The sequence below is a fragment of the Alosa pseudoharengus genome, unplaced genomic scaffold (genome assembly GCF_046254945.1).
Source record: "Alosa pseudoharengus isolate Yale_2024_CS ecotype anadromous, Long Island Sound unplaced genomic scaffold, YU_APseudo_1.1 YU_APseudo_1.1_scf_20, whole genome shotgun sequence".
Classification (NCBI taxonomy): Eukaryota; Metazoa; Chordata; class Actinopteri; order Clupeiformes; family Clupeidae; genus Alosa; species Alosa pseudoharengus.
In genome coordinates, this window is record NW_027468664.1 from 3549645 (window position 1) to 3671540 (window position 121896).

The 121896-nt window shown below is 40.6% G+C and overlaps 2 protein-coding genes, 1 non-coding gene and 1 pseudogene across 3 annotated transcripts; all 4 read left to right on the plus strand.

Annotated features, from left to right (window-relative positions):
- The first annotated feature begins 16907 nt into the window (after positions 1-16907).
- On the plus strand, positions 16908-18311 carry LOC143136817 (zinc finger BED domain-containing protein 5-like). The gene has a single exon (XM_076297489.1). The coding sequence runs from the start codon at positions 16908-16910 to the stop codon at positions 18309-18311; it is 1404 nt and encodes a 467-aa protein (XP_076153604.1).
- Positions 18312-31874: 13563 nt separating this feature from the next.
- Positions 31875-34488, plus strand: LOC143136818 (rap guanine nucleotide exchange factor 3-like; annotated as a pseudogene).
- A 19268-nt stretch (positions 34489-53756) lies between these two features.
- Positions 53757-119705, plus strand: cacna2d1a (calcium channel, voltage-dependent, alpha 2/delta subunit 1a). The gene is made up of 38 exons (XM_076296248.1): positions 53757-54074; positions 63008-63089; positions 63737-63853; positions 70585-70644; positions 71236-71271; positions 71484-71610; positions 78297-78428; positions 82584-82653; positions 86530-86580; positions 88951-89050; positions 89738-89902; positions 90162-90266; positions 90417-90495; positions 90682-90731; positions 90822-90911; positions 91085-91162; positions 91665-91748; positions 91983-92057; positions 93301-93372; positions 94513-94584; positions 94673-94734; positions 96121-96197; positions 102261-102321; positions 102525-102622; positions 103958-104039; positions 104223-104288; positions 104381-104553; positions 104650-104721; positions 104937-105004; positions 105382-105429; positions 105537-105608; positions 109056-109208; positions 109531-109583; positions 110064-110119; positions 110567-110693; positions 112309-112421; positions 113551-113633; positions 117238-119705. The coding sequence occupies exons 1-38, from the start codon at positions 53986-53988 to the stop codon at positions 117352-117354; spliced, it is 3315 nt and encodes a 1104-aa protein (XP_076152363.1). The 5' UTR covers positions 53757-53985; the 3' UTR covers positions 117355-119705.
- LOC143136984 (U1 spliceosomal RNA) lies at positions 84191-84347 on the plus strand. The gene has a single exon (XR_012989569.1). It is a non-coding gene; the product is annotated as a U1 spliceosomal RNA (small nuclear RNA).
- Positions 119706-121896: the final 2191 nt, after the last annotated feature.

Here is a 121896-nt window from a genome sequence, read left to right on the forward strand (position 1 = left end):
ACAACTGGAAAAAAAACAGAATCTGGGAAAAACCCAGAAGAAGACAGTTTGCATATAATTTTATGCATGATGAGACAATGGATTCCACCAATAGTCGTAACCTTGGTGGGTGCTGATAGGCCAACAGGTGTCTTTCGAGGGTGGCGAGAGGGCCCAACCCCAAGGTTACGGAGTATAAAAGATAGACCGCAGCCACCTGTTAGTCAGATCTCATCGGGGCGCCAGCTGATGACATCTCACATCACCCTATTGCTTGACACCTGGTCTGGACATCGTTTAGGCTGGACTATCACTGCAATACGGTGAATGAAGATCAACAGTCTTCAGAGATCTCCTGTCTGCATCGTCTCCTTCGGACGCTTGTTCCAGAGTGCTAATTAGTACGTAAGTAGTTAAGTGATAAATTGTTCATTGGATTCGGAAATGGACCGTTTTTTTCCACGACAGATCCTTAGTCACTTTTAAACGTGATACTAGCAGGCGAGATGCTAATGGTCTAATCCGATTCAATGATCTATGCTAGGCTGGAGCTAAAAGTGGTATCGCCAGACTCGGAGAATGGCTGGGTGAACTGGAGAAAGGTAAAAATCATATGTTTAACTCAAGGGGAGGTGGAAAATGACTGTTAATGTAATTTTTTTTTACCCTATTCGCCTGTAGTGTCTCACCTTAATTATCTTATTTTATTATACGGCTCTTTACAATGCAAGTAGAACGCTCCATTGACTTGAATGGAATTTCACAAAGTTCTACCGGTCATTATTTTCATCTAACGGTGGGTATCCACACACCGAAATTTCGCGTCGCTCTCATTGAGGTTGAATGGAGAAGAAATTCGCCCTGGTTGGGTGAAATGAGAGCAAATCGCCGAGGCAGGCGAAACAAAGTTGCCGAAAGTTTAACTTTATTTAAATGAGGACCATTCGAGAACCAATCAGGTCCGCGTGTTTGTGTTTAGAGGCGGGAGTTACAAAAAAGTCTGACCAAGATGGCGGAGACTACCTGAGCTGTACACGAAAATTTGTAGGTGATTAAAATGGCACTTGTATCAACTCGAATTGCGGTTTATATGCCACACGAACTTAGAGCACATACACCACTAAATAGACCACTATATATGTTAGTTTAAATACTCAAACTTTTTAGCTAGATGACAGGCAAACTGCTAGTATTTTCGGACATTGGATTGCATTGTAAACCTAGCTAGACAGCTAGGCTACATGCTGCAACACAGGTATGAAATATATTATGTCTTATTGACCTTGTTGTTTCTATTGTTGTTTATAGGCAACATCAACTTAGTCAAGGCATAAAGACCCCTGGATATCTTCATTAAGTACTTAAACGTTTGAATTAGCTGGTTAACCCCCGAAGCGAAATTTCACTGGACGAAATTCGCGAGGTGTTTTGCTGTGTGGAAACCCACCGTAAGGACCTCTAAATAATGACCGCTGTCAATGGCAACGATTTTTCATTCAAAAGTAAAGGCAGACCGTTGATCAGCTGTGTTCTAAAGAACGTTTGATCCAAGTTCAGTGTGTGATGCGAACTATTTGTTTCTCAGCAAAAGCAACAACGAAACGATAACAAATAAATGTAAAGAGACATATCGTGGAGTTAATTTTTTTGTTTTGTCAAGTAGCAGTATATAGTCAGGAAGCCAAAGTCTCAAAAGCTCAAGAAAATGGGTTGAACCTGACATCGTCTGCCATACATTTGTGTTTTTTCTGTTAACTTTGACCCCAATAATTGGACTACGTTTACACGAAGCAGGGTATTTTCCTAAACGAATATCTGCCCATCTACGTTTGCAAATAAAACTGCATGTACACGAGACCGTTTTTTTTCTAAATGTGTTTACACGAACCCGTGTACATACATGCTGTCATGAGCACGCCAAACCACAGTGGCAGTCTAACGATAGCCTCAAGCTCACATTAACCAATCAGAACCCTGAAAAGTCGCACGTGAGAACATGTAAATGTAAACATTGGTCGCACATTTGGTGTACTTCTGTCGCATACTGTGACGTTGGCTGCCCAAAACTCCGTTTACCACAGTTTAGAACCAAACGCATAAACGGAGTTTCCAAAAAAAAACACTTTGGCCGGAGTTTTTTTGGATAACCGTTTTACGGGGCGAATTCTCCGTTTGCGTCTAAATGAAAGGCTCAAACGTAGGGAAATGTCTTCGTTTATAAAAATACACATGCTCGTGTAAACGGGGTCTTGGAGGATCTGCTCTTCCAGAAATATCGCAAAAAAAATTTGCCCATTTTAGTGTATGCACCCTATCTTTTTTATCAGAAAAATTTATTTTCCCCTCAACTCCTCAGTGGGTTGGGTAGGCTATCAATAAATGCATTCCAGATGCACAGAACACATGTGCTGACACCATCCACTGAAAAAATAACTTGTCAGGTTGAGCTTCCAGAACTTTCCTGTGAGAAACATGAGGAGGCAGATAACAGGATGTTTGCTCACATTGCATGCTCAACCTGACAATCCGCTGACAAAAGGACAGTGCGACCAGGATCACAAAAGATTCCACCAAGAATAAGTGTGCATCCTGCAGGAAGTGACTTGTTCTGAACTGCCCATGCTTCCCCCATGTAGTTCAACAGATTAGCCTTATTCAGTGGATTGTGAATGAAGCCTTTCCATTCAGGTATACAGACGAGGCAGATACCAAGATGTTTGATCACATTGCATACTCTACTACAAATTCTGCACCACAAACGGGCTATAGTGGTTGCGACAGAAATTATTAGCATTCTGATTCCATCCTGATTGTCTGTGTAGGTTCGTGTTAGCATGGTGATTGAAAGGTCTGTTGTGACTAGCATGATTAGCATTGTATTTTTCACCTGCTTTTGTTGGTCTATGTGGATAGTACCTAGCAGGGCGAGTCTCGTTAGCAAAGTGGTCCTGATTAATAAAGTGGTTATGGGATCTGTCATAATCGGTAGTGTAATTTCTTCATCTTTCTGGATTAATTGTTGTGTCTGAATCAATTTTTTCTGTCGTTATTCTCCCAACGGTCCACATAGTCGTGTTGACTAGTCACATCGTTGGAGTATATTCTTTTATGATAACGGTCTGCACTGTCATAGCCATGACAGGCTTCTTCGTCAGTGTTTCTGAATCGGTTTGTTTCTTGTCTGTCGTTTTTCCTCCAATGGTCCACATAGCCATAATGACCAGTCACATCATTGGAGTATTTTCTTGTGTTGGTTGGATGACGGTCCGCACAGTAGTAGCCACCACTGGCCCCTTCGTCATCGTGTCGCGTTGGTTTGTATCTGTCTTGGTAATGGAAAGCACGATCATAGCCATGGTCGGCTGCATCATTACGTTTTTTTTTATTGTAGAAAGTCCAGGTACGGTAATAGTTCACTCTATCATTACGATCGGCTCTACTATTCTCAGTACGTTCTAGGTGGATCTTAATACGTGGGGTTAGTCGCCCTCACCTGTAGTAGACTTTGGTCCATGGGTTATTTGTCATTGTCGGTTTATCCAGTTTTGAAATGTTGCAACGTTTCGGTCACCGTGTTGTACCACTTCCGGCATGCTGCCGTAGCCTTCCTACCCGCGCTGCTCACCCCAGATGGGGGAGACCGTAGTTCCTATGAAACATTCACAAGGAATATGATTTGTGGGCAGCCGTGGCCCACTGGTTAGCACTCTGGACTTGTAACCGGAGGGTTGCCGGTTCGAGCCCCGACCAGTGGGCCGCAGCTGAAGTGCCCTTGAGCAAGGCACCTAACCCCTCACTGCTCCCCGAGCGCCGCCGTTGAAGCAGGCAGCTCACTGCGCCGGGATTAGTGTGTGCTTCACCTCACTGTGTGCTGTTTGTGTTTCACTAATTCACCGATTGGGTTAAATGCAGAGACCAAATTACCCTCACATGATCAAAAAAGTATATATACTATACTATACTACTGATTTCTTCCAGCGGAAAAACATGTTGGTAATGTAATACACATAACCCTGTCGGAATTACACACAACTTACCTTATACTTCTGCTTCAGATTCTCCCACTTCCGTTTGCCGTTGAGGCCTGATTCCTGGTTGAATAGTCTGCGGGAAAAACAGTCACAACAACAATAAAAAAAAAACGTATTACCGGACATGGGCGCATATCTTGCTCGGGCCCTTCTCCATGCCCACCAATGGTGATGTCCGTCCCGACGCCTTGCAGATCTGGGGGTCGTTTCTAGAAAGCATCGTTTGCTAACTTGCGTCGCAACCTTGGTAGTACGCTCCATCGTTCTTGGATTTGGTGTTTCTAGAAAAGGTAGTTCGAACTGTCTATCGCAAAAAAGGACGCAAAGTTTAGTCGTTTGAACTACTGCCCCTAGGCAGTCGCACTTGTGTCGTTCCTTGGTAGTTCCTGTTGGTGTCCGGAGCGCCTAACCAAAAATCACAACCGCCTAACCAAAATTTGCGAAGTGGATGTTTATCTCGTGACTCAATGATTGATCTATCCTGTAGCTTAATTTTGATTAAGACACTGACTCCCCTACTTGGGTCATTCTTGCTATTTATGTTAATTTAAGTATTGCCTTGCTTTTAGTATTATAATCTTCACAGACCCTTACATCAGCAGTGCTAAATGGTGTAGTGGCTAAAGCAGATGACTTATTATCCCAACGTTGTAGGTTCGATTTTCTGATGTGAGATTTTCCTCTTGCTTCTCGCTACCTGCAGGTGAACTGGTGTGACATGTAGATTCAATTGTTTTTGACTGATATATTGTACCTATGGTCTCTCGATGTAGAGTAATTATATACATAAATATGTATGGTCAAAACCTATTGTCTCGTAGGCCTACTCTTACTCAGAGATGAAAAGAAGAGATAGAATGCGAACTCCGGCCGAGCGCGCAGTGCACCGACGCGCTGCCGTTAAGCCACGGGACAGTTAATAATCTATGGGATACCCAGACATTCGTCCAGGCTATATATTTTTTCCAACATAGATATTTAACACTAATAATGGCACATATTGGTCGGCTTCAGTAAAATGTTTTATATACTTGCAATTAATAGGTTTAGATTTTTGCAGATGATAATGACAATGCCAGCATTAATCACTTGGTTTAAATGAGAAAAATGTCAACATAGGCTGTGGCAGAGAATTTTCAAGGGGTGGGGTATTACACGTTGCCACTGTTTCCACCAATGATATCTATCGCTGCATCATCAACAACGTTGTTGGAACTACATTGTTCGAACGTCGGAGGTAGCGAATTGCGACACAGGTACGATGCTTTCTGGAAACAGGTGTAACAATGTCGTTGTTTGGTCGCATGTTGCGTCGTACCATGGTGGTTGAGCAACGTCGTTGCTAACTTTTCTAGAAACGACCCCCTGGGTGGCCAGCAATGCAACCGACTCGATGATTCAAGAGCCTTATTAAAACGGCCTAACTTTCAATCACAAGATGGTCGTAAAAATTAATATTTGAAGAATTCAAAGTAGAAAATCGAGCCAGAAATGTGTTTGCGTGTCGCTTTCTCAACATAAAAATATGTGACTACCACACTCTATATAGCCAACACTCACAACCAAATTCATTGTTACAGTATAACTGTGTTCAAAAATTTTCACCCTTCACTATTTGTCTATTCTTGCATTACAGTACGCATGTCTTGTCCGTTCCTACTCATTTGATTTATACCTGTAAAAAATGTCTTTGCAAACAAGCACACATATAAACCTCAGCTGCTGTTATCATTTTGTTGAGTAAATGTGGGACATTGATGTTCTATACTTACAAGGAATGTAACCTTAACAATCTTGCTAAAAAGGTCTAGATTTTGAACTCTGAGATACCTCTGAATTAATCTTAACCTAAGTTCAAATTCATTATCGAACTTACCGAGAGAATCTTTAACAGGAATCTCTATGACATTGCTGTTTATATTTTGAGCATCAATCATAATTATGACAAACACCCAGTGTGACAAAATAATTATAGGAACGATTACTTCATGATATTGCCACAATTTGTTCAGTTTTTGTTTAGGGGGAAGGGGTAATGACCCAGGATCTGAAATATATGCTTTGTATAGGCGGCCTTGACTTACAATCGTCACTTTTTAATATAGCTACATCGTCTTTGTAAAGATGTTCGCATATTTCCTTAGACTTCAGGGGAATATGTAGGCCTATGCTGGTTTCATTTAAAAGACAATGTCCCTGGCAGATATGAATGTCTTTTAGTATGTTATGATGCTGGACATTGATGATGGTTCTGGGGACAATTAACTAGATCTATTGCTGAAGGCTTTCAGTAACACAGTCACCACTAGACATTTCATAAACAAAAATGACACCGTTCTTATCATGATGTTTATAGCATGTTTATTCTTTATTTAGATTGTCTGTGTTTAGATCCGGATCATTGTGGTCACCTAGATGGATAGCTGGAAACAGCCTGCTAATGTCCTCTAAAATAGGCATTATCTGTGACATGCTGATCGTACTATCATTTTGCTGAGTACAAAGCCGTAGAAGATTTACATAACTCTGAGGCAAATGTCGGCTCTGTGATGGGTGCGCTGTAAGGTGCTGGATAACAACATCTACATTTAAAAATGGCTTGCGTTACAGCATTAAACTAGAAATTATTCATATAGTTTTCGAATCTGTTACAAACATATGATAGGACAGATTTAGGGTAAAGTTTAATTTTTCGACTAAGCCTACGCACTGAGCTTTCTTGCTTCCCATTTAATCCATACATTCTTGCCTGTGGTGACAGTAGTAACTGATGAGACCTTTTTGTAGTTTTGTGGAACACTCTACTTTTACTCCGGCCATCCTGTCTCTGCGTGTTCTGGTTTGACCTTTAACCTATCTCACAAAACTCCCTTTCTCTGGCCTTATGGCAAATTTGTTGATGCACTTGTCTACTCTCATTTTCTTATTTAGGTACAATGTTATACAAGGGGGAGGGGAGGGAGGAGTATTGCCGCTGCACTGTTGTGGGGCTCTGCAAAATGAAAGTCATCCAAATTCACTGCAACTTACTTTATCCAGGGATTTTGGAGATTTATGTTTCTGCAGAACATAGATGAAAGTCAACTGACCAAGATGCAGGTTTGTGTAGCTTCATCAGTATCATCAGGATCTGGTCATCAATTGACAGGCATTCTACCTTTCACCCTGTATAGTACACAATTAGGCTCCTTGAATCTCAACACAGACAACAAAGATGTTAAAAATGCCCGTCTGGGAAGCCAGTTTCCTTCCGCAGGAGCATTTCCATCAAGAGTTGATGCAGAGTTCCTGAAAAATTGAGGCATACGTGGACTACCCTCTATAGGCAAGCTCTCCTGTGTGGGCTGGCTCATGCTCTCATCCAGGGCCTGGCGTTCCTCAACAGGAATTCATTGTGCCCACGTCCTGGGAACCATGTTGGACCCCTCTTAAGTCCATGTTTAAAATGGCAGCTGCACACTCGAGTGGGCACTGGGTCACCTGTCTGTGCGTCTGACTAATTGAAGAAAATATTTGTTATTCACACATTATGCTTTTAAGCATTATAAAGTACTGAGGTGCTCTTTTTATAGAAAATGTTATTTGTTTATGCATTAATGCATAATCAAATACATTTATGCCTAAACAAATATACTTACGCATTAATGCATGAACACATCTATTTATGCAATAATACATTAAAAAATATATATTTATGCCCACACTAAGTACATGTATGCATTAACAAATCCATTTTTGCCTAAACAAGTACATTTATGCATTAAAGCCTATGCAAGTCCATTTATGCATTAATGCTTAAACCAATACATGTATGCATTGATGTCTAAACAAATACCACTTATGCATTGATGCAAATACAAGTCCATTAAGGCATGAATGCATAAACTTTATGCATTAATGCTTAAACAAATTATTTTTTGTCTAAACAAATACATTTATGCATTAATGCATAAACAAATCAATGTATGCAATAATGCATAAACTAATATATTTATGCCTAAACTAGTCCATTGATGCAAAGGTAAATACATTAATGCATAAAACGTCCATTTATGCATTAATGCATATGCAAGTCCATTTATGCATTAATGCAAAAACACATACATTAATGCATAAACAAATAAATGTTTGCCTAAACACGTACATGTATGCATTAATGCATAAACAAATATATGTATGCCTAAACTAGTACATATATGCATTAATGCATAAATAAATACATTTTTGCCTAAACAAGTCCATTTATGCACTAATGCTTAAACAAATTAATTTATGCATTAATGCCTAAACAAGTACATTAATGCATAAACAAATACATTTTTGCCTAAACAAGTACATTTATGCATTGATGCATAAACAAATCAATAATGCATAAACACATATATTTATGCATAAACTAGTACATTGATGCATTAATGCATAAACAGATACATTTATGCAATAATGCTTAAATAAATACATTTATGCCTAAACTAGTACATTTATGCATTAATGCATAAACAAATACATTTTTGCCTAAGTACATTTATGCATTAATGTGTATGCAAGTACATTTACGCATAAACATAAATACATTTATGCATTAATGCCTAAACAAATACATGTATGCGTTAGTACCTAAACAAATACATTTAAGCGTTAATGCCCCCCTTGGTAGGATTTGCTATATTTCCCTCTGCTGGAGAAGTTGTGCATTATGCTATTTCAAACTGTGGAAGAAAGTAACGATTAAGCACTTGGATTTGTTTACAAGCTAGCGAAATGGTTAGCATAAGTTCGGCAGAACAATGTGGACGTTACAAGGTAAGAAACACGATATAACACAAGTTTCTTATTTCTCACTTCTCTTATCCCTCCTTCACACTCAGCGGTCTGCGAATCTCCATAGGAAATGAATGACTTCCGCCGTATATCTACTGTACTAATGTGAAGGGGCCGTTACCAGGACGTTAGTCCCAATGTTTCAAGGTTGGTTTTCCGCCTGGGGATGCTAGGGAGAGTGGGGAAAGTCACAATTTTCACCGGAACAGGTAATTTAACCACCCAAATGATTTCTAAATGGTTTATCAAGTTGAAATAGTTGCCAAGTTCACCTTTAATGCCTAAACAAGTACATGCATAGACAAATACATTTATGCATTAATAATTGAACAAATATATTTATATATTATAGCCTTAACAAATACATTTGTGCATTAATAATACATACATTTATGCCTAAAGCAATGAATGTTAGCTTCTCTGCTGTCAAGGAGCTTCGATGAAAGTGGTCCACTATATGTTTCACCCTTTCCACCGTTTCTGCCAGCCGAGACATGAACTGGGTCAGCTTAGCCTGCCCCTGGAGTCCTCTGAAGACGCTTGGGAACAGGATCCAGCATGTGACTCCTCTTCTCTCCTCACTTGGAACAGCTGGACCCCAGGGTGCTTTGTCTTCAGGTGCCAGTGCAAATTGGTAGTGAACCATCCTTTAAAGGAAATTTGGCTTTACAAACACTACGGGTACCTACCTTAAGTTTACAAACACTACAGGTACCTACCTTAAGTTTACAAACACTACGGGTACCTACCTTAAGTTTACAAACACTACAGGTACCACCTTAAGTTGTTTGATTAAAATAAGTCCATACGGCACTCTTCTTTCTTCCTTATCATTCCTCGTCATTTTCACTCTGCTCATTGCTAACTGCTATGCTAATTGCTATCTGCTATCTTATCGTATTGCAGGTGAAGGTCTTTGTGTGTGAGAACAAACAATGAACAAATGAGACAGATTGACGAGACATTCAAATATTTTATTAATCTGGCATCTACAACTATTTTACTAATCTGGCAAATACAAATATAGCATGCATTTACCATTTCACAGATATATATTCAAATCTAAAAGTGGTATTGTTAATGTCAACCATTATCATAATTTTTATCGTATGCTCGCTCACTAAGCCCAGTTGTTTTTTTTTTTTCAAATTCTATTTTCTTTCTTTTTTTTCAAATTCAGTTTTTTCGGATTTATTTTTAGCATTTTAGAATTTTTGCTTTTCTTTTTACTTCTAAACTGTATTGACCTTTAAAAACTCAATGACACAAACTCACAATTAATTTTTTTTTTTTAATTAATACATTCAGTAAAGAACATTCAGAATTCTCCAAAATTCAGCCAAACAGGTTCCTTCCGAAGGTTCACTCATGGTAGCCTAGAAAAGCTTTCTGTACGTTTGCCAGACGTTCCCTAAAAGTAATATACATTGCTCCAGGTCAACCACAAATAATTTCACTACATTTTAATATCATCCGATAACTAAGTCAATGCTGATTTATTGCTTAGTTTACTTACCACTTCAACATCATTGACTGAAACTGTAACAGTTCAACTGTTCAAATTGTAGCCTAAAGTTAACTGTAACAGTTCAAAACAAGTAAAACATTGCAAGCTCAATGTGCGTGTCACCACCTTCCGCCTCGTCCGCCTTTACTTTATGCAATTTCTGGCATGCTCCTTAAACACATTTATAGTTTAGAGTTGTTAAACACTCCAACTGTTAACACCAATAGGGGCTAGCCACTGAAAACCCAAACAATACCCAACCCTAATTATAATAATAACAATAACAGCTTACCAATCATTGCTTCACACAGCCGAAGCTTGCTGAAAGGGTGCTTGCCCAGCCTTCCATTAAAACTAAAATTTTGACCGATCATTTTTGCCCACCCAGAGGGAGCATTCTTCTGACGGCTGCATTCAGATTGGAGAGACAGCCCAGTTGTGGGCACAATGATGAGGCCAGACAGGCCTATAATCCTGCCACTAACTAAAATAAAACCACCGTCAGCAATATTAAATAAACTAATGAAGAAGATTCAAGTATTCATTTTTAAGAGTTCATAGTAGCACTCATTTACTGAAAATGTGACAAAATAAACATCATGAAAATAAGATAAACATAAGCATTTAACAAATTGCAATTTAACTCTGAATCACCAAAACACAAAATGAAACAAAACAAAAGTATGTTTGCGTTGGCTTTGTGTGAGCCTGTGGTGTGTTGTGTAGAGCAGTGTTTCTCAAACTATGGGACAGTCTCAGTATTTAATTGTTTGCCATCACTGAGCATAATACTAAGTTATTTCCACTATTTTCATGGTTTATCATCACTAAATTCTCCCTGATCTACATTCCAGACTTCTGGAAACAATGTCCAAAATGGTGCATTATGAAGAATAAAATTCATATTATGGAGCTTCATAGTCAAAGGTTTTATTTAATTAAAAGAAAGAACAAATATGTATCTTTATCTGGTATAAATCCCATTAGGATCATCAAGTGCCCACATGGTCATTTGGGGGTCCAAATATGGGGTTCCAAAAGAGTCACCTCTGCCGGAGAGTGTTTTTGGACCCCCATGAAACCCCCACCAGTGGTACCATACCCTTCAAATAAATTTTGGCAAGAGCAAGGTTCCCACATATAACAAATAATCCTGTTTAGAATAAATATGATCATTAATTGTGGTGCTAGGGCCACCCAGAAAGTGAAAAATCACACATGTTGTCAACATTTATTAAGACTTTGAATGTTGATTCTGCCTCCAGAATTGTGTAGTACAGGCTACAGTGAACTACCACACCAGTTTCCAGCCACTGTTAAAACAGACGTTATGGGCTTCCAAAAATATGGAATGTTTTTTGTGACAAAATTAAATAAATAAATGAAATATGAAATCAATAAATGAAATATGAAATAAATAAATAAAAGATTAAATAAATAAAATGTGAAATAAATAAATAAATAAAAGATTAAATGTAAAAACCATATATACATTGACATTGACATTTACATTCCATATGCACGGTCATGCAACGTGCCATGAAATAAATAAATACGTCAGTCAGCCATCAAGGCGGGACCTAAGCACTGATTGCTGCCTGAAATAAAACGAAGTGATCCAGCTCTGAGTCAGACTGTACTGGCTTGCTACCTGTGAACCACACTGGACTAAGGACATAGCTCAGACTTGTATCATAACTCACGAAACATACAACAACAAGGATTTCATTCTAAATTCATACTTTTGGGAAGATATCAGGCGTGAAAGCGTTCTGTCATTTGATGGGTCTGTTTGCTGTGTCTGAGGGTTGATAGACATGCTATGTGCACATCTAGAGCTAGCGCTAACAGTTAGCACAAGCGTTAGCTAGTTACAGAAAGCGAACTTCTATCTATGGCAAACGACTTTGCTATTGCTTCTATTTATAGTAGGGTGCCCAGACGTCCCAGTTAACTTCACTTGAGCTGAATTCACCTCATTTGTTATATGATACATAAACAATAAAGCTTGAGATGCCCATGCCGTGAACTCTTATTATGTGAGTGTCAGTGCCAGCTTGCTAACGTACATTGCCCAAGCAGTGTCCACAACTTTCCAGAGACTTTTTAGTTCTCAATATGAGGGTATACTGTAACTCAGCAGCCGACAAGGATTTTTGACAGCACTAGATGCTATGCTTTTACGTCCTGATAACTCACAGCCAAGAGTTAGCAACATAGAACACACAATCTTTCTGAATGAAAATGCCTAGCTTATGGCTGTTAGCAGTAGCACTAGCTTTTAGCTTCTATCAATTACTTTATTCTGATCAGCCAGTCATGCTCACAAAGTTTGATTTTTTTTTCAGGCAGCAACCAATCAGCGGCTAGGTCCCGCCTTGATGGGTGACTGACGTATTTATTTATTTCATGGCACATTGCAAGACCGTGGATATGGAATGTATGACAATGTCATTGTCAATGTATATATGGTTTTTACATTTAATCTTTTATTTATTTATTCATTTATTTAACTTTTTATTTATTTATTTAATATTTTATTTATTTATTTAAACTTTTAATTATTTATTTCATATTTCATTTATTGATTTCATATTTCATTTATTTATTTAATTTTGGCACCAAAAACATTCCATACAAAAATGCCAAAAGATGAAATGTAAAATTCCAATGTGTCAATTAGGGCCGTGGCACCCGAAATTCAAATGGATACCACGGGCAAACCGAGATATTGACCTGAAACTTCAGATTCCCTTGTTTGGTAACATAAGGCATATTTTCACAGCTTTTCAGCAAAATCTGAGGTACCATGTACATGATACCCTGATATTGGCTGTTTTCACATGGAATGACCCATAATGTCAAACTGTTTTTTCTGCTAACTCACCTTTGAGTCGTCCACCGCTGTCCTGTCTTGGGAACAGGCCTGTAGAGCGGAACCTGCTCTTGATGGTGTCGGGCGTACAGGCCTGTTCCACTGCGTACTTGAGCACCTTTGAAAAGTGCCGCTTGCACCAGGTCACCTCTCACCAACCCTATCTCCCGATCTCCCGTGCCAACCGGGAGAAAGCCGCCTTCAGGGAAGGGAATGGTTCATTAAATAGTTGTAGTGTCTTTTGCTACGTAATTAACTCGCAGCTATAACGTTAGCGTATTCATTCGAACAACAGAGAATGGGAGACGATGCAAGCCACTTACAAGTCTACTTTATTTACTGTGTTTGTGTGTGTGTCTAATACATTTGATGTAGAAAGCACAGTGTACAGAAATGATGCAGAAAATGCATATGTGATCATCTTAACTGCTGCCAGGAGAAAGTATAGAACTTAGGGTATTTGGGGATGCGATTTTAAGTGCCTAAAACAGTGAAGAAATACTAGGTCTACATTAATATAACCTAATTGATATACAGTAACAAATTTACACTATCAGTACTGAGTCAGTGGTGTCAAGGTGTCAAGATGTCCTGCTGTCTACTGTGGTCATCTGAAATAGTGGATCCCAGCATCTTCAGATCGGTCACCGACAATGGGAGAAAAAAGGAAGGTAAGATTTAACACATGCTTTGTGACATGCACTTTGCATTTGTAATCTATCAGATAGTATTACAGAAAGCCCAATTAAAATCACGACAAATGTGTATCACACTAATAGATGATTGGAAAGACTACATCTCAAGCATTGACATCATCTATGCAAAGTCAATCACATGAAGATAAACTCTGCTGCAGACCAGAATCTCCGCAAAACCTACATCTGTCAATGTTTACTTCTTAGACCAATCTAAAACTCCACTTAACGAAACAAATGAATTACTTAAATCTGACATCACCTTTGCCCTGCTTTCAAAAACGTAACATTTAGCTTACATTGTGGTTATATTACACGAGACATATAGACTGATTCTATAGATTGTCTCGTGCGATATAGTCTGCTTAAATATTCAGTAAGTTGAATTATTTTGTGGGTTTTGACGGTTGGAGAGAAACATTTGCAGAGAGAGAGACTGAGATATAGATAGCATTATATTAGGGTGTTTTATAGATATCATTAAGAGATAACATTATATTAGGATAAGTTACAATAGGTTATAGGCATAACATAGTCATAATAGTTTTAGCATTTTAAGTAAGCACTTGTACTTAGATTAGAGATTAGATAGCTAGCTTCTAATTTTTTTTATAGTGATAACGTTACTGTACTATACTAGTGTAGTATAGTATATTATTCATTCCATTTCTGTGTCGTTGACTTGTCAGATCTAAGGTAAGTGATATAGAAAGGTATTGTCAGGGTTGTGCAGGAGGACCCAAGTGCAAGACTCAACCAGGCAGGCTTACAGACAAAACAGAATTTATTTTAAACACGAACTTTACATTTAAAGAATTTCTTACTTACATACAGGACTTTGACTAGACAAACAGAGAGACGATCCGACAAGGAACAGAGAGACAGGAGGGTAGAAATACACAGAGCAATTAACAGAGAGACAGAGGACTGGACGAAACCAACGAGACAACGGAACAGGTGAGGAGGCAGAAATGGAGGGAAAACAAACAAGACAGGAAACACAGACCAAATAAGGAGATGGGGTGGAGACAAAGACAGGTGACAGGCAGGTAACACAAAGCACATGGGGAACAGGCAAAAACAAACACAGGACAATACACAAAATGGCCACCAGGGTGGCACAAACTCCAACAGTCCGGGCCAGATCCTGACAGGTATTTTGTTATTCTAGTGATTTGACATTCTCTATGACGCTAATGGTAATAACCTTCAGGCGATATAATAACATTCAGGCAAATCTCTGACATAACTAGCACTATGAGGCTAGCTTCAGTCAAAATAACGCTAACGTTAGTGTGCATCCATGACAACTGCCCTTGGTCTCGTGTCCTCTTCAACATCATTTTTTATTTAAGCTAACATTAGCTATTGCCTAGGAGCTGTAACTTAGCCCTACAGTTCATTTCAAAGCTAAGTAAAGGCGATCAAGTGACCCAACTGGCTATCGGAGTTGGCCACAGGTCCATGCTATAATTAGCGAATGTTATGGCACATACCACTCTAACAAGAGTATCTAGGCACATACCACAAGTGTATATTCCGTTACTCGGCACGCCTTCTTGTAACGTTACTTCATTCAGCAGGTTACACCAAACTGCAAAAAAGTACAAAGTTCATAAGCAACAGTATACTGTTAAGGTGAATACTACTCAAAGATTTAAACAATATTTGTTGTTCGGTCTGTCGACCAAATGTAATCAAGACTTACCTGTATTTTCCAACGACATTGACCGCAAATCACCAGGGCTTCTGCTTGCTGCAAGATATTCGCGGGAATGAGAGGATGCAAACGTTGTACGTAGTTGATGCTGATGTGATGTCATGCTTTAGGAAAAAGTTCTACCAATCACTTTAATCCTGAATTATTACCAGTGTTGGGAAAGTTACTGAAAATTAGTAATTAGTTACAGTTACTAGTTACTTCTTTCAAAAGTAATTGAATTACCTTACCAATTACTGTATATCAAAAGTAATTAGTTACTAGAGAAAGTAACTTTTGAGTTACTTTTAAGTCTGCTTTTAAAATGTCAATATGAACAGTACTGAAGTCACACACACAATAAACCTAATTTCTAGACCTATTTATTGTAGTTTCAACGGGCCTTCAAATCAATAGCCTTTTGCATGAGTTCTTAAACTTTTTCCGACCACAAAACATTCTACAATGCATGAAGGCTTCCCTGACCTTGTTTTGTGCCACCCTCACCATCTAGGTGGTTTGATAGATATGTAGAGCACACTGCCCACTGCTTGCCTTCTACTACTACTAGTATGCATGGTGGTGCACTGACACTGAATTCTGCAATATAGTAAGTTATTATTATCATTATTATTGCAATCCTATAGGCCAGTGATTCCCAACCGGGGGTACGCGAGCACACTGCAGGGGGTACGTGGAAATTCTAAAGTGATAAGTAGGCCTAATAATCCCATCAAAAATGATAGTGCATCAGTTTCCCCAGGGAGACAATAGTCTGTGGCACAACCGCGCCAAAATCACACAATCAAAACAGCTGCTTACCTGCAGCCAGAAAAATACTGGTAAGCTATGGATAAATGGCTGAAACGTCCGCTTATTCTTGATTCAGGTCAGAGTTCAGAGGAGCCCACCGAGAAACGCAAGAAAGAGGCCAAACTGAAATCAAGGCAGTACAGTGAAAAATATATATTATATGGATTCATTTCTACTTCTGCGGACCCACCGCAGCCTCAGTGCTTCTTTTGCGGTGAAGTCCTGGCTAATAGTGCGATGAAGCCAGCCCATTTACAGCGACACCAGAGCACCAAACACTCGGGAAGTGTCGATAAAAGTGAAGAATTTTACCGACGAAAGCTGTCAGAATTTAAGTCTGGTCAGACTGTAATGATGAAAGCCACGAGTGTGTCAGTCAAAGCACTCGAGGCCTTACGCAGTGTCCCTGCTTGTGGCTAAATCAAAAAAGCCTCACTCAATTGTTGAAGAACTCGTTCTCCCTGCAGCGACTGCTTTGGCTGAAATTATGATAGACAAGAAAGCAGCCGACGCACTCAAGAAAGTTCCCCTGTCGAATAACACCGTATCCCGTCGGATCAATGACATATCTGTTAATATTATTGGACAAGTGGTGAACAAAATCAAACTAGCCGGTCAGTTCGCTTTGCAGCTGGATGAAATGACCGATGTGAGTGGAGAAGCGCAGCTCCTGTCCTTCGTGCGTTACAAAGATGTGTCGGACATAAACGAGCACATTTTATTTTGCAAAACGCTGCCAGGAAAGACAACTGGGGAAGAATTGTTCCAAGTTATAGACAGCTTCTTCAAAGAACATGATCTGCAGTGGAAAACCTGCAGCCACATCTGTACAGATGGAGCAGCTGCGATGACGGGGCGCGTAAAGGGACTGTTTGGACACGTAAAAAAGGTAAATCCCGACATTAAATGGATGCATTGTATTATTCACCGTGAAGCACTGGCTAGCAAGAGAATGAGCCCTGATTTAAGTGCTGTTATGGATGATGCTGTGAAGATAATAAATTTCATCCAATCTCGGCCATTGAATCACAGACTGTTTGAAACTCTTTGTCATGAGAACGGCACAGAGCACGATCAACTATTGCTTCACACAGACGTCCGCTGGCTGTCTCGTGGGGAAACGCTACTGAGACTTCATGAACTTCGCAATCAAGTTTTTGTGTTCTTGACGGAGCATCTGCATCCTCTTGCTGTGGAGTTGGAGGATGCCAAGTGGGTGGCACGCCTGGCGTATCTTGCTGATGTGTTTACCAAACGTAACGAGCTCAACCTATCACTTCAGGGGAAGGAGTCACATATCCTGAAATTGTATGACAAAGTTCAAGGATTCACAAAAAAGCTCAAACTATGGGAGAGGAAATGTGATGGGGGAGATGTGAGCTGTTTCCCACTACTCGATGCCCATCTTGCCACCACTGATGTTGCCAGGGGTCCAGTGGTCAAACTGGTGCAAGCACATCTGTCCAAACTCTGCACTGATTTCAGTCATTATTTCCAGGACATTGAAAACAAGTCAGAAAGACTGGATTGGGTGAGGAACCCATTCATTGTGAGTGAGAGCAGCAACAGCCTTCCTGCCAGGCTGCAGGAGCCTCTGATGGAATTATCATCTGACCGTGGGCTGAAGATGGCATATGCTGAGAAGACATTGACTGAGTTTTGGTGTGATGTGGAGAAGGAATATCCTGAACTGGGAAAACATGCACTGATTGAACTTTTGCCATTTGGTTCTACTTATATGTGTGAGGTGACCTTCTCAGCTTTGACACACATCAAAACCAAGCAGAGGAACAGACTGGATGTGGAGACCAGCCTGGTAACAGCTGTTTCCACACTGCCCCCAGAACTATCAAAGCTTATGAAAGACAAGCAAGCTCAAGTGTCTCATTAAAGCTCACATGACTGATGAAAAGAAACTGCTAGGCCTATTAGTGAGTCTGAATATTATTTTGGTAAGTGTTTTGTTCCTGGTTTAAAGTTTAAATGCCTGTTTAAAGGGGACTTATTCAAAGGGGCTCCAGGTTTTTTTGTGGTAGGCCTAAATGTTACAAGATATATATATATATAGCAAAGACAAGTTGATTATTTTGATTTCATATTTATTTATTTGTTAATATTACTTATTTATTTTCAAGGCAACATATTATTCATTTTTATGCTTAATTTTAGTTAAAATTAAGAAAATGCCTGAGAATTAAAGAAGATGAAATAAAGTTATTTTCATTCAATAATCAATTATGTTATACTTTTGAATAATCATTAGCATGTATGAGTGAGGGGGTACTCATGGTATGACAAAAAGGCTCAGGGGGTACACAAGACAAAAAAGGTTGGGAACCACTGCTATAGGCTACATGGAATGAGTTCAATGGGATGTAATGTGAAACAATGTTAAATGGCTTATTTTCAAAGCAGTTATTGTCTGCTCACATACAACCTTAGGTTATCCTCATCCTGCTTTGAACACAGTTGTATTATATAGCATTTTAAGCACCACCAGTTTGGGAAAAGCCTGCGCTTCACAAGTGCTGACCTACCGAAATAAGTTCTAATGCGCATCCGAGGGTTTGGGGTTGTCGCGCACTATGCAGAAGAGTGGCTGATAAGGTGTTCCAGAGAGAAGTTGCATGTTCTGTCGCAGACAAATGAATCCATAACACCACGGACGTCAATTCCGATGTAAACATACTGTGCAAATAACTCAAGTCGCTGTAGTATGTACGGTAGGCTATTTGGAGGTTTCTTTATCTGGTAAGTGAAATCTGCATTTTCCTCTCGAGTTAAACGTGTGCTTGCTTGTGCCAAGGCTATATATAGGCTACTGTATGTAGGCCTATGGTGTTGTGGCGTGGCTATGTTGTAAGAATGAGAAATTGATATAACGAGGCTTTTGCGCAATAGGCGAAAAAGAGCAGAGATAAAATAAACAACAATGCGCTTTTACTGTAGTGGAGCTTACGAGATGGAAACGAAAGGGAAAAGGCTTTTAAGATGCCCATTTAAATTGTAGCCTAATGCACTCGTGTGTGTTTTAGCATAAATACGAAATAAGGAGGAATGTGAGGAGGCTCCTATTAACTGTAAAGAATGCATCTGCAATCTAAACATGTACACAATCGCTGGAAACACAGCTAATGTCGGGAGACGTTAGATCAGAAGCAGCAAATGTGCATCTGTCATCTTGTCTGCAGTCGTTCATTCAAGATCAACAAAGTAACGCAAATAACAAACTCTTTGAAATTTCAGTAATTGTAATTGCGTTATACTTCGTTACATGCTCGTTACCACTAAAAGTAGTGGAATTACAGTAACGCGTTACTTTACAACACTGATTATTACCTCCAATCAGAGCCAGTGACAATGTTCTTAGAAGAAGACAAGATTACCTAAAAGATTATCCTTTGCTTTTAATTCATTAATTGACAGCAAAAGGTGTCAGAACACCATAAGTGTAATAAACCTTGTAACAGGCCTACAACACACTAATATATTTAACTTAGGTTACTAGTAACAGTAGGCCTACTATTGTCAACATTTCATTAGTTTGTCACCATAATCAGATATATGTGATGCAAGCCTGTTATTATTTTAAAGTGTCTATGTATTGGTTTCTTCCATTCAAGGGTCCATTCTGTTGTTTCTAGAAGTGGAGCATAATGGCAGGATTTATTAAAGCTTGCAACATTTGCCAGACACTTTGCAACTTTGAAGAAATGAAGCTGCTGGAGGTTAGGTGTAGATGGATAAGAATGAAATTAAATAAAATGTTGAAGCAAGGTTAATGTTACACAATGTATACCATCCGTGCATGGAGCACACTTAACTCACTTAAAGGCAGAGATAGTTTACAGAATGTAATGTTACTTTCAGATGTTACTTTCGCTACACCATGCATTTGCTTACTCTTTAATTGTCTTTGGTGCTTCAACAGAAACTTTTCCCTGAGGACTATGAACATCATATCTGTTCATTCGAGCCTCTTGAGGGCAATAACTGCAACATTTCCCTAAAACTAAGGGTACACTGGAGGAGGTTCACACTCTCCTCCTCCTACTCAAGCGAGTAGGACGCATTTCACACTGCTCCTGCTTCACCTATACTTTTAGCAATTTCCACTCTTTTTCGTTCTTTTATTTCATTTACAAGCTAGTTTAGCAAAGACAGTGAAACCAGTACATTTAAATCTGAAACTTTAGTGGTTAGTTTTTTACTTTAAATGAGCCAGCCAAGTCAACGAGCAAAAACTGAACGGCAATTCACCTTGAAGTTGGATTAAAACAAAATGCGCTCCTCCGGCCAGAGACCCAGGAGATCATGCCGAAAATGTACTGAGCTAGAACAGAGGATTTCTACTTTGGAATCAAAGATGCATGCCCTTCCATCAACGACAGATGAACTACGAGAGGCATCTCATGAAGTGAGTACAGCAACTATTGGAAATGCAGAGAATGTAACCAAGCAGTCTAATATCACTGCTAATAGAGCAGATGAATGCATCGACCTCACAAAGGGAAATGTGAGTACAGAGCCTTGGCACAGGCAAGGTGCCAGACCAAAAAACGTAATACAAGAACTGTAATTACCTCAACACCAGTAAATTCAGATGTTAACTTCAGGCCTCGTATCAGAAATACAGACAGATCAGCAAACTACTACAGGGCTTGTGGTCCTAAGGGAAGCCCACAGCCCCTAACACTATGGAACAGATTTGAATGCCTCCGGGACGTGAGAGAGGAATTTCCCAGGGAACAGACCCAAAGCAGGCAGCAATCAAACCACAACAATAGAAAGATGGGCACAGACAAGAAGCAGCACTCGACACCTATTCATCCCACAACCCTTGTTCTAGGCGACTCTGCTGTGAGACATATAAATGGGGAAAGGATGATTGTATGTTGTTTCCCAAAATAGTGTCTGACACAAAAAACAAGCTTGCAGAACTGGTGTCAAAATATGCAACTATCAAGCGCATCATTGTGCATGTTGGAGCAAATGACATCTACAGAGAACAGCTGTATGTCAAAGAAGATTTCAAGGAACTTTTCTCGGCCCTATATGAGCTTGGAATACAAATTTTCATCAGTGGCCCACTCCCAGCAGAGGGAAGCTTTGTATTTTCCAGACTATTCAGTTTAAACACCTGGCTCGCAAAAACATGCTTTTCAGTTGGAATGAATTTTATTGACAATTTTAACCTTTTTTGGAATCGCAGGGAATACTTCAGACCAAATAGCACAGAGCTGAGTTGGACTGGGGCCAAGATCTTAACCGAATACTATCACCTCTCTCTCCTGCACCCAACATTTTTTCTGCCAACCTTGAGCCGAGCCTCTGATAAGCGCTCAGTGGCCATACAGACGGAACAAGCGGATGACATCAACAACTCAGCTAAACCAAAACACTCTGCACAGGCTGAAACAGAGATATGCCCAACCCCCCCCCCTTCTGTGGGGCTCTCTGGTAACCACCCGCTAGCCTCCACTGAAATGCAGACCTTGGAGAAACATAAACAACCAGCTCAACAATGCCAAGCCATGTCCACTGGACAAGATACTGGACACTACTGGAATACATGCTGAAAGCGGAGCGTCTGCAACAAACTTCCCAGAACCTCAGCAGGCAGATGGAGACTCTGGATCAATTTTCAACCCCAACCTCCTTGATTTCCCATCACCACCCACACCCAATCACGTCCCCACCCAATCAAACTCCCCAGGCCACACAAACCCCCCTAATCTCCCATCACCATGCCCACCCCGTCATCCCACCACCCACTCAAACTCCACAGGATCCCCTGAATACCCATCACCATCCCCACCCAAGCACATGATGTTCCCTGCAAGAATGGAGAGACTGCTACCAGTAGCCATGCAGAGTTTTACTAGCCCAAGATCATTAGCACCAAAGAAGCGAAGGGCACCTCCACCCCCTCGCCCTCCCCCTCCCCGTTTAGAAGGATCTCTTAAGCAGCAGCAACCTCTTAGTTCATTTTCTCAGCCGGCATATAGCATGGAATGTGCAGTGGAAAATACAGATGGCAGCAGCAGGGGAAAATTATATGATGACTGTATTGCATGATATTCTCAGGGTCCCTGCAATATAAATGGTACTGACCGTAGTTTTGAGAACATGCCGGGACCCAGTAAGCCCATGACATTCTCTATTCCTGTATTGACAAGAAATAGAACACAAATGCATCGAGCTTATAGGGTAAACCAGTCCAATCTCCTACCCGTACCACATCAACCTCAGATTTCCCCCATGTATCATATTTCCCCAACACTTACAGCAAAACTAGCACTCCTAAATATCAGATCTCTTTCAAACAAATCATTCTTAATTTATGATCTAATTTGCACACACAACCTTGATTTTTTACTTTTAACTGAGACATGGTTAGATCAAGCAAACAGTGCTGCTACTCTCATCGAATCAGCTCCCCCAAATTTCAGCTTTTTGAGTGCTACCAGAGCAAATAAAAGAGGTGGGGGGATAGCCACAATTTTCAAGACGTCTTTTAAGTGCAATCAGTCGTCATTCGGTGACTTTACTTCATTTGAATATCTGTGTGCATGCATTAAGTCTTCTCCTCAGATTTTATTACTGACAATTTACAGGCCTCCAAAACATTCAGCTAAAGTTTTTCTTGAAGAGCTAGGTGAACTGCTATCAGTTGTTTGCATAGAGTTTGACTGTCTTATTATATCAGGGGATCTAAACTTGCATGTGGATAATCCTGAAAACAATTATGCCAAGGAATTCATTGCACTAATCGATACTTTCTCCTTAACACAGCATGTACAGGGGCCAACACACTCTCTCGGCCATACCCTCAACCTTGTTATCACAAAGGGTCTCGATGTCTCTACAGCTGTTAAAGACCTGGCCTTATCTGATCATTTCTGCGTGTTCTTTGATGTGTCTATGTCCCCACACACTCAAAACACAGCTATGATGGTAAAAACGAGAATCATAAATGTTCAGACAAGTGCTCTCTTTGAGCAAGCACTTTCACTAAAGTCAAGTCAACTGTCAGACTCTGAAGACTTATTTGATCAATTTAATGCAAAAATGGCAAACATTATGGATGACATTGCTCCATTACAATTCAAGAAAGTTAAGGACAAACAGAAAGCACCATGGAGGCAAAATCCAGCAGTTAAACTTCTAAAAAGAGAGTGTAGGAAGACTGAAAGAAAATGGCGTAAATACAAACTTCAGATCCACTATGAAATCCATAAAGAGATGCTCCGCACATATAACTCTGAAATATGCAAAGCAAGACAGTCTTTCTTTTCTAACATTATCAATAGAAGTTCAAATAACACTCGTATTCTATTTTCAACTGTTGATAAGTTAACAAATCCCCCCTCACAATTAGTGCCTGAACTTCTCTCAACTAATAAATGCAATGAGTTTTCATCTTTTTTTAAAGGTAAAATTGACAAAATCAGACTCAACATATCTGCTCAATTACAAATTCAACAACCTGAACTTCCAGCAACAAACAGAGGGAAACTAAACTTGATGTCAGAGTTCAGCTTGATAAGACTACGAAACACTTGAAAAAACGGTACAGAATCTCAGCTCTTCCACATGTGTCTTAGACACTCTGCCTACCAATTTCTTCAAAACTGTTTTTCACCTCATAGCGGCGGATGTCCTTCAAATTGTAAATGTATCACTGCTGTCTGGCACTTTTCCTAAGTCACTGAAAACAGCTGTTGTAAAGCCACTTCTCAAGAAGAATAACCTGGATGCCTCCATGCTAAACAATTACAGGCCCATATCCAATCTACCTTTTATTGGCAAAATTATTGAGAAAGTAGTCTTTAATCAATTAACCACCTTCCTAACATCAAATGGGTATTTTGATTACTTTCAGTCTGGTTTTCGGGCAAATCACAGCACTGAAACAGCTCTCATTAAAGTTTACAATGACATACGCCTCAACACAGATTCAGGTAAAACATTAGTCCTAGTGCTACTGGACCTTAGTGCAGCATTTGACACTGTTGATCACAATATTTTACTACACAGACTAGAATACTGCGTTGGATTTACAGGCATAGTTATCAACTGGCTAAAATCATATCTACAAGAAAGGAGCTTCTTTGTTGCCATCGGAAACTGTACCTCAACACCAACGTCCTTGACCTGTGGTGTTCCCCAGGGGTCGATCTTGGGGCCACTATTATTCAACCTCTATATGCTCCCACTTGGACAAATCATTCAAAATAATTTGATTTCATATCATAGCTATGCAGATGACACACAAATTTACTTAGCTCTATCACCAAACGACTATGGTCCTCTTGAATCTATGTGTCAGTGTATAGAACAAATCAACACCTGGATGTCTCAAAATTTTCTTCAGCTGAACAAAGAAAAAACTGAAGTAATTATATTTGGTAAAAATGAGGAAAGACTTAGGGTTGCCACTCTCCTTGACACAAAAGGGTTGAAGGCAAAGGATACTGTTAAAAATCTTGGTGTATTAATTGACAGTGATCTAAATTGAATCAACAGCCACATGAAAGCGATAACTAAATCAGCTTTTTACCACCTCAAAAATATTGCCAAACTCAGAGGGCTGATGTCAAAACATGACAGAAAAACTCATTCATGCATTTATCTCCAGCAGGGTTGATCACTGCAATGGACTGTTCACAGGCCTTCCTAAAAAGACTATTAAACAGCTTCAGGTGATACAAAATGCAGCAGCTAGGATTCTAACAAAAACTAAAAGAACTGACCACATTACTCCAATTCTTAAGTCCTTGCACTGGCTTCCAGTAAGTCATGTGTTGTGCTTTAAAGCACTATTGCTTGTTTATAAATCAGTAAATGGAGCAGGACCTAAATACTTGTCAGACATGCTTCAGCAGTACACACCTTCTCGTCCTCTCAGGTCCCAGGTGAAAAACCTGCTAGTAAAACCTACAGTTAGAACTAAACATGGTGAAGCAGCTTTTAGCTGCTATGTGGCTCAGCTGTGGAACCAACTTTCGGATGACATCAAAAAGGCCCCAACTGTAGCCAGTTTTAAATCTAGACTTAAGACCAAACTGTTCTCAGATGCTTTCTGCTAACTGTGCCGAGTTACAAATTCTGAATCTGCCTTGATAATTATTCTACTTTGTAGTTACTTTTTTTTACTACTTTTGCCTTTGTTTTTGCTTACTAATTATTCTTTATTTTTAAATGATTTTACCTTGTGTTTTATGTTTTCTTTTTATTATGATCTTTACCTTTTAACTATTCTTTGACAATATTGCCCTTCTATGCTTTTATTTGTTATTATTGTTTGGTTTTGTTTATGTAAAGCACATTAAAATGACCTCTGTGTATGAAATGCGCTATATAAATAAACTTGACTTGACTTGACTTGACATTATGGCTTCAAGCCTTTCAAAAGTCATCTCAAACAACATGGCGGGTGAACAAAACCTACCCTGCGGAACGTCAAAGACAGAACATGTACAGAGTCATTGCATAGTTGCATTCATTTATTTTTGCAAGGGTTGAGCCAAAACTTAATTGAATGTGTTTGAAGGTGGACCTAAGATGCCAACACAACACGTGATAGCAATAAATTTATGGTTAAAATGGATAATAATTTAACTTCAAGACTACTTTTAGTTAGCCATGTAACCCTTCATGGTTTTAAACAAAGACCCCATCCCCTCCCCCAATGGAATGCTAATGTGCTGGTTTAAGGCCTATCACTTACACAAGACAAAGGATGCTACCTTGATATAATGTATCCATGTATCATGAAATGTAAATGTATTCATGTCTGGTATCATTCTGATAGTCTCATTACAAGGATTTTAATGATGTGATTGTGAGAATGTTTGGAACATTCTATAAGTGATATTTCTGATATATAAGATATCTCTCCTCATGCTATTCATATAGGTGTGAAGTGGGTGTGAGTAGGTGTGTCTGATACCAAGTGGAGAGCCAACCAAGTGGGATTGTTCTTGGCGCCATTTTGTTCTTTGTTTAAAACATTTAAAAGTAACTAAACTGAAATGAGATTTAGATTTTGGATTGTCAGACTAAGGATGTAGAGCGGAAGAGAGTAGAAGTTGGCTATAGGCCAACCTAGGCCTTTCAGGCCTGGGCTAGGCCTACCACAGACCATTTTTTTTGTACCCTCACTGCTTGTAACAGAATAAACCTGATTCCTGAGTTTTTCCTGAAGTTCGCCAGTCTAACATCAATATCTTTCACACGCGACATTCAAAAACCTCAAAAAAAAAAATACATCCTGTCCTGCTGTGATGTATATTGTCCTGAAGAAGCAAAGCTTTTCGCAGAACAGAAAGTCCAGGTTAGATCTAACAAAAAAACAAACTGTTTTGTGAAAAAGTCACTCTATTATGAAGTCACTCTTTATAATAATATTATAAATGCCCAAGGTTTCTTCCTTGGTAAGGGAGTTTTTCCTTGCCCCTGTTGCTCTTGGGTGCTCCTTGTTGGTGCCCCCCCCCATCCCAATCCTCCCCCACCTTTCTTATGCAGCCCTTGCCACTTAATCTACTAAACCCCTCTTCTACTGCACTTTTTAACCCCCCCCCCCCCCATAAATGCACAAATAGGCTGACACCAGACATAATTTCACTGCATTTCTTACTTCCAGTAACTATATGCATGTGACAATAAACTTCCTTGTATCCTTGTATTGATAATAATAATAATAATTGTATTGTTCTCAGATCTGCTGATTTACACATACATGAAGGACTGTGTCTCTACATCAACCTAAAACTTCGGCATAATCACCTGCTCATGTGTGCTGAGGCTATGGGGTACCGTGATGTAGCACCTGACACAATAGAGAAACTACAAAATCTTTTTCAAAGTGGACACTCCCTCTTCTGCTTTAAGCATGCAGAAATATGACCTTCAGGAGGAGATGGGTGACTCCTATGTATTTGCTTCTGCGGATCGCTCCATCTGCCCTGATCAGAATTTTTGCTTCAGGTTAACTTTATGAGAATTTATCATTTGAGTAGTTTAACAAGGAGCATATTCATGTAGGTGCACCTATGTGAATATGTCGAAAATGTTTATTACTGTGACAAGATTTAGGATTGTCTATTTGCTGTTGGCTAAACATAAGCTGTTATTTAGTAAGTTGTGTGTGTTTTTTTTATTACCATTACAGACTATACTACGACATATAGATAGATACTTTATTGATCCCCAGGGGATATTCAAAAGAGCCTATGGAGAACTTGCTTGGGATGCCATGCTCTGCAGCCTCCAGGCATCTATTGATGCCTACAATGAACAACAGGGAGAGGTATGCGCTCAAATGAAACAAGATGACAATCAAACCATTATTGCCATCTGCAGTCCTCTTATGAAGCGTGTGCATGCTCTTGTTCGGCACAGTGCCGAGATCTGGTACCTGTGACCGAACCAACAGCCGAATATTTCTCCTCCTAACACATTCGGCTGCTGGTGGGCTGGTTATCACAACCTCCGAGTCGCAGAACACCATCACTGCAGGACTTAAGTTCCTGAAAGCCATTCTCCCGCAGGAAGCTTTTTTTGGGTGAAGCAACTGAATCCATGCATTTCCACTGAATTATTTTTGGAATCTGATCCCTTATCATACCTGTTCATTCTTACTCGTCGCTCGACTTATCGTGACTAAATTCAAGATGGCTGCAAACGCTAAACTTCGTGAAGATACTGTCTGTATAAATCGTCTTGTAAGTAAACTAACAGTGCTTTTTCAAAGTTTTCAATGTCTCGTTTTAAATGTCAGGGCCTTCGGTAGTCTACCAATAAAGTGTGGAGATACATTGAGCCTCGTAAACGGTGTAAAACAGTGATTTATTTGCATGGCTAGCCCGATGCCGAAGCACCACCATTGAAAAAGCTGTTGGTAGCATTGGCTAACTAGCGCCAGATTTTGGAGTGCAGGGGACAAGCCGAGATGGGCTATGAGACATACGTTCACACTCGGTATCATCTTTCAACACACTTTAGGTCAATATCACACCGGAATTCTCCTTTAACCCTAAAAGTAGAGAATTTGCAGCATCACTGAAAAGTGCCTCTATAGCAGAGCTTTCCAATAACATAGGAAGCAACTTCTGCTAAACAGCACTAGGCCAACAACAATGGCAATGCCCAAATGCCAACCCCTCAGGTCTGTATCATTAAACACAATAGGTATGTATAGTAATGTATATCCACCATGTGGGCCTGACATATGTTCATACTTACACAATTCTATTACATTTAGTATGTTCCAGATGATGGCATCAATGAACTGGACACTGAGCTTCTTGAACTGATATCAGAGGACCAGAATAGACTAAATGACCTAGAGGAGGGGGTGCTGACATACTGTACATTTGTGGGTGGCTAGTAAGGGAAATCAAGGGGGAGCCTATAATATCAGCATGCCCTGAATGTGATGCGCTGCTTGTCTATGACAGTAAAGTTGAGCCACTTTTCTAAAAAAAAAGAAGATATTCAGACACTGCCCAATTTAATTGAGCCCTTAGCTATTTTGAGAAACATATTGACCAAATTAGAGGAGAATCTTGCACCCCTCATCAAGTCCCATTGGACCGATGAGGGACTGTGCAAGACAATTAGAGGAAAAATACTAAAAACAGATATATTCAATCCGATAATTGAGTGACACCCTGACCACGCATTTCCCAAAAGAGACATTATTAAAAAAAAAAATGTAATGTGCAGGATTGGGGCAGAGATCCGGGGAGAAAACCGCCGAATCATGGAGGACGAACAGCGAATCCGGAGAAAAACAAAATGTTTCACTAGCTAGCTATGCTGGTAATAAAATGAAATGCACCACTACAACTGTGTAAATACTTTTTTCTGATTAGCAGCTAAACACATTTCAAAACTTCTACCTGCTAAATCAATGTTGCTTGCCAGTGAAAGACCTCTCGGTCAGTAGATCTGATCCACAAGCTATCTGAGGTTATGTTTACGATTGTGACCAACCAGCAACAGATAACAAGGGGGGAAAGGGCTCCCATAAAGTGAAGGTATTCAAGCTACACACACACACAAAATAGTTTCCTGACTTTCCGTCAGGAAAGATAATAAGCGCCGCTACGCTACCAAATTAATCTGATAGCTAGATAGATAGATAGATACTTTATTGATCCCCAGGGGAAATTCAAGAAATTCAAGCTGCTAGTACCTCAGCTATCAAATGGTGAGCTAGCATCAGCTAGCTACTCAGCTACTCCCCAATATTCATGACGGCGATACAAGGTAATAATAGTGCTAAACTCAGCAGATATTTTATTACATAGCTAACTCATTACATAGACACAGACTATACACAAATACCTTCGAACATTTCAACTTGTAATACAATGAGCAACTTACCTCGAAATCAGACCGCATTTCTCCCATATTCAGTCACCTAGGCTAGCTCCGGTCAAGAGAGAGGCGCGAAAATGAAAAATCTTTGAAGCATTCCATCAACAATGTAGCGTCAGCACATTCTGACCGCGCCTTTTTAGGAGTCAGGAACTGTGTACAATTCCATTCCATTGTAGAAGCCTGTGCTGCTTTTTCTTTGTATATTAAGGATCTTTGGTGCAGCCAAGGAGGAGGTGGAGGATCCCGCGGACGCAGAGTTACTGGAGAGAGCGAGGCTGCCACGCAATTAGTGTTGTCACGATACCAAAATTATGACTTCGATACGATACCTGCCATAAATATCACGATGCTCGATACTGAAACGATACTACGGCAAAATCCTAACATATCTGGAAAAGAAAGGACTCATACCTCCTCCAAGTGTATTGAGTCATTTGTGTTGAATTCAGTGCACTTTTGTAGTGTGCAGGTAAATTCTGGGTTCTAAACTTCTAAACTTCCTACATAATTATTATTTTTTATAGTCAGTAAAATAGTAGGCCTACTTTGTATGACTAAGTCCTTTATTGTTTGTTATAGTTCATTTACATTGTGTTGTGTTTTGGCAATAAAGTAGCTTTAAATAGCCAAACTAGGCTAGATCAAGATCGGTGTTGAAATTACTGCATGCAAATCACTGATACTATGCAGAGGGGGCTAATCTTTAGGCCATCTTATGTACAGTATAGTCTACCCTAAGCCTTCCTGTGTTCATGGGATTTCCTTGACAGTTGCAAAGGGAAAATGTGAGGATAGTCTTCTTTGCGCCCAGTGTACAAGTACGACGTTCCAACGACTCAGGTCTTCGTTAAATAGGCCTACACCATTACCTGTTGCGTGCATTCCTACATTACGTCTATTTCTTTGATAACATGATTTGCTCACGTAACAATAAGCCGCTATTATTATTAGGACTCAACACGCTTTGGTGGTATTATATGCTGTGGGCTTTAATTAGCGCATTTCGGGTAGCCTATCCTACATCTGGGCAATAATTATTGAACAAATTGCAATCTACATGCCATGACAAATATCACCAGTAGTACTGACCGAACATGAAATAGATTGTTTACAAGTTATGGTTATGTTATTCTGGCGTGAACATTGCGCTTTCATCACGTTAGCATCCTAGGATTACAGCGAGTTATGTCTCGTCAAAATGATTACAGCTCGTTATGTCACGTCAAAATTGATGAAGGAAGGTTCGCTTTATCCCAGAGAACCATACTCGTTTCACTTAGGCTAGACTAAAACAGAAGAGAAGAACTTGGCACTAACCATGTAGTCGTGTTTTCTATAGCATATTCGTTAACCTGTCGTTCTTTGAACTCTTTACATTTTTTGGGATATGTCTGCGAGGTGTTTAGCCAAGTTCCATGCGTAGCCTACTGCTTTAAAATGACTTTGAAACATTGCCTTCACTATTCGCGATGTATTCGAAATAGTTCCAGATTTCACATTTGTTTTATCCACAAGGCCGAGGACTGTCGGGAAAGACTATGTAGACGTTGCCTGCGTACTCACTCACTCGGAGCTGCCTGCTTGACATGCCCACTTGCCTAGATGCGTGCAAGGAGCAGTGAGAGCAGCAGTTCACAGACACTGAACGTTATTATTTTAACAAAGTATCGATTCTAAAAACGTCGGAAATCGTATCGTTTTTTGCGTGAAGGCATCGTGATACCTTTTTAGTATCGATACACCGTGCAACACTACACGCAATACTTGGTGCAACGCCATTTTGAAGAACTGAGGAAAGTGCGGGAGAGCAAAGGGGTCAAAGCTCTCGCCAGTGCTGGAAGGAGCTAGCTGCTGTGCTAGAGTCCCGTGTCCGAATTGGAACTGTTGTGTTCAGTCAGGGTATTAATGAGGCCTCGATGACATCAACTGGTCCCTTAATCTGGAAGGGACCAGTTGATGTCATCACTCAGCGCAAGGGTAAGCTGACCACCCTACACAGGTAGAGTGCAGGGACGTTGGGAAGCTGGATCTGGATGAGGGGGCACTCCATCCCAGCCTCCTCATGCGGCAACAAGACTGCCACTTCCTGCGGGTGGTCAACACGCGCTTCATGACCACGCTTAAAGACATGAGTGCAAACACTGTGTACCTGGAGGCACACAGCAAACCCACTCTGTTTCTCCAGATAAACCCTAGACTAGGGGTGTAACGGTTCATGTATTCGTATTGAACCGAAACGGTACGGGCCTCACGGTTCGGTGCATGAATTTTCACAGAGAATACACGGTATAAAAATACATAATACTCGCGTGCGGATTAATGAATGTAATGCGCAATTACTGTTAAGTACGAGAGTTCTTTAGCGACACCTAACGCTAATCTGTAGCCTCGCCTTAGCTCTGAAGCTCTGATTGGCGCCTATGTTATTTTTTTTGTCAGGTCGTCGGTCGAGTCAGTCAGTCAGACATAGCAGCACTAAGCGAGTGGTGGCGACTCACAAGAGTTAGAGGATCCGCTGGTCTCTTTAAGATCGCAAGTTTGAGAAGTTCATTTACAGTAGTAGCCTACAGGCGAGAGAGTGGAAATATATCGAACATGCTACACATATTCGAAGCCATCACCCAGATGATGTAGGCTACCAATCACTGAAACGAGAGAAAAAAAAACTTCCCCTGCGCTTCACTAGCCTTTGGATACACATACAAATAGGGCCAAAACCTATGGCTTAAATTAAATGATTTCGTAATGACAGAAAGCTATGTAAATCGCGTGGTAATTACATTTATGTTAGGGTAACTTGTAATTTCTCACATGAGGAGCTGGTGTTAAGTGCATAGACAAAGAAAGTGTCAACGCTAACCAGGCTAATATACAAACCATGCGAGTTAACGTCGAAGGGCAAAGTCACGTGACTTCTAGTTGTAGACTGTTTATGAATGAAAGGAGCAATTTCGTTTTTTTAAAAAAGAAGGCAAAATAGTGTGATATTTTCACAGTTAGTAGATTATTACTGTACACACTGAAAAATATTTACAGCAAATTGTAGACCCTTCCATATACAACTAAACACGGATGTTGAAGGACTTCATTATTAAAAAATCATTATTCTATGTAATTTGCACTTTCAGAAATAAGAGATGCTGTAGGCCTATTTTCAGTTTTATAGCTGATTGTCTTATTTTGTTCACAAGTTACAGATGAAGTCTGGGTACTTATTGTACTGTTTAGCCTACATCTTACACACTTCAGGCTGTTGCAGATAGCTCAGGGAAGAGACTGTATGACACTAGGTGGTACAGCCTGACACATGCACAATAAACTAAATTGCTTTCTGCATTTATGTTTTGCTTTCCCCTCCATTGTACCGAACTCGTATCGAACCGTGATGTCCGAACCGAGGTATGAACCGAACCGTGACTTCTGTGTACCGTTACACCCCTACCCTAGACTGGAGACAACCAATCAGGAGGGAGCAGGAAGTAGCAGCAAGTTCACTGTCATGGCAGGAACTCTCATGAAACTCCTGGAGCTCTTGCTCGGCACTATGGACCCGATTGCAAGAGGCAGTGACCAAATTGTGCCCTTTTTGAGTGACTTCCTGCTCACACACGTGATCTTCATGCCCGCCAAGCAGCTGTGCTCCACCCTGCTCAGTCACTACCAGGCCGTGCCATCTGTGGGCTCTGAGGCAGCGAGGGCGGCTGTTGCCATGGGCAATAGACGCAACGTCATTCGGCTGGTGGTGGAGTGGGCGGAGCTCTACGGCCCGCTGCTGATGGGGGACCCCACAGTGGCTCACTTCGTGTAGAAGCAGCTGGACAAACTGACGCCTGTAAAGGAGCAGCTGGGTCCTGATCGGTGCCCCATGGTCTCCTTGGAGAGTGGGAGTGCTGAGGACGTGGCCAGACACATGACTGCCTACGACTGGGACTTCCTCACCGCCCCGCACCAGTCGGAACTGCTCTACTACGTTGTCCGTCAAGAGGTACACCTGCTGTCCACCGCTCCTAACCTGCACCGTTTCCTTCAGCGCTTTGATCAGGTCTAGTACTGGGTTACCACGGAGATATGCCTGTGCATTGACTTGGCCAAGAGGGCGCCGCTACTCACCAAGTTCATCCAGATCACCACACTGAGGGAGATGAGGAACCTGCACTCATTCTGCACCGTGCTGTTTGGTCTGACCAATCGTGCGGTGATGAATCTGCACAAGACCTAAGAGGTGGATGAAGGTCTACAATGCTCACGAGAGAATGATGAAACCGAGTAGAAACCATCGAGTGTATCGGGAGGCCTTGGCGAACCTGAGCCCCCCTTATATACCTCTCACACAGCTCCTGCTGAAAGATTTAACTGTTATCCATGTAGGGATTGGTAACCACACCGATGGTCTAGTCAACTTTGTGAAAATGTGCATGATGGCCAAGATCCTGAGGGTGTTGACCCACTGCAGGAGCCAGACCTACTTTCCGTCCTCCTCACAGAAACCTCTCAAGGAGGGAATGTCTTTGTCGAATCCTCCTAGACGCATATGCACACACCCCTCTCCCAGCACCAACAGCCTCCGTCACTACGTGGAGAACATCCGTGTCATCAATGACCAGCGCAAGCTGACTGAGCTCTCTGAGAGCCTCGAACCCGGGTGCATCATGGGAGATTTTTCTCAACCAGGATAGAGTTACAGTTAACTTGCACACCATATTCTATTGCAGTTTCATTTCTTGTTTCACTCAAATAAACTTGTTTTGCAGCATCCAGTGATGCCAGTAACGCGTTACTTAGTAACGCGTTACTTAGTAACGCGTTAGTCTATTTTTACCACTTTTTCCAGTAACGAGTAATCTAACGCGCTACTATTTACAAACCAGTAATCAGATTAAAGTTACTTATCTAAGTTACTGTGCGTTACTATTTTTGTCCTGTTCTTTGCTTTCTTCTTGTCTTGGGGATTAATGTCATGTAGGCTATGCTCACGTTTTCAGCATGAGGACAATTCACGTGCAGCGACACAAACGAAAACAACAATGGAGGGAGAGAGAGAGATGCACATTTCATCCGTCATTACTTTGAGTTTGTGTCAGCTAAACATGACAACGTTAAGGTACATTGTACATTCTGTGCTGGCGACAAAGTGCTGTCTAGCTAGACATCCCAAGTCTCCCGAAGTTTTGGGAGTCTCCCACATATTGATAGCGGCTTCCTGACGCCCGCAAATTACATAAAATCTCCCGGAACCTAGAGCGAACAAGAGCACGCAAGCCAGACCGGACTTCAAATCAAAGATTCTAGAATCTTTGCTTCAAATCGCGTGTGCATAGCTTAATGCGCACACAACGGAGAGGGAGAGAGAGAGGAGTGGTGCGTTTGTGCCTGAAGCGCATCCAAGACAGAGAGCATCCTGGTCTGTTTTGCTAAATCAACCAATCCGTTTTCAGTGTAAGTGCTTATATCTCTTTTCTCCCAAACATAATTAATCAGTTCAGTCAGTGTATCTAGGAACAGAAGCGTCATGGCAGCGTCAGTGCCCCTCAAAAAGGAAGATTTAAGACCCATTTCACATCAGACTACACAAAAGTGTACCCAATTGTCTTAAAAGATTAAAACATAATGATAATCTTGCACACTGCACTGTTTGTAACAGCAACTTTAGCATTGCTCACGGCGGGTTAAATGATTGCAAAAGACTTGTTGAGGTGAGTTTAACAAGTGTAATTTCATTTGCATATTACTCAGGCCTATAGGCTACAAGATGGCTAGTTGCCAAGGCTACATGAAAAAAAATCTACATATTTTACTATAACAATTTCTATCAATAGGCCTTCCTTATTTGGTGTACTTAGACATTATTGAACAAACATCTGAATTTCAGTATCTAAGTAGCTTAGGTTGGGATGTCTGCTATACATTGCTGTTAAAATGCACTTCCAGTATAGTGAGTATTGGCAAAACCGGTTATCATTTTTATGTTGAGGCGTTGGGGGTGTTGTCGGCAGCTGCTGAAAGTAACTAATAAAGTAACTTGTAATCTAACATAGTTACTTTTAAAATCAAGTAATCAGTAAAGTAACTAAGTTACTTTTTAAAGGAGTAATCAGTAATCAGATTACTTTTTCAAGGTAACTGTGGCAACACTGGCAGCATCATACAAACATTCTACTTGTTTTTTTCTTTTCTTGTTTAGTTTAAACGTTTAAGTTCAAGTTTATCAGTTACAAAAACTGTTACTTTAGCTTTGAGACAGGTTTAAGACAATAACAAGTCACCTATAGATGTGTTTTTGCATATAGCAGATGAGACTAAGATTGAAGTTTTTGGACTGAACTCCAAGTGCTATGTTTGATGAAAACAAAACACGGCACACCACCCAAAACACACTATACCTACTATGAAGCATGGTGGGGGCAACATTATGTTGTGGGGATGTTTCTCTTCAGCGAGGACTGGGCAATTGGTCAAGATATAATGGATAATGGATGCTGCCAAGTACACCCAAATTCTTGAGGAAAACCTGCATCCATCTGCTAGACAGCTGAGGATGGGCAGGTCATTCACCTTCCAACACGACAATGCAGTGTTTTCCATATGTTGACTAATCTGTGGCGGGGCGCCATGAAATCAAAACCGGCCGCCACACATTAATATTCTATGTTGTACTATTTACATGAAGATAAGATAAAATAATTTCATTGAGCTGCACTTTTTACGCACGCAGCCTTTCCTTGCCCCGCCCTCTCTCGTAAGGAGCCCGCTGCCCCTCCTCTGCATGTGCAAGCATTGCATAGAAGACGGCGGGCTAAATTGCTATTAAATCCGCTTAGCATCGTGACGGGAGCGTACCTATCAGGGATGCAAACGGCGCGCCTTTTGGCGGATGCCGACTTTTTCACGGCTGTCTGGGGGACTTGTGTGAATCGTGCAGATCTGATGAGTTTTTCTTTGGGGGGGGGGGGGGGTGAAGTGTCTGATTATAATTTCATCAAAGTTAATTCTGTATTAAAATGACTAAATAAACATATAGCCTACCGTTACAGTCCATGAAACATAGGAAGTGTAAGACAACACTAAATCAAAAAGCTGCGCACGTAAAAATCCCATTGGCTGCGCACCATTATCTGACTGCTACAGGGCTGCACTTCACTGCACTCACTGCAAGGATTTAACGTTACATCTATCAGTCCGGGATCCAGTAATTTTGTGTCGCGCCTGGTCTTTTTTGCAAGAAAGGTAAGGTTAACCATATTTGATGTCTTCTAATCACATAATTTCTACCATTTGCATTGTGTAATGTTTAAGTTGTCCTAATGTGTCATTACAGTCTTTACAATAACTATGCCAGGTTAGTGCTAGGTAGCACACTAGCGCTACATTTTACATGACTAGCAAAAACAGTTGGATTTTTTGTTGCGTTTTGTTGAAGCTTGTTTGTTTCGTCAGTCAGTTTAGTAGTATTCCGGACAGACTAGCAGTATTTTGTCCTGTAATATTTTAGTAGCAGCCTAACGTTATATCCAACTCTACCCCCTTTCCAATATGTAGCCTAATGGTAACGTACTTGTGCTAGTTTTAGGCTAGCAGCTTGTTGATGTCTAGTAGCCTAATGAGCCGCTGGTCTAGGCTTCTTCGCAAATGCAACCCGAAGTGACAAGTGACGAACTGACTTATTTTCAATGACACCTACCACATAAGGGCGAGAAACTGATGTGTGGGCTTATCCTAACAGACAGACGCACTACTGTTGATACATTTTAACTGTACATTTTCGTGCAGAAGAACGTTATTTTGGGGCGCATTGAGAAAGGGGGCAGAGTGAAGTGAACTATTTTGCACTCTGTTATGATACTGTCAGGTCTAGGGTAACTGTTTTGTTACAAGTAGGAAAATGTCATTAAGTTAAGTTTCAGAAGTTAAATATGCTTTACTTTTAACTGTCAACGGAGATTCCTAATGTGTTTCTATTTTGGTCATGTTCACGCAAGATCGCGTTGTTGTAAATGTCCTATGTCTTGACCCGTAGTTAGGAAGTAAACACTCAAACAACTCAAAGCGCATTTTTAGCGATTTGTTCAGTGTGTTAGATTCATGCATATCCAATCGCATCTCTCAACATCTTGTGTCTGGCATAGCATCGTCGGTATGTATACTTTGTTTTTTGATATTGTGTAGAGGTATTCTTCATTTTTAAAGTGATTGTATGTTTGTAAAGCCTTTATTCATGTGTAATCGAGTAGGGGTGTAACGGTTCATGTATTCGTATTGAACCGAAACGGTACGGGCGTCACGGTTCGGTGCATGAATTTACACGGAGAATACACGGTATAAAAATACATAAAACTCGTGTGCGGATTAATTAATGTCATGCGCAATTACTGTTAAGTAGCGAGAGTTACGCGAGTTCTTTAGCGACACCTAACGCTAATCTGTAGCCTCGCCTTAGCTCTGAAGCTCTGATTGGCGCCTATGTTTTTTTGTCAGGTCGTCGGTGGAGTCAGTCAGTCATTAGCAGCACTAAGGTTAGACCCACAAGAGTTAGAGGATCCGCTAGTCTCTTTAAGATCGCAAGTTTGAGAACTTCAGTTACAGTAACGTTAGTACAGGCGAAAGAGTGGTGGATAAGATGAAACTGTGTGTCGGCGTTGTTCAGCAGTTGTTGGGTATGTGAGTGGAAAAAATGCTACACATATTCGAAGCCATCACCCAGATGATGTAGGCTACCAATCACTGAAACGAGGGGAAAAAACTTCCCCTGCGCTTCAGCAGCCTTTGGATACACATACAAATAGGGCCAAAACCTATGGCTTAAATTAAATTATTTCGTAATGACAGAAAGCTATGTAAATCGCGTGGTAATTACCTTTATGTTGGGGTAACTTGTAACTTCTCACATGAGGTTCTGGTAGTGTTAAGTGCATAGAGTAAAATAAAGTGACAACGCTAACCAGGCTAATAAACAAACCATGCTACGGTGAGTTAACGTCAAAGGGCAAAGTCACGTGACTTCTAGTTGTAGTCTGTATGAAATGAAAGGAGCAATTTCGTTTTTTTTTTTTTTTAAAACTGTTGACTGAAAATAGTGTGATATTTTCAAAGTTAGTAGGCTAGATTATTACTTTACACACAATAAAAAAATTATTGAGGCAAATTGTAAAAATATGGAAGACCCTTCCATATACAACTAAACACAGATGTTGAAGGTCTTGCTTAAGTGGATTTTTAAAAATATTTTTTCTATGTAATTTGCACTTTCAGAAATAAGAGATGCTGTAGGCCCAGTTTTATAGCTGATTGTCTTATTTTGTTTACAAGTTACAGATGGAGTCTGGGTACTTATTGTACTGTTTAGCCTACATCTTACACACTTCAGGCTGTTGCAGATAGCTCAGGGAAGAGACTGTATGACACTAGGTGGTACAGCCTGAGACATGTACAAAAAAAAATGCTTTCTGCATTTTTGTTTTGCTTTTCCCTCCATTGTACCGAACTCGTACCGAACCGTGATGTCCAAACCGAGGTATGAACCGAACCGTGACTTCTGTGTACCGTTACACCCCTATAATCGAGGTTGAATGGCATGGTGCTAATTTGTCCTTGCCTTTTTTGTATGTTGCAGTTTCACCTTTTCTCCAACTCCAATAAACCTGTGGAACTAGAATTAATCTTCAGAGTCTTGGTGTGGGGAAAGAGTTTAGCTGGCCGTCAGGATATTAGCAGACATCGAGGACGGCACAGTGAAACAACGGCTATCAAGCAAACAAGATAAAGCAGAGCAAGTTGGAAGCTAGCCAACATGTCGTCGTCACGTTCAACGGACCATTCTCTACAGTCAAGTGCTACTGGAGCAGCGCGCGCCACGGAGCTACAGGCTACAGAGGAGAGTTCGCATGGAAGTACAGCAACACAGGAGAACCCACACAGCGCATCGTTAAGGACACGCTCGCAAGTATGGTGTTCAGTGAGATCCAGTTCATCTTCAGCTGGGTCTGCAGCAGTCAGAGCTAGGGCTAGAGCCGAAGCAGCAAAGGCACGCCTATGCTTTGCTGAAGAGGAAGCTAATCTGAGGCTACAACAAGCTAAGTTGGAAGTGTCTATACAAATGCTAAAACATAAAAAAGAGGTTGCGGCAGCCGTTGCCGAAGCAGAGGCACTTGAAGCTGCTGCTGATGCAAAGAGTGAGAGACATAGTTGTGACCTGAACATAGACTCTGTTCCTTTAGAAGCCTCACAACGCACAAAGCAGTATGTGCTTGATCAACTAAAAGAAAGGGATTCAGAATTTGAGTCATGTGAAAATGGTGACACACAAGCAAAGACAGTGCCTGTTCCTACTCACAACGTGTCACCTCCACCATTAAAGCCTGAAGTCAGTCCCAGTGCTTCTCCTACACACCACTTCAGACCACAAAATCACGACACCCATCCTCCTCCTGCACGCCATCCCATACCGCCAGACTACAATGATGGCAGCTCATACATAAATGATGGCAGCTCACACGTAAATGACTTTGTCAGGTATCTAGCCCGCCGCGAGCTTGTGGCTACAGGCTTGCTTCAATTCAATGACAAACCCCAAAACTACAGAGCATGGAGGCGTTCCTTTTTGACTGCCATCAGCGGCCTAAACCTGACACAGAGTGAGGAGATGGATCTTCTGCTAAAGTGGCTCGGGAAGGAGTCAGCAGAGCATATTGAGCAGATAAGAGCAATACACATCAATCGGCCAGAAGCAGGACTGGCCATGGCATGGGAAAGGCTCGAGCTAACATATGGCTCAGCTGAAGCAATAGAAAATGCTCTGTTCAAACGCATTGACAGCTTTCCGAAAATAATAAACCGAGATGGACCTAAGCTGATAAAGCTGGGTGATCTATTGATGGAACTGCAGGCCGCCAAGGCTGAAGGAGACTTACCAGGCCTGGCTTTCCTTGACACGGCGAGAGGCGTCAACCCAATTGTACAGAAACTCCCGTCTCGTCTCCAGGACAAGTGGGTGATAGCTGGTGCAGCCTACAAGCGTCAAAACCAGGTGAACTATCCTCCCTTTGGCTTCTTTGTCGATTTTGTCAGCCAGCAGGCTCGCATTGCAAATGATCCAAGCTTCAGCCTCATCGGCAATACAGACACGGCCCCCAGGACAGAGAAGACAGCGTGGAAGCCGAACAGACAGCGGGAAGTCTCCGTCCACAAGACAGAGGTGTCACCCAGAGCCACGTCTGACACGGGTGAGCCTCCAACAAAATCCGATGACGGTGACAAACTGTGTCTGTTGCATAAAAAGCCACATCCTCTCCGTAAGTGTCGAGCATTCAGGGAGAAGCCAATGTGTGCTTTAAATGTCTTTCTTCCTCGTCTCACATAGCAAAGAACTGCAAACTCAATGTCCAGTGTTTTGAATGTAAGGGCGATAGGCACAACACAGCGCTTCACCCTGGACCCGCACCCTGGCAGCAGGAGGCTGGCCCTGCTTCTGAGCACGGCGGTCTGAGCATCGCAGTCTCAGGTCACCAACAAATGCACAAAAGTCTGCGGAGGGGAACTCACAGACCGCTCCTGCTCGAAAATATGCCTCATCAAAGTGTTCCCAGCTGGCCACAGAGGAAAAGCTGTGAAACTGTATGCAATCATGGACGAGCAGAGCAACAGGTCGCTGGTTCGCTCACAGTTCTTCGACATGTTCAACGACCAAAGTCCAAGCGCTCCTTACACACTGAGAACATGTGCTGGAGTGAAGCAATCAGCAGGCAGGAGGGCCAGTGGCTATGAAGTGGAGTCTCTGGATGGAACTGTTCGCATCCCGTTGCCAAGCCTCATAGAATGTAACGACATACCGAACAACAGAGAGGAGATTCCAACCCCCGAAGTAGCTCTACATCATGGTCATCTAAGGTCAGTGGCACACCTCATCCCAGACATTGACCCGCAAGCCCCCATTATGCTTCTCTTAGGACGGGACATTATCAGAGTGCATAAAGTCCGCAAACAGGTGAATGGCCCTCACAGCCTGCCTTACGCACAGAAGTTAGACTTGGGGTGGGTCATTGTTGGAAATGTGTGCCTAGGTAATGTTCACAGGCCACTGACAATTAGCACGTTCCACACGAACACCACAGAGCTGTGGCGGCCCACTCTCTTTGATGCGTGTTCCATGTGAAGGAGAGGTTCACCGACACCCAGGCCACCAGTGAACCTCCAGCGTATCCTGAGGACCAGCCTATCTGTAAAACCGACCACCTTGGATGCACGGTGTTTAAGCGGACTAGGGATGACAACCAGGTAGCTCCCTCCATTCAAGATTCATCGTTCATGGAGATAATGGATGAAGGACTGCAAAAAAACTCAAACAACAGTTGGGTGGCGCCATTACCTTTCAAGAGCCCACGCCCACGGCTCCCTGACAACAGGCCACAGGCGCTGAGACGTCTCATGTCTCTCAAGCGTAACTTTGAGAAAAAGCCTGGGATGAGAGACCACTTTCTTGCCTTCATGGACAACATGTTTCCGAACGGTCATGCAGAGTTAGCCCCCCCTCTCACCCCGGGTGAAGAAAAGTGGTACTTACCAACGTTCGGAGTGTATAATCCGAAGAAACCTAAGAAAATCCGTGTTGTGTTCGATTCCAGTGCCCAATATGACGGCATATCACTCAACAACGTGCTGTTAACGGGACCTGACCTGAATAACACACTACTGGGAGTGCTGATTCGGTTCAGAAGAGAGGCCATCGCCATCACAGCTGACATAGAGCAGATGTTCTATTGCTTCCTGGTAAGAGAAAAAGACCGTAACTTCTTACGTTTCCTCTGGTTCCAGAACAATGACCTCTCCAAAGCCATCGTGGATTACCACATGAATGTCCACGTTTTCGGCAACAGCCCTTCACCTGCAGTGGCTATTCACGGTCTACACAAGTCGGTTCAAGGCAACGAGTTCCATGTCGACCCAGATGTGCAGCACTTCGTGTTGCATGACTTCTATGTCGATGATGGGCTGAAGTCCCTGCCCACAGTTCAAGCTGCTATCAGCCTGCTAAAAAGGACACAGGATGTGCTCTCCAAGTCAAATCTGAGACTTCACAAGATTGCAGCGAACAGCAAAGAGGTCATGGACGCCTTTCCATCCAGTGACCACGCGAGTGACCTCAAAGACCTTGACCTCGACACAGACGTGCTGCCATTGCAGCGCAGCCTCGGGCTTGACTGGAATCTCAAGACAGACTGTTTCCTTTTTAATGTCTCCAGCGTAACCAAGCCCTACACCCGGCGCGGTGTCTTGTCCACAATCAATAGCCTCTACGACCCACTTGGATTCGTTGCGCCCGTCACGGTCCAAGGCAAGGCTATCCTGCGAGAGCTCACAGCAGAGAACGGTGACTGGGACGCGCCCTTACCTTCAGCCATGGAAGATGCCGGGACGTCATGGAGAGCCTCTCTGTCCGAGCTCGCTGAGCTTTCCATCCCAAGGCGCTACACAGAAGCTTCACCATCAGCAGCGGTAAGAAGAGAACTGTGTGTGTTTTGTGATGCGTCAGTCAAAGCTATCGGTGCTGTGTGCTACCTGAAAGTGACAGACCGTAATGGCAACAACCAGATTGGATTTGTAATGGGCAAAGCCAAGCTGGCCCCCCGCCCTGAACACACAGTGCCAAGACTTGAACTCTGTGCAGCAGTGCTTGCTGTTGAGTTAGCAGACCTGGTCTCAGCAGAACTAGACCTACAGCTTGATGATGTAACCTACTACTCAGACAGTAAAGTAGTCCTGTGCTATATTTGCAATGAGACCAGGCGCTTTTATGTCTATGTCAGCAACCGGGTGTTACGCATTCGAAGATCCAGCCGACCAGACCAGTGGCACTACGTGCCAACAGACCTGAACCCTGCGGATCACGCAACACTGACACTGCTGGCCAACTGAAACACACCAATTGGCTGAGTGGGCCTAAATTTCTCTCCAAGCCGGAGCCCAGAATTTCTGACCACACTTATGACCTTGTTCACCCAAGCACAGACCCAGACATCCGCCCTCTGGTGTCTGCCTTAAGCACTACAGCCTCAAACAAACAACTGGATCCACAACGTTTTGCCAAGTTCTCTACCTGGAAGTCATTAACTCGTGCAGTCACTCGCCTCATTCACATAGCCTGTCATTTCAAGACAGCTCACAGAGAGAACAGAGCATGCAAGGGCTGGCATTACTGCAAAGCTGAAACAGTTGAGGAATCAGAGAAAGCATCCGCTGTGATTATCCAAGCAGTTCAACAGGAAGTCTATAGCCAAGAGATAAAGTGCATTCAAAAACAGGAAAAGATACCTAAAACCAGCCCTCTCAGAAATCTGGACCCGTTCATTGACACACACGGGCTTCTCAAAGTTGGAGGCCGTCTTCATCATTCAAATCTCGATCAGAGTGAAAAGACTCCCCTGATTATCCCTGGCCAGCATCACATCGCCACTTTGCTCATTAGACACCACCACGAGCAAATCCATCATCAAGGCCGTCACTTTACAGAGGGGGCGGTCCGTTCAGCTGGCCTTTGGATAGTTGGAGGGAAGAAAAGAGTAAGCAGCATCATCCACCAATGCATAACATGCAGAAGGCTCAGAGCTCCACTCAGCATCCAGAAGATGGCTAACCTGCCCGCCGATCGTCTTTCAACAGATCCTCCGTTCTCCAGCGTGGGTCTTGATGTGTTCGGTCCATGGAACGTCTCCTCACGCAAGACCAGAGGCGGCTTCGCTCAAAGTAAAAGGTGGGCAGTGATCTTTACGTGCATGAGCATAAGAGCTGTGCACATTGAAGTCATAGAATCCCTCGACACCTCTAGCTTCATCAACGCGCTACGGCGCTTCCTTTCAATACGTGGGCCGGTCAAACATATTCGTTCCGATCGCGGTACCAACTTCATTGGCGCCTGTAAGGAACTGAAGATGGCCTCGAACATTGACAGCACTGCCGTAAAGACTTATCTCTCAGACAAGGGCTGCATCTGGTCTTTTAATCCCCCACATGCATCCCATTGGGGTGGATCATGGGAGAGAATGATAGGGCTGGCGAGGAGGATTCTGGATGCAATGTTCCTCCAGCTGAAAGACAATCTCACCCATGAAGTGCGGGTGACTTTCATGGCAGAAGTCGCAGCGATCATCAACGCTAGGCCACTTGTTCCAGTGACTATGGACCCTGATGACTCGTTCATACTCACGCCTGCTGCTCTTCTCACACAAAAGACAAATATCGTGCCTGCTCCTGCTGGTGAGTTTGGAGTTGCAGACCTCTACAAGTCCCAGTGGCGGCAGGTTCAGCACCTGTCTAACACCTTCTGGGACCGCTGGAGGAAACAATTCCTCCCAACACTGCAGGCCCGCAAGAAATGGCAGTCCACTCAGCCAAACATTCAGCCTGGAAGCGTTGTTATCCTTAAGAACAGCCAAGCACCTAGGAATGAATGGCCTCTTGGACTGATTACACAGGCCTTCCCTAGCAAAGATGGAAAAGTGCGCCAGGTTGAGGTGAAGATCATCAAGCCAGGTGGGACTAGCCTCTTTCTCAGGCCAGTCAATGAAATAGTTCTCCTTCTACCTCCAGAGGCACAGTAAATGGACTGTTTAGTAAATGGACTGTTTGAAAAAAAAAATGGACTGTGCATGGACTGTGGGGTGACGTGTGACCACGTCAGGCGGGGAGTGTTTTGTTACGAGTAGGAAAATGTCATTAAGTTAAGTTAAGTTTCAGAAGTTAAATATGCTTTACTTTTAACTGTCAACGGAGATTCCTAATGTGTTTCTATTTTGGTCATGTTCACGCGAGATCGCGTTGTTGTAAATGTCCTATGTCTTGACCCGTAGTTAGGAAGTAAACACTCAAACAACTCAAAGCGCATTTTTAGCGATTTGTTCAGTGTGTTAGATTCATGCATATCCAATCTCATCTCTCAACATCTTGTGTCTGGCATAGCATCGTCGGTATGTATACTTTGTTTTTTGATATTGTGTAGAGGTATTCTTGATTTTTAAAGTGATTGTATGTTTGTAAAGCCTTTATTCATGTGTAATCGAGGTTGAATGGCATGGCGCTAATTTGTCCTTGCCTTTTTTGTATGTTGCAGTTTCACCTTTTCTCCAACTCCAATAAACCTGTGGAACTAGAATTAATCTTCAGAGTCTTGGTGTGGGGGAAAGAGTTTAGCTGGCCGTCAGGATATTAGCAGACATATCGAGGACGGCACAGTAACACTATGGCTAATATATGCAACTTTTAATTTGCAGAATGAGAGAATTTGATGAGAGTGAGGCACTAACAGTTAAGAAAGTGGATAAGGGTTGTAAAACAAAGTGGAACTGGTCTTGGTTACAGGTTGAAACGGAGATTGAGGTCAAGACAGCCAAATACAAATTCAAAATGTCAGACTTTTTCAAAAAAATTGAAAAAAAGGGACATGCCGAATGTACTTTCTGCATGAAAGAGATTAATTATGCTAACAAGGGAGTGCATGCTCTGTTGAATCACTGCCAGAGTGCTACACACACAGAGAGTAGCTACCATCATATCTACCCAAAGTGTGGCCCAGCTCCTCTGTCAAGACAAGCCAGCTACCAGCCAAAGTCAGGCAGACAGAATAAGGCAGGGGTGGGCAAACTTTTTGGCTCAAGGGCCACGACACACGCATAAATGCATTTTTTTATAGCCTATAATTTAGCCTAAAATATTAATTGCTTAAAAATACTGCTAATTTTATGCTGTTTAACAAATGTATAAATTTAGTCGCTTTAATTCACGTTTATTTCTCAATGATCTTCTGCCTGCTCCGCTATGGCTAGTGCTTGTACCTACGGCTGGGCCCTCTCACAGTTTTTAAATGGTCAGTAGTGGGAACTACTGTTGCCTTCATGATTTCCTTTTAAAACTTTCTTATAAGAAGGAGATATCAATTATCAACAATCATAAGCCAGCTGGAACCTGCGGCTCTCTCTCCCTCTCGTCAGTGGAGACGCGTTCCCAATTAAATGGATTGCATAATGTTCACGTTAGATCTGCTGCAAAGGAGATAACTAAGAGTTAACTTAGTTTAACATGATGTTATCTCTATTAACATGATGTTTTGACATTGACATTGTAAACGTTATCTAAGGAGAGTGAAAAGCAGTTCGCAGTAAAGCTAACCAACGTCATCTCTATTAGGGGTGTAACGGTACACAGAAGTCACGGTTCGGTTCATACCTCGGTTTGGACATCACGGTTCGGTACGAGTTCGGTACAATGGAGGGAAAAGCAAAACAAAAATGCAGAAAGCATTTTTTTTTGTACATGTCTCAGGCTGTACCACCTAGTGTCATACAGTCTCTTCCCTGAGCTATCTGCAACAGCCTGAAGTGTGTAAGATGTAGGCTAAACAGTACAATAAGTACCCAGACTACTCCATCTGTAACTTGTAAACAAAATAAGACAATCAGCTATAAAACTGGGCCTACAGCATCTCTTATTTCTGAAAGTGCAAATTACATAGAAAAAATATTTTTAAAAATCCACTTAAGCAAGACCTTCAACATCTGTGTTTAGTTGTATATGGAAGGGTCTTCCATATTTTTACAATTTGCCTCAATAATTTTTTTATTGTGTGTAAAGTAATAATCTAGCCTACTAACTTTGAAAATATCACACTATTTTCAGTCAACAGTTTTAAAAAAAAAAAAAAACGAAATTGCTCCTTTCATTTCATACAGACTACAACTAGAAGTCACGTGACTTTGCCCTTTGACGTTAACTCACCGTAGCATGGTTTGTTTATTAGCCTGGTTAGCGTTGTCACTTTATTTTACTCTATGCACTTAACACTACCAGAACCTCATGTGAGAAGTTACAAGTTACCCCAACATAAAGGTAATTACCACGCGATTTACATAGCTTTCTGTCATTACGAAATAATTTAATTTAAGCCATAGGTTTTGGCCCTATTTGTATGTGTATCCAAAGGCTGCTGAAGCGCAGGGGAAGTTTTTTCCCCTCGTTTCAGTGATTGGTAGCCTACATCATCTGGGTGATGGCTTCGAATATGTGTAGCATTTTTTCCACTCACATACCCAACAACTGCTGAACAACGCCGACACACAGTTTCATCTTATCCACCACTCTTTCGCCTGTACTAACGTTACTGTAACTGAAGTTCTCAAACTTGCGATCTTAAAGAGACTAGCGGATCCTCTAACTCTTGTGGGTCTAACCTTAGTGCTGCTAATGACTGACTGACTCCACCGACGACCTGACAAAAAAACATAGGCGCCAATCAGAGCTTCAGAGCTAAGGCGAGGCTACAGATTAGCGTTAGGTGTCGCTAAAGAACTCGCGTAACTCTCGCTACTTAACAGTAATTGCGCATGACATTAATTAATCCGCACACGAGTTTTATGTATTTTTATACCGTGTATTCTCCGTGTAAATTCATGCACCGAACCGTGACGCCCGTACCGTTTCGGTTCAATACGAATACATGAACCGTTACACCCCTAAATACACACACACACACATACATACATATATACATATGTATTGTATGTAGTATTAGAATTACTAGCCTATTCTAGTTTGGTTCGTTCTATTGACATGGAATGAATGAACAGGCACACGCGACTATGGAGTAGGTCTACTTCGCAATTCAGATTGTGCATCGTGGCTGACAACGGCCCTAAAATCTTGAGTGTCGAGGTTTATTGCTGGTTCCTGGTTGCTGCAGTGCAATGATGTCATCTGCTGGCCGTGCTGCGCAATAGCGCTACAACATATGTAATTTCACAGGACATTACGGTAAAAATCTTGTGCACAGATTCCCAAATGAACGCATATCCACAGATTTTGTTAGAGTGGTGAAATTATAGCCAACCAAGCTCAAGTATAGCCAACCAAGCTCAGTGTAGCCAGACGGACCTTACGTAGGCCTAAATTAGGACTATCGTGCATCCCTAGTTTACATGTGTTCAATGTAAGTCAATGGGAGCCGGTAATCGGTCAATGGCGGCGTCCAAAGAATATTTCTCCGGATGACGTGACAGCGATTGCCGGTCAGTCAATAGTGTGTGTAGACTAAACTCAAAAATACCAGAGAAATGTCAATAGCGACCTATAGCTATTTAAGTGTGTCAAAATAAAAGTCTAGTGTTCATGTATCCACTAACACTATATATTGTAACGATTGATGCGACACACAGTTGTCTAATCAAAGGTTTTCGCGGAAGCGGGAAACACACACACACCAAGACACCATTACATAGGAAACACACGGGAAGTCAATAACACAAGCACGATACACGAGCAGGGTAGTCACATACAATACACCGGGTAAAACACATGAGGTACAACCTAAAGAAAGACTACACAAGCTAACACATATGACATGGTAAACACAATTACACTCACTAAAACCGACATTACACAAACCAGCATACACACACATTGCATTCTGGGAGGCTAGCACTCAGTCTGGAAGACACCGACGTTACACAGCCCCTCTCGCGAGCCATTGCCATCCTCGGCAATGTCTCCTCGGCTTAGCCATTCCCATAACGTCGGTGTGGGCATTCACTCACTCAGTCCATCAGTCCGTGGTACCGCCAACAATACGTGGGGTGCACACACCGCAGGAGCTCACTCACCGGGGAACCACAGCTGCTAGCGGTCCAGTGCGGCCGTGCTAGCAACCACTTGGCTGTCGCCGCTCGTCCCCAGTTCCCTCTCAGCAGCTGCCCTCAGGCTGCACTTTTCGCGGCGTGTCACCGCGGCACTCCTCCTCTCCAGGAGGGGCCCTAGGTGGCCTTCACTACCGTAGACTGTGGCGCCAAGCACCGGAACTCACGGGTCAACTGTCGCTGCACCTCCGTCGCTCCACTCCACAGTCGCACTGACCAGAACAGGCACCAGCTCCGCTGCAGCCGGACACGCTGAGCTCTCAGGCCGTCAGCTACCGTTGCTGCCTCCTCGCAGAGCTGTCCTCCGCTGCTCCCGGCCCGCTCCACTCCGTCATAGTCCCGACAAAGGCTTGACCCCCCTCTTCTGCCTCGTGCTATCACCCAACACAGCAAACCTTTTTTTTTTTCTCTCTCTCTGGCGCCGGCCAACAGGCCAACTAGAACGGGCGCCCACTCAGCACGGTGCCTCTCACACACACCCAAATGTTAAAGTTCAGATTTTCCGCCGAAGCTGCCCAACCGTCGTGAGTTCGCTGCCCCCAGCGGTTCCGCCAACCGTCCGTCGTTCAGGAACCTCTTCCTCTCCGCTCTCCCTCGGCTCTGGTCACGCGTCGCGGCCAGGGCCACCGCCAACTCCAGCATCAAGCCGCCCGGCGGGGGCAGGGGCTCCTGGTCTTCTCGCAGCGGTGTCAGCGCCCAGGCCATGTCTTCTCCTCTGAGACCGCTTCTTCAGGCCCCTCTTCCGGCAAGATCTCCTCCCATGGCCGCAGGCAACTCCAGACGATAGTTCCTCTCCTCCGGCAGCAGTAACGGCGCTATAAGCTTTTTAGTAGCCCTTACAAGGGCTCTCTCCAGATCATCATGCGTGGGCCTCCACCCAGTAGTGAGGTCTCCCGCTCCTAGCTTCTCTCGCTGGGCGGAGGCCATGTTCGAAAGTCGCTTCTGACACCAATGTAATGATTGATGCGACACACAGTTGTCTAATCAAAGGTTTATTTGCGGAAGCGGGAAACGCATACCAAAACCAAGACACCATTACATAGGAAACACAAGGGAAGTCAGTAACACAAGCACGATACACGAGCAGGGTAGTCACATACAATACACCGGGTAAAACACATGAGGTACAACCTAAAGAAAGACTACACAAGCTAACACATACATGACATGGTAAACGCAATTACACTCACTAAAACCGACATTACACAAACCAGCATACACACACATTGCATTCTGGGAGGCTAGCACTCAGTCCGGAAGACACCGATGTTACAATATTATTTCATGTATGAAGGTTATATTGTAGCATGTGTCTCTTTAAGAATTGCCATTACAGGAGAATATAGAATGGCTGTTGACGGCCGCTTTGGGGTTTTTCCTCTTTTTTCACGCAACATTTATAAAGTGAGGAATGACAGCTATTTATACCACTCTCTTGCCCTATAACTATTAGTCATTGTGACCCTATTTGTATGTGTATTTTTTTGTATTGTGTTTACGTTCAGATGTTACAACATACAATGTGACTAAGAAGTAAAACAATTACCTGCAACTTATTACATTTATTTTTGTTTTGTCAATTTTAACAAAGGAACAAGGCTTGTTGGGAATTTGAACATGTGTTTATCCGATGATCTTACATCCTGTCATTTGTGATTACGTTATGTTAAGCTACTTCTGGATGTGTAGCTTAGTTATAATCAGCAATGCAATCAGGAATTAGTAGGCATAAAAGTGGCACACAAGATGGTTATGGTTATGGTTATGGATTTAGCAGACGCCTTTGTCCAAAGCGACACATAAATACAAAACAACATAATAATATTTAAAATTGAACAGGGAACAGATTAGAATGTAGGTCAAATATAGTAAGGAGAATAGTTATAGTACACAATAATATCAATTCAATCAATAGCCTAATAAAAAAGCAATGGAAAAAAAAGGGGAAAGGCAATTATAAACAATAATGTCCATTCAATCAATAATATAAAAACAATGACATGCTAAGACTACATTAAGGAGAATATCAATAATAAACAATAATGTCAAATTAATTAACAGCCCAATTAAAATAAAACAACATTATACAAACCATAACACATAAGCGCTTAAACAACTAAGTAAATGTTGAATAGAAATGTCTTTAGACCCCTCTTAAACGACCCAAAACTACCACAGGAACGGAGAGCACTGGGCAATTCATTCCACCAACATGGAACCACTGAAGAAAAGAGTCTGGAATTAGACCCAGTTTTCATGACTGGTCGACACAACATGCGCTCACCAGAAGACAGCAGTGGGCAGTTGGGGATGTAAGGCTTGATTATTGAATTAAAATAACTAGGAGCAGATCTAGTTAGTGTCCTATAGGCCAAAGTGAGAGATTTAAATTTAATTCTGGCTACTATAGGGAGCCAATGGAGAGTAACTAGGAGAGGAGTTACATGTGTCCTCTTTGGCTGATTGAAGACCAGGCGTGCTCCAGCATTCTGAATCAGCTGTAATGATCTTGTTACACAAGCGGGTAAGCCAGCTAATAGTGAATTACAATAGTCCAGCTTAGAGATGACCATGATCTGAACAAGAAGTTGTGTGGAATCTTGTGTCAGATAAGGTCTGATCTTCCTAATGTTGTAAAGCATAAACCGACATGATTTTGCAATAGAAGCTATATGCTCAGAGAAGTTAAGTCGGTCATCAATTACAACGCCCAAGTTTCGTGCCGATCTAGTTGGGGTCAGTGAAGTTGAGTCAAGCTGGATGTTAATCTGTTGGGGAATAGCTGTTTTAGCTGGAAACACCAAAAACTCTGTTTTTGAGAGATTAAGCTGAAGGTGCCGATCTTTCATCCAGGCTGAAATATCCTTAAGGCATGCAGAAATCCGGTGGGAAACACTACAGTCATCAGGTGGGAAAGACAGGTAAAGTTGAGTGTCGTCTGCATAACAGTGATAGTCAAATCCATGGGAGCGAATGGTATCACCTAAGGAAGTGGTGTAAATAGAGAAAAGCAAGGGTCCTAATACTGATTCCTGAGGCACACCTGTGGTGAGGTCATAAGACTTAGATACCTGTCCCTGCCAAGATAAAAGAAAGATAAGAACTGGTGGAGACTAAATCCAAATGAATGAAACACCTCGAATGTTGCTGCTGGTATTGATGCTAGCAATGCTGACGTTATGTCCTACCTAAGGAATAGGCTAGCATGGGACAAGAGTGATTGAGTGGATTGGGCACACTCTCCATAGAGAATCGCACAGAAGTTGGATTTCACTGATAATGACATATCATCAATGAGTTTGCTGAACAGAAAGCCTGTAGAGTGGACTTCTAATGGGTGAGTTACAGGTTGCTTGTTGTTATGGAGTAGGCTGTGTGCACTTTCTGAGACCTTTTTGTGGATATATCTGACCTCTGCGCCACAGACTAAATTAAGCAATTGTGTGGTCATATTGTGTAGGCACCACCACATGCTGTTTTGCTTGATGCTTTCACTGATGGCTATTTAATTGTTCTGCGGCTATGATATCTGTGTTTCGGTTTTGGATGTTGGGGGAATTCAGAGGTGGTACTAGCGATAATCAGACACTCTCCATGGCTCTGTCCATATGTTGGCCAATCTCCATCACACACACAATAATACTATATTGTTGTTTTATAATTTTATAAAATGTTAGAAACCGCGTAACATCACTTTGAGCAACTTTAAGGCATTTGTGGAGGAGAAAGATGATTCTGGTGTTCTTACAGCTCAGGGTAAGCTATTTCTTTGCTCTGATTGGTTAGTTCTATCCAATTGAGTGCAGAGGCATTTTCCCCACTGTATTAGTTGAATCCCATAATGTCCCAATGGACCAGTATTTGACTCAAATTCTGACTAGAATTCAGTATGACGACGTCAGGCTACGGTTTGGGGGGCCCAGGTTGGAAAAGTTTGAGAACTCCTGGTATAGATATGGCAACACCATGTGGCGGTCATTATATAGGCTGTAGGCTACACCTAAACAATAACACTGGATAAATACAATAACATTCTTCATAAAAGCATTGTGCATCAACGTCATAAACATTTAATTAACTTAATTATAACCAGCAAATGAACCCAACAACTTAAATTATGAGACGTTGCTTGAGGTGAGAAGCCTATGCGTGTGGTCTTGCCATGCCACTAGATTTCACGACCCAAGTGCAACGCGTGCTGATTGTAGCCTAGTTGAGGGTGGCTGGAAACTGATCCATTCACGCACAGGCACAAGCTAGCCATTACTGTCGAAAACTGGGCACAAATAATTCTACTGGACAAAACGCACTTCTCTTATTTGGAATTACGTACAGATCTCTCACTGAAGTGATGTAAACAAAGGAAGGAAGTTAGTTGGATAAAAGCAGCTTTGGTTTGATTCTGAGTCTCCGTGTTGATTCCGTGGAGAGCAGCAGCAGCACAGACATCCTTGCCGTTTTTTTTCTGACTGTCGCCGGTGGACAGCTTTCTCTTCGTCTGATAGAATGGATACGTGTAAAATCTTTACCATCGTTCTTCTACTGCTTTCAGTTGTCAACGATGTTTCCACCGTGCAGTTTCCAACATCTGTCATGTAAGTAACAAAAGTAAAACAAACATATTCCTCAACATCTCAGCCAAACGATTAGTACCAGGCTATACCGTTTAGTGTACATAAGACTACACTACACTAGAGGTGTCATTCTATTTGTTATCGAGGAGTTTATTGAAGATATAGCCTACTGTAGGTCTTTCTGCATGAACTCAAGATATTTGAAGTGCCACAAGTTGCGCCCTAAAATGATTCAGGAGCTGATTCTCGTACCAATGGCTACTGAAACCTAGATAGTTTGATCGCCCTTGCGCTTTTGTTAAATGACCATTGCTTTCATCAAGGCTTATATTTGCAAAGTATTTAAAATAGTTGTTAAATTTGTGCTCGCTGTTTATTTCGGCCCAACGAACGAGGCGGTTCCTTGGGTTGTGTCCAATGTAGGCTGTAACCAACAAATGTAGAGCGATCAATTGTTGCATACGCTAAGATTAAATACTGACCATCTCTACTGTAGCCTACCTCAGGTAATTTTTCCTTTTACGCAAAGAACAACACAAACAAACAAACAAACAAACAAACTAAAATGTCGGACAACCTAACAAGGATACGAGATTCATGCCATTCATGATCGGTCGGACCACATCGGACGGATAGCAAATGCAGTCTTGCTGTCTATCTGTTTAATGCATTTTCACAACATTAGGCACAACTGTATAAGGCCATATGTTTCCCTTTAGTCCACATAACCATTTACATGTGTTATCATTCTTCCTTGAAAATGGGCGATGCTAGTGGCCTTTTCTATTTTTTTCACATTCATCAGAAGTGATGCTGACAAGGGAAATGTAGGGCCTAGCATAATATAACATCTTGCTGTTTCTGAGTTATGCTTGTCTAGACTACTGTAAGCTGACAACTTGCAATTTGAGATCGTTATTGTGAGCTTTTATTTTTTGCCCAGAATTGTGGTGTGAATGTCTGAACGTATGACTGAGTTGAGCTTTAGTCCAGTCAGTTAACATTAAGTCAGGACCAGCATATTTAGGTGGATCACAGAGGGAGAAAGTGTCAGAGGTCAAGAACAGTTGTCACTGCCTCCTCACTCAAGTCATCCCAGACCACTCAATTTAATCCCTACTGAAATTGTAGGTTATGTGGACAATCCTATTTTTGTCTTTCTTCATTTTCTGCCATATGCCTACTATAAACCTCATTCATACCTGCAGTCCACAGCTGCATCTGACTACACATTAATCACACATGCCAGTGTGTGTGTATGTCTCAGGACGTTTGCATTCACATTCCTAATCCTCAACCCCTCTTCTGTCACTTCCACACAGTCTCTGATTTCCTCTCTGGCTGAAACATGTCTTGTGGCATCAGTTCTTGCTGCGAGGCAGACGATTAACATCATCTAATCTGAAATGCAAAGTCTGATGTTACAGATTCTATCATGTGAGTTGTGGCAAAATGGAACAGAATGAAAAGGCACATCAGTGTGTTTGTTGTTCTAAGTTATTTTCACTGTCCCCTTTTGATCCTTGCTTTTATGATGCCATGGGACCTATCATTTACTGCTCAGCGTCATGCTTTCTTCTCTCTCTCTCTCTCTCTCTCTCTCTCTCTCTCTCTCTCTCTCTCTCTCTCTCTCTCTCTCTCTCTCTCTCTCTCTCTCTCTCTGTGTGTGTGTGTGTGTGTGTGTGTGTTTGTGCATTTGAAGGCGATTGGTCAGTTTCATATGCTTATTTCAAGTGTGCTTAATCAATCATGCACATGATTTTTCTTCTCATTTTTCTTCTCCAATACAGTGCAGTTCATCATGTCAGTAGGGGCATTGCTATATGGTTTGACTTCAGTTCATCCATTATGTCGGTTACTCAGCTTAGTGTGAAATCATATTCTTTGCTCATGTTGTATTTCCAGTTTGTAGGCTACTGTTGCTGTTTTGGAGAAGCTACAGGGAGCAGCTCAGTGGTTTATTCAAAGCTGAATTTCACTGAAGCTTGTCAGAGTTCACCCAACAAAGTCCTCTCGATTTTGACATGTAATTCAATTATATGCTTAAATGATTTAATTATTAAATATTCCTCTTCTATTCACAGCCTATCCAATTAGTTCTAAGATATGGTGGAGATACTGTAAATTGTTAAATCGAAAAAGAGCATGGTGCAGAATAGTTGTACTAGCTGGAGAATCTCTAGCTCTGTTCCAGTCTGAGGCCACTAATGTCTGCAGCCTTCTTGTCTGTCTGAAGTATGGGATTGTGGTATTTGTGCGTATGTCTTATAAAGGCCTCACGTATTAACACCTGGCTATTTGGGAGACATGGCCTAGGCGACTTATTTACAGAGGAATGTTCAGTCCTGCGTGAGAACTGGAGCTGCTGGCTATTTCTGCTCCACAAAGAGCAGAGCACAAGGTCAGAGAAGCGGACGAACTTCTCTCTCCCATCTCTTTTACTCAAACATTTCTTACACTATAAATCTGTCTTAGCTTCTTAGCTGCCCATGCTTCTTAGCACTAGAGTTTGCTTTTAACTTTTCTACATTCATGCTGAAATAAGAGACCTGTAACCCATGAACTACAATTATTTGGGAAGAATGCAAAACAATACTACTCCTGTAAACTTGAGTCTTTGGGGTGATCAGAAAATATTTTTCACTGCCTGTCTTTTCCCTGGGCTGAGATTATATGCTTTTGTCCCAACTCAATTCTTTCACAATACTTGAGTGCCGATTCAATTTGTATTGCGATTTTCCCTTTTTTTTTTTTGAGGCATTTCTAAAAAAAGAAATGCCTTTTAAGAAAATATTAAGGCATATCACTGGTAAAAATAAATACATTTAAAAAAAAATCATTGCAAAAAATTGCGATCCCCACCCCTAGCACTTATAAGCTTTCTCAATAATAACTAAACCTTGATTAAAGCAGCACGGTGTAGTTCCTTAACCTTAAAATAATGACTTCACGGAGTATGGTAAACTTTTTGTCTTGTTTAGATAACACATAAAATATATGAAATTGTGTTATAATAGTGTTTGTAAAAAGCTGTAGAAGTTAATAGTTGTGATGGCAGGAATCCCACAACATTCTCATATCAAAAGGTTGCTTTTGCATGATGCATCATAAAGGCTGACTCTGGCTGATTAATGGTGGCTCTGTGCAGCGTACCAGTGAGCACTGGTGGCAACTCCGTAACGGTCAACTGTTGATGAGATACTGTTGTTTTGCACCCATGCTAGGGGCAGCATGCACTCATATACACCCACAACACAGACAGCTCAATGCAGGAAGATCTATCAAAGGGTCACTTAAACTTGGTGAGTGAATGGTTACTATGAAGATAATTGGACCCTTTACCCATAAGGCCAATCCAGCTATTTATGAAACAGTGCAGAGCACCAAACTCAGTCATATAGGGATGGGCACTGGTTTTACGGTTGAGATGGACAACTAAAAATAGTGAACTTAAACACATAATTTGAAGAGTGAGTTACTTGAAAAGAGTTGCACAGCTGATGTAAAGGCCGATCATGCTTACCTTCAACAGGAATTCATTTCTAATTTTGAGTGAGTGATTTGGAGCTGGAGCTGAAGCAGTTATGCAGTTGCAGTGAAGGGAATATAACTGGAATAGAGACAAGTGCAGGTAGAGGAGGAAGGAGATATGGAAAGGAGCAATATATTTGTGGAGACAGATATGCTGGAGGATACTACTTATGTGCAAAGAAACTCCGCTCACCTCTCTGTCACACACAAACCACACTTACACAGAGGGAGATGTGCACAAATTCTATTTGTAATCATAATCTACCTTAAAAATGCGTACAGAGCTTATTTTGGTATTTGAAGTTTTCAATTAGTTACAGAGAGAAAGGAGCTGACTGCCACTCTAAAACTTAGATCCACTGTTTTTTCCCATGTGTGGAATAAATATTCATCACATTTATTTAGTGTTTGAGGGAGTTTCCCAATGAATAGAAGTTTTCAGTGGTTGCGTAGTTCTGCCAATTTAACACTAGGGTCAGATATTATTTCCCACTGAGTCACATACTCTGTCTTTATCTCGCTTTTTAGTGTTTTATTACTTCATCAGCCAATTTATTTAATTGGCCTGATTTATTTTTCAATGTACCCTGCAGTTATTTTTCATTCTTGAAATGTGAAATCATTCATTAGTTTGGAGCCAAAAATTAGTTTGAGATCATTCATTAGTTTGGAGTCTGTGTTTTACTTATGTGAGACATCAGACTGTTTTACTGCAGTGCTCATGTTGTTCAATATTCACAGAGCAAAGGTGCAAGGGAAAATGTCATGATTTGCAATAAAACTATATATCACACCTTTGATGTTTTGGTCACACTTATCTCTTGTAGAAAAGCTACAGATACTCACATTACAAGCAAACCATTTGTTGACACTGTTAAGAGCAATGTACTGTAGGGGTTGGGTTTGGTTAAGGTAATGCTTAGTAATTGTTCAACAACTATCTTAAAGTTTGACCTTGAGTTTCAACAAACCATCTGCTAATCTAGTCGTAGTTATATGTTGTAGGTACAGTATATGTTTGTAGTTACTGATATTATGACAATTTGCTATTATTATTCTGTTTAAATCATTTAGTCTATTAGTATATTTAATAGGCTATATGGCCCATTGTGTAATTCTATCTTTTGATGATTGAATGCTGTGCAGGATATTTGACAGCCTACTCTAATCCAGGTTCCTTAAAATTGATCAGTTTCTGTCGTAATTATGTAGCTTGTGGTAGGGAAGACCAAATTTGTGTGTGTGTGTGTGCCTGTGTGTGCGTGCCTGTGTGTGTGTGTGTTGATGGCGCAGTCAGGGATTAATGCAATTTCAAGCCCATAACATGTTTTGTCACATTCAGCAATCATCTCCTCATGACCCATTCAGCAATCATCTCCTCATGACCCATTCAGCAATCATCTCCTCATGACCCATTCTGTGATTACACTGTAAAAAAATGGTCTCTGTAGCAGCGCAGGCTCCAAAAACTTGACACCAACAAAGTGGGGTCAGCCTCTCCCCCAAACAAAAACAAAACTCTGTGTGGAATTTCTCTGGGAATACTGAAGGTGAGATACCGCTCTGGCATGTTTTGTTTGGTCCTTGGTTAAAAAATAATGTACGTTTGCACAATAGCTAATACATTTAAACAAAAACAGACAAACGCTACTTCCTGTGAAATCCCTGACTGCGCCTTTAATTGTGTAAAAGAAGAGGCTTCATTGAATATAACTCCTTAACATCTTTGTGAGAGGAGGCGGAACAGAAATGTTGCTGACAACAGGTCGCGGGATCTCTAGACAGCTGTTCCCCATTGCTAAATATATGCCTGCTCTGGGTCCCCTGATCACATTACACTGTATTTTTAAATAAGAAAACAGTTTGGGGTCCAGTTTCTGACACTATCAATAAAAGCTCACTGATGACACTCTAGCAAACAATATATCCTTCAAAAGCAGTGTTCATTTTCTTTATGCCCTCTCTCATTCATTTATAATGAAGTCTTCATGGTCCAGTAACTTTTAGGTAATGGGTGGAACCTGAAGTGAGTGTGTTGGTACTCACACAGTAGTGCATGTTGGGTGTACAAGTTACACATGCAATGGCGTTGTAACTCATAAAGTAGGCTCATGTGAACAAATGAATACAGGTTGACTTACAGATGTCATACAACACTAACACAATTTGTCAGGGGTCATACAGCATGTCCTTGATGCTCTGGTGGTTATTATTAGAAATAGATTTATGTGCACAGCACAACGTGACATTTACTGTATTCTGCCATTGTGTTCTGACTGCAATCTGCGATCCAAATGGAACATGGCCAATGGAATATGTTTACTTTACGATGAAAGAAATAAGTAAGGATATATAGTACCCTCCAGAAGTTGATCAAAAAGATATTGAAAAATATCTAATTTTTCATACAGTTTTACTTAAAGTGCACTCAAATGCACAAATGCACCTAACGTAACTTAACATACGGTAACGATCAATTTTCATTTCAGCTGACCATAGAATGTAATTGCAGGCAAAGTCATACTGTAGACATTAAGGTGTTTGCCTCCAGCAATATGACGGCCGTGCTCATGTAGCCTATGCCACTTAATAGGCTAGAACTCAACGGACAATCCGGTATCTAGCTTTCTAATATCTATGGGTGAAAAGATGTAGGACCTAAAACAGCGATGGATAAATAGGCCTAGGCCTACTTGAAAAGGAAAAATGCAGAATCTGAACTGATCTGTAAACAAATGAGAGACTACATTGTCATTATTTTTTATATATTAAGCTATAGTGTGTATTCTGTTATATTTTTGATTGGTGGTGTGCCGCAGGATTTTTTTAATGTAAAAAATGTACTGTGGCTCAAAAAAGGTTGAAAAACACTTCAGTAGGCTACAGTATATGTGTTGCCATTAGTTAACATCGCGTAAACTCATTTCAGTAGATAACTTAGCATTACCTAATGGTTATGAATATATTAGTTCAGTTCATCACGTGATCTGATAACGTCTCATGTTCTCCTTTAAAGAACTGAGGATAAATTCATAACTGTTACATTTTCCATCATTTGAATGTTTAAAGAACCTGTAAATATACAATATTGTTTTAATCAACTTAAGATTTTAACTGAGGAGCTAGAGATAACTAGAGGAGATATTTCAGATGAACAAGGTAAATTGGTGTGGATGTCAAAACGTTAGCATTAGAGGAGCTGAATTATCATGCTGAATGAAGCACAATTATGCTTTATTGATGTTAAAACACACATGCGGTTTAAAGTCATACACAAAAATGTAAATTAAATTCAATTAAAATTGTAAATTTACTGATAAAACACACATGCGGTTTAAAGTCATTCACAAAAATGTAAATTAAATTAAATTAAAATTGTAAATTTACTGATATTAAAACACACATGCTGTTTAAAGTCATACACAAAAATGTAAATTAAAAGTAAACCAGAGGTAAATTTAGCCTTTTTATGTCTGTATAAAGTTGACCAAACTAGGCTACTTTTTAGGCTACATTATGCGCTGACCAATGCACAAACTTGCAATTGGGAAACAGATGTGCTCTAAGTGATGTTACGTGGTTTCTAAGCTAAAACATTTTTTGTCACATACTGCAAACCTCATTATCCACTAGCTGCCTGTGCCCTGAATACACTGTAAAACATGTGGTATCTGTGGACAGCCCAGGCTCCAAAAACGAAATGAACTTGGTCCATCCTGGACCATTAAAACATAACAAACTGTTCCAGCCAATCACCGACGAGATGCTCGTTTACGAGAGTTTTATTTGCACAGGAGGGAGGGGAAGGGAGTAGCGAGATAGCTCTCTGTTTTGTTTGAACGTCAAGAGAAGTGACGTTACCCAACATCACTTAACTTAATTCTCAATACCAATTTCCAGGTTTTCCTGAATTTGCACAGCGCCTGCTTCAGAGGCCACTGTTCCCACCTAGTTTGGCCTATAATCAAATGCTTTACCTCTTTGGAAAGCTGAGACACTGTAGTTTCTTGGAAAACAATCAGAAGAACTGTGTGATGTACTGACACAGAGTTACCGAGGCTAGAATATTGTTTTTTTTCTTTCTGCCAGATAACAAGCATCTCTGAACTCACCACATCTCAGCCCTCTATGATTTTGATATGATGAACACAACTGAGACCTAGCACAAGGTCTTGTGAAGCTGTGTGCAAAAGTAGATCAATATAGAATGAAAATATGAGTACTTAGACCATTATTTGCCAAGGTATGCTCATGCATTTTGTAAAATGACCTATGAAATCTCCCCATAGGACTTTTGGATATCCAAAATGCATACTGACAATCAAATGCTTACTGTCTATGAACCCCTTTGTGTAGAAGCATAATCTTTGCAATTTATATTTCAATTCAATTGGTGTGTTTAAGATGGACTATACATCTGCACAACTTATATTGGATAAAATAACATGATTATTCAATTTCTATGGATTCCTGTGAATATTTCAAGACCCAGTATGCTATATCTAGCATATTGCTACAGCTAGAAGGTAGGGAAGCACTAAAGGGGGGGGAGGGGGGCATTTTTTAATTAAATTTAAGTGAGTTAGATTAATCTGACAATATAAAGCACTACACATATTTTACATGAAGAAGATTGTCATGTATTGATTCCCAAGAGTCCAAGCTTTCAAATGACGTATAATATGACTATGCTACATAACAATCTGATGTATAAAAATTATTTAGAATGTTGGGGGAGGGGTTAACCGTCCGGGGGACACTGCAGATTAAGTACCTTTAAGCAACCCTTCTAACGTTTAATTGCGGTAAGGGGAGAATAACATATATTCTTGCAGGCATCCTTGTGTCTATGCCAAGGCTATGTAGGCCTATTGGTGTTGTGTGAATGAATATAACGAGGCTTTTATGCAATAGGCGATAATGCGTCTCAAATTGTAATGTGTTTAAATTGTAGCCTAATGCACTCTTGCACATTTAAAATTAAGGAGGAATGTGAAGAGGCTTCTATTAACTGTAAAAAATGCATCTGCAATTGAAACTGCAGCCTATGATGTAAATCCAATAATGTCCGGTCTGTGGATGTCTGCTTTAGTTGTTGACAGCGCAGTATTTGAGAATTCAAATGATACATTTTAGTTTTTGGCCAAGCTGAAGAGTGGCGTCTGTTATTGTTTGAAAAAATATAGACTCATTCATGCATCCTGCATTCTGCTACTGGGGGGTCCACGTGAGCCCCACAGAAATATTATTTCATTTTATGAGTGAGCCGTCGCGCCCCCCAGTTTGATAATCACTGAGTTAGATCATTACTGACAATGTCCTGGAAATATAGGTCTTTTGATTTGGGATATTGAAGCTGTTATCATGGCTTATTTTTATATGAACAGTATTTTTAGTAATGATTTTCTATACATTTTTTACAGTGTACAGGAATGGGTGGAAGAGATGCAGAAGGATTTGGTGTCTTTGATTGATGCTGAAAGTGGAGTTCAAAGTCTTATTAAGGTAAAGAGTCATCCATACATCTGGACTTTTTCCCCTTCTGTTATAAGATCTAATATTGTACACATCAGTTATTTGGAATACATGTAAATTACCTTTAGAAAATAAGTATTTGCATTAGGGCTATATTGTAGAAGTAACTGAAGCAAATTCTTAAGTCATGTAGTGTGAAAAATGTATTCTTGTTTGGTTGTTTGTTTGTTTCAACTATCTTTATGGCATGTAAATCACAGACTTTAAGTTTTTAGAACTTACACAGATGAAAGAAAGACCCAACATGAATATCGCAAAAACAAGCCAAAATGACCAATTTCCAAATCTATCTGAACCTCAAGCTATTTACTAAAGAAAAATGCTTTGACTGGCTAAAAATGTCATTGTGAATCATATGGGATTCAATGAAGCTTCAATACATCATGCTTTTGATGGCCAATATTAATGCTTAGAGAAGAGTACAAAGCAGAATAACTTTGATCGATTTAACTTGATTTAGTTCCAGTTTGGCTATATACATCATACCATGTATCCATATGATATTTCAGCAGAATCTCTAATGTAGTTACAATGTTTATGCATTATACATTTTAAATGATGTCTATGGCTACTCTGCATGAATTAAATTACGTATTTGTCCCTTTCATATTGCACAGATCTTTCAGAACTACAATAAACATTACACCGTGGAGCATAATAATGCCAAGCAGTTGGTTGCCAGCGCCGCTAGCAACATTGAGAAGCTCCTTCTCAATCGCTCCAGAGCTCTAAAGGTAAATCATCTATATATACGTACAGAAGATGAGAACAGTCATACAATGCTAATAGTGATAATTGATGAATTGCCATTGCGATTGATGAAATTGTTACAAGCATATGCATGCATGTAACAATTACGTAAAGGTTGACTGTGTATATATATACATTGCTGGTTCTGTAAAAAACATGGCCTAGAATAGATCAAACCTCAAACATTTCGTGACAATAACCTGAATTTCAGACCAGTGTTGACAACAAATTCTCACCAGAAGTAGCTATCAGCTCTCTGAAAGATTGCGTATGACATCATTGAGTTTACTTAGCATATGCCATGTTGCCAGTTTTTTTTTTAAAGGATTATGGGTGAAGGCGGGTGGAGATGGAATATATAATTAGGATAACTGATTATTTACAGTATCATTACAATTAACCTATTGATTTCAGGTCCCTATTATGACAGTCTAAAACGCATGGTCACTGGTGAAAAAGCTTATTTAAATTTAGTGGGGTGTCCAGTCCACACTGGGAGTGTTTTCGTTATCAAACATCGGGCGGATGGCGCAACAAGGCGTTCTTAGGTTTCTTAATCAGTCATGGGTGTGTTTTGGGCGTAACATCATTTAAACCAATGAGAATGATATCATTCCCTTTAACAGCGCGCAGTGCAATTTTAAACAGCTCATCAGTATTTTCATAGTCATTGGGGCATTTGAAGGAATCTGCGTGCACGCGTTTGCACTCATCTATTATTTGAACTCATTGCCAAAGTGAAACTGACTTCACCATGGTTTCAGTCAATGACAAAACAGTAAATACACAGTTAATTACTTTCAGTATTGACTGACAATGGGTTACCATCAAAAACGTAGCCTTGGAAAAAGCAACACTTACCCCAATAATGCTCGAATGACTGAATAAAAAATGTTTATCCTGCAGAGGAGTTGCTTACAGTACATCTTGTGACAGTGCGTTTAAAAACATGATAAAGATTGGATCAACAGAAGTTGACAAATGAACATGAAATGTTTGACCAGTAGCCTGATACAATTGTAATGTATAGTTTATAATACACTTACATTTAATTCAATGTAATTCAATGTGTCTCTGTAAATATGCTAAAATGTCTTCTATATTGAAGCATAATTTATTATTTTGTGGTAAGCCATGTGATTTGGTAGCCTATACGTTCTGTAAGAAAAATGAAATGTATTGTGTTTAGTGCAAACAATCAGTCCTTATTCCAGTAAAGAGCTGCAATGAAGCACATACACATACTTTAATTCAGTCTGAACAAATCTGTTAAGCCATATTAGGATATGTCATAGGCTTACTCAATACCAGACCAGACCAGACCATGTCCATAGTGAAAATGTAGACCTAACAATGATCTAAAAATAGGGACCAATTTGGAAAATTATTGAAGTTCCTCCTTAAGGTGGAGTAAGGAGGCTGTATTTTACCTAGCTTGTCTTACAGAATGCCACATTCTTGGCCTTGTAAACCACCACATTATTGTGTTTACACTACAGTGTTGTTGTCAACTTCTATTTCTGTCCATTTCTGTCCAGAACCCTATTTGGTGATTCACATGGGAATAGGGTTTATCAAGGAATCACTCACACTGTGCATGTAACAGGAACGCTGTTGGACTTGCCATCTTGCCCTCTTTTCTACTGCCTTACCAACAACACAATGCATGGTCCGATTTGTCAAGAACTTGTTAGAGAAAAGGAAGATAGATGAATCATTCAGTGAACATTCTTAGACAGCTAAAAAGATCACGTCCATGTTTCCCAGTAGGCCTGGAGTGACCCTCTAATGACCGTATGTAGACAGACTATTTTTAACTTTCCCCTCCCAACTCCTCTTGCTCTCTCATCTCTTATTCTTATTTTTCTCTTGTTCTTTTTTTGCTCTCTTAGGAGTTTGCATGAGGATAGATATATGGATGATAAACAGAAGGGAGATGTGGGAAATATTTTGTTGTTTTGGTACACACATCTTCCTGGGGGAAATGACAGGCCCACTATTCACAGGCCCAGTGTTTTAGGAGAAATTTGAATGTTGGCCATTGACTGGTGAAGTGTAGCCTGAACCTACCCCCTACATGTCAAAGAATTTGTTCTTAAAGGAAATCTTGGTCTATTTTTAAACCTGGGCCCTATATTTTCCCATAACATAAACAACATGGTATTAAAATAAAATTCAGATGTAAAATTGAGAATGTAGACTTTTCACATGCAGATAATATTATGGTCAATGCGCAAAGAACTTCATCATTCAATGCATGATGCATTAATAAATATCTCTCTTTGGTTTCTGCGTACTATGTTAATTACATAATTTCACACATCAAGACGCATTCTTCCATACTTACACTTGGGGAAGATCACGCGGTAACGAAGTTACACTCCCACTACACTTTTGGTGCCACTCAGCAATTAATGAACCATATATCAGTTTGTATGTGCCTACATGTACTTAAATGGGAACACAAAATGTTCTGGTAAAATTAAATCTTTATATTGTTTTAAAGCCAGAAAGGGCTCGGTAATGGAGTTACAGAAAATTAACATCACTTTTTCACCATAAAAGTCAACATCATCAAACATGCGGTTCTCAAAATATAACATTAAAAAACTCATTAATATGACCAAAGATTTTGTGACTGTGACATATTTCATAAGTCATGTTAACAGAGTTACAAATGTTCCTATTCTTAAAACAAGATTTAATTGTGTAAATTGTTCCCAAAAATATATGAAATTATCATGTATTCATTAGTAATAGTATGTTTTTGTCATGAAAGAATGTAAGTGTGCGTGGGGAGGGGGCTATGGAGTACCCGTCTGTGTGTGTGTGTGGGGGGGTGTTGCCTGTGTGTGTGTGTTTGAGTACTGTGTGAGTGTCACCATCCCCTACCGGCAACCCTTCACTCAACACCACCATCAACATTTCCTATCAGGGGCGGAGTGGCCATCGGGACGATCGGGAGTTTTCCCGGGGGGCCGGCCGATGAGTGCGCGGTACGGGCCGGCGGCCGGCCCATAGAGCTTTCATCGCGGCCGTGAGTCGTACGCGGCCATCGACCTGATAGATGCATTAAGAATTTTCCGCGAAAATCAGAATTACACTGCAATGTGTGGGAAGTCCAACTAATATTTATACCACTCACTCACTGTCTATATGTCATTCATGGCTACCCTGCACACTCATCTCTCCCATGCTGAATTTTGTGTAGGCTAGCCTTAATTTTTTATCTTAATTCATTGTCTTATTCAGGCGTTACAGAACTTTCATCACAAATAAAAACATGACAATTTAATTTGTTTGTTTGTACTTAAATTAACGTAAGCCTAACGGTACCGTCCGAATTTTCCCGGTGGATTTTAGTGCCCCACTCCACCCTTGTTTCCTATACTTAGCGTATACGTTCATACAAAATAAAAATAGCGAAATGCAGTGCTCTATGAGTATCCCCAATGTACGGAGCCCCCCTGGGGACAGGGTGGGCAATATTTTTAGACCGCACTTTTGCGTTCCCTCGCAATACTTTTGCGTTCCCTCGCAATACTTTTGCGTTCCCTCACAATAGTTTTTGCGTTCCCTCGCAATACTTTTGCGTTCCCACGCAATACTTTTGCGTTCCCTCACAATAGTTTTTGCGTTCGCATTCCAGGCATCGTGTTTAATTAGCCGCCCTACATGATAACATAATCAAAATGTGCAACTGGTCTATGAGCTCTCACGCTAAAAAAAAAAAACAGTGTGGAGAACCACATTAGAATGGTTAGATAGCATCTCACTGCAGACCACGCACTTTGGCTTTGGGCAGTCTGTCTCCCAATCCACGTGAAGCCGAGGGCTATATGCCTCACAGGCTTGGAATTTCACCATTCTGGGGGCAAGGCCACTTGGCCTTCAGTTGGGCATATTTGGTGGAGGGCACAAAGGCCACATGTCAGGGCACCAAGGCCAAAGTTAACTATACAGTAGTAGGCTATAAAAATGATCAGTTGTATTTAGCCTATTCACTGCAGTAGACCTGCATCACTGTATGAAACATTACAAAACATGAAACATGACATATTACAAATAACTGTAAATCATCTGATCATCTAATAAAAACAGATATCTAGGCTATATATAAAATTTATTTTATATTTGGCATGCTATGAAATCATGTATTGAACAATTTAAATGTAGCACAGCTCAGCTTTAAGAAACTCAAATAGCCTAGAAGATGCCGTGCGCTTTATCCGGGGCCAGCCTGGACCAGTAGCCTAGCCAAGCCTATGACAGCGCGCCTCTTATGTGAATGGGATCTGCGTACAGAGCCCCCAACATACCAGAGGAAGAAAAAGGTTTTCTTAACACCAAAACTATTGCGAGGGAACGCAAAAACTATTGCGTGGGAACGCAAAAAACTATTGCGTGGGAACGCAAAAACTATTGCGTGGGAACGCAAAAAACTATTGCGTGGGAACGCAAAAACTATTGCGTGGGAACGCAAAAAAGTATTGCGTGGGAACGCAAAAAAGTATTGCGTGGGAACGCAAAAAACTATTGCGTGGGAACGCAAAAAGTGCGGTCTAAAAATATTGCCCACCCTGTCCCCAGGGGGGCTCCGTACCACCAATGTGTTTAGTGAAGGAAGGTTTATGTGTTACCACAAGCTTTTATTGTGACATTTAGTTGAGTTTTTTCGTTTCTTAATGATGGGAGGTCAAAAGGGAAAGAGTGCACAGTAGTTGCAGGTGTTAAGATGCCAGAGTTTGATTGGAATAGGAGAAGGGAAAACCTTATTTTGCTGCAGGCCATTTGCAGAGATGCAACTGATGGGTTGTTATGCTGCATTCCAGACAACTTCTAGTTGCAATCTCCCAATTTTGTTCCAGACAAACAAAAGAATTCAGACCTCCTACTGGGAAAAAGCCATAGTTCCTACTTCTAAACTTGTAGCAAGTCCAACTGAAGTCTGACCTCTAACTTCCAAGTTGTCTGAAAAGGAGCATACATCGTTGTTAGAATTTGTTCCTAGTTAGCATTCTGACATTATGTTGTGGCATGTGCGATTATCTTAAAGGAATTATCCGGAGTAAAATGCACTTTAGATCGATTTACGGATGATTGGGGGTACATACGTTGAGTTGACATCAAAATCATGTCATTCGGATGTGTTTTGAGAAAGTTTGATGGTACCGTTTTCAGTCACAACTCGTAGCCTGGAAGTCAGCGGGGCATTTCAATTGTGCCGCTACAAAACGCTATTTTTATACCTCTTCTACAGTTCCAAACAACATAACACTTACGTGGTAGTGAGTAGAGGGTCCCTAAAGCCAAACCGAAGTATCCCAAGGTCTTTATGTGGTCGAATAGATAGTCCAGAATGAATTTCATCAAGCCAGTACCTTTCCGGAAATTTTGCCATATTTGCCGCCACCTTCAGGGGAAAGTCCGTAGGAGTCTTATTGATGAGTGTGTTGTAACACGCTCTGGAAATTCAAAATTTCGTCGCGGTTTTTAAAAAAAAAAAAAACATAGTCCAGTATTTCTTTCGAAATTGAAATGAAGTTGTATGGACTGGACTATGTTTTTTTTTTTTTTTTAAACGGCGACGAAATTGTGAATTTCCAGAGCGTGTTACAACACACTCAGCAATAAGACTCCTACAGCAAAGATGGCAACATTTCCGGAAAGGTACTGGCTTGATGAAATTCATTCTGGACTCTCTATTCGACCACATAAAGACCTCGGGATACTTCGGTTTGGCTTTACGGACCCTCTACTCACTACCACGTAAGTGTTATGTTGTTTGGAACTGTAGAAGAGGTATAAAAATAGCGTTTTGTAGCTGCGCAATTGAAATGCCCCGCTGACTTCCAGGCTACGAGTTGTGACTGAAAACGGTACCATCAAACTTTCTCAAAACACATCCGAATGACATGATTTTGATGTCAACTCAACGTATGTACCCCCAATCATCCGTAAATCGATCTAAAGTGCATTTTACTCCGGATAATTCCTTTAACTTAGCAGATTTACATGTATAGAGATGGTTATTATTGAATTTAATTTGAAAAAAATATATAAAATATATAAAATATATATACAATATGTAAGAATCCTGTAGCTTATAATCCTGGGTGAACCGAGATGAATCTGTCAGCACATTTGAAATTGTTCTGTCTGGCAATTCTTCAATTCTCTTTCCAAAATCACCAAAAACTCAGGAACCAGTCACAACCACTTATCAGAGGAGGACGGTTGGCACTGCCAATGGCTGTGCTGATGGCGTCAGTGTTAAACGATTTGAACATATATTTTCTTTGAAACAGTGTAAATGATTGGATGTAAAACCTTCGTTTACAAGAAAGATATGTTTGCTGTACTTTGGAAATTATGTGGTAAGAGTTTAATGCATCAGTATAAATGTAATTTCTCCACTGGTTATCTTTGGAAATCGGAGGTGAGCCAAGGATGTCCAGACCAACTCTCAACATAGTCTTAAGAGAAAAAAGAATGATTATGTGAACTTTATTTTCTGCACATGTAGAATGGTATTAGCCATAATGGTAGCATTGTTTAGTTTTTCCCTTTTTATTGTAGACTGCATTTTAATATTGTGGAGTAACAGTAAATAATTGGTTAACAAGCGTCAGCAGCTAAGTGGTAAAAGCCCTTTCCTTTTTGGTAGATTTCTCATCTCACTAGATATTCAAAATATCACTCTCTTTCATTCCAGAATCTGGCTACAGCAGCAGAGGAGTTACAGTTGAAGCACCAGTGGCAAGATGACTTTGAGGTATGGAACAGACTAGGGGTCTGGGTAGTTACCCATCTGTAACGGACCTATGTTGAAAAACTGCCGGAGTTCTCTGTGATGAATGTTATTTTGTTGAGCTTGGCTGTACCATGGAAGGCAGTGTGTTGCACAGGAATGCTCCATTATGCAGCATTCCTTCAGCAGAATGTCATCTCTGTTATATTGCCACTCTGCAGGTGACAGAAGTGGTGTCAACCAGTGAAGAATACCCATGTCCTAAGGGTGACCATATGTCAGAGACAGAGTTAGTGTCTCACTTTCATCCACTCTGACATATTCCACAAACCGTTATAGGAGACAACGATAGCATACAAAAGGAATGAACATCCAGTGCCGCCTTAGTGGCTGCTGTAGCAATGCACAATAAAAGATGATCATAAAATGATACTGTTATCCATTACCTGACAGGCCCTCTTCACTCCCAAGTGAAAACCTTGTGACCATTTTGACACAGAAAACAAGTTTACCTTGAACACTGTGAAACACACACACATTTTCAGGTATGTGTCTGAAATGATTAGTAATTTCCTAAATAACAACTGGATTCTCCTGCTCTTGTTTCTATTTTAGGAGGGTGATGTGTCATATTACAACGCCAAAGACAGTGTAAGTCCCTTTCCTTTCTGTTTGTTGTAATTGGGTCATCAGATGTGTGCTCTCATCCAACCCTTCAACATTTATAGTAATGTGATTGAGACATAACAACTATTAACAGCTACTAAAAATTGCAGTTGTCCTCAATAAATTATGACCTCCAAATTTGCATTTCTATACATGTGCTTGTGTAATGTGTATCTAAATATTTGTGTTTTCCACAGAATGAAACGGATGATGAATTTCCAAATAATAGAGTGAAACCAGAATTTACAGATGACCCAGATTTTAAACGTGTGGTGTCCTTCAATGACACCGCTGTTCATATACCCACGGACATCTATGAGGGCTGTAAGTAAATATACTTAATTAAATTAAAATTATTTTTTAATGTAATATAATATAATATAATATAATATAATATGATATACCATTATGAATACATGAGGACATGCTTTGTGTCTTGCTTTTTCTCTCCATGACACAATCTGGACACACACACACACACACACACACACACAAACACACACAAACACACAAAAACCTTTAAACACAATATTATACTGTATTTGTGGGGGAAACCTATGACTTCTTTGTGATTCATTTGCACTGGAGGTAATCTGTGTGTGGATGGCTGAAGGCCGGACGATGCCTGAAACTAAATTTAGTGGCAACTCTAGCCATAGGGTGTGGAGCTTGGAGTCTCACCTCAGACACCAGCTGCTTCACACCCTCTCACCACCCTCTGGTCCTTCCATCCGCAGCACTAGATCATATGCTGTGAATGATAATGGATGCCATCATGATTCCAGAGTACCATGGACAGTAATCAGCATTCTAACCCCCCCCCCCCCCCCCGTTTGTTCTCACCTCGCTTTCAACTCTGTGTCTAAATATAAGGCATGTCAATATGTCATCTCATGTCATCAATACACATGTCACACTGACCAGAGGTGTAGATACCAAATCTGTGTGATTATGTTAAATTGTTAAAGTTTTGTTAAATGTTAAATTGTTAAAAAAAAATATGTTAAATTGTTAAAATGTTAAAGTCTGTGTGACTTTCCTTTGGTTTAAAATCCACGCCCGGTCGTGCCGTTTAGTTACAACATATACGGTTGTAAAAAAAAAAAATCAGGCCTTACCTGACTCACCCAACTCCTGGTCCAGGCCATAGTCATCTCACAACTTGACCACTGTAACAGCCTCCTGACAGGTCTCCCAGCCTACACAGTGAACAGTCTTTAAGCAACCCAATAGGGCACATGTTACCCCGCTACTCACCCAGCTACACTGGCTACCTTTAGCCACCCGCATCAAATTCAAATCACTCACGCTCGCCTACAAATTAGTCCCCTGTTCTGCTCCCACTTTATTGAATGCTCATACAGGCATATGTTACCTCCTGACAGTTGCGCTCCTCAGATGAACGATGTCTGGCTATGCCACCCGTACCCTCAGGGCAATCCAAACTTTTCTCATCTGTTTCCCCCCGTTGGTGGAATGCACTACCAGTTCCTACCAGAGCAGGAGCATCCCTGTCTACCTTAATCCTAGCACTTACCACCTGACTAGAACAGACACTTGACTGTATGGAAGTAGCACTCACTGCTACACTAACTTGTCCTTATCATACTCTACCTTGACTGTTTCCCTTGTTTGGAGTCGCTTTGGGTTAAAAAGCATCAGCCAAATGTAATGTAATGTAATGTAATGTAATGTAGCCTAATGTAATGTATGTGCAAAGTCTAAGTGTGCAAGTGTGAGTTGGGGCTGTAATTTAAAAGTGCAAGGTGTGCTGTACACTGCATGTGACATAGAAATGCATCAACAGCACAACTCCAAAGGGAGAGGGCAAGCAGGGTGGTTGTTGCCTTTAAACAGTCATCAAACATCACAGTATTTATAGGACAAGGGGAAGATTTCACATAAAAAGGAGTAATCAGGCATTTTTACTATATGGGCCCTGTTTTAGATGTTTTTTGGTAGAAACTTTCATTTAGTAGGGTCCAAAATGATGAAAATCGATGAAATGAAAATGAAGTTTTGTGCATTTAGTGTATGCCCAATTCTACTTTTGCTATTTTAACAACAGAATAAAGTGCTAGATGCATGATTTACAGGGGCTGTACTTATAGTCTCTTAACTAATCATGGGTGTGTTTTTGGTGTAACATGAAATAAACCAATCAGAGTTTCATTCTCAGCTACAGTTGCACCTTGGCAGATTGTTATTGTATTGACAGTTTTGGCAAAAGAAGAATGCTTCTCTGGAGAGACAATCAATCTATGGCAATTCGATGGAGTGTACACAACAATAATCTTTCACATTGCCATGATTTTTATGCACTATTGCATGATTGTGCACTGCTGTGCATACCTCTATGTGTAAAAACCAGAGTATACTGTATAGTGTACAGCTTCAAAACCTTCGAATTCCTGTCCCACTGGATCTGCCATTATGCATCGCACGCTGGGTCCCTTTCACTGCGTCACAATGGCAACGCTTCAGCTTGAACTTCATCTCGTGCAGGAGGAGGAGGTCACAGGGAGCCAAATCCAGAGAGAAGTCGTGATGAGGAGCGACAATAGCGTTGAAAATGCACAAGTGTTTCAGGTGCTGTTAGTGTGCACGTCATGGTAGAATAGTGTTTCAGGTGCTGTTAGTGTGCACGTCATGGTAGAACAGTGTTTCAGGTGCTGTTAGTGTGCACGTCATGGTAGAACAGTGTTTCAGGTGCTGTTAGTGTGCACGTCATGGTAGAATAGTGTTTCAGGTGCTGTTAGTGTGCACGTCATGGTAGAATAGTGTTTCAGGTGCTGTTAGTGTGCACGTCATGGTAGAACAGTGTTTCAGGTGCTGTTAGTGTGCACGTCATGGTAGAACACCCAAGTAGCAACATGCCACGTGCTCTCTCTCCTGGGACCAGTGTGCTGCTGTATAAGGAGATGGCAGCCACATTTAAATCAAGTGTGCTTTTTGCTTTTTATAGCCACCATCTTTGAACATTCTGATCGCACATTACTGTGTTGATAATGCTCCCTAAAAATAACAGAGAATTGTGCCATTGACTTAGGACCAGGGTTTTTTGGTCAGTCACAATGCCTCAAAATAGCAATCTGCCAACAATATGCCTGGACACACATCGTCTAAGGACCAGCACTCCAAAACACATTGCGCACCAATGAAATTAGAGCCCTGTGTTTGTGTGCGTGTGTTGTCGTGTGTTTTCATGACTGGGTGGTGTCAGTGTATCTTTTGTCTATGACACTGTGAGCAAAGTAACAGAGGGGAGGGCATGCGGGAGAGAGAGCAGCTGCTACAGTATTGAGTAATAGAGTGGCATAGTGACCGGCGTCTTCAGTCTTCTTGCACACTCACTCCACACCCTGCAGCCTTTTCTGCTCCAGTGAGCTCACAACTCGCCACGGCCCAACCAGATAGAAGGGAAGCAGGAACAGGAGGAGGTACCCAGCCCATCTAAGCACTCATTCATCCATCCGTGCAGCCACGCAGATTACTGGTAATGGTATGATGCCTTTTAGAAACACAAATAAAGTGTTCCGTGAAGTGGAAACGGGGTGGGTGTTGGGAAGTGTCTATTCATTACAGCATGCTGCTGCTCACATGGCAATGCATCGTGTCTCTCTGTTGATAGGATGGCGCTAATTAGGAATCTTTAGCTCTCCATCTTTGCACTGTGAAAATGACTTTCAGGCAAGCAAGGGAAGGAGGATGCGGGAGGGTCAGTGCTCACCCTGTCCGCGCCCTGTGACTCACTCGCCGCTCCGCATGGAGAGCAAGGAGAACGGCCAGGCAGAGGATCTCTGTCGTTTTCTGTTTTCGTCTGTCTGTTTACAGAACACAGCTTTTCCATTACTCATGCATGCAGATGCGCACACACACACACACACACACACACACACACACACAGACGCACACACACACAGACTTCCTCTGTCCCAAATGCCAGTTATCACTTCGTCACTGTCACCAAGGAGATGACATCAACTTGGCCTTAATTGCCTACAGGGCATAATAATACAATTATGGGATAGTGTATGGAGTAATGTCCTTGTAGTTTAATATGTAGGGGTCTATATATCTGCCTAGGGATATCTCACAACATTTCTGCCCCTGTTAATAAAATGTAATATTAGTCAGCAACGCAGCAGACAGTGGCACCCCTGCCTTCTCTCTCCTAATCATCACAGTGCTTACAGCCATTTGGGGGGGTGGGGGGGGGGGGGGCAAGTTTGTGTGCATGTGTCTGTAGCTCATTAAAAAAATTGATATGTTGGGTTTGAGCTGGGCTGTGTGTGTGTGTGTGTGTGTGTGTGGAGGGAGTGATAGGATGTGTGTGAGCTATTCTGTATATTGCTCAGAGGAAGCCTCAGAGGAATCTAAATAGACTAGGGATGGGGCTCCTTGAGTGTGTGACTGACTGTTGTATAGGAATCCAGCCTGATGCTTGTTTGTCTGAATACTGTGTGTCATCTGTCATCTTCATACACGGAGGGACTGAGATGCGTTTCATGGTTGTGTGAGTGTGTGAGTGAGTGTGTGTGTGTGAGTGAGTGTGTGTGTGTGTCTGGAGGGAGCGATATGAAATTGTGAAGGAGAGAACAGGCAGACCACATGTGTCGGGGATGGTGAATGCTCCGTGTCAGTGTGTTCTCTGTGGTTTCCACATTTGTATTTCTCCCTCTGCTCTGCTTGAGAGCTGGATGGTGAGTGAAGATAAATTGATCTTTTAAATTGGACCCTGTGTATAACTATGGCCAACTGAATTGAGCATTTGTATATTGGACAAGAGGGGATTAGCAGCTGACTGTCCACTTAAAGAGTACCAATCTATATACACAACTTTTTGCAAATTTATGTATATGCGCAATTCCAAGATTTTGTATACAGAGTTTCATCAGAGTTATCAAATGTAATGTATGCATGAAAGTACACACTTATCTGTGATCTCAACGTTCATCACCAGGGCCACAATTATCCTGTTTTTAAACACACCTTAAATTGGTGTCGGTAAAATCGGGAAGTGTGTGCTGATTCTGAACTTCTGTTGCTGTGTTGGGTATTGTAATCAACTGCATGTGAGTCATGTCTGTGTTCAAAGTTAACTTACAGTACTGTATGTGCTATAAGGTTAAACATACTGACACTGTATTTTAGATTCTCCATTTTGCAGATTCTCCATTAAAATATGAATGAATCCTTTAGGCCATTGCGCTATATTTGTCAGTATCATGGCAGTCTCAAATAATATCAGCATGCCAATTGCCTATTATGAAGTTGGTTGTTCTAGCTTGGTGTCTGTATATCAATATGAGTATAAAAGGTTGTTCTTATGTTTCTTAATCAGTCCTGGGTGTGTTTTGGGCATAACATTCTTTAAACCAATGAGAATGTCATCGGCCATTCCCTTTAAGAGCCAGCAGTGCAACATCAAACAGCAAATCGGTATTTTGACAGTCAGCGGATCTGCACGAATCTGCTTGCTTTACTAAAACCTGTGTGTGATTAGTAAAATATAGCCTCCTTGTATCTGCACTCGCCTATTATTTCAAATCGCAAACTTAACTGAAACTAACTTCATGGGGTCCCTATAGGCAATGATAAAGCATTTCTACACATAGGTCCCTATCTTCATGAGGTCTCATAGGCAATGATAAAGCATTTCTACACATAGGTTCCTATTATGGGGTCTCATAGGCAATGATAAAGCATTTCTACACATAGGTCCCTATCTTCATGGGGTCTCATAGGCAATGATAAAGCATTTCTACACATAGGTCCCTATCTTCATGGGGTCTCATAGGCAATGATAAAGCATTTCTACACATAGGTCCCTATCTTCATGGGGTCTCATAGGCAATGATAAAGCATTTCTACACATAGGTCCCTATCTTGCAAGGTGGCGCAAAGAGCAATGCAAAGCTATATTATTATCTTACACCCAGTCAGTCACGGATTTTTAAAAAACTTTTATTAAACCTTGCGCCCAGAGGTGTGGTAGTTAGCAACATAAGGTGTGGTCTGGCGTATGATCCAAAAATCGCTATCTTACACCCTCTAAAAATTATTACGCCACTGACTAAGAAAAACCTGGTCTATAGCGAAAGGCGCCGCTCTTATACTGCAAAGCATAAGTGAAGATGTACTGTCACGAGATGTAAGCAGCAACTCCTCTGCAGGATAAATGTCCTTAGGATATTACAAGGCAAATACAGGGCAATTACAAAGGCAATTCATTTTTTTTCGTTCATCCTCCACCCACACAAATAGTTCTAATCTAGCCTTTTCGTTTATCGTTGCCAAGCAACGTGACACCACTCAAGAGACATACGTTGCTTGAAAGTGAACTTGAAGAAAATTATCCAACAAGGCGGAGCTAACTCTAAAACAGCAATAGTTCTGTATGAACCAATAAGTTCAGGGTTTGTGCCCTGGTTTGTGTCGAAAAATGCACTGATTATGTGGTAAGTTTCAGGTATGCATGCCTGGTTGCCTGGTTGAACAGGTACGAAATGTTCAGCAAAATCTGCTTAAGGTTTATCTTGTTAATGTCCAGCTGCAGCAAAGGCTATGTCTGGCTGTATTGCATAGTGTCTATTAATTGTATCATGTTATGAGGTTGAAGCAGCAGCTGTGTCCATCTGTGGTACGTTGCGAACTGCAATCTAATCTAGGAAGCCATGTTTGGGTATTAATGGACGACAAACATGTTCTCAGTATGCTGTCAATTTAAAGTTTTTATTGCATGCACACTGATTTTCTGAGGGTCTTACAGTAAATTTAGAAAAACGTAAAGGCAGAATGATATTGAGGATATTTTTAACGTCTGGAAATAGCTCAGTGTATGGACATTTAGTTACAATATGCAACATGTACCATGTTCCCTTCATAGATAAATGCTAAGCTAAATGCATTGTTTTTCCTTTCCATCATTACATTTTCCTTGACATACAACAATGGTATCACAATAAATTTAAATTGTGATAAAATGCTCTTATCTTTATGTCTCACAGCCACGATAATTCTTAATGAGCTCAACTGGACAGATGCATTGGTGGACACATTTAGAAAGAACAGAGAAGAGGATCCTACATTGCTTTGGCAGGCGTTTGGCAGTGCAACTGGTTTGGCCCGCTATTACCCAGGTGAATAATATTGTGAATTTTTTGAGTTTATTGTTGGAATACATAACATCTCTCCTTTTCTCTATCTCTCTCATATAACCATATTGACATCCTTGAAATGGACATGCACAAAATTAGCATACCTGCAGTTATGCCATAGATCAATGAGTCATTTTTGTGGTTTTTATATTATTTAGCATCCAAAGCAACATCAGAATGACAATTGATAATTACATTGTAGTTAAACAACCAATTCACAATAATAACAACCAAAACAGTAACAACTAGATGTACCGCAAAGTGGTACAAAATATGACAAAAGTGGGAGCTGGAGCGCTACATGTATCCCTTGTATCCTCTGGTGCTCTTAGAAGGGTTAACAGTTCATAAAGCAGTTTGGAAAAAGATTCCAGGTCCAGGCACTCAGTAGGATGCAATTTTTTTTTTTTCATTTATTATTAGGGGCTAAACCATTAAAAAACACCAACACGTGTCGGCTCACTAGCCTTCATCAGGGTGTTGGGAACAAAGAGTCTGAGCATAATTATAGCATTGGTTAGCATAATTATAGCATGGGTTAGCATAATTATAGCATGGGTTTCAGGTGTGCCAATGAGGCACTTGCTATACATTTCTTCAGCCACTAGGGACAGTCATTTTGGTCAAGCAGGTCAATAATCAGACAACAAAATAGACCAAATATCTAACAAAGGCTCTTGCATTATGGCCACTATGGATGTGGAATCTTTATACAGCAACATCGTACGTAATGAGGGTCTAGAGCAGGGGTGTCAAACATAAGGCCCGGGGGCCAGATCAGGCCCGCCAGCAGGTTTCATACGGCCCCCAAGAAGTTTTGGGTGGGAAGGGAAAATTAAAAAGAAAAGATATTCACATCCACAATTTGTAATAAGCAATTTCTGTGATAAATTGATTAAACCTAGCACTACAAATCATCCTCAGGAAGGAAGAGGCCAAAAAACTGACACGGAAATTGGGTGTTTCAAGAGAGAAAAGCAGGATATGATGAGTAAATGATTTGTACTTGTTTGCTCATGAGTGGATGTAGTAAAGGAGTATATAATCAAACAACACTCTGATACCAATGCAGAGAAATGAAAATGACCACGACAATGATGGCCCCCGTGAGGTCTCATTCCAACAAATCCGGCCCACTGCCTGATATGAGTTTGACACCCCTGGTCTAGAGGCTCTAAAATACTATCTCTCATCCAGACCTGAACATTTGATGCCTCCCAGTGACTTTATAATGCAACTTACTGAGTGGACTTTAAAGAACAATGTTTTTCTCTTTCAAGATAAACTGTACAGACAGGAAAAGGGGACTGCAATGGGCGCTTGCTTTGCGCCCAACTATGCCAATTTGTTTCTAGGCTTGTGGGAGGACTGGTATAGTCTTCTCGCAAGTCAACCCTTTCAGAGATAAAGTCTTGTGGTGGGGTAGATTTATTGATGATGTGATACTGTTTTTTTCAGGCACAGAAAAATAACTTCTAGACTTCCATACTTATGTAAACAGCCTAAATGAGAACCTAAAACTTAGTCTGGAGTATGATCTGCAAGCCATAAACTTTCTGGATCTACGTATCTCTAAAGACAATGAGGGATTCTTGCATACGTCTATTTTCAGAAAGGCAACAGATCAGAACACTATACTGCATGCAGATAGCTTTCACCCGCCATGGCTTATCACTAACATACCCTATGGACAGATACAGAGATTAAAGCGTATCTGTGACTCAGATCAGGACTTTATGCATCAATCTATGGATATGCAGCAGCGCTTTCGACAGAGAGGGTATCAAACCCAAACTCTCATTCAAGCTCATAATCGAGCACAAGCACTTGAGAGGAAGAGCCTGCTTAGGTCTAGACCCCCAAAAGTGCCAACTCAGAAACCCTTTTTTGTCACCCGCTATAGCAAAGAGGCTGTCCAGATTAAACATATCATAAAGAAGAACTGGAACCTCATTGAATGTGACCCAGCCCTACGGGAAATATTCACTGAACCCCCTGGGATTAGTTTTAGAAGGGCCCCTACTATTAAAGACAAATTAGTGAGAAGTCACCTCCCTGCTCCAAAATGTGAAACTTGGCTTCGCCAACCCAAGGGAAACTTCCCCTGTGGTAATTGCAATTATTGTGAGAATATGATTAAAACTGACAGATTTATAGATGTTCTCAATAATAAGACCTATTCTGTTAACAGTTTCATAAATTGCAACACTACTCTCGTGGTCTATCGATTAGAATGTCCTTGTGGTTGTTTCTATGTAGGCCTTAGGAAAAGGAAACTAAGAGACAGGGTAGCTGAACATAGGTATGCCATTCGAACTAAAAATATGAATTACCCAATGGCCAAACATTATGCAGAAGCTAATCATGGGAGGGATTCAACATTAAGAGTAATTGGTATTGAGTATTGGTCTATTCGCATTGGTATTGGTCTATTTGCCTTGATGCCAGGGGTGGGGACAAAATCAAATGCCTTAAACAGAGGGAGACATACTGGATCTATTCGCTGAGAGCTACTAGCCATCCAGGTCTCAATGAAGATTTTGATCTTTCACCTTTTTTGTAGTTTTTTGTAGTCTATTGTGGGTCTTCAGAACAATTGGTCGACTCATCTATTTGATATGTTGTTGTGTGGAGTACATTTTACAAAAACCTGAACTATGACATTTGACAGAACTTGTTAGGACTTATTTAATCTTGCTGAGTTTTGACATGTAATTATCTACTGATTCTAGAATACATCCAGGTTTTAGAATTAGTGTTGTAATCTTTACCGTGATTTGTGATTTATGGACGTTTTGATACATGTGTGGAGTTGACCTGCATCAAGGTTTTAGAACTACTGTTGACATCTTGATCATGAACTGTAATGTATAACCTATTCATATTTACTGTCTTTTAATGCATGTATGGCATGCGTTTAGAGTTTTTAGAATTGCTGTCGTGATCTTGACTGTGATGGTGTGTTCATATTTGTTCAATTTTGATGTGGAGTTCTTTGCTTGTGAAGAATAATCATTTGTAATGATGTCATTTGGATTTTCTCAATTGGATTTTCCCAACTGCCTTGTTGTCTTTGATTATTGACCTGCTTGACCAAAATGACTGCCCCTAGTGGCTGAAGAAATGTATAGCAAGTGCCTCATTGGCACACCTGAAACCCATGCTATAATTATGCGAACCCATGCTATAATTATGCTAACCCATGCTATAATTATGCTCAGACTCTTTGTTCCCAACACCCTGATGAAGGCTGGTGAGCCGACACGTGTTGGTGTTTTTTAATGGTTTAGCCCCTAATAATAAATGTAAAAAAAAGAAATTGCATCCTACTGAGTGCCTGGACCTGGAATCTTTTTCCAAACTGCTTTATGGTACAAAATATGATCGGCGCTCAGTCCTGCACATTCTCTCCGCAAATCACACTTGTCAATTTGTCACCATCTCCTACTCAATCCCCTACTCTTGCAACTTTTGTGAATGTAAATGAGTGTGTGCATGTATGCGTTTGCTTTTGTGTATATGTGTGCTTCTCTTTGTGTGTGTTTTGTAGGGGTGTGAATCTGTCATGTAAAAGATTATCCGATTCGTATCTAGATACATGGGCACGATTCGATACAAGAAAAGATACATGTTCGTAAAAAAAACCCGATTCAGTACGATTCGATGCAATTCGATTCAGTTCAAAAATGTAAAGCATTCTGAAAGAATTTTTATCATTTGCTCAAGGTGCACATTCATCAGATTATACTATAGACTATAGTCAATGATCAGTCAGTTATGACACCTAATTTAAGTGCAGCTTTAGTAGGGGTCAATGATGAATCGGCTGGATGTTGGAAATATTGAAATGAAGATAACAATCTTTCATACAGACTGAAATATCACTGAGACATGCATAAATAATAGCAGATATAGCACACACCCACAGATACACCCCCTCCACACACACCCCATTATTATTATTAGGCAAGATAGATTTCAACTTCCCTTGCTGATATGCAGATTGAAAGGTCAAATCAATCATTTCATTGTAGCTCACTTTGCACCTGTCAATATTCGAGTTATGATGTATTCCTAACATTTGGATGTTAGAACAGGGAGACTAAGATTATTATTTAATTTTTTCTTTACCTGTAGCATCTCCTTGGATAGACAAAGAAAAAACACCAAACAAAATTGATCTATATGATGTCAGACGGAGACCATGGTGAGTATCCCAATTCAAACTTGTTTCAGTCGAAAGCACCCTCATTCTCAATAAGATGTACAGTGTGACAGCATGTCACCATTGACAAAAGTGTCTTGAAATTCTGCAGCATTATGTCTGTAATGTACATCTGAGAGCGGAAGCTTAACAGAGGTGATTTGGAGCAGAGTTCTCTTCTGTGTGGTCAACTTTTATTTTTATTAAATAGTCTTTATACAGTCTTTGCCCGTTGCACTCTAAAAATGAATGCTTAGACCAAAGCCTCAAAACCTTAAACACATTTTCTGCTTTGCATGTTGTTTACAGTTCTGAAACACACTTCCGAAACACTACACACGGTTTCTTGGGAAAACACTTCTTTTCCAAATACAAAACACATCTGGTAATTGGTAATACCCACACACATATCTGAAGACTTACAGAGTAAACTGAACACTAATAAGTCTAAGACTTGCCATTGTTGCTAGAACTTTGCTGGAAGTTTGCCTCTGGCGGTCAACACTGCCTTTAAGGGAATGGGAGATGGCATCTTGTTTTCCTTCTTATTGGTTATGGGTGTTATGCCCAACACACATGCTGGAGTGGTAGTTGTTGGTGCCTGCATCAAGGGCTTGTGTGTCGGCTGTGTTGTTGAACAGATCATAAATGTCCACAGCAAAGAAGAGGAATGAGAATTTGTGACATTGATTGGTAGTTGGTATCGAAATATTTGTTGGTGTTTGTTGGTGTCTGCATCAAAGGCTTGTGGTTTGACTGGGTATGTTGCTGATCAGATAATAAACGGCCACAGCAATGAAAAGGATTGACTGAAGAATGTGTAGGTATTTGTGGGTGCCCATATCAAGGGCTTACAGTTGGTGTGGTTATGTTGCTGATCGGATCATAAACGGTGGGAGCAAAGAAGAGGAATGACCAAAGACTTTGGTGGTACTTCTTGGTGTTCTCATTACGTGTTGGTGTTTTGTTTGTATAGTTTGTGATGGGATCATAAATGGCCACAGCAAGAAAGATGATTAACTGAAGAATTTGTTGGTATTTGTGGGTGTCCGCATCAAGGGATTGCAGTTTGTCTGGCTTGCTCATCAGATCATAAACGCCCACAGTAAGACAAAAGACCAAAAAAACTGTTGGTATTGGTTGGTCGACAACCTTTTTTGAGTGTGGAAGGAGGTGGGTCTGAGATGCCAGATACCACTGTTGAGCCTTTTGGAAGTCACCGATGAATTACGAAGGCAAAGGAAGTGCTTTTTTTATTGCACTCAGGGGTGTGGCAATTAACGACCTAAGGTGTGATCTGGCGCATTATCTAAAAATCGCTATCTTACACTATCTAAAAAGCATTATGCCACTGACCAAGAAAAACCTGGTGTATAGCGAAAGGCGGATATGAAGCACACCTGAAAATGCACTATCACGATATGTAAGCAGCAACTCCTCTGCATGATAAATGTCCTTAGTTTTTTATTCAGTCATTCGAACATTATTGGGGTAAGTGTTGCTTTTTTTAGGCTTTTCATCTGACAATAGTTGACAATCGTTACTTACCTGGCAGGGGAGATCATGAAGGTGGTTCACCTTTAGCGAGGCTATGCCATTACACTTCAGTGGTAGCTGACCCGAACGAATTCCCCAAATGTGGGAATCTCGACTGCATAATATGTGGTAGTGGGGGACTGCGTTCACACTCTCCCCTGATTTTGTTTAATTTTCAGTTTTTGGGGCAGCCGTGGCCCACTGGTTAGGGCTTCGGGCTTAGAACCCAAGGGTTGCCGGTTTGATCTCCGACCAGTAGGAAAAATATGGGCAGGGGAAGTGGTTGAGCACTGCTCTCACATGCCCACATCCACGGCTGAAGTGCCCTTGAGCAAGACACCTAACCCCGAGCGCCACTATAATAAGGCAGCTCACTGCTCCGTGTTAGTGTGTGCTTCACCTCGCCGTGTGTTCACTGTGTGCTCTGTGTGTTCACTAATTCACGGATGGGATAAATGCAGAGATCAAATTCCTTGTGTATTTACATTTACAATAGACCACACTTCCAGACAAAGTAACCATTCAGTAACTCCTGCCACATTGGTAATTAAATGACTGGATTCCAGTTTCTTCCAGTAGCAGCAACTGGAATCCATGCATTTCCACTGAATTATTTTTGGAATCTGATCCCTTATCATACCTGTTCATTCTTACTCGTCGCTCGACTTATCGTGACTAAATTCAAGATGGCTGCAAACACTAAACTTCGTGAAGATACTGTCTGTATAAATCGTCTTGTAAGTAAACTATCAGTGCTTTTTCAAAGTTCCTCGTAAATGGGTGTAAAACAGTGATTTATTTGCATGGCTAGCCCGATGCCGAAGCACCACTATTGAAAAAGCTGTTGGTAGCATCGGCTAACTAGCGCCAGATTTTGGAGTGCAGGGGACAAGCCGAGATGGGCTATGAGACATACGTTTAAAATAAAGTGTTACCGAAATGTGTACCTTAAATGTTATACATTACATGTGAATGAAAAGTTTTGGGGGGGAAAAGACACTTTCTCCAAGATGTTTCAAACTCTGAATTTGCATGAATTCTGTAGAATAACCCTTTCTGTCAAACAGTTCATCCATTTGTCTGGTTGAAATTTTGCTTTTCTTTTAATTCAACTCTGGGAGCTACTCCAGTGTGTGGATTTTCTCTTTTGTTTTACCTTTTAGAATCCTTTGTCTTGCACCTGGCCTAAACATAGGTGGGACCACTCTGACCCACTTCATCCTATGCATTATTGCCTCCATTTTATGGCCTTGTGGAGGCAAACGGTTTTAGCTTTCTGATTAAATGCTTGATGAATTTTGTTATTTTAAGTCCATCGTGAGAATTTAGACCAGTGGTGCCCAAACTTTTTCTTCCGAGGGCCAGCTCACTATGCCTGGCTCCAAGAGAGGGCCAGAGACTCCAAGTAGTTCTATATCAGTAACCATAAATAGCTTAGTGCTGTGAACAACAGCAGTCTACCTTAGTTGAATATTCTATTACATTTACAGTAATCATAGGCTATTGCAATTTAATACCATTGCTGTGTTTATATTGTCATCATGCCATATCAGTGTAAAATTAAATAATACTAATAAAAAAACGTTATTTTATTTATTAAAACATGTGTGAACTCTGAATTCTGTGTCTTTGCATACACAGCTCAAGTTGTGAATATCCTACAAATAATTTAAAGTTCTCAAACTATGAGAATTTTATGAAGTGCTGAAGTGGTCTAAAATGACCACCATTCTAACTTTCAGTCACCTGATGAGAACTTTGTGAACTCTTTGTATAAACATTTGAACGAATGAATAAAAAATAGAAATAATTATCCCAGAAAGTCCCAGAAATATGACTTGAATAGAAGTTAGTTAGTTATTAACAATTAATTGATACATTTTTAAAATACTTTGAGCACTGATGCAGTCAGCATAGGCCTCTTACATTGTTTGCAGGTAGGCCTACATTTCATTCCGTTTTTGATGGCAAACGCAAAACAGCACTAAAACAACCACCGGTGGACAAAAAGAGTATTACATGTGTACTGTTAAGACTCACCATAGAGAATGAATGGGGGAAATTGTGGAGGTTTTATTTTGACGATGTTGTACTCCCGTGCGGGCCGGATGATATATACTACGGACATGTTTTGGGGGGCCACCCAAAATGAGGTGGTGGGCTGTATCCGGCCCGCGGGCCGTAGTTTGGTGACCACTGATTTAGACCTTAAAAGTAGGGCCCAGGTTGAAACATCTTAACGTTTAGTTACCTACTTTACCTTTACATTTATTTTTAAAACCTTGTGTCTCTTTCATGCTGTGTGATTGTAAGTGTATCTGTTGTATCTGTCACATATTGTAGGTACATACAGGGGGCTGCATCACCTAAGGACATGCTGATTTTGGTGGATGCGTAAGTAACGTGTTCATAATTCTCATCATTCAGAAGTCAGACATGGAATACAATTTAGAGTTGCCCTGCACACTTTTCTCATCACCTCATGATTTCCTCCTGAAACACCATCAATATATTCTGCCAACTTCTTCAGACAGCGTCATATCAAGCCGCTTATAATGGAGCATGCCTGTCAGTGAGAATTGAAAGGGCTATATTACAACATATCTGTAAAAATGTGTTGATGGGTAATTCTGTGTATTTCACACCATGTCAGAATTCACAGTTTGTTTTGCCTTGAAAGCTGCATTCTGACATGACACCTCAAAGGCTTCCTGAAATGACTGAAATTACTTTTTACTGACAGTTTCCAGGGACATTTTATGTACAGTATATCAAATGAATTGAATACAAAATTTCAAGCATTGGTTCCTTCTAGAATTGATGTTACCAATTGTTGCAGTGCCTGTGCAAACCGAAATCCAATATAGGAAAGAATTTCTACTATTGTTACACAATTACATGGGTCTCAGGACAGACCTAAAAAAGGCACTACCCGCACAAAATGAAAACAAGGATGTAAAGAAAGGATTCATCACACTTAAGAGGCTTTCATTTTCCTCTCACGGATCTGACAAAGATATTTAAGGTCACCACATTCAGAGAGTTGTTACTTTACAGAGACTCAATGGACATCAGAGTCTCCTGCAGGCATCACAGTTAGAACTCCAACACTAACAGGTGCCATGACCAGGTGCTGCAGGCAGTAGCTGACCGCATCTGCACTATAGTCCATCAGAGCAGACATCAGCTCCTAGCCAGGCAAACATCAGCTCCTAGCAAGGCAAACATCAGCTCCTAGCCAGGCAAACATCAGCTCCTAGCTAGGCATACATCAGCTCCTAGCAAGGCAAACATCAGCTCCTAGCCAGGCATACATCAGCTCCTAGCAAGGCAAACATCAGCTCCTAGCCAGGCATAGGCATACATTCGCTTTGGCAGGATAGGGGGGGAAACGCAGGCGGCGGGCAGGGCCTCAACTGGGCTGCTAGCCTCCGCTTACGACTGGGCTGCTAGCCTCCGCTTACGACTGGGCTGCTAGCCTCCGCTTACGACTGGGCTGCTAGCCTCCGCTTACGACTGGTAGCTGCTAGCCTCCGCTTACGACTGGGCTGCTAGCCTCCGCTTATGACTGGTAGCTGTAAATTGACCTAGGGAAGCAACAGAAGTTTCTTGAGCACATTGTGAGTACACACAGGCCAAATTTGGCCTTAGCATCTGACCGTTTAAAATGAGTGCTTTTGTTGCAACTCACTGTCTTTAACTGGTAGAGGGCTGTAGAAGGCATGACTGGGCATTCTCTACAGGCACAAGCACACAGTCTCCTGATTAAGTAGATCACTGATGATGTGTCCAAATGGCACCATCTGGTGTTTCAAGCAACTGGCTAAAATTCAACTAGCAGTCCCTGAGAACAAAACTGAGGAGTTGTCATCCAAAACCCGCTACCTGCTTGAGTATCATTAGAGCCATCATGTGTGTCATCACTATCATGGAGATGTGAGCAACATCATGTCTGTCATCGTGCCAACATACATATTTTCACAATTAAGTGCATTTAACTAGCCTATGACGAGAAGAGAGTAGGGTAGATACAGTGCACCCAGAATGTTTTCAGACCCTTTCAAAACACTTTCACTTTTTTCTCATCAATCTGGACACAACACTCCAATGCTCCACAAAACAGGTGTTTGGAGTGATTTGTAAATTTATAAAGAAACACTAAAATATACAATTTACATACGTAAGTATCAAGACACAAATCAGGGGAAGGATACAAGAAAATTTCTGGAGGATTGAAAGTGGCCAAGAGCATGGTAGCCTCCATCATTGTCAAATGGAAAAGTTTGGAACAACCAACCGTCTTTCTAGATCTGGCTGCTCAGCCAAACATAAGTATTCAGACCCTTTGTTTTGACACTTGCAATTGAGCTCTGGTGTGTTGAATTCATTTAGGCACAGGTGGACTCCAATCAAGTTGTAGAATCTCAAGGACCATTGACAGAAGTAGGATTCACCAGACCTCAATTGCAAGTATCATAACAAAGGGTCTGAATACTTATGTAAATGGCATATTTCAGTTATTTTTTGTAAATGTACAAAACACTCCAAACACCTGTTTTTTTGCGGAGTATTGGAGCATTGTGTGTAGATTATTGAGAAAAAATAATAATTGAATACATTTTAAGATGAGTCTGAAAAGACAAAATATGGAAAAGTTGAAAGAGTCTGAAAACTTTCTGGTTTCCTATGCAGTAGTATTCTTACTGTAATAATGTATGTTATACTTATTAAATGCCATCTTTCTTCTTCTTACTTCTCTAACAGGAGTGGGAGTGTATCTGGAATGACACTGAGACTGATCCGCACATCAGTCAATGAGATGCTAGAAACTCTTTCTGATGATGACTATGTCAATATAGTTTCTGTGAGTATAAGGGTGAACAGTTTGCTCAAAATAAATATAAGAGGTGTGTCAGTGTAAGATAATAAGATCAAGTAAGAGGTACTTTTTTATGTTTATTTGTATGAGAGAGACATAAAAAAAAATCTCTTTAGGAAATGAGGGTGTGTTGATTTAAGTGATCTGTCATTCTCATTCAGTTATATATTTCCCCTATGACTGTGACTATACATTTATGGAATTTAAAAAAAGGAAATAGTATTTTTTTTTTTGCACTGTTTGGCAGGGAATAAATATCCACAATAATGAACGTCTACTGTTGTAATTATGTACCTTTTCTATCCATTTGTCCATTATCTATTTGAAGACTATATTTCAGATGTGTTGTTCAAGGGTGTCCAGTAGCTTAACTGTGATCAAATTGTAAATATATACCGGTAGTTGGGTGCAAGCCAACCATTTTAGCCAAATACATATTTACTCGAACTAGTAAAACATTTAGTAACAGAACAAAGGGTTGATATGCATATTTAAAGTTTAATTTTGATAAAAATGTTAAACATTTTATAGTGGAAAAGGCACCCGTTTCATAGAATGACCCAGGTATGTATGCACTGGTACATAAAAAACCAGTTCTGTGGTGTTCACTACTTTCTGTGGTTTTGGCTATGTGTCCTACTGTATTCCAAATCCATACTCTTGTCATTTCAGTTCAACGAAGATGCTAAAAAGGCTGCCTGCTTTGACAACTTGGTTCAAGCCAATGTCCGTAATAAAAAGATCTTGAAAGATGCAGTGCAGAACATTACTGCAAAAGGAATCACCAATTACAAGGATGGTTTTGATATGGCTTTTCAACAGCTGTTGTCTGTAAATGTTAGTATACTTTTGTGATTGTCTGATCTGAATTTTAAATTTTATTTATATCATTTATGTTTGGTAGATGTACATTTGATAGATGTACTTCCCTTGAGATTTCCCTCCACGCACAATTCAGTGAAATTTCTCACACAATTAATCCTACACATATTAATGAAATAGTAATGCACAGTATTTTATCACTTTGTTGTATTGAATGTTCAGTGATTTCTCCATTTCTGAGAACTGAACTGATGTAAGCTTCTGTCTTCCTTAGCTAAATGTGACACGTGCCAACTGTAACAAAATCATTATGCTCTTCACGGATGGTGGTGAAGAGAGAGCCTCAGAGATCTTTGAAAAGTACAACCCAGATAAGAGGGTGCGTATAATGTGATACACAGCAAATGAGAACGAAACCTGTTGACTACCAGTGTCTTACCAAGTATCTCACGCATCACTATAACCTCCTTCAGTTACATGCTCCCCTATATGTTTTGTATTTCCTTAATGGGCCTCTTATTTCCATCAGGTGCGGATATTCACATTTTCTGTGGGACAGCACAACTATGACAAAGCACCTATTCAGTGGATGGCTTGCACTAATAAAGGTATACAAACCGTTTGCACAGTATTATAGGGACAGGAAACTTTACACATGCCTATGATGGGCCTTTGATGCCATGACACAGACATTACCGTAATTAAGACATAGATCCAGTTTGGGTACCCTTTTCTAACAGTCCCATATGTACAGTACCATCCACCAAAGTGTATTTTTTCTATACCTTTTTTAGGGTACTATTATGAGATCCCATCTATAGGTGCCATCAGGATCAATACACAGGTAGAAAATAATTATACTGGTGAACATATTGTGTAGCTTATTCTCCAAGCTATTGTTCACTAATTCTTCATAGTATGTGCTTAAACACAGGAGTACCTGGATGTGCTGGGGAGGCCCATGGTGAAGGCCAAGGAGAAGGCAAAAAAAGTTCAGTGGACCAACGTTTACATGGATGCTCTGGTGGGTCATACAGACAAAGTGTATGAATAGTAGTAGTCTGATTAGCTCTGGTTGCTCTCCATTTGTGACATAGGTGACATATTTTCATCTATGAACTTCAACAGAATTCCTGAATGGACCTGAAATTGTCTGTGCTCTGTTCATTGTACTGTATGTGATCCACTTCATTTCAGGAGTTGGGTCAGGTGATAACAGGAACACTTCCAGTCTTCAATAAAACCAAAATTAAAGATAACAAAAATAAAGGAAAGGTAAAGAAACCCGCCCGTCAACAAAGTGACATTCTATCTTAAATGTATTGTTAATTAATTGCTCACATTATATTAATTTTGCTTCTTTCTTTTTCACTGATGTCCTGTTCTAAAAGTCACTATTGTATTTGAAACTGGATTGATTAACTGTGTATTTCCATTCAGTAAAGCAGATTTAGAACATTAGAACACATTAGAAACGATTTTTACATGGATCTTGATCGCTAGACGTCACCGAGTCAATATGGAAAAAAAAGACCAAAATTGGTGCTACCGAACTGGAGTAGCTGCAGCTAATGGCCACTCTACTCTGTCAGCTAATCCTGTTCGGTAGCACCGATTTTGCCCGTTTTTTGCCAATCGACAGTACTCGGCGACGTCTAGTAATCAAGATCCATGTAAAAAGCGGCCGGATTTCTCCCTTAAAAAGGTTCCCTTATATTTGTGCTGTGAGTTTGGATCAGGTTTTGGATAATGGTTTTCCTTTTCTTATGCTTTCTAGAGCCAGCAGAATCAGCTAATACTTGGAGTGATGGCCGTTGATGTGTCACTCGATGACATCAAGAGGCTGACACCACGCTTTACAGTAAAACCCTCTGACCCTTCCATTAATTGTGAAAATATTGTAGATTAGAAATTATGAGATTGCATTATATTCTGAAAGCTATACAAACCGTTTGTAGCTTTAAAAGCTGTACTTTGCCAAAGTTATTGTTGTCATTATCTTTTCCAATGTGCCATTTACTATTCAGTCATATTTATGTTGGCCTGTTGGAATGAACAGGCTAATGAATTAATTAAGAAATTATCTCTTTTTTAGCTTGGACCAAATGGATACTATTTTGCTATTGATCCAAATGGATATGTTTTGCTCCATCCAAACCTGAAGCCTAAGGTATGAATCCCATTCTTGATCTGTCTTCCCAGCCACACACAGCTTATTATTATTATTATTATTATTATTATTAGGGCTGTCAAAATAACTGATTAATTTCGATTAATTAATTTGAGAAAAAATAACTGATTAAAAAAAATAGCGCAGATTAATCGATTCCGTATGACATTTGACCCCGAGCCGTTCTAGTCAGTAACCATAAGACTGTAAAATGAAGTAGAGAGAAGTAAATGTGCTGCCTAGATCATTGATTGGAACATTTACTTTAAAAAACGGCCTGATGGTGTTGATAAAAATAAAGTGTTGATTAAAATAAAGTCCTATGCGATGTCTGCAGCAAGGAATAGAGTTTGTCAACTCTAAAGTCGCACATCAATGCAAAGAAATAGTGTTGACATTGAGGGGAGTGCTAATTTATTTTCGTTGTGTCCCCTAGGTTATATCTGTGGCCTGAAATGCCTTGTATGTGAAAAAAAAAACTTCTTCCCGAAGCACTTTTGAATTTATTTCCTCAGCATATTAGGTCATATCATAGATTATTATGGCCATTATTTGAACAGTGAAAATAATAATAAAAGAGTTTTTTAACTTTGATGTCTCTAATGCTGATTATTCAATGATTCATTTGAATTTAAATATTTAAAATACTTTCACAGCAAAAATTATATATGCGATTAATTTAGATTGATTAATCACAGAGTATGTAATTAATTCAATTTTTATTTATGATATGAATAGTAATAGTTATAGTAATGAATCGATTTTGTAATCGATTGACAGCCCTAATTATTATTATTATTATTAATACTACTACTACTACTACTACTACTAATAATAATAATAATAATAATAACAATAACATATTAGCAAAATGTTATGTGGCACAATTATTGGCACCCTTAAAAATTCTTGAATCAAATGTTACTCTGTGTTACACTTTGTTTAATCATTTTGTGTCTACTGTCAACTTCAAAGCAACACTATACAATAATTTCCAGACTATTAGCGCACTGTATGCATCCACTCTAAATGCCACCATTGGGGAAGCACAAATGAAAATAGTCTGTGTTGCATTGTACTGTATGTAGGCATGGCAGCGCCAGATGGCATTCCTTGGAGACTCATATTCCTCTAGTTGTCATGAGAGAAAGGATACATGAGATAAGAGTAGCAGTGGCAAATAATGGAAACAGCTGTTCATACATACATATTTTTTTGTTTGTCTTGGATTGTCTCTGCAAAGAAAACAACATTCCAGGAAGCATTGACACTGGATTTCCTTGATGCAGAGTTAGAAGATGAGATCAAAGTGGATGTGAGTTTTCCCTTTTCAATCTCTGTTATGTGCACATGGCTTCATACTGAATGTATCATTACAATGGTTGTATTTAGCATGTAAATAGGATAAATGTGTTGGTCTAAATGTTGTTTAAGCTTAAAACGCTTGTTCATTAATATTGGCCTGGGCCCAGTTTCCCGATAACGACGGAGACACGCTCATAAGAGGGTTTTCGATTCATCTTACGATCGTTCGTTTGTTTTTTCCGACTGTTTCCCGAACATGCTCGTAGCGTGAACACGCGTGCACTTCTCTTAAGACCCTCTTAAGGGGAGCTGTCCACGTTAATAGTTCTGAAATATCCTCTAATTTGACGGTGATGTCAGGTGACTGCATGTCACAGCTATAGGCCTACCATTTAAACTTCGGATCTACACATTAATTCACATCAATACGAAAATAGAAACACTTTGACATCTGCATGTAAGCATCCCAAGTATAGGTTATATACCACACAGATATAAATAATTGTAATTAGATTGTTGCACCATGCAATAATTTTTCGCAGTGTCACTTAAGAACACGTTTGAAGATAATAAAGAAGTCGAGTAAGAAAATGAGGAAATGTGTAGGCTTAGATTTTGATGCAGTACTGACTAAACCACATGTTGGTTTCTCCGCTTTTCACCTCATAGGCCTAATAAAATATAGCCTTCACTTAAAGATAATGTCAAACTATTGCAACTATGGCAACGTCTCGTTTGATTGCATTTTTGTCCGCTTGTCATCACATTATTATTACCATTAAATGTAGGCTATGCTATTTTGCACGCTAAAATCTGATTCATCACAGGTAAACACAATAAAGAATGGGAACGTAAGTTGGATTATGTATTCTAAGTTGTAATTCCTCTGTATGTCCTGTTGGTGACCTCAGTGAGAAGTACTGTTAAGACGCTCTTAGCCGGTAACGAGTACTCTGGAGCACTCGTAGATCTACGAGTGTTTTCACGACGCTCTTAAGCTACGATGGTTTCGGGAAACAGTCGGCAAATCTTAAGACGTTCGTAAGAGGGACTTTACGACGCTCTTAGGCTTAAGATGCTTTTGAGGAACTGGGCCCTGATTGCTTGTCTCACTTTGATTACTTAGATGTTTCTATTTTTGCACCTTTAGATCAGAAGAAATATGATTGATGGTTATACTGGTAATCAGACATTTACCACACTTGTCAAGTCCCAGGATGAGGTTAGTCTTTCAGAGAAAAATATTTGTTCGCTCTGATATCTAGAATGTCAGATGTCTAGAATCTCATTTCACTCTCTTCTTCTGGTAGCGCTATATTGACCGGGGTGTCAGAACCTACACATGGGGCCATGTTAGTGGTACTGACTACAGGTAAATTGTGTTTGTTGAGTGTTTTCCTAGATGTGGTCAGAAGGTGCAACTCTTACTAACTTTCTATCAACTTTCCACTGACCTGTTTTAAATGAAAGGAAATCAGATTCATAGTCAAATGCATATAATGCAGCAACAAAGAATGCAATTACCGTATTTTCCAGACTATAAGTCGCATCAGTCATGAAGAGGAAAATTTGAGGCCATAATTTGATAGTGCAAGCACTAATCTCTGACTGAAAGTGCGCAGAACTTGTACATTTACATAACAATATTTAAAACATTTTCCAGGAGATGACACCCCCAAACCCACCGAAAAAAATTCTGACTTGTCGCAAGCCAAGCTCACGATCTCATTCCAAAAGCCTAGAGCACTGTCTTGCGGCTGTAGACAGATGTAGGGTTCATGAATATATATAAGTCGCACCTGACTATAAGTCGCAGGACCAGCCAAACTATGAAAAAAAAGTGTGACTTATACTGTAGTCTGGAAAATACGGTAAGTAAGCAAAATAATATTTTTTTTTAAATAAAAAAATGAAATATTTAGCTGCAAGCACCAATAAACCATTACCTTTAACTTTGAGCTCATTTAAGGTCTTTGATACCTATACTATACTGTATGTTGGAGTTAATATACATATACTCCGTTTTAAATGTATTTAATTAGAAAATTAAATACAGCCTCAGTTAAGTAATTTTGGAATGCATGCATTTGTACCCTCAAGATACTCTTAGGCCATGAAGCCAAATACGAGTTGATGCAATTTCTAAAACGAACAGTTCCGGTCCTTGATTAAGATTGACTGAACTGCATCAGCAAATATTATTTAAGGTTTTGTGAGACCAAACAGGTTGTCAAGCAGTTTTCTGGGTAATTCGTCAGACAGCATAGCTAAAATGTAGGTTCACCGGCCATCTACCATTACCACCAATACATTTCTCAGAAAATCTCACAGGTTCTTAGGGTATTGTGCCAAATGTGAATGTCAAAATAGGGTGATTTTGTTGTTATAATTTTCCTCTTTTGCCTTTGATTTTGGAATGTGTTTATTTCTTGTAAAGGCATTTCTTATAAACGTGGTATGGGGTATAAATGAGTTATGCACACCATGTGTCATGCGTGCTTTAGTAATGAATAATAAGTACTATATTGTTTTTAAGCTGAAAGCGCACTAAATACAGTGGCAGACCTTTACCTGTAGAGGGTGCAATGGAAGCAGAAATGGAACACATTTTTGAATGCATTTATCACAACTAAAATATCTAATATACTGATCCAAGTTCATTTGTTTTTTAGTTTACCGTGTGTGTGTGTGTGTGTATGTGTATGTGTGTGTGTGTGTGTGTGTGTGTGTGTGTGTGTGTGTCTGTCTGTATTTTCAGTTTAGCTTTGGTACTACCAGAGTACAGTCTTCACTATCTTCGTGCGGCGATTGGAGACACCATTACCCAGGCCAAATGTAAGTTTTTTTACATCTAATATTATCTAAGCTTTAAATGAGAAACCCATGGATCATAGATTTCCTGTAGTTGCATACTGTAGCAACCTGTTTTGGGGCAGCCATGGCCTAAAGGCTAGGGAACTGTTTTTTGACCGAAGGATCACCAGTTCAGTGCAATTCAAACCTGGTCTGTAGGAAAAATTGTGGGTGGGGAGAGTTATTGAACAGTGCTCTCCCTTCCCTCTACAGCCATTACTGAAGAGTCCTTGGGAAAGGCACCTAACCCCCCCAACTGCTCTCCAGGCACTGCAGTAATGGCTGTGTGTGTGTGTGTGTTTATGAGCTATTAGTGTGCTCATTGCTCCAAGTGTGTGTGTGAGTGGATGAAAGACAAATTCTTGTGTGTGCACAGGCCACTAAAACCACTATCCACTAACATTCACTATGTTAAAGGGATACCAGGCAAGCCTGATGCTTTTTCTCTATGAAGCTCACCCTACTGTCTGTACGTGTCGATACGTATGCGAGCCCTCGCTCGGTCTGAGCTCTTTTCCTTTTCTTTGCATCTTCCGTCAAGGGTTTTCGCTGCTTATTCGCCGGCTCTGCCATTATACACATGTTTGCAACAATCGCTAGCGTTTTGTTAGCCTGCCTCTGTGCTGTAAACTGATCCTGCTTCTCGCAATGTCTGAGACTATATTGAAGAGGTTCATTAGGCTTACTGTGTTACTAATTCGTACTGTTTCTCTGTACAAGCCAATAAGGTCAAATTGTGTACCTGACAAGTTTCGGCTACCTTGCCTCTGTAGCCTTCATCAGAGGTGTCACGTGATGTTGGTGTGACGTCGTCTGAGATGTGTTATATGGAGTTTTCCATCCCACCTGATGTGGTGGGATGGCCTTGTCCCCTGGGGTGCTCCGGGGGGGGGGGGCGCCCTCTGCTGTCTGGTGGTTTTTCATACAGCCGGGGGCGGCCCTGCAAGACTGTGTCCCAGGTGTGGGATAGCTGGTAGGCTCCTTCATCCCGGTTCAGTCTTTGGGGCCCGCTTCCTGATTTCAACCGCCTCTTTGATCCATCGATGGAATTTGTTGCTTTCCGTTCTGATGACCTTGGCTTCGTCCCAGTTCATAAGATGGTTTTCCCTCTTACAGTGGTCTGAAATGGCAGATTTCAGATTCTCCTGTGTTGCTTTCATTCTTGTTGCACGGGTGAGCGTTCCACATGTTTCCTTTTCACATTCTTTCTGGTGTTCCTTTTTTCGTGTGCTGAATTGCCGGCCTGTCTCTCCTATATACGTTTTATTGCATGTTAGGCAAGGGATCTCGTATATCACATCACACTTTTTCTCAGGGGGAATCTGATCCTTAGGGTGTACTAGGATTTGGCGAAGCTTGATGTGTGGCTTCACTGGTGTGATGATGTGGTGTTTCCTCATCGCTCGCTGTACGCGTTCTGTGACCCCCCTGACGTATGGGAGGGTGACCATGCCTAGGTTCTCAGGCCTAGAACCTTTTTTCTTTTTCTCCTCCTTGTTATTTCTCTGGACCTCTCTCTTGCCTTTGTTGATGGCCCAGTTTGGGTAGTTGCAAGCTTTGAGTGCCTGTTTTATGTGGTTCTCCTCCTCCTCTCTGTCATGGTTGTCAGTGATGACCTTGGTATGGTCATATAGGGTGCGGACCACTGATAGCTTGTGTGCTGTGGGGTGCTCTGATGCCCATAGTAGATATTGGTCTGTGTGTGTGGGTTTTCTGTATATTTTTATCTTGATGCTACAATCCTCAATGTGATGTATTTTCATGTCCAGGAAGGCGATGGATCTATGTTCTTCCTCCTCATGAGTGAATTTTATGTTTCCAGTTTCGTCTATGGTGTTTAGATGGTCTGTGAGTCTTCGTGTGTGGCCGGTCTTGATCTTCTCCAAGATGTCGTCCACATAGCGTCTCCAGAGGGTCAACCTACATTCTTTGGGAGCGGTGGCGATGGCTTTGGCTTCCAGGTCCTCCATGAAGAATCCACTCATGATGGCTGAGAGGGGGTCCCCCATGGCAAAACCCTCCTTTTGTCTGTAAATGGTCCCTCTGAAAAGGATGACTTTGCTACAAACGTTAGCAACTGGACTATGTCTTCAACTTTTAGGTTTGTTCGTTGGCAGAGTGTTGAGTCTGCTTGTAGACGGTTCTGCACTATATTTATTGTGACGTCCACTGGAGTTTTTGTGAACGGAGAGACTACATCGTGGGATATGAGTATTTCGTCTGCCTCTACTTTCAATGTGCTTAGTTCCTGTGCCAGTTGCTTTGAATTTTTACAGTGTTGCTTTGTTTGGCCCAGGAGAGGTTTTATAATCTCAACCAGGGCTTTCGAAAGGTTGTATGTAACTGAGCCTATGCTGTCAACAATGGGACGGAGTGGAACGTCTTTTTTGTGTATTTTGGGGGTGCCATATATTCTGGGGGTGATACTGGCTGTAGGTACTAAGTACTTGTAATTGTCCTTGTCTATTTTTCTCTCGTCCACTAATGGGTTTAGCAGAGTCTTCAGTTTCTTCTTTTTCTCCTGTGTGGGGTCCTTCTTTAAGATTGTGTCTTTATCATCCAGCATGTCTATCATTTGTTTTTCGTATTGTTCTGTGTCCATGATGACTGTTGTTCTGCCTTTGTCTGCGGGTAGCACTTTAATGGTTTTGTCTTTGGCTATTGACTGTATAGCCTTCCATTCTTCCCTGCTTGTGTTCCTGTGTGTAATTTTGGCAGACTTCAGTATCCCCGCTATTTCATTGCGTAAACCAGCTTTGTCAGCAGAGGGTGCCCCCCCCCCCCCTCCCGGAGCACCCCAGGGGACAAGGCCATCCCACCACATCAGGTGGGATGGAAAACTCCATATAACACAGCTCAGACGACGTCACACCAACATCACGTGACACCTCTGATGAAGGCTACAGAGGCAAGGTAGCCGAAACTTGTCAGGTACACAATTTGACCTTATTGGCTTGTACAGAGAAACAGTACGAATGTCTGAGACTGTGAGACTGAAGGTCGGCGGGTAGGATACACCGAACTTGCAAGTGGGATAATTCTTCCTACAGGCAGTAGGGGCGGGCGAGAGAGCCTTCATTAGCCCCGGAATGAGTCATTTAACCACATTACGAAGATGATTAATTAACACGAAAACGTTGCCTGGTGTCCCTTTAAGAGCTTTCTTAAGAAATCTGTTAGAAGGGTTATGACAGATATTGTGAGGACATTGCTTGTTTCCCTGATGTGTGCTCCTTACTTAGAACCACCAAACCCCAAAGCTTTCTTTCTCCATAGACATAGCACCATCTGGTCCAAAGTGATTGAAACCCCTAACATCATGTTGTGCATACAATATTCTTATTCATGACTCTTTGGACTGAATAAAATATTGTGTAAATCATGTTTTCTTCTCCTATGATGAACCCTCCTCCCTTGTTCTCTTCCTCCTCCTTTTATCCCACTCCTCTTCCCCCTTGTTTGTTCATTGTCAGCATGGACTCCCTCAGTAGACACGGGCAAGTACTTTCCTTCACGTCTCACGTCCTCTTTCATAGTTATTCTGCTCTGTTACTATGGTTACTACAGATGCACCTGACTGTTCAGATACAATACAGGATCAGAACAGGGGAAAACATACACTTTAGTGAATGGGTTCAAAACATGAGGATGAATTCAAATGTTCAACTACACAATTATTAGATATCAAATATATTATTTAATCATAAGGGGAATTCTTAAGTGCGAAGAAGGTTACATATACCTCAGAAATACCCTAACAGCAGTACCCAAAGCATTGATAATGACCGACAGTTAGCTCCTTGTCATTAGTTTATTACTACACAGTTTTTGTTAGTTTGTATTTGACATTTTTGTTGGGTATTTTGTCTACCCGTGTGTGTGTGTGTGTATGTGTGTGTTTTTTTTAGTTTTTTTTTTTAGTTTTTGCAAATTAGATTTCTTCATTTATTCTGATCTCAGTGTTGTATAAACAAGCTTTGTTAGTCTATCATCAGGTATTGAAAGTAATTGTGGGTGGATATAATTACTTGACAAAAACACAGCAGACTTAGGCAGAATTCCAGATATCCAAGATTCAGGCTTTACTTTACAATAACGCGCGTCAAGGGAGAATACAGCCTTCAGCTCAGAAGCATTGACTACCATTCTAACTACTACTAGAGGAGACTGGCCTTTTATGCTCAATTTGCAAGGGTGTGGTTCAAGAGGATGTCATAGGTACAACGTCCTGTGATTGGCTTTCTCTTCCCGCCGTTCAGTCAGCCACACCCAGACACACCTACACACACCTACTCTCCATTAACATATTAGGCAGGCTCCTCAGGTAGAAATGTTATACAGGATGTTCTAAACATTCTTACACTTAATTCATTGTACTCCTTGTACTGAGACTATAAAAATGATGCCAAACATGAATACATTTACAGTTAATAACACAAACATATAATTCAGCTAAAGTTTTAACCCAGGGTCTTTGTCTATCCAAAGATAGAACAAAGGAGCTTGTGGAACAGATGGTATAAGCAAAAGGCGCCCAGTGGGGAGCATTTCACACCTACATCTGCATTGAATAGATCAAAGCAAGAAAGACAGAATACACTTTCAATGTTAATGGAGCTAAGCCTCCATCTAGTCTGGGGCAAGAAAATGTCATAAAAATAATTCCCATCAGTATATAGTTGCTTTAGTATATGAAGGTGCAGGAAAACATGACTTTTCTGCCCCACAATAAAAAGCAAAAGCATGCTAGGACAAGCCACATGTTCACCTAATGTCATTTTGGAGAGGATTGAAGAGGGGTGCCATTAAAAATGTTCCCAGTGGCACTAAAGAATGACATCATTGCCTCATCCACTAATTTTCCAACCCATTTATGTTTTGGGTAAAAGAATATACCCTATTCTGACTACACAGTTACTGCTGCAAGAAGCTCAATGACAGTGCTTGTTGCACTGTGTGTGTGTGTGTGTGTTCGTGTTTATGGTGTAAATACATACATGATAGAGAGAAATGGTGTGCTTTGTATACTGTGTGTCAGGGCATCTTGTGGGCATAGTGTGTGTCAGGAGATCTTGCCAGGGCATGATATGATTGATATTAACATTTCGAATCCAATCCAATTTCTTGGATTCAAACAGTCAAACAGAACATAGTAGAAGATTGTGAGAAGATTTTAGAAGGGAAGCCACTCTTAACAGATCTTGTTAACATCCAGTATTTCAGCATATTATCAGCCTTAAATCACTCATGGACCCACATATATAAATTAATCCTTCAAAATGTGCGAGTATGAATGTATGTCTATTGATGTGTGTATAAATGTATGTCTGTGTGTGTGTGTGTGTGTGTGTGTGTGTGTGTGTGTGAGAGTGTGTGTGTGTGTGTGTGTGTGTGTGTGTGTGTGTGTCTGCATGCAAGAGTGTTTGAAAGTGTGTGATTGGTGAGGTACGTGTTATTATTAAAATGGTGAGGTAGCAGAGGAAGATATAGACATTGTCTCTGAGGTGTGAGGATGCTTACTAGGAGAGATGGTAATTACTAGGATGCTTACTAGGAGAGATGGTAATTACTAGGATGCTTACTAGGAGAGATGGTAATTACTAGGATGCTCACTAGGAGAGATGGTAATTACTAGGATGCTTACTAGGAGAGATGGTAATTACTAGGATGCTCACTAGGAGAGATGGTAATTACTAGGATGCTTACTAGGAGAGATGGTAATTACTAGGATGCTTACTAGGAGAGATGGTAATTACTAGGATGCTTACTAGGAGAGATGGTCATTTGTTATGTACGTTTTCATTCATTCACTTCACTTTAAATATTTTACATAATGGTGACATTGACCAATCTGTAGTTAGGATGTTGTAACAACATTACTTCATCATTATAGCCATTTAATGCTTATAAATAGTACAACTAGTAATTGTATAGAAGTAGTGGTAATTAGGTATGTTTGGGTATAAGTAAATTGAAAACGTTAATATTCATGAATATTCTACTTGAATAAGACATTAAGGGAAAATCTTTTAATTTTCTGACTAGTTTCTGAGACGTTGCAGGTGGAAAAGTTCAGTGAATATGGATTCACATTCATTGCACAAAGGTAAGTTCAATGTTTGTGCGCTGAATTAAAATTGCACAGAATTTATATTTACATTTTATTACTTTTTTTTCTTAAATGTCTCTTAAATGTTTTCTTTACTTACATTTTTCAGAAGGTTTTGATCATTGCATTAGTGTAAAATGAACCAGAATTGTGTTAAATTGTGTTGAGTTAAATATTATTTGTTATGATTGGACTCTTAGGGAGTACTGCACAGACTTGAAGCCCTCGAACAATAACACAGAGTTCCTGATCAACTTCAATAAGTATATTGACAGGAACACACCCAACCACCCTCTCTGTACGTATATAATGCCCACTGTGCCAACACAGGTATTTGTGTGTATTTCATCAGTGTTATCATCCTGACTGATATCTTAAAGAATGGTGCAAAGGTGTGCAAGGTTTGATTGGTTTGTAGCAGTGGTAAAAAGGTGCTGGTTGTTGTGAGGAAGTGTTGGACCTAGCTTCCTCTCTTCCTCTCTAGAATCCATTGGTTTTGGTGTCTTTGCTAGCTCGCCCGCTTCCCAAGAACAATGTTGTAAGTTCAAGTCCGGTATAGGACTGCAAGGGTACAAAATAGGTCACGCACAACTCCAGACAATTGGTATTTCAAAATGTGCATGTGTCTATGAACATGCCTTTTATTCAATGTGAAGAATATATTCGCTATGAAGCATGCTGAAAGTCATGATTCACACAATCATCTCTTTGATAATTGTGTTTCAGTTGGACTACATGGAATTTTGCATAGAGATTTAGAGGTGGATTAGAATTTTTGGGCTGCATTCAATTAGTTCCTGATGAAAAGCACCATTTTGGGTGGGCAGCAGCATGGAGTGCTATACCAGCTGTTTTCTCTGATGTGGTTGTGGCGCGCCAAGGGGGTTACCAAGTTGGTGGATATCGGCACAATATTTTATGTACACAATTGTCGACACAATATTTTATGTACTGTGAGGACATAGGGTGTAAAGGAACATAAGTCTTTGATCAACAGTCATTGTTGCACACTTTCGAACAATACAGTCATGTTTAGTAGCTACAGGAATGAATCTGGCTGTTACCTTGCCTTGCTCTTAATTTAGTCATTGCGTTAATTGATCTCCCACTGAATGAAGAATGTGTAGTTTCACATTTATGATCCTTTACTAAATATGGAAATATTCTGAGGTCTTACAACAGACCATGGTTGTTGTTGTTGTTGTTCTTTAGAATTATGTTTTTTTATTTATTTCAGTTACATCATGCAAATAATGCAATAATAAAATCTGAGATTTAAGATGAGGAGATTTAAGATATGAGCAGGCCTCCAAGATTTTCATAGAGGGAAGGTGAAGTGTGAACTCAAATGTCAAATGTAAACACATAACAATTAGGTGGGAGATAGGAGATAGGATTTGAGATAGGAGTCTGGAGTCAACTCATTGATCTTGTTTAAAATATTTTTTTGTTAATGAGAGCGACAGAGATGTGATTGATTTTGTGATGAATCACTCAACTTAAGCTTGGTTCTATATGGTATGTTATAGTAACATTGTTATACATAAAGATGTCTTCAAATATCTATAACAGATGAAGTCTTTGGATTGAGACATACAGGTGCTTGTTCTGATGAATGGATCATATGGTTTAGGCAACAGTGCTCTGGTGAATAAACTTCTGCTGGATGCTGGTATCACATCAGAGCTGGTGAGGAAGTGGTCAGAACAAACACTGTGAGTGCTGTCCTTTGAACAATCTTGTTTTTAGCAACCTGTTCACCCTCTTGTTCTGTACTAGCCTTTGTAAGCTTAGTATAGTGATAATGAGTGTGGCCAAATAACAAATATTGAATTAACCAGTTATGACGAGGTAAGTCTTCCTTGATATTTAATCTATAATACTTTTGCATTGCACAGGAGTGAGGGGGTGTCTGCTCGCTTCGTGGCTACAGATGGAGGCATCACAAGGGTTTACCCAAGCAGGTGTGTGACTGCTAAATGTGTAAACATGAAGTTGAGATTTTAGTGTAGACACCTTTGTTATTTTTGTGTACTGTGTGTGGTCTTTCCCACAGTGCTGGTCTTGATTGGTCAGAGAGTACTTATGAGGCATATGAAGCACATGACCCTTATGAAGCATTGAAGACATACAATATGTATGATGCATATGAGTCAAGCTTCTACAAAAGGAGCTTGGACAACGACCTATACATATTTACACCACCAGTCTACAACCCCCGCTACAATGGTAGGTCTTGTCGCCATTCCTGTTTAATACTTGATGCATGTACAGTATAGGGACTGTGTTTTTACTAATTATCATGACTGATCTTCTTTATTATAGACACAGTTGATTCAATTCTGGTGAGCAGGGGTGTGGACCTCAACATTAATGGTGCCAAGCTCAAACCTGCTGGTAATTCAGAGCTACCATGTTATCATTCAGAATTAAAATTAGTTGTGCTACATTTCATTTTTACTTATGCATATTGTATATTAGTTATTAGTCTTATTATATTAGTTCATGAAAATAATCCAACATTTAGGCTTTTAAATAATAACTTATGGACTTGTTATTTAAATTGTGTCTCCATGACACATGGCAATCACACCTTTTCTCTTTTTTCACAGTGGTAGGCGTGAAGCTTGATGTTGAGACCTGGATGGAGAATTTCATAAATGCGACAGTGAAGACCAATGTAAGAACAGTGTGGGCAGAACAGTAGTTAGTAGGGGCTGCGCCTCAGGGATTTATTTGCCTCTCGCCCTCGTCCATTAATTCCGTATAACAGGACACCTCAGCGGCCGTTATCCCTTACTTATTATATATTATTAATATGTAATATTACCGTATTTTCCGGACTATAAGTCGCACTTTTTTTCATAGTTTGGCTGGTCCTGCGACTCAGGTGCAACATATATATATTTATATTTATATATATATGGTTTTTTCCTCTTCATGACACATTTTTTGACTGGTGTGACTTTACTCCGGTGCGATTTATAGTCCGGAAAATATGGTAATTATTAATCTCTGGACTGAATTGTGACGCTGAGTTATATATCTGTGCCTTAGCCTTCAATCTGCAAGGATGAAATCTGTGGCTGTCAAAGAAACGATGAGGTTGGCTTTGTTTTGTTGTTGTTCTTAAGCATTTTACCATTTTTCCATTTCAAATATCCAGGCTTGTCACTTGGTTCACATTTAATGTTTTTTTTTTCCAATTTCAGTATGTGGACTGTGTTCTCCTGGATGATGGTGGTTTCCTGATTATGGCCAATCGTGATGATTACATCAGACAGGTGGATGCCTCTTACCAGAAACCCATTTGCAACCCCCACATTTGCAGCAATGATGTTTTTTCTGTGGCAGAAATTGCACATGTAGCATGATACTATGTGTACATGCTTTTAAAACAACCTTGTACAGCCACCAAATCCATGTCATGTATGCATGGGAAGTTACAGCACTGACAGTAACAGTACAGAGCAGTGTAGGTTAAGATGGTGTGTAAGACATTTGTAACAGTACAGAGCAGTGTAGGTTAAGATGGTGTGTGAGACATTTGTAACAGTACAGAGCAGTGTAGGTTAAGATGGTGTTTGAGACTTTTCTGGGTTTCATGTTTGGCAGAGGGGTGACTGGTCTTGTGACAGAGTGACCCACACTGTCACTATGTTTATACTTTTAATTATGTTTTTTGGCATGTTTTTTTTATTGTAGGTGGTATGTACCATTGGTAGAGTGCACAGATTATTTTACTGTTATTTTTCTGCCAGTAATCGTGTTAAGATTTCAACTGCAGGTTCTTTGATTTAGTTTGTGTAGTTGCGCAAGAAGGGGCGTGTGCCCCTGGGTACCCAAATTGGCTGATTAGCCTAATAAGGAGCAGGCCTGTTTTTTTTCAATTAGGGGAGGTCACCTGATCACTTTAAATCCCTGTGGAGGGAGAAGGTGAGTCCTCTAGAATTGCACATGTTGTGCGTACCTGACACTGCTGTGAGTGGTTAGGATGATTGTGCGGCTTATTATAGTCCAATGTGTGACTCCGCGTTTTTGTTTGTATTTTGTCTAGTCTACGAGTCATTGTTTTTTGTAATTAATATTTTTTACTTTTCACGGGTGTTTTCGGAGTATATCCGCTGAGTCAATAAACCTTTTTACACCTAAACCTGTCTGCTTCTCCTGGACCACGAGGCTACATCCTCACATTTGGTGGCAGTGGTGGGATACCAGTGGCCGTGGAGAGGTAGACCGACAGTGAGGTTTATTTTTTTTTGGTGGATTCATTATTTTTTGGTGCATCGCTATGAAAGAAGATTGGCAGAGGAAAATGGAGGCAGAAGATCTGCTTAAGTGGCTAGAACTGGAGGACGATTGGGAGGAGGCTACCCCTCTCCTGGTGGCGGCATTAGAAGAGCGGTTTGCTGAGCTGTGGGCAGCGTGGCTGCGACAGTTCCCGGCAATAACAACCTGGCAGCTCTACTTCGGCTCCCAGAGGTTTCTCATGCAGCAGCTGGGGAAGGGAATATCACCGGGTGACCTGCACTGCTCTTGTCGTCCAGAAAATCGGAAGGAGACTTGCTGCACACACTGCTGTATGGGTGACCACCATACTACAGCCTGCCCAGACGCTCCTGACTTCTGGTGTGGTCACACCCGGAGGTATGGGCATAGCTTGGCTATGTGCGTCTTCCACCAGCCTTGGGAGGTTCCAGCAGAGGCCCATCCTCCAGCAACAGGGCCTGTGGAGGCCCATCTCATCATGACTGGGTCCGATACGGTTCTTCCACTAACGGTGAGCTCACCGGAGACTACGGCGCTAACAGCGGGTCAACCGGAGACTCCACCATCAATGGGGGGTGCAACCGAGCCCCAAATACCAACTAGGAGGCCGGTGGCCCATACACAGGTGGCAGAGGCTACCGAAACCCAGTCACAGAGACCGCTATGGACAGGGAAAGCCTCTCAAAGCAAGAGAGGTAAGCGGCAGAGGCTGCGAAAGCCTTCCCTGTACTCTGGGTCAGGGGGAACAGACACGGCGTATCAGATGCCTTGGCTCCCCGAAAGAGGGACAGGTCGCTATAAGGGACTACTGATTCCGCCAGAGGCGAGCTTTGGGTCATTATGGGACTTGCATAGCGGTATGTGTCGGCCTTACTTTCAAGTAGGCCCAAACTTGTTCACAAATATTATGCCGTTTGTTCTATTTCTGCCTGTCATTATTGTGTTTGTATGTGGTGGTTTATTTCATTTGATTTCTCTGCAACCTTATTTCCCTTTGGGTATGTTGTGATGCACCTCTTAGGTCTTGTCTTTAATTGTAGTTTGTCTTAAGGGGTGCTGTTTGTACCCTCTCTCCTGTGTCTTCAGCTAGCCGGCAAGCCTTGACATAAGGGTGGGGGTGTGTGACAGAGTGACCCACACTGTCACTATGTTTATACTTTTAATTATGTTTTTTGGCATGTTTTTTTTATTGTAGGTGGTATGTACCATTGGCAGAGTGCACAGATTATTTTACTGTTATTTTTCTGCCAGTAATCGTGTTAAGATTTCAACTGCAGGTTCTTTGATTTAGTTTGTGTAGTTGCGCAAGAAGGGGCGTGTGCCCCTGGGTACCCAAATTGGCTGATTAGCCTAATAAGGAGCAGGCCTGTTTTTTTTTCAATTAGGGGAGGTCACCTGATCACTTTAAATCCCTGTGGAGGGAGAAGGTGAGTCCTCTAGAATTGCACATGTTGTGCGTACCTGACACTGCTGTGAGTGGTTAGGATGATTGTGCGGCTTATTATAGTCCAATGTGTGACTCCGCGTTTTTGTTTGTATTTTGTCTAGTCTACGAGTCATTGTTTTTTGTAATTAATATTTTTTACTTTTCACGGGTGTTTTCGGAGTATATCCGCTGAGTCAATAAACCTTTTTACACCTAAACCTGTCTGCTTCTCCTGGACCACGAGGCTACATCCTACAGTAGCATTTCTTGGATGGACAGTTGAGTTATTGGCTTGAAATAAATAACCCGCTCAGGCAGAATAGGCTGACTCTGAGGATATCACTGTCAAAATAGGGCTATTCATATATTAACAAAGATTCAAGATTACCCTTTGACTAATACAGATCATCAGAATCCTGATTTACCTAAGTGTCTCACTTAAGTAAATTGGCCCTCTTTCTCTGTTGATCATTGAGTAATTTTCTAACTTACTATGAATCTTAGACTTCAGTGGTATTTTCCTTTTGATCTGACTTTAAGGTGGGGATCGAAGCGGCAGCTGCAAATCGTAGCCTAATGCAGTGCTCAGATCATTTGATTCATTCAAACAAAACTAAATCTTGTTGCAACGAAAACAAACGTCCTGCCCCAGACCGGTTCATCCCGAATGTTAGCACTTTGATTGGTTAGAATGTCTGACTGTTCCTACATCAAATTGACATTAACAAGCCTAGCTCCTTTGTTGCTAGCGTAACATTGACGGTAGCAATTGTTGCTCTGGCGAATCATAACATATAACAGAAAATCATTAGGAAGTACAGGTTCCACTTCTAAATTTCATGAACTTAGATGATGAAGATGGAATATGAAATTCTTTTCCACATTAGTAGCTAATATTGTTTTACGTTAAGCCTATTTTTTAGGAAGATGCTGTGGTTCAAGACTATTAAATAATGTGTGTGTGTGTGTGCGTGTGTGTGTGTGTGTGTGTGTTTGCATGCGTATGTCTGCTTGCCTGTGTGTGTTTTCCCTACAGATTGGACAGTTCTTTGGAATTGTTGACCCCTCACTGATGGTGAACCTGATAAATGCGTCTCTGTTCTCCTTCAATAAAACCTATGACTACCAGTCCACATGTGAACCCCATACAGAAACCAAATCTGCTGCTGGTTTGCGCTCTGTTTATGTGGTGAGATATACAAATACAGATAGAGAGTGTACACACACAGACAGGAAGAAAAATAAGTATATTCTACAGAAGTACACGTAAAAACTGACTACTGACATTTAAGACATTTAAGATTTACATTTTTTCAAAGGTTAGTGCTTGATTGGATTATTTCCTAATCTCTTAAAATCACAGCTTTATATAAACAACTCTGACTTTCTTTCCTTTCCTGAGTGTTTAACCCTTGATTCATGTTGTTTACCACTGAATTGGATGATGTAGTATTTAGGATTATTTTTGTTCTTTGGAGCATCCAATGATATGTAGTTTTCTTTTATCACAGCCCACCATAGCAGATATATTGCATCTTGGTTGGTGGGCGTCAGCAGCAGCCTGGTGAGTTACATATCTACTTTGGTAGATAATACACAATATGGTGTAACAAGCCAAAGGTATTTTTGTCTTTTTATTAGAATAGCTAGACCATTGGTTCCTAGTCTTATTTATGATTATTTCCAGATAAGAGCTAATCACATTTCACAATGATGAATGGACTTAAGGGAACTTTAGCCTTCTTAGGTCTGCATAAAGTTACCCACTTTAATGAAGGCCATTGTCAGGCTATTGAAAATATTAGCGTATATGTACTTTTTACCTGATCAATATGCAAGAGGATTTAATACTCTCTCTCTCTCTCTCTGTTGCTCTCTTTCTCATTTGTGTGGTGTGTGCTTGTAGTTAAAAAAGCTGACACAAGAAATACTTCTTCTTTGACTGTAAAAATGGTTGCTGATTTATTGTGCTGGAGATTCTTGCAGTTCTTTGAAATGCTGCCATGTCAGTCTAATCCTGTGTCTGTTTATTCTTGCTTCCAAGGTCCATAATGCAGCAACTGTTTGTTTCGTTCACTTTCCCGAGTTTCTTAGAAGCAGGTAAGATTCATGGGCAGGAGTGCGTTTCCTTGTTCTGTGTCAGAGTGATTATGCTCTTAAAAGACACTTGGTTTCAAAGACCAACATGTCCTTTGAAACTATTTCATTTTGCCACATACCATCACACAGTTTATTTGATTTATGTTCTGTTGTCTCATGTTTTTCCAAGCATAGCCACATGTCAAACATGATTGTTGTGGTATTGAAATATGTTTCTTGTGGGAACGATTTATATTGTATGTTTTGAAAGGTAGTTCATTTTGAGTCCATTAAGAGATTACGAAAAAACGTTTTCTCAATGTTTCTTGCCTGTGCCCTTGCAGACTGAACATATTGGTTTCTGTTGGAGGACTTTGATTCTCAATTTAAACAGTTTCATGATTAACTGTATCTCTGTTTCCACAAATTAAGTGCTGCTGTGTATGTGTGCTTGTGTATTGTTCATAGTGGACACAGATGAAGAGCTCTCTGATGGAATGTCTAAGGAAAGCTGTATTAATGAGCAGTCTCAATACTTCTTTGAGAACAATGAAACATCGTTTAATGGCAGCGTGGACTGTGACACATGCTCAAGGTAAGCTTAGCATTTATTTATCCTAACAGCATTCAAACTACAATAGTTTGTTTCACTGAAGAAATTGACAACTACATATTTTAGTCTGAAGGAGCTCACAGTGCACTTCCACCAGCTAATGGATTGCCAAAGAGTCAGAGCATTGAAAAATAATTCCATTAAAGATGCAGTCGGCAAGATTTTTTTGATCATATTCACTGAAACTGACACTATGTGCCTCCGACAGAACAACATAAATCAGCTGGTTTTAGGGAAAAAAACACGCTTCTACCTCCACCTAGAGCCTGTTATTTGTTTTGCAAAAATCCCGGTTCTTCTGGTCCAATCAGACAAGACACACACACACAAGTCCCCTCAATCTGCCAGACTTGCCGACTGCAGCTTTAAAGTAGCCTTCCAGATTTATTTTCAGGGTAACATCAACAAAACAACTTCACCATTTCATAAAGACTCATCTGAATTGTGCCAATTGTATTGCCCCCTGCGGTCAAACCCTGAAATAACAGGACGTTCAATTTTTCCATATCGTGTTCCTTTACTTTTTGGGCTAAAACCTTTGTTTAAGCTTTAAGGTTGGAGGGACCCCCTGACAAATACGGCTACGCAACCTACCCTGCCATAGTGTAGGCTAAACTATTTTATGGATAGGCTTTGTCAATGTGGCTTACGCGTAGATAGTTTTGGTCCTAGAGGTCATCTAAGAACACAGGTTGCTCAAGTTGACGCGAGTATGGGTTTAATTGTGATGAGCTGCAGAATCATAACAAACAAACACTAGCTTTCTAACACAGAATCACCCTTGTCCCATATAAACACAAGAGAATAAGATCTCCCGGACCCAGTGGTTTGGGATGGCTGCTCTTGCGCAAGTGCGCTGGGACCGCTCTTTGGACGGCGCTTGCAGGTGGGCCGACTAGGATGAGATGAGGTGAAACGAAAGAGTAAAGAAAAGTAAGAGAAGAGTCAGGAACATGTTGGATTGGGACAGAAGGAGTGATAGGAAAGCAGAGAATTGTAAGTGAAGTAAAGAAGAAGTAAAAGTCGAAGCCCCGAACAATGGTATAAGTTGCCTTTTAAAAGAGGAAACTCTAACAAACAAATCTTTAGCTACTTAAAATCCACAAGTTACAGACATCGCCTAAAAGGGTGCCTCCCCCACAGTACAAAATAAAATATAACAGAAACAAAAAGTAGATATAATGGCATACATCATGAATTCAGGTCCAATTCTTATAAAGTTGGTTACCTTTTCTCATGTAAGTCTGCATTACATTTCATACATGGAATTGGTATAGTTTACAATAGTATATGCCTCAATATGAAACCCTTTAATCATTTAGTTCAAAGATAAAATTCAGTACAACACAGCATTTTGATAGACACTGTAGACTTGTAAAGCATGCATGGCCCGACAGGTCCAAATTTTTGTGCCACACACGATACCATTCATTAACAAGTCTTTAAATGTATTTAAAAGCATGAGCGAAATCACAACAACAAATTCCAGAACTTTTTGCAGAGTACAATTAAATAGCTCTTAGTAGTAGTAAATATTCAATATATAAGTATTAATGTAAGTAAATATGAAATTGTGATATAATTTGCCATTTCACAGGCAATTCTATGCAGAGAAACTCTTTGGAACGAACCTTGTATTTGTTATTGCCGAGGCCAAGCTGGCCTGCATGTCATGTGACCAAAAACCTCTCATCCAAGGGAAGCAGCCCTGTATCCTTCATCAAAATATACTATGTTTATTCAAATAATTGTCTATAATTACAGTAAGACAAATAACTGTCATGAATAGTTTAAGGTGCTCAAAGCGATGTTACGTGGTTTCTAAGCTAAAACATTTTTTGTCACATACAGCAAACATCACCTGTGCACTGAATACACTATAGAAAAATACGGTTTCTGGTCCAGCCTGGACCATAGAAACTTAACAAACTGTTCCAGCCAATCACTGACGAGATGCGCGTTTAGGAGAGTTTCAAATGCACAGGAGGGAAGGGGAGGGAGTAGTGAGCTAGCTTTCTGTTTTGTTTTGTCAACAGAAGTGACGTAACCCAACATCGCTTAGAGCATCTTTAAAGGACAATACCGGCACAAAATGAACCTAGGGGTTAATAACACATGTGTACCAAGTTCGACCGTTCTCTGGTATATGTTTTCATGCTAATCGAATGTGACTAGTTTTATCGCAAACCGCTAATTAGCTTATAACGCTAGTCTTAGGGGCACAGAGTAAAGTAAAAAGAAATAGCTATTTCTATACCACTAACAAGGCTAAAAACAGCACCACACTTCGACGGTAACATCTTTCACGTGACTGTTCAGATCACGTTTCACGGCATTCAACCAGTCCAACGTCATTCAACGTGAGCTGAACTGTCACGTGACTTTTTCCAAGATGGCGCCCGCCTGTATTGGCTGTATACGTGAACGGTACTGTCTTTCTAAACTATATTTTTTTATTAAACTTTCTGTACACTTACAAAGTGGAGTTATAAGCTAATTAGCGGTTTGCGATTAAATTGGTCACATTAGATTAGCATGAAAACATCCTAGAGAACGGTCGAACTTGGTACACGTGTTATTAACCCCTAAGTTCATTTTGCGCCGGAATTGATCTTTAAGGGTCAGATGTGGTCTCCCCATAAATAGTATCCCACATTTTTCCCGTTTCAGTTAAGTGGCTCTTGTTCATTTCTCACTTGTAATCTCTGCTTGGCATTTCAACAGCCTTACAAGATAGCAAACAAACATGGTTTGGTTAGTTTTACCTAACTTAAGATATAGAACATTTTAGTGCAAATTATTTTACATTTTTGTATATTTCTTGAGCAAATATCCATAGCCGCTGGTCCAGATCCCTGTGAACTAGCCCTGAATCCACGCTACAGGAAAGGTCCAGATGCATGCTTCGACAACAATTCAAGTGTAAGTCTGTCTCTTTCTTTTCCTAGAGAAGTTTTTCTAGGTTTCTTGAATGTAGTCTTACACAGCCAGCATTGTCAGCGTCATACATGCATTTGCTAATATGCTAATATCTTTTAAAAGAGGCCCTAAACTGCATGTGATGGAACATTTAAAAACTAACTCATTAACAGTTGGGTTGAGACATAGTCTGGTTCTATTCTAAATAAATTGCGCCTCTTTAATTCTGAAGTACGTACTGTGTACATGATGATGCAAATGTTCGCTCACATTGCGTCTGGTTAGGACATGGTGTTAGGCTGCACGTTGGGCCACAATTTGGTGGGTTCCTCCGTGGCCCATTGTATAATTTTGTGTATGGCTAACAACCCAATTGCAGTAAACAGACAGGGGTGAAATAATTTCCTTCTTGAAAGACGATCTAAGGCATTTGGCCATTCTAGCTTTGGCTTAGCTTAGAAATCTAGACGCATTACAAATTACATTTGCTGCCAGGGCTAGTCTAGCAACTCTCCGTTGGCTTGTGAGCTCCAGAAATCGAAACTAAATCAGGCCAATGAAATCGTGTATAGAGTCGTTAGGTGGGCTTAACATAATGATTGATGGCAGAGTTGCAACGGTTTGGCTTGAATTCCCTGCTACTTGAAAACAAATAAGATGGATGTTGCTGTTGGCGAACAGTGTGACACGAGTTAAGCTTTTATTAAGTTGGCAAACGTTTGAACTAGCCAACTAGCTCCGCTGGTGGGAAACGCATGGGACTCATAGCGCTGCCGCTGTCCTATTGCGTGCAGAGGGAATTTGAAAGACAACTGATTATCCCGCCCCTCGGACTGAGCACTGCGAACGGTGAGTGCCCAGACCCTACATTTTAATGTGGGTCTGGCTCGTCAGGCTAGCTTTGGCTTGTAATTAAAGGACAATTCTGGCGCAAAATCAACCTAGGGGTTAATACCACATGTGTACCGAGTTTGACCGTTCTCTGGGATATGTTTTCATGCTAATCAAATGTGACCAGTTTTCTAGCAAATCACTAATTAGCCTATAACGGGAGCGTACCCCGGGTCCCATGTTCCCCGGGTTCTATGTTCCCCGCTTTGTATTCCCCGCTTTTTAAAACCTTAAACATAACCATAATCCTAACCCTAACCCCAAGCGGGGAACATAGGGATGACCCCCCTATAACGCTAGTTTTAGGGGCACAGAGTAAAGTAAAAAGAAATTGCTATTTCTATACCACTAGCAAGGCTCAAAATAGCACCACACTTCGACGGGAACATAATGAGGGTCCCTACATGTAAACCGAAGAATTGTTTACTTTGTAAGTGTACAGACAGTTTATTAAAAAATATATAGTTTGCAAAGACAGTACTGTTCAGGGGCCGTATTCACAAAGAATTTTAAGGCTAAAAGTAGCTCCTAACTGGCGAATTTAGGAGCAACTAATAATGGGCGTGTCACTCCTAACTTTAGGACTCCTAATTTTTTTCACTAAAAGTAATTCACGAAGCATTTTAGACCTAAAAGTAGCACCCAAGTCTGGGACAGCTTAAAGACTAACTCACTAAGACCTATTCACAAACAGCTTTTTGCGGCATTTCACGTCGCAATGTTTTGAAATGCGTATGCGGCAACAGGAGCTTCCAATCGCGAGGGAACAATTTTGCATTGTAGGCATAAAAGGGATGCAATAACGCCACCAACAACAACCAAAACGACTCATTGTCAACATGTAAATTAAATGTAACGTTTCATTGTGAATCAAATTAAATGTTCTCCTCTTTGCAAACATAGGCATATGGTGACAGATTAATTTAATGATGTTGCAAAGATACATCAATCCGTAGGCCTATATTTCATTAGGCTACTAGGCTATTTGTTTTGCCTTACTCTTTATTAATTTAGGCTAGGCCTTTTTATTCAGTTATTCATCATCTTCCGTCCTTCGCACTACTTGTGTAGCGCACGCATTCTCAGACCTGTCACCTGTCACTCATCATCGTAAAGGAGGTGTTTGGAATCATTCCCGCGTTACAATCATCAGCCAATCAAGGTGGTCATTTCAGTCAAGCTCGTGCATGAGTAATGACGTCATCCATAGCAACGAAGACTCACTCTTAGTTTAGGAGTTGTCATTTTTCCTTACTAAGAGTAGGTCTGAAAGGCTTTGTGAATAACTTTTAAGAGAAAACTCCTAGCTAAAATATTTTAGTGCGATTTAGGAGTACTCCTAGTGGTAAGATAAAAGGCTTTGTGAATACGGCCCCAGGTATACAGACAATAAGCGGGCGCCATCTTGGAAAAAGTCACGTGACAGTTCCGCTCACGTTGCACAACGTTGGACTGGTTGAATTTTTGAGCCTTGTTAGTGGTATATAAATAGTGATTTCTTTTTACTTTATTCTGTGCCCTTAAGACTAGCGTTATAAGCTAATTAGCGGTTTGCGATAAAACTGGTAACATTCGATTAGCATGAAAACATATCCCAGAGAACGGTTGAACTCAGTACACGTGTTATTAACCCCAGGTTCATTTTGCGCCGGAATTGTCCTTTGACATTAGCACAGAAAATCCAGTGGTGTCAAACTTATTTGATGAAAGGTTAGTCGGGATTTGAAAATAACTTTCATGGTTTGCAACCTATTCCACCATTACTGCCAGCGATTCTCAAGCCAACAGTCTAACTAGGGCCCTTATTGTCTCAGATCTCTCTCTGGGCCTCCATGCCTGTGCATTTTAGGCTTTTACTCACTGACAGTGTTTATCTTTTCTGTCCCTCTTGCATAAATGTACATTCCAATTTGGATATACTGTTAGGCTACTAATTTCTCTCAGTACCTCTATAACATTACTGACTTGCTCTGTATCTTTCTTTCCATTCTCTTGTGATGTGTTACATAACTGCTGACAGTCCAGTGTTTTGCTGCATGATTCTTTCTCTGTCTTTGTCTCTGTGTGTGTGTCTATCTCTGGATTGCTGCCTGCTGTTTATTGATAGGACGAGGCCAGGTGCAGGACGAGCGCTGGCTGTCCACTGGCCTTTTCTCTTCTCATATTACTGCTGCCACTGTTAATGTCCTCTCTCGGGTCAGTCCCTGGCTCACCTTTTCTCTTCTTCTCTTCCTCTTTTTGTATTCTCCCTTTGACTTCTAAGATCTCATCTCGTCTACTATCATTACATCTTTTCCATATTTATCATTTTCTATTGTCTATCCCACTCTTTTCATTCTTCTGTCATCTTTCCGCTTCCTATTCCTTTAGACTCCTCTTATGCTTTGCTGCTTTCTAATTTTCCTCCCTTGAACTGAAGAATGTCATTATCTGTTTAACCATGAAGGATCTAATCTCTTCTTTGGCTGCTTGTGGAGTATTAATGGACACAAACACTGACAATGCAATTGTAAGATCTTTATGAGATCAGGATATGTATACAGGACTTCTATTTATGTTTTTGTGTTATTGCACATGCAGAACACCAGATGAATTTTACAGTTCCATATAAATATGATCTAGAAGCAAATAAGTTGTAGCTGTACAGCAAAGTTCTCTTGACTTCATATTTGCATGTACTGCATCATGATTGTCCTCTGTGTGCTGGTTACAACAGGAGCAAGATGTGGACTGTGGTGGAGTGTCTGGCTTGAGTCCTTCTATGTGGGTCCTTGTGCTGCTGCAGCTGGCTCTGCTTGGGTTATGGAATGCCGCTGGATACTGCGTATCATGACAACTGCTCAGTGACGCTCACATGATGTCCTTAGCAACTATACCAAAATAACATACTGTATTTCATCCTGCCACTTGTCAAATATTTCTCTTGCTGACTTAAACCTATTGTTGGGGTTGATGGTAGTGCTGAAAAGAAGGGATACAAAGAAAACTGACCGAAAATGTAACTTTCTGAGTAATGGCTGATTACTTGCCCAATGCCCATGCCTTTTGATGACTGATAGTGGATCAATCTGTCGCTGGTTAGATGTTTTGTGCTGGTGAAAAATACTGAAAGCATAGTCACTGCAGAACTGTGATCTGATAGCTGCCGTTTTAACCCTTAAGGGGAAGATGTTCCATATACCTCTTATCATTTTCTTATATATAACCACTATCAGAACTAGGGCTGCCCTTTGCATTTAAACATACATGACATTTAAGAATAAGAGTTCTTACAAAGGGTCATTTATTTTCCTGTTTTTGTTTGACATGATTAGTCTCATGAAAAAATATGAGTTTGGTATTCTGTGAGTTCCCAGTCTGAGGAAAACCTGTTTAATTGTGGACAAGAAGTGTGTTGAAAACAGAAGCTAACAAGGCGACACTTTTCCTGAAGGACACACCCATAACCCCTGCCTTTAGCCAAATATTTTAATTACTCCTTTTATGTGCATCCATCTCCAGTTTGGCTTGATTTGAGCTATTATTCCCACCTCCATTTAGTTAATATTGTGCCATGGCTGTCTTGTTCACTATGCAAGCATGTGTATAGACAATCAGATATTCATGTTCCACCCACCACTATCTGTTATGACAGGGGACTTGGGTTAACGTAACGTATTTTCACTTCCTGATCAATGAAGCTTTACCTGAAACCTATCAGGCCTCCAGTGCTCTATTTCTGGTATCTCTCTATGCTATTGAGTCTATGGGTACCACTGTCTGCAGTTGTGGTCAGTTTACATATGCTCATTATGGACATAAAAGCTATGGCAATATTGGATTTTCAGTGATTTCTTTGAACCATTCCTTTTTCTGGGGCAGGATCAGGCTGGTTTCACCAGACCCAATTACACTCTGATTAGAGTCTGGGCGCTCTCCACCGGGGATTGTTTCCGCCCGTTGCATTTTAATGCGTTTAGACTTTGGGTACATTTTGAAAACATTGGACCACTAAGTGCATGCTGATAATATAAACCTTTTCACAAACCCTGTCCTTACCTCTTATGCATACATTTAAACATTATTCTTGCTCCGGCTTCATTTCTTTGATGTTTGCTGGTGTTGCTTCTACTAATTGTTTGTATCCCTTCCAGCTCAACCATTACTACAGCGACCCCTTGTGGTGGCTGAGCAAACCTTAACACCAACAGGGTTTCCAGACTGTAATCTCAGTGAGAAATGAACTAAGAGCAAGAGTTGGGAGTCTGGTGGAGTCAGAGTTGGCCGGATCCAGGCTTGGGCAGAATCATTGTACAACATACATCTTCAAAAATCTTGAATTTAGTACCCAGGTTTTTATTTATTGTTTTTTTCTGAAATCAACAATAATATCCATCCACATGTATACATTATAGATAAGATTATAGATAGATAATATTTGGTTATAATATTTAATAAATGTCCCTCAGATTGATCAGATGCTTTTGGTAGTTACCAAGAATCTTTTGGCAGATGCTGGTTGGATATTGGACCACACACTATTGATAAGGTAGAGATCAGGACTTTGGGAAGCCAATTTTATACAATTACCAGACTGTTTTACCCATCCCAAAACCAGATTTTGTGTGAGCTTAGAATCATTGTCCTGTTAGAATACCCAATTCAGTGCCAATTTCTACTGTCTAGTTGATGGTCTCACGTTATACTGAAGAATTCTAAGGTAGTCCTCCTATTTCATTATTCCTCCACTTTGCTAAATGCACCAGTTCCACTGATGGTAAAACAGCCCCAGCGCATGATGCTACTAGCACCATTCTTATCATAATACTTTCCTCTATACACTGTGGTGGGACTTCTCTCTTGGACAACAGCCTTTCAGTCAATGGAAAAGTAAAATTCACTTGACTGTAGACATTAACACTGGTACACCCAGTGTGTGCTTATACAGAGAAGCTACCAGCTGTAGTCAATGACAGCCTTTGCCCAGCAAATTTAAGACATTTTCAAACGTTCAGCACCACTGAATTAATGAAAGCATTATTATTAAAGATGTATGTTGTATAATCATCCTGCCTCAGAAGAAGAACACTTCCATATAAATCATTGAAATCCCAATATTGCCATGACATTAATGTTCATGAAGAGTGTAACCACGACTATAGGCATCCCTTGATGGGATCAATTGAATAAACTATTGCTGCATCACATTGCTAGTGGTAGCCAGATTGTGTTCTGTTATGGCTTCATACAGCATTGTTGCCAAATAGTAGTTCTAGTGTGTAGTCACACCTACTCCAACTCTCCACTGCCTGCTCAGCACTGCTGGTTTTGCCTCTGATGCCATTTAGACAAGTGAAACCTCTTCTTTGCCCATCCTTTCCCAGCGTAACCTTCAGCTACACCAGATGAAATGCTGAAACCATATTGAAGGTCAAACAAAGTGTACTTTAATTTACCCTATTATAATATCAACCAAGAGTTCTAAGCACTTCTTTAAAACTGCACTGGAGTCAAAGATTTGTATCAGTTTCATTCAGATGGCTGATGTGAGATATCATGCTGCCTTGTAGACAGTTATAACTTGATGTTTTGATGCTTTGAATGCTCTCCATGCTCCCATGCTTCATGTAGTGTGCCTGTGGCCTGTGGAACTGAAGAAAGTTTGTTTTTAAAACTGTCTGTCAAAATGAAGGAATAGGTGCATTGATATATACAGCTCTTCCTGTTTTAGTATATTTATTATTGTATTTAATTGCCAAATGTAAGATTTGAACATTATTGTTTTGAAGTCTGATGATACAATGTGTGTTGTTTAACCTGCGTTCCATATTGTACTTTGTTCATATCAGATATCATCTTCTGAAAATAACATCAATTGTCATTTAAAGTGAGAACATAACTACTGGCTACTGACTGACAATGACTATAATATTTTTATTTTTATGTTTCTTTGTGTGTTATTCTAGTGATATGGGACAAAGCATAACATATTTTTGTTGTAAATGTTATGACGGATGAATAATGTATTTAAGACAATTTCCCTCTTCCCTCTGTATTATTATTATCATTATTATTATTATTATTATTATTATTATTATTATTATTATTATTATTAAAACAAATATATATACATTTATTTTATGAAAAACTCATTGAAAAGTATCACATTTGTGTCTGCACATTTTGTCATCATGTTCAGACATTCAATGTGATAAATTAGGCAATATCATCATCATAGAGTCCATTGGAGTCCATCTCTGCATCCATAGGAATGCTGTTCTTGTTCAGGTGCCTAAAGACTTAAGGCAGTGGAAAGTGACCAACAAAAATCTGGCCTGAAGTCAGTTATGGAGGACAAATAGTCAGATGTCAACTCCATGAGATTTTATTTCAATACCGGTATTGATAAAGAATAATGTCTTTATTGACATTTTTGTTTCAATGCAAAGTTAAATAAAGTGGTTAAATATCAGTCAGTTTGTTTATTTGTTGTTATGTTAATATATATATGTGTTAATGAATTGTAGGTCATAGCCTATGACTCATAGTTAAAATGTTAGCTTCCTCCCAACAAGTTTGTGCTTGGAACATGTAAATGATTTTGTATTTTTGATGTCTGACTGTTGACCTAAAAAGCTAAAATGGACATACATTTAAAAAATACAAAGGTTGGGAGGTTCTATAAAAAATATCTATGTGGATTAGTATATGTTCAATATTTATTGTTTTATGTTTTGTCCCATGTCTCAAGAATTTTTTTTTTCAATATTGATACTGTTTATTGTATTGTACTGTAGCTGTCTAAAACATGTTTCATTGTGATTTACACTGAACTGATGAATATACACATGTTGCAATATCTTTGTTGAGGTACTAATCATCTAATTCCCACTGAGAACCTTTGCAAAAGACAGACCAATTATTATAATTAGTCTATTATGATTATATGCCTCAAAAACAAAGGGCCACAACTTATTGTCTGTTTGTTGGTGTTGTCCTCGGAAAAACATTTTGAAATAGACTTTCAGTTAAACTTTCAAATGAATATTGCACTGGTTAAAACATTTTAGCATCCGTTTGAGTAATGTCATTGACTTACCAGATAGTATATTGAAGACGACAAACAATGGCACTCAAACATGTCCTCTCTTTCAGCGTTTATCAAAGACAGTTTCCTGTTGTTTTTATTCAAGCTGTCAATGAATTGACACGCCTTATTACATTTGTTGCATGTAACAAATAAAAATATCAGGCAATACTTTTTCCCATGTATGCACACAGGTCTACAGATATATGAACTATTGGGGAAAATGCAATCTACAGTAGGTATAGTCATATCTTGGCCATCTCTTATTTTCTTTATTTTGTCTACACATTTAACACTGCCAGGAGGAAT

Bases quoted from the DNA above. Each gene is read 5' to 3' on its own strand.
- LOC143136817 (XM_076297489.1), top strand. From the start codon at position 16,908: ATGATAGACAAGAAAGCAGCCGACGCACTCAAGAAAGTTCCCCTGTCG.
- cacna2d1a (XM_076296248.1), top strand. From the start codon at position 53,986: ATGGATACGTGTAAAATCTTTACCATCGTTCTTCTACTGCTTTCAGTT. The intron at 89,051-89,737 runs GTGAGTATAAGG...TTGTCATTTCAG, and splicing joins ACTATGTCAATATAGTTTCT to TTCAACGAAGATGCTAAAAA. The intron at 89,903-90,161 runs GTTAGTATACTT...TGTCTTCCTTAG, and splicing joins AACAGCTGTTGTCTGTAAAT to CTAAATGTGACACGTGCCAA.